Below are 118,788 nucleotides of genomic sequence, written 5' to 3' on the forward strand. Positions count from 1 at the left end.
TACTGGATTGATCATATCAAAGAAACCAAAAACTCAAAGCGCTCCCCCCCACATCTCCTCCCCCTTTGGTTTCTGAAAAAGACACATTTGGAAACATCCAAGAAAAAGGACAGCAGAAGCGGAGGTGGAGGACAGGTCATGTTTGAGGTCAATGAAACCCTTTTCAGCCTCTGTGGACCACTGTAGGGCGGCATTAGAGTTGCGGACCCCAAAGCGATATCGACTGACCCTTATAGCGATAGCGACCCTACTGGAGAATGCTTATACATATTGACACAAATATAAGAAAAACACTAACCTTATGACGGATGCTTTTGCAATGGTAATTTGATCTTTCACAACACCTAGTGGCTCAAGCTCATGGCGCAGAGCGTTGAACGATGCGGACACGTTTGTTACTGGATACTTTCTATCAGAATTCTGTTTTGGAGACTTTGTATACGTATTAAGCAACTATAATTATTTGATATGCTTAAATGTGCTGTTTTAGTTTAGCTGTTGTGTAGCTGCTAGCTCCTCGTAGCCTACAGCAGGTGTGTCCAAAGTGCAGCGCATAGCTATGTTTTTAACAGACAATGGGGAGTGTTGAAAATGTGGTATATGCGTGTCGGTCCAATCAGCGGCAGCTACTCCCTGTTTCGTCATTGGACCAAAGTCTTTGGCTTGCTAGGCGGGTACGAGCCTACCAAGCCAGGTGGTACGAGCACGGGCATAGAGGAGCCTTTGTAGTGGTGTCGCAGCTTGGTAATTGTGCCGTCACGTAACACCAGGAAGGTTCATTCTGTGCGATATTGACTGGTGCTTTTTTCTCCCTGGACTCCGACTTCATATCTGGTGTTGTCCTTCAGACCTCGGCCAAGAAGCCACGTAAACGGTGGCAAGAATATGGGCGATAAGAGTGTATGTGTGTGGGCATGAACTTGCACCCAGTTTCAACCGGAACTCAGGCCGTATGATTACTGTATTTTCCGCACTATTAGCCACACCTAAAAACCACAAATTTACTCAAAAGCTGACAGTGCGGCTTATAACCCGGTGCGCTTTATATATGGATTAATATTAAGATTCATTTTCATAAAGTTTCGGTCTCGCAACTACGGTAAACAGCCGCCATCTTTTTTCCCCGTAGAAGATGGCGGCTTCTACGGGTTGCTTGCTCTTCTACGCAAGCAACCGCCAAGGTAAGCACCCGCCCCCATAGAACAGGAAGCGCTTCTTCTTCTACTGTAAGCAACCACCCGCCCGCGTAGAAGAAGAAGAAGCGCGCGGATATTATGTTTCATTTCCTTTGTGTGTTTACATCTGTAAAGACCACAAAATGGCTCCTACTAAGCGACAGGTTTCCGGTTCATGAAAAGACGCAATCTCTCCATCCGCACACGGACTACTATTTCACAGCAACTGCCTAAAGACTTTCAAGAAAAGCTGGCTACTTTCCGTGCATATTGTAAAAACAAGATAGCTGAAAAAAGATCCGGCCAGAGAACATTATCAACATGGACGAGGTTCCACTGACTTTTGATATTCCTGTGAACCGCACTGTGGATACAACGGGAGCACGTACGGTGAATATTCGCACCACAGGGAATGAGAAGTCATCCTTCACTGTGGTTCTAGCTTGCCATGCTAATGGCCAGAAACTTCCACCCATGGTGATATTCAAAAGGAAGACCTTGCCAAAAGAGACCTTTCCAGCCGGCGTCATCATAAAAGCTAACTCGAAGGGATGGATGGATGAAGAAAAGATGAGCGAGTGGTTAAGGTAAGTTTACGCGAAGAGGCCGGGTGGCTTTTTTCACGCAGCTCCGTCCATGTTGATATACGACTCCATGCGCGCCCACATCACGCTGGTTTTTAATATATTATTAAAGTTTGACTGACCTATCTGACTGTTTTTTTGACATTCCTTTAGCGCAGTTAGATGCGGCTTACAACACGGGGCGGCTTATAGGTGGACAAAGTTTTGAAATATGCCGTTCATTGAAGGCGCGGCTTATAACCCAGGGCGCCTTATGGTGCGGAAAATACGGTAGTTGCACGGCCTATTCTAATCTATATTAAACATTTCTTAATCACTTCATCCTTCATTATCTTAATTATATCCCAACTTTAGCTACCTGTAAAAATGAGTGACTTATTCTAGTCCATTTGTAAATAAATTGTTTTCCTAAATTATAGTCTCATCACTTTAACCAGACAGTCATTAGGACAAAAGACCCTGCGAGGACTTTGCCCTTTAAAAGGGAAAGCCCGAAAAAGGGCAGTAATAAGATGAATTCATCACATTTGCTATGAGGCAATTTATTATTAATATATTCTGTTCTTGTTACTTGGGGCGGTATAGCTCGGTTGGTAGGGTGGCCGTGCCAGCCACTTGAGAGTTCCAGGTTCGATCCCAGCTTCTGCCATCCTAGTCACTGCCGTTGTGTCCTTGGGCAAGACACTTTACCCATATGCTCCCAGTGCCACCCATATTGGTTTAAATGTACAAACCCCGTTTCCATATGAGTTGGGAAATTGTGTTAGATGTAAATATAAATGAAATACAATGATTTGCAAATCCTTTTCAACCCATATTCAGTTGAATGCACTACAAAGACAACATATTTGATGTTCAAACTCATAAACTTTTTTTTTTTTTTGCAAATAATAATTAACTTAGAATTTCATGGCTGCAACACGTGCCAAAGTAGTTGGGAAAGGGCATGTTCACCACTGTGTTACATGGCCTTTCCTTTTAACAACACTCAGTAAATGTTTGGGAACTGAGGAGACACATTTTTTAAGCTTTTCAGGTTGAATTCTTTCCCATTCTTGCTTGATGTACAGCTTAAGTTGTTCAACAGTCCGGGGGTCTCCGTTGTGGTATTTTAGGCTTCATAATGCGCCACACATTTTCAATGGGAGACAGGTCTGGACTACAGGCAGGCCAGTCTAGTACCCGCACTCTTTTGCTATGAAGCCACGTTAATGTAAGACGTGGCTTGGCATTGTCTTGCTGAAATAAACAGGGGCGTCCATGGTAACGTTGCTTGGATGACAACATATGTTGCTCCAAAAGCTGTATGTACCTTTCAGCATTAATGGCGCCTTCACAGATGTGTAAGTTACCCATGTCTTGGGCACTAATACACCCCCATACCATCACAGATGCTGGCTTTTCAACTTTGTGCCTATAACAATCCGGATGTTTCTTTTCCTCTTTGGTCCGGAGGACACGACGTCCACAGTTTCCAAAAACAATTTGAAATGTGGACTCGTCAGACCACAGAACACTTTTCCACTTTGTATCAGTCCATCTTAGATGAGCTCAGGCCCAGCGAAGCCGACGGCGTTTCTGGGTGTTGTTGATAAACGGTTTTCGCCTTGCATAGGAGAGTTTTAACTTGCACTTACAGATGTAGCGACCAACTGTAGTTACTAACAGTGGGTTTCTGAAGTGTTCCTGAGCCCATGTGGTGATATCCTTTACACACTGATGTCGCTTGTTGATGCAGTACAGCCTGAGGGATCGAAGGTCACAGGCTTAGCTGCTTACGTGCAGTGATTTCTCCAGATTCTCTGAACCCTTTGATGATGTTACGGACCGTAGATGGTGAAATCCCTAAATTCCTTGCAATAGCTGATTATAAAAGGTTTTTCTTCAACTGTTCAACAATTTACTCACGCATTTGTTGACAAAGTGGTGACCCTTGCCCCATCCTTGTTTGTGAATGACTGAGCATTTCATGGAATCTACTTTTATACCCAATCATGGCACCCACCTGTTCCCAATTTGTCTGTTCACCTGTGGGATGTTCCAAATAAGTGTTTGATGAGCATTCCTCAACTTTATCAGTGTTTATTGTCCTCTTTCCCAACTTCTTTGTCACGTGTTGCTGGCATCAAATTCTAAAGTTAATGATTATTTGCAAAAAAAAAAAAGTTTAACAGTTTGAACATCAAATATGTTGTCTTTGTAGCATATTCAACTGAATATGGGTTGAAAATGATTTGTAAATCATTGAATTCTGTTTATATTTACATCTAACACAATTTCCCAACTCATATGGAAACGGGGTTTGTGACTTAGGTATTGGTTTTCACTATGTAAAGCGTTTTGAGTCACTAGAGAAAAGCGCTAAATAAATATAATTCACTTCACATGATATCTTGTTGTTCTATTTTCTAATTTCAAGTGGAACTGCACTTTTTGGAATCATTCACATTCCCTATGTAAGTTAAAGTTAAGGCATTAACGGTCATCACACACTAGGCGTGGTGAAATTATCCTCTGCATTTGACCCATCCCCAAGTTCACCCCCTGAGAGGTGAGGGCTGCGGAGGCCGCACTCGGGAATCATTTGGTGATTTAACCCCCAACCCTTGATGCAGAGTGCCAAGCCAGGAGGCAATGACTAAAACAGACATATATATATACTCTATTAGCCACAACACAACCAGGCTTATATTTAATATGCCACAAATTAATCCCGCATAACAAACACCTCCCCCCTTCCGTCCATATAACCCGCCAATACAACTCAAACACCTGCACAACACACTCAATCCCACAGCCCAAAGTACCGTTCACCTCCCCAAAGTTCATACAGCACATATATTTCCCCAAAGTCCCCAAAGTTACGTACGTGACATGCACATAGCGGCACGCACGTACGGGCAAGCGATCAAATGTTTGGAAGCCGCAGCTGCGTACTCACGGTACCGCGTATCCAACTCAAAGTCCTCCTGGTAAGAGTCTCTGTTGTCCCAGTTCTCCACAGGCCAATGGTAAAGCTTGACTGTCATCTTTCGGGAATGTAAACAATGAAACACCGGCTGTGTTTGTGTTGCTGCAGCCGGCCGCAATACACCGCTTCCCACCTACAGCTTTCTTCTTTGCTGTCTCCATTGTTCATTGAACAAATTGCAAAAGATTCACCAACACAGATGTCCAGAATACTGTGGAATTTTGCGATGAAAACAGACGACTTAATAGCTGGCCACAATGGTGTCCCAAAATGTCCTCTACAATCCGTGACGTCACGCGCAAACGTCATCATACCGAGACGTTTTCAGCAGGATATTTCGCGGGAAATTTAAAATCGCACTTTACTAATCTAACCCGGCCGTATTGGCATGTGTTGCAATGTTAAGATTTCATCATTGATATATAAACTATCAGACTGCGTGGTCGGCAGTAGTGGGTTTCAGTAGGCCTTTAAGATATGACAGCATGTGAGGTGAGTGACGTCAGTGAGTGAGTGGGCGAGAGAAGTGAGGGGCCGGCGACAATGAGTGCGTGCAGGTGCTCTAGCTTGGTGGATGGCTGCATCCAATAAAGTCACAAAGTTGCAACAAACCGCCGGCCTCGTCATTCACCCTCAGCTGTAAAGACCCTCTTCCGGGTAAAGTGAAGGTTGTTAGCCCCGAAGTACATAGGCCCTGGAGGAACGCCTCCTCTGCGCCCCTCAACTACGGTATGGTAGTCCCCCCCCCCCCCCCCCCCCCCGCCCCCACCCACAGAAAGCACGCCTTTTCTTTTCCACCGCAGCGCTCCAATAAAACACACTCAGATCTTCTGTTTCTAGCCGATACTACATAAAAAATAACGTAAAATAACGCAGTAACGCATCATGTAGTAACGGTAACTGAGTTACTGAATATAAAAAATAACGCGTTAGATTACTAGTTACTGCCGAAACTGGGATGCCGACTCATGGGATGTTCATATCTTCCCGTTTAGATGAAGAATTAATCCTCGCAAAGGGTTAAAAAAAGGGTGGCTGCAAAAGAGCGTATTTTCGTGTCTTTCTTGCCATCTCCAGTTCTAAGTTGGATGTCAAAGTTGACCAAGTTCTCCGGTTTATGTCCACAACCTTCACCATATAAGAGAAGCATGATTTATAATCTAGAATTAGCTTTCACCATCTTAGAGGCGAGAGCAGCTCAGTATGTCAATATAGCAGCATAAGCTAGATACTTCTGTGATCAATGCGCCACTAAAAGTAGTTCCTTAAAGGGGAACATTATCACCAGACCTATGTAAGCGTCAATATATACCTTGATGTTGCAGATAAAAGACCATGTATTTTTTTAACCGATTTCCGAACTCTAAATGGGTGAATTTTGGCGAATTAAACGCCTTTCTATTATTCGTTCTCGGAGCGATGACGTCACAACCTGACGTCACATCGGGAAGCAATCCGCCATTTTCTCACTTTCGTCGGTGTGTTGTCGGAGGGTGTAACAACACGAACAGGGACGGATTCAAGTTGCACCAGTGGCCCAAATATGCGAAAGTAGCAAGAAATTGGACGAAATTTGTTCAAAATACGAGGGTGTGGGGAAAGCCGACGAAATGGTCAGTCGTTTGTTCCGCACACTTTACCGACGAAAGCTATGCTACGACAGAGATGGCAAGAATGTGTGGATATCCTGCGACACTCAAAGCAGATGCATTTCCAACGATAAAGTCAAAGAAATCTGCCGCCAGACCCCCATTGAATCTGCCGGAGTGTGTGAACTATTCAGAGACAAAGGACCTCTGTAGCACGGCAAGCAATGGCGGCAGTTTGTTCCCGCAGACGAGCGAGCTAAACCCCCTGGATGTCTTGAATCACACCGTCCCTTATGCCACCGAAGATGATCAAGAGAAGAATATCGACCCTAGCTTCCCTGGCCTGCTGACATCAACTCCAAAACTGGACAGATCAGCTTTCAGGAAAAGAGAGCGGATGAGGGTATATCTACAGAATATATTAATTGATGAAAACTTTATTCATTACTCGCGGTTTTACGTAAATTATTATACATAAACTGTGTTTACCAATAATTTAGCTTAAAAACATTTATTTTTTTCAATCATTCGAGTACATTCGGGTAGTCTTGTAGTATTTTGTGTCTATTTAGGTATGGTTAACCTGAGTGCTGAAATCGTGGAAAATATATGTTCTTAGCGCGCCTGAAATGGGCTGTCTGCACTCTCAAAGTGCATGTTGTTGCCAAATGTATTTCATATGCTGTAAACCTAGTTCATAGTTGTTAGTTTCCTTTATTGCCAAACAAACACATACCAATCGTTGGTTAGAAGGCGATCGCCGAATTCGTCCTCGCTTTCTCCCGTGTCGCTGGCTGTCGTGTCGTTTTCGTCGGTTTCGCTTGCATACGGTTCAAACCGATATGGCTCAATAGCTTCAGTTTCTTCTTCAATTTCGTTTTCGCTACCTGCCTCCACACTACAACCATCCGCTTCAATACATGCGTAATCTGTTGAATCGCTTAAGCCGCTGAAATCCGAGTCTGAATCCGAGCTAATGTCGCTATACCTTGCTGTTCTATCCGCCATGATTGTTTGTATTGGCATCACTGTGTGACGTCACAGGAAAATGGACGGGTGTATATAACGATGGTTAAAATCAGGCACTTTGAAGCTTTTTTTAGGGATATTGCGTGATGGGTAAAATTTTTAAAAAAACTTCGAAAAATAAAATAAGCCACTGGGAACTGATTTTTAATGGTTTTAACCCTTCTGAAATTGTGATAATGTTCCCCTTTAACGTTAGCGCTTATCATAACAGTATCACTAATACTTGGTTAATATTCAGGTCACAAAATGTAAATGAGTGGTTATTTGGAGGACTTTGTGGGTCTAATAGAGGAGCTCCCATTGACTCCAATGTTAGCTGATTTTTGCTCACATTTATTTACTAATTAGTATTCATAACAATTTTAAACATATATCTTACATTAGGATTGTGAATGATAGGCGACATTTAAAAAAAAAATGCAGTTTCCTCTGAATTTGTCAGATAAGTAAACATCCTTCAAATTTAAGATGAAAAACAATTGAGGTTGTTTATAGATATTATCCACAGTTACAGTAAAACTAAGCACACAAGGGAAAGTACATTCATATACACATGAAGTACACTTTTGTGTAAGAATCATGTTAACCACCAAAATATCTCGTTTCCCTAAAGCCAATATCAAGTATCCTTTGGTGAGCTGACCGTATCGTCACACCCCTAGTTAAAAGCACACCAACCCCATGACATGACACTTCCACGTGATGTAGAACAGTCGTACAACATTTTAAACGTACACACACATCTGAAGAATATAAAAAAATAAATATATTTGGTGGGCCAAACAAAATGACTCGGTGAACCAATGTTTGGTATGGGCGATATGACCTAAAATCTATGTCCTAATAACAATATATGTCACAATATATCATTTGGTATATGAATGATAATAGAAGAATTTCAAAGCGGGTTACAAAAGCTCCTAATTTGGCAGCTGACATATGCAGTAACATATTGTGTCATTTCTAATTGTATCATTTTGTGGAAACAATTATTATTAATGTACTTGTTTATTTACTGTTAATATCTGGTTACTTTATTTGAGAAAATAATCCTGGAAATGATGTAATGTTTTACTGCATATTTCAGCAACTAAATTAGGAGCCTGTGTAGCCTGTTTTAAAATGGTTCTATTAGTAATTCTATATGAAATAATATATCGCAAAATCAATTTTAAACCATATCGTCCATCCATAGTAAAAAGTCCTGTCGTCCTGGTTTGTTTTTCTTTTCCTGTGAATAATGTTGTAAAGAGCAGCGTGTTTGTGCGTCACTGAGATTTCAAGACAGTTCATACGATAACTTGTTTTTCCTAAGTGCATGTAAAAGTACTGCATGCATTGTGTGACTGAGCAGAGATGGTGTGTTTGTCTTTGCAGACGTCTGTGAAGAACATCTTCACCCTGAGCAACAGCAGTGGAGCTTCAGGATGCGGACGAAGGAGCCACAGCCCTCCCACGTTAAGAAGGAAGAGGAATACCCACTCATCCCCCATTTTAAAAAGATAGAGGAGGACCCACTGACACCCCATTGTAAAGAGGAAGAGGAGGACCCACTGACACCCCATTTTAAAGAGGAAGTGGTGGATCCACTGATCCCTCACATTAAGGAGGAAGAGGTGGATCCACTGACACCCCATTTTAAAGAGGAAAAGGAGGACCCACTGACACCCCATTTTAAAGAGGAAGTGGTGGATCCACTGATCCCTCACATTAAGGAGGAAGAGGTGGATCCACTGACACCCCATTTTAAAGAGGAAGAGGAGGACCCACTGACACAATATTTTAAAGAGGAAGAGGAGGACCCACTGACACCCAATTTTAAAGAGAAAGCGGTGGATTCACTGAGCCCTCTCGTTAAGGACGAAGAGGAGGACCCACTGACCCCTCACATTAAAGAGGAAGAGGAGGAACACAGCATCAGTCAGCAGGGAGAGCATATTGAAGGACTGGAGGAGGTTGATGTCACCAAGATGCCAGGGACTGGTGTCCCTGTGAAGAGTGAAGGTGATGAGGTCAAAGGTGAGAGTGAGGAGAAGAGAGAGGCGGAGCCTCCAAGCAGCAGCTCAACACAACACATGACAACAGAAGCTGATGGAGACCACTGTGGAGGATCACAAGCAGACAAGCTGTTAGCTCCACTATCAGATAGTGAGGACACAACGTCACACTCTCATGACACTGATGATGAAGACTCTAAAGATGATAAGACATGTCACACTGACAACACTCACTTGAAATGTTCTCTCTGTGACAAAACTTTTAAAGACCGTTGCAATATGAAAAGACACATGAAAAGACACACTGGAGGAAAACCTTTTTCATGTTCAATCTGCGGTAAAGATTTTACTCTAAGGCACAATTTGAAAGAACACATGAGAATACACACCGGAGAAAAACCTTTTTTATGTTCAATCTGCGGTAAAGATTTTACAAAAAGGCAACATTTGAAAGCACACATGAGAACACACACCGGAGAAAAACCTTTTTCATGTTCAATCTGCAGTAAAGATTTTACTCTAAGGCACCATTTGAAAGAACACATGAGAATACACACCGGAGAAAAACCTTTTTCATGTTCAATCTGTGGTAAAGATTTTATAAAAAGGCAACATTTGAAAGCACACATGAGAACACACACCGGAGAAAAACCTTTTTCATGTTCAATCTGCGGTAAAGATATTACTCATAGACACGATTTGAAAATACACATGAGAATACACACTGGAGAAAAACCTTTTTCCTGCTCAGAATGTGGTAAAAGTTTTGTAAGAAAGCAAAGTTTAAAAGCACACATGAGAACACACACTGGAGAAAAACCTTTTTCATGTACAATCTGCGGTAAAGATTTTACTCATAGGCAACATTTGCAAATACACATGAGAATACACACTGGGGAAAAACCTTTTTCCTGCTCAGAATGTGGTAAAAGTTTTGTAAGAAATCAAAGTTTAAAAGAACACATGAGAACACACACTGGAGAAAAACCTTTTTCATGTTCAATCTGCAGTAAAGATTTTACTCATAGGCCACATTTGAAAGTACACATGAGAACACACACTGGAGAAAAACCTTTTTTATGTTCAATCTGCGGTAAAGATTTTACTCATAGGCCACATTTGAAAGTACACATGAGAACACACACTGGAGAACAACCTTTTTCATGTTCAATCTGCGGTAAAGAGTTTACTCGAAGGGAAAATTTCAAAAAGCACATGAGAATACACACTGGAGAAAAACCTTTTTCCTGTTCAATCTGCAGTAAATATTTTGCTCAAAGGCACTATTTGAAAAAACACATGAGTACACACACTGGAGAAAAGCCTTATACATGTTCAGTATGTTGTAAAAGTTTTATACAAAGTCAGCATTTGAAAAGACACATGAGAACACACACAGGTGAGAAAGTGTTGAGTTGCAGTGTGTGTGGTGAAAGATTCTCTTCTAAGTACCAGTGTAAGAAACACAAGTGTGCTGGTGAGAACAGCAGCAGCAAATGAAGATGCAGGATTTGAAATAAACTGTCGAAACTTTAACTTTGACCTTCTAACAACATCAGCACATAGATTCTAACATTTATAGATGAGATATTTTAGATTATTGCTTTTTACAGTCAAGTACACGTTTTAATATACAACATTGTGTACTTTTATTTAAAAATGAACACAACACTTTGACTGTAAAGGTGAACATAAACAGGACAAAACTTGTTACAAATACTTTTTATGTGCATAGAGATATTTAGAAATCATTTTTAATGATTTTATAGATGAACTCCTTTATATGATGTACATATTTGTCTTACATTTGTTCATACCTTTGCTTATAAGTACACATAAATCCCTCTTAGCTCATATTTACTGGTTCACATCTGAAACATCTTCTGGACCACTTCTGGAAGCATATTATTATTTACTTTATACATAATTTGAGCAGTTGTCTTTTATACAAGATCATTTACTTTTAAAATGTGTGACTTTATGAATCATTTATTGGGTCTCAATAATCCATTCTTTTAATTATCTTTATTACTCTGTTTTGTAATATAAATATTGTTTTATATGTAAGTCCCCTTTATGCAATATGTAGATTAGAGAAAATAGCAACATTATATGTGGAAGGTTATGAAGGATGGTTTTGTTTTTAATAATCTGCGTTTCTAATTAAAAAACTACACATGACAATTGTTTTTTAAAGTTGTTCATGATTTGTTTTCCCCTTTCTTAGAATCCCTCAAACAATAACAATTTTGGAAAACATGGGAAAGTTTGGAATGTTAGGGAAAAGTCAATAATGTACATCATCCCACAGAGCTTTATCCATCCATTTTTTCTACCACTTGTCCCTTTCATTTTATATGTATAGCCTTTAATCACAAACTTATCCGCCAAAAGGTGTTGCGTTTTAGAGAAACTCTTTCTGTGAGAGTGCTGTTCAACACAGTAAAGAGGAACCCAAGGTTGCGCAGGACGCTGAGTAAAACGCTTCTTTTACTGCGGAAATCTACTCACAAACACGAGATAAAAAAAAGCGACGGTGCGAAAAAGAGAAGACAAAATGTGCATCATGGAAAAAAGAACAAAAGCTACTTATATACAAAAATAAACTCAACTTGGTTTGGAGTTACAAGACGTGCACACTACAAAACAACACCAAGATGGATGGCACTGGGAATGGCCAAGGTAGCAAATAGTGATGGGTCCGGCAACACCGATGCATCGGCGCATGCGTCGAGCTCATAGAGCAAAACCCTGTGTCGGTGCGCGTACCGCTTTTAGAAAGTCACGTGACCGATCATGAGCTGTTTTGGTCACGTGACCGATACGCGAACTGTGTCGCACTCCCGCCTCCTCTGTGCCCTGTGAGCGGGTCTTTTCTACAGCCGGTGAAATAATAACTAAGCAGAGAAATCGTCTAAAATGTAATACGTCGGAAAAACTTTTTTTTTTTAAATAAAAATGTGTAAAAAATAAAATTAAAAAAATTCCCAGTCCACAATCATCCACAACACGTTCTCTTAGATTTCCATGTTATGATACATGTTCACATTATTTATTGACTGTATCTAAAAAAGATAAAAATATATTTTTATTTAATTGAAGATATGAAATAATCCTAAATGAAATACAATGACTTGGTTTATATTATTGTATATACTAGGGCAGGGGTCACCAACGCGGTGCCCGCGGTCACCAGGTAGCCCGTAAGGACCAGATCAGTCGCCCGCTGTACTGTTCTAAAAATAGCTCAAAGAGCAGCAATTACCAGTGAGCTGCCTCTATTTTTTAAATTGTATTTATTTACTAGCAAGCTGGTCTCGCTTTGCTCGACATTTTTAATTCTAAAAGAGACAAAACTCAAATAGAATTTGAAAATCCAAGAAAATATTTTAAAGACTTGGTCTTCACTTGGAATAAGCGGTAGAAAATGGATGGATGGATGGGTCTTCACTTGTTTAAATAAATTCATTTATTTTTTACTTTGCTTCTTATTACTTTTAGAAATACAATTTTAGAGAAAAAATACAACCTTAAAAATGATTTTAGGATTTTTAAACAAATATAACTTTTTACCTTTTAAATTTCTTCCTCTTCTTTCCTGACAATTTAAATCAATGTTCAAGTAAATTTATTTATTTTTTATTGTAAAGAATAATACATATTTTAGCTTCTGTTTTTTCGACGAAGAATATTTCTTCAAACTTACTATGATTAAAATTCAAAAAAATTATTCTGGCAAATCTAGAAAATCTGTAGAATCAAATTTACATCTTATTTCAAAGTAGTTTGAATTTGTTTAAAAAAATTTGTTCTGGAAAATCTAGAAGAAATACTGATTTGTCTTTGTTAGAAATATAGCTTGGTCCAATTTGTTAAATATTCTAACAAAGTGCAGATTGGATTTTAACCAATTTAAAACATGTCATCAAAATTCTAAAATGTATCTTAATCAGGAAAAATGACTAATGATGTTCCATAAATTCTTTTTTTAATTTTTTCAAAAAGATTCAAATAAGCTAGTTTTTCTCTTCTTTTTGTCGGTTGAATTTTGAATTATAAAGAGTCGAAATTGAAGATAAACTATGTTTCAAAATTTTATTTTAAATTTTTTCTTGTTTTCTCCTCTTTTAAACCGTTCAATTAAGTGTTTTTTTCATCATTTATTCCCTACAAAAAACCTTCCGTAAGAGGAAAAAAAAATGTACGACGGAATGACAGACAGAAATACCCTTTTTTTTTAAATATATATATAAATGTATTTATTTAGCTATTCTTGTTTAAATCACACTTATGTGTAACTTACAAATGACAATATATTTATTTATTTAAGTGTGTATCAAACTGGTAGCCCTTCGCATTAATCAGTACCCAAGAAGTAGTTTTTGGTTTCAAAAAGGTTGGTGACCCCTGTACTAGAGCATAAAATCAGTGTCAGTTGAGTCGGTCCATAGGTTGCCTGTAGGAATTTTTAATGTCCAGCAGATGTCAGTATTTAGTGACACAGTATCGACACAGTATCAATACAGTTTTGCAATGTGTCGAAACGCTTCATGACGCCTCATCAAGCCATCACTAGTAGCAAAATACTCGAAGCATGGAATCAACTGGCGTGGAGTGGAATCGCCGAGTGCCATCCAGCTGTCAAGATGCTGCTTAAGTAGCACCAGGGTCAATTGGAAGCAGCTGTGCACGTCCCACAACTCCGCCCACATGGGCAACACAGGAACTCTAGGAGGAAGGAGAAATGTAAGAACAAGGTCAACTGCACCAAAAGAGGAAAACTGACAATACAGACCACAAGGTGACAGCAGGCGGTGACAACGTTCCTCAAATTAATTTGGAAAAAAATTGACTGAGCATAAGAAAGAAATCATCACAAATAAAGGGAAATCATTCAAAAAGTTTACCTTTGTACCGTATTTTCCGCACCATAAGCCGCCCTGGGTTATAAGCCGCGCCTTCAATGAACGGCATATTTCAAAACTTTGTCCACCTATAAGCCGCCCCGTGTTATAAGCCGCATCTAACTGCGCTAAAGGAATGTCAAAAAAACAGTCAGATAGGTCAGTCAAACTTTAATAATATATTAAAAACCAGCGTGATGTGGGCGCGCATGGAGTCGTATATCAACATGGACGGAGCTGCGTGAAAAAAGCCACCCGGCCTCTTCGCGTAAACTTACCTTAACCACTCGCTCATCTTTTCTTCATCCATCCATCCCTTCGAGTTAGCTTTTATGATGACGCCGGCTGGAAAGGTCTCTTTTGGCAAGGTCTTCCTTTTGAATATCACCATGGGTGGAAGTTTCTGGCCATTAGCATGGCAAGCTAGAACCACAGTGAAGGATGACTTCTCATTCCCTGTGGTGCGAATATTCACCGTACGTGCTCCCGTTGTATCCACAGTGCGGTTCACAGGAATATCAAAAGTCAGTGGAACCTCGTCCATGTTGATAATGTTCTCTGGCCGGATCTTTTTTTCAGCTATCTTGTTTTTACAATATGCACGGAAAGTAGCCAGCTTTTCTTGAAAGTCTTTAGGCAGTTGCTGTGAAATAGTAGTCCGTGTGCGGATGGAGAGATTGCGTCTTTTCATGAACCGGAAACCTGTCGCTTAGTAGGAGCCATTTTGTGGTCTTTACAGATGTAAACACACAAAGGAAATGAAACGTAATATCCGCGCGCTTCTTCTTCTTCTACGGGGGCGGGTGGTTGCTTACAGTAGAAGAAGAAGCGCTTCCTCTTCTATGGGGGCGGGTGCTTACCTTGGCGGTTGCTTGCGTAGAAGAAGAAGCACTTCCTCTTCTACGGGGAAAAAAGATGGCGGCTGTTTACCGTAGTTGCGAGACCGAAACTTTATGAAAAAGAATCTTAATATTAATCCATATATAAAGCGCACCGGGTTATAAGCCGCACTGTCAGCTTTTGAGTAAATTTGTGGTTTTTAGGTGCGGCTAATAGTGCGGAAAATACGGTAACTCACTTCTATCCAAATAAATCCAGGATGTTTCTCCAGAATGTTCCATTGGAGAATGCTGTCAAACTGTTATGTCCACTAGGAAAATCACATATTTACATATCCAGAGTCATGTAAGGTAAACCAAATATTTTTTTGTTACAGGGGAACATTATCACAATTTCAGAATTGTTAAAACCATTAAAAATCAGTTCCCAGTGGCTTATTATATTTTTCGAAGTTTTTTTCAAAATTTTACCCATCACGCAATATCCCTAAAAAAAGCTTCAAAGTGCCTGATTTTAACCACCCGTCCATTTTCCTGTGACGTCACATAGTGATGCCAATACAAACAAACATGGCGCATAGAACAGCAAGCTATAGCGACATTAGCTCGGATTCAGACTCGGATTTCAGCGGCTTAAGCGATTCAACAGATTACGCATGTATTGAAACGGATGGTTGTAGTGTGGAGGCAGGTAGCGAAAACGAAATTGAAGAAGAAACTGAAGCGATTGAGCCATATCGTTTTGAACCGTATGCAAGCGAAACCGACGAAAACGACACGACAGCCAGCGACACGGGAGAAAGCGAGGACGAATTCGGCGATCGACTTCTAACCAACGATTGGTATGTGTTTGTTTGGCATTAAAGGAAACTAACAACTATGAACTAGGTTTACAGCATATGAAATACATTTGGCAACAACATGCACTTTGAGGGTGCAGACAGCCCAATTTTCATCAATTAATATATTCTGTAGACATACCCTCATGTCAGCAGGCCAGGGAAGCTAGGGTCGATATTCTTCTCTTGACGTTGTGATCCAAGACATCCAGGGGGTTTAGCTCGCTCGTCTGCAGGAACAAACTGCCGCCATTGCTTGCCGTGCTACCGAGGCCCTTTGTCCCTGAATTGCTCACACACTCCGGCAAATTCAATGGGGGTCTGGCGGCAGATTTCTTTGACTTTATCGTTGGAAATGCATCTGCTTTGAGTGTCGCAGGATATCCACACATTCTTGCCATCTCTGTCGTAGCATAGCTTTCGTCGGTAAAGTGTGCGGAACAAACGTCCAATTTCTTGCCACTTTGGCGTCTTTGGGCCACTGGTGCAACTTGAATCCGTCCCTGTTCGTGTTGTTACACCCTCCGACAACACACCGACGAGGCAAGATGTCTCCAAGGTACGGAAAACAGTCGAAAAACGGAAAATAACAGAGCTGATTTGACTCGGTGTTTGAGAAAATGGCGGATTGCTTCCCGATGTGACGCCACGTTGTGACGTCATCGCTCCGAGAGCGAATATTAGAAAGGCGTTTAATTCGCCAAAATTCACCCATTTATGGTTCGGAAATCGGTTAAAAAAATATATGGTCTTTTTTCTGCAACATCAAGGTATATATTGACGTTTACATAGGTCTGGTGATAATGTTCCCCTTTAAATTCTGTCATTATATATATAAAGGGGTCGTGGGGGGTCGCTGGAGCCTATCCCAGCTACAATCGGGTGGAAGGCGGGGTACACCCTGGACAAGTCGCCACCTCATCACAATATATATATATATATATATATATATATATATATATATATATATATATATATATATATATATATATATATATATATATATATATATATATATATATATATATTTATATATATATATATATATATATACATATATATATATATATATATATTATTAATAGTATATGTAGTATATGTAGTATAGTGTATATATATATATATTATATATTATAGTGTATATATATATATATTATATATATATATATATTATATATATATATTATATATATATATATATTATGTATATATATATTATATATATATATATATATATATATATATATATATATATATATATATATATATATATATATATATATATATATATATATATATATATTTATATGTATATATATATATATATATCTGGTGTTCGGTTTAGGCCTGCCTCAGGGACGAAGACGTCCCTGCCATGCACAGTCCACCACAGGCAAGGCACCCGTGGAGGTGCAACAGGCCTATATATATATATATATATATATATATATATATATATATATATATATATATAGCTCCATAAACTTAATATACAGTATATATATATGTATATACTTATTTTTTTCCCGTGATAATATTGAAATATTTAACTATGTATCGAAATAACAGTAGCGTAAGGAAAAACAAAAACCCCAAAAGAAACAAAATAAATATTACACACGTGATATTATTTTTTTCTTTGATGCTAATCGTTTTTAAAATGTATTTTGGAATGTGGGGTATATTATATATATATATATATATATATATATATATATATATATGGCAAAGGAAATTTAAAAAGAATATGAAAACCTCCCACATTCTAAATTACATTATAAAAACGATGAGCATCAAAGACAAACATAATATCATGAGTGTATTATTTATTCTGTTTCTTTTTTTTCTTTCCTTATTCTTCTGTTGTTCCAATACATTGTTAAATATTTGAATATTTTTACAAAAATAAGTTGTATGTCTTTGTTTGGAAAATTTTAAATGGACAAGTTTACTTTTACTTTCAGAATAAGTAAATAGTATGTAATAAAATAATTGTACTGGGGGTGGGGTTGGCAAGTATGAGAATAAGCGGTGAATGCGGTGTTACCACGGCACCGCCGATGTATATAATCGGCGGGCCAGCTCTAGTGTTAATTTGATATCGCCTGAAGGGCCAAGTGAAATTACACGGCGGGGCCAAATTTGGCCCGCGGGCCGGAGTTTGACACCCATGCGATAACCCCTTTGTTCAAATGCTTGTTCCACTTGGGGCGCGGGCATCTTCTCTAACTCGCACCATGCACAGCCTTCCTTGTCACATATTGTTCCTTTTCCCGCTATCCATCCAGTAATTCAAACTGATCCAGCAGCGCGAATGAGGATTATTTTTATTTACAAAAATCAAGGAACCAGGATACCCGGGAAACAAAATAAAAGGTAGCCTATATAAAACGACATATATGTGCACATGTATGCACTGATTACAAATACAGAGCTATAATGCCCATGTCTAGACTTCCTCCATCAAATGCCATCTTGCTTTCCCCTCCTTCTTCTTCTTCTTTCTATTTCCAGCAGACTAGTAGAACATCTTAGGTGTATTGCTGCCCTCCACAGGTTCTTAACGGGATTTCCTCCTTCTGTCCTATTGTCAGGTGCAAACACGTAATGACATCTATTAAACAGACAAGACACAAGGAATCAGGCAGAGACAGAGTTAAATTTGGCTCAATGAGGAGAGACGTATTGGACTGTACTTTACAGAAACAACTTAAGTAACAGTCCGACGTGCTCCAATATTTATTTGGGAGGTCCCTGATTACATCACCAAACCTGCTGCTAGAGGAATGGGGGTAATCAGCAGCTCCAGACACAATATATGATTATACAAATGTGCTGACACTCGTGATATTGCCCTGTCTCTGCTTTGTCTGCGTCACGGCACGCGGTGTTCGGCCTTGGCTTGTCGGCAGGCCGTTCCTGGACACAAACACTGATACGGGGCGGCTTGCAATGGATTAGATTACAAGTTGTGCTTTTGCACAAAGACAAAAACACAACTTCAGCATAATTGATAATAACTATAGCAACGGCCCTTAAGCATAAGAGTCGTGTGATAAATTATACAAACAGTGGTTCTTAACCTTGTTGGAGGTACCGAACCCCACCAGTTTCATATGCGCATTCACCGAACCCTTCTTTAGTGAAAAATACTATTTTTTTTTTTCAAATTCAAGCCATAGTTATATGTTTTTGGTAACACTTTATTATGGGGAACCTATTCTAAGTAACAAAGACTTAATTTAGAGTTATTTGGACACTAGGGGAACATATTCTAAGTAATAAAGACTTAATTTAGAGTTATTTGGTCAGGGTTAGAGGGTTAGGGTTATAATAAGGCCAAGCCGAATAAAGCATTAATGAGTACTTAATAATGACTAGTTAAGAGCCAATATGTTACCAATTTGCATGTTAATAAGCAACTAATTAATGGTGAATATGTTCCCCATACTAAAGTGTTACCATGTTTTTTTACTGGTGCATAAAATTAAACATGCATGAACATCACATCTCCCGTTTATGTTTTACTTGGTAAACACTTGAACGCAACAGTTTTACTATTGATGTACTTAATAGACATTTGAACGCAACAATCTCGTTAATGTTTTACTTGGTAAGCACTTGAACGCAACATTCTTACTTTTAATGTACTTAGTAGACATTTGAATGCAACACTATTATTTTGCTTGGTAAACACTTGAACACACCATCCTTACTATTGATGTACTTAATAGACATTTGAACGCAACACTCCTGTTTATGTTTTACTTGGTAAACACTTGAACACAACATTCTTACTATTGATCTACTTAGTAGACATTTGAACGCAACACTCTCGTTTATGTTTTACTTGGTAAACATTTGAACACAACATTCTTACTTTTAATGTACTTCGTAGACATTTGAATGCAACACTATTATTTTACTTGGTAAACACTTGAACACACCATCCTTACTATTGATGTACTTAATAGACATTTGAACGCAACACTCCCACTATTATTTTACATGGTAAACACTTGAACACAACATTCTTACTATTGATGTACTTAATAGACATTTGAACGCAACACTCCTATTTATGTTTTACTTGGTAAACACTTGAACACAACATTCTTACTATTGATCTACTTAGTAGACATTTGAACGCAACACCCTCGTTTATGTTTTACTTGGTAAACACTTGAACACAACATTCTTACTTTTAATGTACTTAGTAGACATTTGAATGCAACACTATTATTTTACTTGGTAAACACTTAAACACACCATCCTTACTGTTGATGTACTTAGTCGACATTTGAACGCAACACTCCCACTATTATTTTACTTGGTAAACACTTGAACACAACATTCTTACTTTTAATGTACTTAGTAGACATTTGAATGCAACACTATTATTTTACTTGGTTAACACTTGAACACACCATCCTTACTATTGATGTACTTAATAGACATTTGAACGCAACACTCCCACTATTATTTTACATGGTAAACACTAGAACACAACATTCTTACTATTGATGTACTTAATAGACATTTGAACGCAACACTCTCGTTTATGTTTTACTTGGTAAACACTTGAACACAACATTCTTACTTTTAATGTACTTAGTAGACATTTGAATGCAACACTATTATTTTACTTGGTAAACACTTGAACACACCATCCTTACTATTGATGTACTTAATAGACATTTGAACGCAACACTCCCACTATTATTTTACATGGTAAACACTAGAACACAACATTCTTACTATTGATGTACTTAATAGACATTTGAACGCAACACTCTCGTTTATGTTTTACTTGGTAAACACTTGAAGACAACATTCTTACTTTTAATGTACTTAGTAGACATTTGAATGCAACACTATTATTGTACTTGGTAAACACTTGAACACACCATCCTTACTGTTGATGTACTTAGTAGACATTTGAACGCAACACTCCCACTATTATTTTACTTGGTAAACACTTGAACACACCATCCTTACTATTGATGTACTTAATAGACATTTGAACGCAACACTCCCACTATTATTTTACATGGTAAACACTTGAACACAACATTCTTACTATTGATGTACTTAATAGACATTTGAACGCAACACTCTCGTTTATGTTTTACTTGGTAAACACTTGAACACAACATTCTTACTTTTAATGTACTTAGTAGACATTTGAATGCAACACTATTATTTTACTTGGTAAACACTTGAACACACCATCCTTACTATTGATGTACTTAATAGACATTAGAACGCAACACTCCCACTATTATTTTACATGGTAAACACTTGAACACAACATTCTTACTATTGATGTACTTAATAGACATTTGAACGCAACACTCCTATTTATGTTTTACTTGGTAAACACTTGAGCACAACATTCTTACTATTGATCTACTTAGTAGACATTTGAACGCAACACCCTCGTTTATGTTTTACTTGGTAAACACTTGAACACAACATTCTTACTTTTAATGTACTTAGTAGACATTTGAATGCAACACTATTATTTTACTTGGTAAACACTTAAACACACCATCCTTACTGTTGATGTACTTAGTCGACATTTGAACGCAACACTCCCACTATTATTTTACTTGGTAAACACTTGAACACAACATTCTTACTTTTAATGTACTTAGTAGACATTTGAATGCAACACTATTATTTTACTTGGTTAACACTTGAACACACCATCCTTACTATTGATGTACTTAATAGACATTTGAACGCAACACTCTCGTTTATGTTTTACTTGGTAAACACTTGAACACAACATTCTTACTTTTAATGTACTTAGTAGACATTTGAACGCAACACTCCTGTTTATGTTTTACTTGGTAAACACTTGAACACAACATTCTTACTATTGATCTACTTAGTAGACATTTGAACGCAACACCCTCGTTTATGTTTTACTTGGTAAACACTTGAACACAACATTCTTACTTTTAATGTACTTAGTAGACATTTGAATGCAACACTATTATTTTACTTGGTAAACACTTAAACACACCATCCTTACTGTTGATGTACTTAGTCGACATTTGAACGCAACACTCCCACTATTATTTTACTTGGTAAACACTTGAACACAACATTCTTACTATTGATGTACTTAATAGACATTTGAACGCAACACTCTCGTTTATGTTTTACTTGGTAAACACTTGAACACAACATTCTTACTTTTAATGTACTTAGTAGACATTTGAATGCAACACTATTATTTTACTTGGTAAACACTTGAACACACCATCCTTACTGTTGATGTACTTAGTAGACATTTGAACGCAACACTCCCACTATTATTTTACTTGGTAAACACTTGAACACAACATTCTTACTTTTAATGTACTTAGTAGACATTTGAATGCAACACTATTATTTTACTTGGTAAACACTTGAACACACCATCCTTACTATTGATGTACTTAATAGACATTTGAACGCAACACTCCCACTATTATTTTACATGGTAAACACTTGAACACAACATTCTTACTATTGATGTACTTAATAGACATTTGAACGCAACACTCTCGTTTATGTTTTACTTGGTAAACACTTGAACACAACATTCTTACTTTTAATGTACTTAGTAGACATTTGAATGCAACACTATTATTTTACTTGGTAAACACTTGAACACACCATCCTTACTGTTGATGTACTTAGTAGACATTTGAACGCAACACTCCCACTATTATTTTACTTGGTAAACACTTGAACACAACATACTTACTTTGAATGTACTTAGTAGACATTTGAATGCAACACTATTATTTTACTTGGTAAACACTTGAACACACCATCCTTACTATTGATGTACTTAATAGACATTTGAACGCAACACTCCTGTTTATGTTTTACCTGGTAAACATTTGAACACAACATTCTTACTTTTAATGTACTTAGTAGACATTTGAACGCAACACTCCTGTTTATGTTTTACCTGGTAAACACTTGAACACAACATTCTTACTATTGATCTACTTAGTAGACATTTGAACGCAACACTCTCGTTTATGTTTTACTTGGTAAACATTTGAACACAACATTCTTACTTTCAATGTACTTAGTAGACATTTGAATGCAACACTATTATTTTACTTGGTAAACACTTGAACACACCATCCTTACTATTGATGTACTTAATAGACATTTGAACGCAACACTCCCACTATTATTTTACATGGTAAACACATGAACACAACATTCTTACTATTGATGTACTTAATAGACATTTGAACGCAACACTCCTATTTATGTTTTACTTGGTAAACACTTGAACACAACATTCTTACTTTTAATGTACTTAGTAGACATTTGAATGCAACACTATTATTTTACTTGGTAAACACTTGAACACACCATCCTTACTGTTGATGTACTTAGTAGACATTTGAACGCAACACTCCCACTATTATTTTACTTGGTAAACACTTGAACACAACATTCTTACTTTTAATGTACTTAGTAGACATTTGAATGCAACACTATTATTTTACTTGGTAAACACTTGAACACACCATTCTTACTATTGATGTACTTAATAGACATTTGAACGCAACACTCCCACTATTATTTTACATGGTAAACACTTGAACACAACATTCTTACTATTGATGTACTTAATAGACAATTGAACGCAACACTCTTGTTTATGTTTTACCTGGTAAACATTTGAACACAACATTCTTACTTTTAATGTACTTAGTAGACATTTGAATGCAACACTATTATTTTACTTGGCAAACACCTGAACACACCATCCTTACTGTTGATGTACTTAGTAGACATTTGAACGCAACACTCCCACTATTATTTTACTTGGTAAACACTTGAACACAACATTCTTGCTATTGATGTACTTAGTAGACATTTGAACGCAACACTCTGGTTTATGTTTTACTTGGTAATGAACGCAACATTTTTACTATTGATGTACTTAATAGACATTTGAACGCAACAATCTCGTTAATATTGTAATGTTCAAACAACAAAACCAACACAGTGCATAAACTCACAACAAATTACACACCTGCAAACCAGTCAGCTGTTGCCGTGTCGGTAATACGCCGATAGGGAGAAGTTTGTATTTACACGATGAGTCGGGTGTGTTTTGACCTCGGCCGAACCCCTGAGGCCGACTCACCTCCAACAAGGTTAAGAACCACTGGTCTAGATAATGAAGAAAACTGGAAAATACATGCAAGTCATATAAAGAAAACATTTGAAAAATTGACTGCGATAATAAATATAATATAATACATACTCACAAATATTAACTACATTTATTGTACCCAACTTTAGTTGAAGCATACATTGTTTATTGCATAAAGGTCTGGGGACAAACATATAAAACAATCACAAAACAATATTCATATTACACAAGAGAGTAATAAAGACAATTAATAGAATGGATTATAGAGATCCAACAAATGATTCATAAAGTCACACATTTTAAAATTGTATAAAAGACAACTGTTCAAATGATGTATAAAGTAAATAATAATATGCTTCCAGAAGATGTTTCAGATGTGAACCAGTAAATATGAACTAAGAGGGATTTATGAGTACTCAAAAGCAAAGGTATGAACACATGTAAAACAAATATGTACATCATATAAAGGAGTTCATCTATGGAATTATCTACAATTAGAAAATAAAATATGTAACACTTCATCATTCAAAAAACATATATAAAACACTAATATGAATAAGTATGAAAGTGAATTATGAATATCAACACATAAAATGTTTATTGTATGTAACATATTTTATGTACTGTTTATTCTCACCTTTTCAGTCAAATTGTTCTGTTTATTTTAAAGTATACAAATGTGTATATTAACTCTTGTACTTGACTGAAATAAAAGCACTAATCTATAAATGTTAGAATCATAAAAACAAGATTGTGTTACACACACACTACAATGATGTCACACGTGTTATACAGTTATGTGCTGATGTTGTTACAAAGTCAAAGTTAACAAAGTTTTGACAGTTAATTTCAAATCCTGCATCTTCATTTGCTGCTGCTGTTCTCACCAGCACACTTGTGTTTCTTACACTGGTACTTATAAGAGAATCTTTCACCACACACACTGCAACTCAACACTTTCTCTCCTGTGTGTGTTCTCATGTGTACTGTAAGAGTGTTTGGGTGACCAAAGCTTTTGTTGCAGCTTGAACAGGAGTATGGTTTTTCACCAGAGTGCGTTATCATGTGTGATTTTAATTGCTGTCTTTCTATATAACTTTTACCACATACTGAACATATAAAAGGTTTCTCACCAGTGTGTGTTCTCATGTGTACTTTTAAACTTCGATTTAGTACAAAACTTTTACCACATTCTGAGCAAGAAAACGTTTTTCCTCCAGTGTGTATTCTCATGTGTGTTTTGAAATGGTCCCTTCGAGTAAAATCTTTACCGCAGATTGAACATAAAAAAGGTTTTTCTCCATTGTGTATTCTCATGTGTGTTTTGAAATGGTCCCTTCGAGTAAAATCTTTACTGCATGTTGAACATGAAAAAGGTTTTTCTCCAGTGTGTATTCTCATGTGTGCTTTGAAATGCTCCCTTTGAGTAAAATCTTTACCGCAGATTGAACATGAAAAAGGTTTTTCTCCAGTGTGTGTTCTCATGTGTACTTTTAAACTTTGATTTATTACAAAACCTTTACCACATTCTGAGCAGGAAAAAGGTTTTTCTCCAGTGTGTATTCTCATGTGTATTTTCAAATAGTGCCTATGAGTAAAATCTTTACCGCAGATTGAACATGAAAAAGGTTTTTTTCCAGTGTGTATTCTCATGTGTATCTTCAAATGTTGCTTTTGAGTAAAATCTTTACCGCAGATTGAACATAAAAAAGGTTTTTCTCCAGTGTGTGTTCTCATGTGTACTTTCAGCATGTGTTTTAGTCTAAAATCTCTACCACATTCTGAGCAGGAAAAAGGTTTCTCTCCGGTGTGTGTACTCATGTGTCTTTTCAGATTACTATGGTCTTTAAAAGTTTTGTCACAGAGAGAACATGCGAAGCGGGTGTTGTCAGTGTGACATGTCTTATCATCTTTGGAGTTTTCATCATCAGTGTCAGGAGAGTGTGACGTTGTGTCCTCACTATCTGATAGTGGAGCTAAGATCTTGTCTGCTTGTGATCCTCCACAGTGGTCTCCATCAGCTTCTGTTGTCATGTGTTGAGTTGAGCTGCTGCTTGGAGGCTCCGCCTCTCTTGTCTCCTCACTTTCACCTTTGACCTCATCATCTTCACTCTTCACAACCACATGGAACTCCTCCAACCATTCGTGACTGATGCTGTGTTCCTCCTCTTCCTCTTTAAAATGGGAGGTCAGTGGGTTATTTTCTTCCCTTTGCATTTGCAATGTATGTGACACCTCTTCTTCCTCCTTAATGTGGGAGGGCTGTGGCTCCTCCTCGTCCATCCTGAAGCTCCACTTCTGTTGCTCAGAGAGAAGATGTTCTTCACAGACGTCTGCAGGACACAAGAAGACAAACATGCTCGAGAAGAGTCCATCTTTGTTCAGTCACATGTTAGGAGCGATATTGATAAGATTTTACCAATTCAGATTTCATTTTCAATTCTGCTCTCAAATTCTTCAGGACAACCTAAAATCATCAGCCCGGGGGTTGGATCTTGGGCGCAGTTGGGTGTTCCAACAGGACAATGACCCCAAACACATGTCAAAAGTGGTAAAGGAATGGCTAAATCAGGCTACAATTAAAGGCCTACTGAAATGCGATGTTCTTATTTAAACGGGGATAGCAGGTCCATTCTATGTGTCATACTTGATCATTTCGCGATATTGCCATATTTTTGCTGAAAGGATTTAGTAGAGAACATCGATGATAAAGTCTGCAACTTTTGGTCGCTGATAAAAAAAGCCTTGCCTGTACCGGAAGTAGCAGACGATATGCGCGTGACGTCACAGGTTGTGGAGCTCCTCACATCCGCACATTGTTTACAATCATGGGCACCAGCAGCGAGAGCGATTCGGACCGAGAAAGCGACGATTTCCCCATTAATTTGAGCGAGGATGAAAGATTTGTGGATGAGGAAAGTGAGAGTGAAGGACTAGAGGGCAGTGGGAGCGATTCAGATAGGGAAGATGCTGTGAGCGGCGGGTGGGACCTGATATTCAGCTGGGAAAGACTAAAACAGTAAATAAACACAAGACATATATATATATATATATATATATATACACTTTTTGAGCCACAATACAACCAGGCTTATATTTAATATGCCACAAATTAATCCCGCATAACAAACACCTCCCCCCTCCCGTCTATATAACCCGCCAATACAACTCAAACACCTGCACAACAGACTCAATCCCACAGCCCAAAGTACCGTTCACCTCCCCAAAGTTCATACAGCACATAATTCCCCAAAGTCCCCAAAGTTACGTACGTGACATGCACATAGCGGCACGCACGTACGGGCAAGCGATCAAATGTTTGGAAGCCGCAGCTGCATGCGTACTCACGGTACCGTGTCTGCGTATCCAACTCAAAGTCCTCCTGGTAAGAGTCTCTGTTGTCCCAGTTCTCCACAGGCCAATGGTAAAGCTTGACTGTCATCTTTAGGGAATGTAAACAATGAAACACCGGCTGTGTTACCCGGCAAAACAGTCAGGGGGTGCATTCTACGGCAGGGGTGCGTTATCCAGCACAACACCTTCCGCAATACACCGCTTCCCACCAACAGCTTTCTTCTTTGCTGTCTCCATTGTTCATTGAACAAATTGCAAAAGATTCACCAACACAGATGTCCAGAATACTGTGGAATTTTGCGATGAAAACAGACGACTTTATAGCTGGCCACCATGCTGTCCCAAAATGTCCTCCACAATCCGTGACGTTTTCAGCAGGATATTTCGCGCAAAATTTAAAATTGCACTTTAGTAAGCTAACCCGGCCGTTTTGGCATGTGTTGCAATGTTAAGATTTCATCATTGATATATAAACTATCAGACCGCGTGGTCGGTAGTAGTGGGTTTCAGTAGGCCTTTCAAACACTTTGCATCATGCACTCAGCTACAAGTTGACTTACCTTGCATTGTATTATTGTGGATGGTGCTATTGGCTCATCATGTTTGAAGTGTTGCCTTCCTTCGCGGGGACTTTTTTCCTGCATTTTCTGGTGATGGGCTGACTATCTTCAATTATTTTACCCTCAGCATGCTTTACGACTCCAAAATATTTTGACTTTAGATTGTGTCTTTTTACTCTGAGGGCAACATTTCAAGAGTAAGGTCCTTGTGTTGTTTTCCGTCATTACAAACAGCGCTAGTGCACATGCGCCATCTTCATTTTATAAAATATTTATTTATTTATATATGCACCTTATTGCTTTTTTATCCTGCACTACCATGAACTTATGTAACAAAATGTTGTTCTTATCTGTGCTGTAAAGTTTACATTTGAATGACAATAAAAAGGAAGTCTAGTCTAAGTCTTCAAAGGCGCGTCGCCACTGCATTTCCAGGAAGTGAGCAATGTCGCCTAAAATGCATTACTAAATGAGGGTTTTCGATAATTAAAAATGAAACGGTAGTACCCAATGTCCAGAATTTTACCGCGGTTTATCATTATACCGTTATATCCCTGATACACACATATATACATATAAACACACATATATATGTATATATGTACATACACATAAAACTGATGTAAGTGTACCACTATTGGTACGCCAAATATTATTTTATTATTAGAGTACAGTGTTTTATTTTCCTGTATTCAAACACAATGTTACTGTTCAACCTGTGTGTAATATTACAGTGGCTAAAATATTAAATATACGTGTTAAATAAAGAGTCCTCCTTGTTTTTAAGGAATAATTAAGGCCTACTATGCTACTGTATTTTAATGCTGTTCATGATGGTGGTACTTGGAAATCCAAGTATTTTCTGAGGTGATACTTGGTTAAAAAAAGTACTGACGAAGTGACATTGGAAACTACATCGGCAGCCACCATTTTGTTATACCACAACGGTGTCTGCGCATACATCGCGCTTCAAAGGAGATATCGTTTTTTCTCTCTCGAGTTAACAGGAAAAGGAGAAAGCAATATCTGCGTCATTTCATTTTTCACAAAATACTTTCCACTGTGTTCGTTAGAAAGTTCCACAACTGTTCACGTTATCCCACGCTTGTGCTCCAGCACTCATCTCATTGTGCAACATGTGAATGTTTGAAGTGGAACTAAATGCGATCTCTTAAAGGGGTACACATTATTTCCAAAGCAGGGCCCCCATCCACATATACAATACTAGAACATATCTGATGAAAACCAACATTTTGTTATTTTAATTATAAGTGGGCCATACCACCTATTAGAGTTGTACGGTATACCGGTATTAGTATAGTACCGCTAATGAATCATTTTCGGTACTATACCGTCTCTGAAACGTACCTGCCGCGCACCCCCCTGCTCTCGCGTCGAAGTCACATCGTGACATTGCTGGTTTTACGAGCAGACGAGCATGTTTGGCGGCACACAATCGTGGAGTACTTACAAATCCCGTTTCCATATGAGTTGGGAAATTGTGTTAGATGTAAATATAAACGGGATACAATGATTTGCAAATCCTTTTCAACCCATATTCAATTGAATGCACTACAAAGACAAGATATTTGATGTTCAAACTCATAAACTTTATTTTTTCTTTGCAAATAATAATTAACTTACAATTTCATGGCTGCAACACGTGCCAAAGTAGTTGGGAAAGGGCATGTTCACCACTGTGTTACATGGCCTTTCCTTTTAACAACACTCAGTAAACGTTTGGAAACTGAGGAGACACATTTAAGCTTCTCAGGTGGAATTATTTCCCATTCTTGCTTGATGTACAGCTTAAGTTGTTCAACAGTCCGGGGGTCTCCGTTGTGGTATTTTATAATGCGCCACACATTTTCAATGGGAGACAGGTCTGGACTACAGGCAGGCCAGTCTAGTACCCGCACTCTTTTACTATGAAGCCGCGTTGATGTAACACGTGGCTTGGCATTGTCTTGCTGAAATAAGCAGGGGCGTCCATGGTAACGTTGCTTGGATGGCAACATATGTTGCTCCAAAACCTGTATGTACCTTTCAGCATTAATTAGCGCCTTCACAGATGTGTAAGTTACCCATGTCTTGGGCACTAATACACCAACATACCATCATAGATGCTGGCTTTTCAACTTTGCGCCTATAACAATCCAGATGGTTCTTTTCCTCTTTGGTCCGGAAGACACAACATCCACAGTTTCCAAAAACAATTTGAAATGTGGACTCGTCAGACCACAGAACACTTTTCCACTTTGTATCAGTCCAACCTAGATGAGCTCAGGCCCAGCGAAGCCGACGGCGTTTCTGGGTGTTGTTGATGAACGGTTTTCGCCTTGCATTGGAGAGTTTTAACTTGCACTTACAGATGTAGCGACCATCTGTAGTTACTAACAGTGGGTTTCTGAAGTGTTCCTGAGCCCATGTGGTGATATCCTTTACACACTGATGTCGCTTCTTGATGCAGTACAGCCTGAGGGATCGAAGGTCACGGGCTTAGCTGCTTACGTGCAGTGATTTCTCCAGATTCTCTGAACCCTTTGATGATATTACGGACTGTAGATGGTGAAATCCCTAAATTCCTTGCAATAGCTGGTTGAGAAAGGTTGTTCTTAAACTGTTAAACAATTTGCTCACGCATTTGTTGACAAAGTGGTGACCCTCGCCCCATCCTTGTTTGTGAATGACTGAGCATTTCATGGAATCTACTTTTATACCCAATCATGGCACCCAACTGTTCCCAATTTGCCTGTTCACCTGTGGGATGTTCCAAATAAGTGTTTGAGGAGCATTCCTCAACTTTATCAGTATTTATTGCCACCTTTCCCAACTTCTTTGTCATGTGTTGCTGGCATCAAATTCTAAAGTTAATGATTATTTGCAACAAAAAAAAAAAGTTTATCAGTTTGAACATCAAATATGTTGTCTTTGTCGCATATTCAACTGAATATAGGTTGAAAATTATTTGCAAATCATTGTATTCCGTTTATATTTACATCTAACACAATTTCCCAACTCATATGGAAACGGGGTTTGTAGATGATATGTGGATGTTGTGCTTACTTGGACTGTGATGAAGCTGTGAGGACTCAGGTGGTTTGTCTTCATGCTCTTCAGTCTTCACAGAGACAACAGTCAGTGGAAACTTGGTGAGATCAGCCTCCTCCTGCCCTACAGGACACTCTCCTTCCTCTTCCTCTTCCTCTTTAAAATAGGGGGGCTGTGGATCCTCCTTGTCCCCTTTAAAATGGGAGGGCTGTGGATACTCTGAAGTGAAACTGTCCCCCTGCAGATGAGGGAGACATTCTTCTTGGTGTTCAATCAGCTGATGGATGTCTACAGGACACAAACAAAACACATTTTAACTCCTACATGCTAAGTATTAAATTGTACATGATATATAGGGCTGTGGCTATTGGAAATTTTTATTAATCAAGTGTTATACTGGAAATATTTTCGATTAATCGAGTAACTGAATAAAACAGTGTTGCTTGGTTAAAGACGAATTTAAGCGACTATAAGACATTTCACTTATTAATGAACGGCCAATTGGTTTGAGATGGTATGAGATCAAGGTGTCATCTTTAGATCAGGCTTTGTTTTTTCGACAATCACTGCCACATTAAAAAGTTAAAGTACCAATGATTGTCACACACACACTAGGTGTGGCGAGATTATTCTCTGCATTTGACCCATCACCCTTGATCACCCCCTGGGAGGTGAGGGGAGCAGTGAGCAGCAGCGGTGGCCGCACCCGGGAATACTTTTTATGGTGATTTGACCCCCAATACCAACACTTGATGCTGAGTGCCAAGCAGGGAGGTAATGGTCCTATTTTATAGTCTTTGGTATGACTGGGTCGAGGTTTGAACTCACAACCTACTTATCTCAGGGGCGGACACTCTAACCCACGGGTGTCAAACTCTGGCCCGCGGGCCAAATTTTGCCTGCCGTGTAATTTCACTTGGCCCGTGAGGCGATAACAAATTAACACTAGAGCTGGCCCGCCAATCATATACAGTGGCGGTTCCGCGGTACACTACTAATTCTCATGCTTGCCAAACCTCCCACTTGCCAAACCTCCCGGTAGACTCCCAAATTTCAGTGCCCCTCACGAGAATTGTAACGTTCCCTTTTCGTCCAGTCCAACAAGAGCTGGCCCAGTTACATAATACATGCGGCTTTGACACGCACACAGAAATGAATGCAACGCATACTTGATCTTCCGCGATACAAGTTACACTGAGGGTGCCAGTATAAAAAACTTTAACATTGTTATAAATATACGCCACACTGTGAATCCACACCAAACAAGAATGACAAACACATTTTGGGAAAACATCCACAGTAACACAACATAAACACAACAGAACAAATACCCAGAACTCTTTGCAGCACTAACTCTTCCGGGACGCTACAAGGTGTGTGTGTGTGTGGGGGGGGGGGGGGGGGGGGGGGTTTGGAGGTAGCGGGAGTGTATATTGTAGCATCCTGGTTTTGTGCCGGATAATGCACCCCCGGCGTAGAATGCACCCCCTGACGGGAGTGTTATATCAACTAAAGCCCACACTTAAAGTTTCCACTTGCAAGATTGAATCTATTTGAAAAAGTTATTTAATAAGAAGCCAAAAGTGCAAAAACAATAATGTTCGCGTTGGAGGAGTTGTGAATGAATGAAATATGAAATCCGTGCTGCAGTCTGCAGGTGTACCTAATGTTGTGGCCCAGCAGCGACTGCAGCACGGATTTCATATTTCATTCATTCACAACTCCTCCAACACGAACATTATTGTTTTTGCACTTTTGGCTTCTTATTAAATAACTTTTTTAAATAGATTCAATCTTGCACGTGGAAACTTTAAGTGTGGGCTTTAGTTGATAAAACACTCCCGTCAGGGGGGTGCATTCTACGCCGGGGGTGCATTATCCGGCACAACACCTGAAGAGTCAGTGCTGCAAAGGGTTCTAGGTATTTGTTCTGTTGTGTGTATGTTGTGTTACTGTGCGGATTTTCTCCCAAAATGTGTTTGTCATTCTTGTTTGGTTTGATTCCCAGTGTGGGGTATATTTCTAACAATGTTAAAGTTGCTTATATGGCACTTTCAGTGTAAACTGTGTCGCTGTTGATGAAGTATGCTTTGCATTTACGTGTGTGTGCGTACAGGAGTCGCTCATATCTTGTGACTGGACGGGCACGTTGTTAAAAGGGATGAAAATCGGACGTGACGTCAGCTCGTAGAGGACGTTAAAAGCAGTGCCTGTAAGGCACGCCCCCAAGACTGTGGAATACGAGAAATGACGACTGATAAACACTTTCGTTCGATAATGAAGGTTGCTTCAGCTCAAAGCCTGAGCCCCGACATTAATGAACTAGCATCCAAGAAAAGATGGCAGGTATCTGGCTCGAGCTTTACATACTCAGGAGTTTGCACTTAACCTGCTCTCTGGAATATTCCCCCCGGTGACTGTGTGAGTTTTGTGTACACATGTTGATACACATTGTTACAAACTGAGAGGAACATCAACCTCTCATAAATATTGTGTGTCTGAAACTGTCTCGTTTTTATGAACAACGTAAAACAATCAGTGCATCATCCTCACATGACAATTCATCTTTCTATAGACTATCTATTTAAGAATAGTGTTAATAATAAAAAATATAGAGTTAGTAAAGATGTGAGAGTAAGAAGTAAACAAACCTGTTCTGTGTAACACAACTTGATGTTTTTGATGTTGTCGCTCCTTCTCCTCTTTTGTTGGACAAAGTTCCTCCTCATACTTTGCTATCGTTCTTTCGCACATTTTCACACAATCACAACACTTTACACTCACATTTGATCTCTACTTAGCGATGTGTTTTGACCACTTCCGCCTCTCTTTGTTAGCAGCTAACAAGCTAAGCTAATTAGCAAGCTAAGCTAGCTCGAGAAGCAACAACGTGCGCTCAGACTAATATAACCGGATGCAAACAATTATTAACGATGTTTACTCTATTTAATAGAGTCTAATAAACGACATATATGTGTACATGGACGCACAGATTAAGAACATTGAACTGTGACGACTCGTCTTCACCGTCAGACGCCATCTTGCTTTATCCTCGCCGTGTTCGGTTCGCGCGCAGTGTTGTCAGATCTCGCGAGAGAAAAGAGTAAGCAGCTCTCACTTCCAGATCTCGCGAGAGAAACGACTAACCAGCTCTTTCCCCCCCCCCCCCACCCCGGGTACAATTTTCAACATTCTGAAAATAAAAGTAAACGTGTCCATTTAGGGTGACCATTTCCATGACACCAAAAAGGAGGACATTATGCGGCATATCAATAAATTACTATGGTGTACATAGGACTCTGGTATACTCTTATTTATAGTACAATTTTGAGTGGTTTAAAGATGATGTTTGTGTGGCTGAATAGGAAAAAATATTAAAGTCAAGTGTTTGTTAACAGTATTTGTATTTATTCAATACATTGTGGTGTTCAAAAAGTGACCACTGAGATGAATCTTTTCAAGTGCAGAGTGCCACAAAGCATAACATGTGTGGACTTAAATGTAGTTAACATATATAATAAAAAGAAAAATGCCACAAAAAAATTTCCACATCAACATCAAGGCTGCTTGCTGCATATCTGGTTGCGTTATGCAGAATATGGGCCAAACAGTTTGCAGGGAGCACATCTTTTTGGCTCAGTTTCAGCTTCTGATACACTGTTATGTTTGCCACAATTGACACTGGCATTGTCTGCTGCATATGCAGACATGTTTTTCACCTCTAAGCCAGACATCTCAAGTTTTGCCAGCAGCTGGTTTGTTATGGCTTCTGACGTTTCGTTGCTGTCACTATAAAAATCCAACAGGACATGTTGGATGCCTTCATCAAAGTGAAAATATCTTACCACAATGGGAAAACACTTGTTTGTTCCTTTATTTGAGGCGTCGGTTGCCACGGAAAAGGGTAGGTTGTTTTCTTTTATGTAGTCGGTATGTTCCTGTACTGAATAGTGAGCGATGACGTTCTCGCACAATGCCTTGGCTTTTGTTCGGCCACAGGCCATCCCTTTAGCTGTGGGCTAGTCACTGAAAATCTCCCGGTCCCCTTTCATGCCGCAGTCTAAACTTCTGTAGGACTGGTGATGCTTTACAGCAGTGGTTCTCAACCTTTTTTCAGTGATGTACCCCCTGTGAACATTTTTTTAATTCAAGTACCCTCTAATCAGAGCAAAGCATTTTTGGTTGAAAAAAAGAGATGAAGTAAAATATAGCACTATGTCATCAGTTTCTGATTTATTAAATTGTATAACAGTGCAAAATATTGCTCATTTGTAGTGGTCTTTCTTGAACTATTTGGAAAAATATATATAAAATAACTAAAAACTTGTTGAAAAATAAACAAGTGATTCAATTATAAATAAAGATTTCTACACATAGAAGTAATCATCAACTTAAAGTGCCCTCTTTGGGGATTGTAATAGAGATCCACCTGGATTCAGGAACTTAATTCTAAACATTTCTTCACAAAAAAAGAAATCTTTAACATCAATATTTATGGAACATGTCTACAAAAAAATCTAGCTGTCAAGACTGAATATTGCATTGTTGCATTTCTTTTCACACTTCTTTTTGACCGACATTTTAGTGAGGGTCAAACCATCATGGCATGGGGGAAACTCTGGGTTTATGGTAATGAATGGAATAGCCTACTTGATTTGATGTTCAGTTTATGAACTTACATTACATTACATACCCCCAGGGGTACGCGTACCCCCATTTGAGAACCACTGCTTTACAGCATGGTACACCTTGCACAGCTCCGCAGCGGTTATCTTGTCATCCAGGGGCGACGAAACTTCACGAAAAAATGTCCTCATTGAAGAGGTACCTGCCGCACGTTTATTACTTTTATGTTTATCCGCGCACCCGCATGCCGTTCAATTGCAGCATTCCCCTGACTACTTACGTCGACATCACATCGACAAAGTGTGCAGAAGCCATGGAATGAGTCTCGACTGCTTTTCGTTATAAATTCGTTCTCTTTTATCCATTCAGAATTAAACGAGGTCTTGCGTTTTGGCATGATGCTAACTTTCTGTCAATGTCATGCCGCAGAAGCACATGGACCCTTGTTTACTTTTTTAACCAATGATAAGCAGATTTGTATCCGACACAGCTCTTAGCCAATCATTTGATATGTTACTGCGTTGGGGGCATTTTTTACGGTCTTTGATTGGCTATTGCGCTGCAGCCCAGCAAAGATGAAAAAACTCCGCTCTTCAAGCCTAGTGCCTCAAAAAGGAGGACAAATACGTGTCCGGCTTGATGCTGCGCCGGACGCCGGACAGGGCATTAAAAATCCGGACTGTCCGGCCTAAATCCGGACACCTGGTCACCCTATACAGTCCATTTTACATTTTTAAAACAAAGACATACTACTTATTTCCGTAAAAATATTCAAAAATTTAACAATGTTTTGAAACAAGAATAGCATAAGGAAAGAAAAAAAGGAACAAAATAAATAATACACTCATCATAGTATTTTTAAGTTCCGCCTCTCTTTGTTAGCAGCTAACAAGCTAAGCTAACCAGCAGGCTAGGCTAGGCTAGCACGTCAAAGTGCACTCAGACTAATGTATCCACATACAAACAATTAATAAAGACGTTTACTCTGTTAAACGACATACATGTGCACATGTACGTTGTAATTAAGACCAATAAACCATAATACCCAAAACAACGCATTTTCCGTCAGACGCCATCCTGTTTTTTTCTTCTTCCTCCTGTGTGACGTCTTCGCAGAACAAATGTTGGCGAAACACGTGTTTCACTGGGACAATAGTGAGTGGTGCACACTTCCTTCGCCCAACCACAGAACAAAAAAAAGTCCCATTTAAGCGTTGCTGGTGGAACAATAGGAAGAATATATTCCACTCATCTCTTGTACATGCGGCTAATGAGGTAATATAAATTATATATTTTTGGGAATAAGCGGTAGAAAATGGATGGATGGATGGATGGATATATCATTTATGTTATTTACCTGGTATGTTGTTCGAAGCTAACGTGCTAGCGTTAGCCTGCTAGCAGGCCCTACGTAGCAAATGCGAGCGTTCTTTTGATGAGTGTATTTTATATGTTCTCTATGAGAATTATATTGACTTATTTCATACTTTAACTTTTTTTTTTGCTGTATAACGTACAGTCACGCTAGCATCATTAAATATTTGTCACTAGAAAGGAACGAACGTCTCGTAATTTAAGTCTGGAATAAATAAATGATAAATGGGTTATACATGTATAGCTGTTTTCTACCTTCAAGGTACTCAAAGCGCTTTGACAGTATTTCCACATTCACCCATTCACACACACATTCACACACTGATGGCGGGAGCTGCCATGCAAAGCGCTAACCAGCAGCCATCAGGAGCAAGGGGTGAAGTGTCTTGCCCAAGGACACAACGGACGTGACTAGGATGGTAGAAGGCGGGGATTGAACCCCAGTAACCAGCAACCCTCCGATTGCTGGCACAGCCACTCTACCAACTTCGCCACGCCGTCACATGTTATAATAATAATTATAATAATAATACATTTTATTTGGTATAGTGCTTTTCAGTGAACTCAAAGACACTAAAGTTATTAAAATTATTATTATTATGTATTACACATGCACTGCAGTAGTCTACTTTGTGTCTGCTAACTTTATTAGCAATAAATACAAATTATGTTGTTTGCACACACTTCTATTACCTTGATAACATCCATCCATTTCCTACCGCTTGTCCCTTTTTGGGGTTGGGGGGGTGTTCATACCTGCCAACTACTCCGGTTTTCCCGTAATTAGTACGGTTTTCATCAACCTATTCCGGGTTACGGTTGCAGTGATAAAAAATACGGTTTTTCATTAATTAAATTTTTTTTTTTTTTTTAAGTTTTATTCACGAAATCGCGTAACAACAATGACAATCGACACTGCTTCCCGTAACTTCCTATCGAGCCATTCCGAATGCCATGCGGGAGGCTATTTATAGCACCGCTGCCAAGCAAGAGGCACCTGTTGCCATTGTTTCCAAACGAGCGAACGATCATGGAATCAGCCGGAGAAAAATCGCAAACGAGTCTTAAACCGAAAAGAAAACTGCAGTCATTCCGTGAAGAATATTCAAAAGCCTATCCGGGAATAATTATCCGTTCCAAAAAGGGTGAAAACTACGCGAATTGCACCTTGTGCAGACAAGATTTTTCGATCGGACACGGAGGAATTAGCGATGTAAAAGACCACGTTGGGACAAAAAAACACAAGTCTAATGCCGTTGCTAAATTTGGATTTTAGTCACAAAAAGGTAATGACACCAATGTTATCTATTGGAATTGTTTAGTACTGTTATACTGTTAAAAGTGTTTATACTACTTATGCTTTCAAGTCCAAGTTGAAGAAATCTTGTTAAATGTTGACAGCATAACTACCAAAATACAGTATGTCCTTAATATTTTTGCAGTGCTATTTCTGTTGAAAAGTTAAAATGATTACATTAGAGATGTGATGTGCCACTTTTCAAGTGTCTGACGGCTTAAATTAATTTTCATTAATTTTTCATATTTTGAATTCTTTTGAAAGGCTTACAAAAAAACTACATTTGAATTGTAATTCCATGCTATTGACAGGACTATTAATTTTAATGAAGTTAGCTTACCATGTTTACAGTATGATAATTGTGATAGAAATGTGAATTTTAGGCACAGAATATTTTTTACAATTGAACAAGGCAGTAGATTATACAAGCTTGGACAGAAAGTTAATAATGACACCATTGTTTTTTTTAATGGAATTGTTTAGTACTGTTTTACCATTTGTTTACTGTAAAAAGTGTTTATACTGTTTATACTTTCAATTAACAGATTGAAGTCTTGTGAAAGGTTGACAGGATAACTGGCATTAACTGTCAAAATAATTTCAAACTATTGAAGTTAGCTTACAGAATAAACATGTCAATCAACCCATATGATTTTTGCTGTAATATTTTTGTTTTGAAAAGTCACTGTGACTGATAGAAAAGTGATGGTTTTAGCAACATTTTAACCTGTCTGAATGCAATCAATCATTTTGCGTCGGGGAGCTTCGCCCCCCTGAACCTCCCACCAGGACATTGTCCTGGACCTACCGGGGCCTGCGGCCCCTGGACCCTGGGTACTAGGTTTTTCTGATTTCAAAAGTTGGCAGGTATGGGTGTTGCTGGAGACTATCTCAGCTGCATTCGGGCGGACATTTCATGGAAATTAAATGAACTGATTAGAGATCTCCGATAATGGCTTTTTTGCCGATATTCCGATATTGTCCAACTCTTAATTACCGACACAGATATATACATTTGTGTAATTAACACATTATTATGCCTAATTTTGTTGTGATGCCCCGCTGGATGCATTAAACAATGTAACAAGGTTTTCCAAAATAAATCAATTCAAGTTATGGAAAAAAATGCCATTATGGCACTGCCATATTTACTATTGAAGTCACAAAGTGCATTATTTTTTTTAACATGCCTCAAAACAGCTGCTTGGAATTTGGGAGAGCATGAGGAGGTTGAGGGGGTGGGAGGGTTCCAAGGGGTTCTTGGTATTTGTTCTGTTGTGTTACGGTGCGGGTGTTCTCCTGAAATGTGTTTGTCATTCTTGTTTGATGTGGGTTCACAGTGTGGCGCACATTTGTAACAGTGTTAAAGTTGTTTATACGGCCACCTTTAGTAGGACAGCATACATGAGAATTTATTTGATAAAAGCCAACACCAAGAATAGACATTTGAAAGGCAATTTAAAATAAATCAAGAATAGTGAACAACAGGCTGAATAAGTGTACGTTATATGAGGCATAAATAACCAACTGAGAACGTGCCTGGTATGTTAACGTAACATATTATGGTAAGAGTCATTCAAATAACTATAACATATAGAACATGCTATACGTTTACCAAACAATCTGTCACTCCTAATCGCTAAATCCCATGAAATCTTATACGTCTAGTCTCTTACGTGAATGAGCTAAATAATATTATTTGATATTTTACGGTAATGTGTTAATAATTTCACACATAAGTCGCTCCTGAGTATACGTCGCACCCCTGAGAGGGTGATGGTGATGGTGTGCAGGTTTTTTTTGTCATAAAAAATTATAATCATGTGTGCTTACGGACTGGGCCCTGCGATGAGGTGGCGACTTGTCCAGGGTGTACCCCGCCTTCCGCCCGATTGTAGCTGAGATAGGCTCCAGCGCCCCCCGCGACCCCAAAAGGGAATAAGCGGTAGAAAATGGATGGATGGATGCTTACGGACTGTATCCCTGCAGACTGTATTGATCTATATTGATATATAATGTAGGAACCAGAAATATTAATTACAGAAAGAAACAACCCTTTTGTGCGAATGAGTGTGAATGAGTGTAAATGGGGGAGGGAGGTTTGGGTTGGTGCACTATTTGCAAGTGTATCTTATGTTTTTTATGTTGATTTAATAAAAAAAAAAAAAGTTTATTTTTTATTTTTTTATTAATTCTTGTGCGGCCCAGTGGTTGGGGACCACTGGTGTACACAATTGTGGAAATAAGAGCTAAAAGGTGCTGTCCACGCATGTGGTCACTAAGCCTTTACAGTCATGACGATATTAAAATCCAAGCAGGAGGTTTCTATACGTTCTAAAAAGCTGTTACTTTTTATCAATAATTACTGTAAATGCAGAAAACAAGGTCAATTGCACAATTCATAATAATCAATGACTGATGATTATTCCATGTGTAGCAGAACATTACCGCAAAGTCTCTCAGTCCACTTGGAAAATATTATATTTGAGAGACTAAAAAATATTTGACACATCTGAGCTGAAGTTTGTTTGTTGTCTTGCAGACGTCCAGCAGATGAACGCTCGTCAAGAAAAACGTCCCCTTCAGCAGCAGGAGGATCCACGGCCCCCCCACATTACGGAGGGAGAGGAGGATCTCACCAAGTTTCCACTGACTGTTGTCTCTGTGAAGACTGAACCACCTGAGTCCTCACAGCTTCATCACAGTCCAAGTAAGCACAACATCCAGATGTCATCCAAAATGTATGCTAAATAGTAAAAAACTGCTAGTACAAGGCGGCTAACATTACAGGTAATGGTAGTCCTCTATTGTGCTTTTAAAATCACCAACATTACTCCATTTACTCGTAGTGACCTGTATATTAACCAAGTATTAACAGCATTGTAATGGTAAGAGCTAACTTCGAGGAACTACTTTCAGTCAAACGGCTCCTTGCTCGCAGAGAGGTAGACTAGCTAATGAGCTGCTGAGTTGGTAAAAGTTTGTTCTCGATTATAAATCATGCCTCACGCTTGTATCGGCGAAGGTGGTGGCCATAGACCGAGAATCGGTCAAATTAGTTTCAAACCCAAAGACGTCGTGAGGAAGACACGGCAAGATGCTCATTTCTTCCCAGCATTCTTGACCCGAGGAGTGAGAATTGTGCTCAATATATCAGCTGAACGGGGAGAACATGTCTTGTGCTGAAAGATATAATCATCCCATCAGTCGGCTTCCCGGTGAGAGCAGACATTGTACAGTAAGTGATAGTTTTTTTTAATGTTATCTTGTTTAGCATTTTACAATACTGCTACATGGATGGATGGATAGATTGTACTTTAGATAGAAAGATGGCGGTGCCCTGACGGGCTGCGGTTTGCAGATGCTCATGGTAGTATAGAAAATACCGGACAATTCTTTAAATTTCATGGCTGGCTTACAGCGTGGACACTCCGTGGTCACATACGACCGCCAGACAATTCTGGATGTGGATAGATCGGCCGTTTTGGACTGAAAGATGCGTGTACATTGGACCTCCTCGCTAGCATGGGAATACTTCGCCGGCTACATCCAGCGGCCTTTAAAGCAGCGGAGTCAAGTACCAGCGGGGACCGTCGACGGAAGACACGTAAGCGGTGTGATCGGAAGCAGAAGCGGGGATGCCGAGCGGGGCTGATAACAAAGCTAAAGGCTAATCCCCACAGAACGCCGCTTCCTTCCATCTTGCTTTCAAATGTTTGCTCCCTGGAGAACAAACTGGACTACCTGAAGCTGGATTTAAATGCAAGACGTGAGATGAAAGACTGCTGCGCCATATTTCTCACAGAAACGTGGTTGAAATCATCCGTTCCGGACGAGGCAGTTAGCATCGAGGGGCTAACTATGTTTCGGTCGGACAGGAGCAAATCTCTCACTGGTAAATCCCGAGGCGGTGGTGTTTGCATATACGTCAATAGTAACTGGTGCAATAATGGGAAGATAGTATCACGTCACTGCTCTCCTGATGTTGAACTATTAACTATAAAATGCAGGCCATTTTATTTACCCATGGAATTCAGTGCTATGATCTTCACAGTAGTGTACATTCCCCCCAGTGCTAACAACAAAGAAGCTTTGAATGCTTTGTACTGCTCCATCAATGAACTGCAAACTACACATCCAGAGGGAATTTTCATCGTGGCAGGGGATTTTAATCAAGCTAACATGAAAACAGTTTTCCCTCATTTCCATCAATATGTGAATTTTGCAACCAGGGGTGGAAGCAGATTGGACTTGGTGTATAGTAATATTAAACAGGCGTATAAAGCTGCACCGCGCCCCCACCTCGGCTCCTCAGACCATCTATCTGTGATGTTAATTCCTGCATACAAGCCCCTGCTGATCAGAAAGCAAGCTACAGTGAAGCAGGTGAGGACCTGGCCAGAGGGAGCAATGTCAGCATTACAAGACTGCTTCGAAACCACAGACTGGGACATGTTCAAAGCAGCCACCACCGAAAATCACCACACGTGTGGAGGAGTATGCAGAGTCTGTGTCCGCATACATTCAGAAGTGCATGGAGGATGTCAGTGTGATCAAGAACATCCCCACACGGGCCAACGAGAAACCCTGGATGAACAGTGAGGTACGTGCAATGCTGAAGGCTCGGAACAAGGCTTTCAAGTCTGGCAACATGGTGGCATTAAAATCAGCCAGAGCTAACCTGAACCGTGCCATTAAGGTTGCAAAGCGTGCTCACAGTCAAAGTGCAGGACGTCTTTGAGAACCCTACAAACACTAGACGAATGTGGCAGGGCATACAGGTCATCACAGACTTTAAAGCTGCCCCCTGTCCCTGTGACAACAGTATCAGCTTCCTAGATGACCTCAACAATTACTTTGCAAGGTTTGAGGCACTTAACATTACTCCGGCGAGAAAATTCATCCCTTACCCTGATGAGCAGCCGCTCAACCTGGATATAGCAGATGTCCGGAAAACCCTGAGGAGAGTGAACCCCCGGAAAGCACCGGGACCTGATGACATTCCGGGCAAGGTGCTTAAGGGATGTGCAGACCAGCTGGCTGGGGTTCTCACAGACATCTTCAACATCTCGCTGACCCAGGCTGTGGTACCATCATGTTTTAAGACGGCCACAATCATTCCAGTGCCAAAAAACCCCACAATCTCCTCCCTCAATGATTACCGCCCGTTGCACTCACCCCCATCATAATGAAGTGTTTCAAGAGGCTGGTAAAGGAATATATTGTCTCGAGACTTCCCCCCACATTTGACCCATACCAGTTTGCTAATCGCCCTAACCGCTCCACAGAGGACGCCATCTCCTCTGCACTCCACCTGAGCTTTGAACATCTGGAAGGAAAGGACACACACGTGCAGATGTTGTTCCTGGACTTCAGCTCAGCATTCAACACCATCATCATGCAGCACTTGGTGAGCAAACTGGCCCCCCTTGGATTCAGTACCCCCCTATACAACTGGCTGCTTGACTTCCTCACAGACAGACCCCAGTCTGTGAGAGTGGGCAACAACACCTCCAGTGCCATCTCCCTGAGCACCGGCTTCCCCCAGGGCTGCGTACTGAGTCCACTGCTGTTCACGTTGATGACTCATGACTGCTGCGCCAGGTTCGCTACTAACCACATTATGAAGTATGCGGACGACACAACAGTAGTGGGCCCCATCCGTGACAACAACAACATGGACTACAGGGAGGAGGTGAAACATCTGGTTGACTGGTGCAGAACCAATAACCTGGTCCTGAATGTCAACAAGACCAAGGAGATCATCGTTGACTTCAGGAAGCACCAGTCCAGCCACGCTCCACTCTTCATCAACGGCACAGCGGTGGAGATAGTAAGCAGCACCAAGTTCCTGGGGGTGCAGATAACTGACAATATAACCTGGTCCCTACACACCGGAGCTCTTGTAAAAAGAGCTCAGCAGCGCATGCACTTTTTGCGTCGGATGAAAAGAGCACAGCTCCCTCCCCCCATTCTCACCACATTCTACAGAGGCACTATAGAGAGCCTGCTGACCAACTGCTTCTCTGTCTGGACTGGAGCCTGCAAGGCCTCAGACTGGAAGTCTCTCCAGCGAGTGGTGAGGACGGCGGAAAAGATCATCAGGACTCCTCTTCCTCCTATCCAGGAGATCGCAAAAAGCCGCTGCCTGACCAGGGCTCAGAAAATCTGCAAAGACTCCTCCCACCCCCACCAAGGACTGTTTTCACTGCTGGACTCTAGAAAGAGGTTCCGAAGCAGAACCTCCAGGTTCTGTAACAGCTTCTTCCCTCAGGCCGTAAGACTCTTGAACGCATCATAATTAAATTATCCCCTCAACTCCCCCCAAAATGGATTAACTCGCTGGAATAAAAAAGACAATACAACACACATCCTTAAACGTGGACGCATGTGAAAAAGTGCAATATATTTATCTGTACAGTAATGTATTTATTTATTTATATATATTTATTTATTTTATTTATATATATATATATATATATATATATTTATTTATATATGCACCGTATTGCTTTTTTATCCTGCACTACCATGAGCTTATGTAACGAAATTTCGTTCTTATCTGTGCTGTAAAGTTCAAATTTGAATGACAATAAAAAGGAAGTCTAAGTCTAAGTCTCTATTGATTCCTTCAGGATAGTTCCTTTAGGAAAATTAAAATGATGCTAAGTGTTTCACTAAAGCTGCATCTGTTTACCGAATCAGCTTCTAAAACTTGTAGCTCATCCTCCCAAAAATATACGTTTTTGGATTATGATTTGTCTCAATGTAGTCTTTGCTGTCTTTAATGAAGTCTGTCATGATTGTTGTTGTTGTTGAAGGGAAAAGTGAAGGTTGTGATGCGCTCAGTAAAAATCAATGCTTACATCTGGTAATGCTTAAAATGAACAAAATACAGTAAATATTACATGTTGTCATTAAGGGAGTAACGATTCCTTTTAACGATTTGATTCGATTTGTAATTTGTTGTTGCTGATACGATTTATTATTATTTGATTTTTTTAATTAAATTTTTAGAAGAATACGATCCGAAACGATTTAGTGAGTTGAAATCGATTCAGTAACTTTTTTTTTTTATCAAAACAAATAAAGCAGTGTGAGTGTGAAATAAATAGACACTGAGTTTCCTTTATTTCTGCTATTTCTTGTAAGGGAAAGTCCATGGACACACGAGGACTTTAAAAGCAAAACAAAAAACAAAAGGATTTAAATCAGAGCCCATGGTAGGAAAACCGTTTATATATTTAGTTGATATCCGCCATTCTGTGTTTTTGTCTGATTTATAATTTTGATCAAAATTGAATCATTGGATGATTTTGAAAAGATGAAATATCAGTATCAGCATTGGTATGACCGATACTGCCCATGTAACTACTTGGTGTTGGATCCAAATTCTCAGTATCACCCAAAACTAATGCAAAGTATCAAACAGAAGAAAAAGTGTTCAGTACATTTTAACGAAAGTGTAGATAGAACCATACATTAGCAAGTAGATTAATAATAGTTTTGAGGAAATACTTCTGGAAATTGTGAAATATTTTACTGCCTATTTCAGCAACTAAATTAGGAGGCTTTGTAGCTCGTTTTCAAATGGTTTTATTAGTAAATATATATTAAATAACATCGCACAATACATTTTAGGCCATGTTAAAAAGTACCAATGATTGTCACACACACACTAGGTGTGGCGAAATTATTCTCTGCATTTGACCCAGCACCCTTGATCACCCCCTGGGAGGTTGAGGGGAGCAGTGGGCAGCAGCGGTGGCCGCGCCCGGGAATCATTTTTGGTGATTCAACTCCCAATTCCAACCCTTGATGCTGAGTGCCAAGCAGGGAGGTAATAGGTCCCATTTTTATAGTCTTTGGTATGACTCACGACGTACCGATCTCCCACTAGGCCACTGAGTAGGCCTATGGGTATGGGCCTATGAGTAGGATGTGGCCCATCCTTAGTAAAAAAAAGTTCCCCCGCCGTAGCTTGTTTTTATTTTCCTGTGAGTAAAGTTGTAAAGAGCAGCGTGTTTGTCTGCCACTGAGATTTCAAGACAGTTCATTCAATTATTTGTTTTGCTTAAGTACATGTAAACGTTCTGAATGCATCGTTGAACTGAGCAAAGCTGGGTGTTTCTAAAACATGTTTGTCGTCTTGTGTCCTGCAGACGTCTGTGAAGAACATCTTCTCCCTGAGCCACAGAAGTGGGGCATCAAGATGGTGAAGGAGGAACCACATCCCTTCCACATTAAGGAGGAAGAGGAGGAACACATCATCAGTGAAGAGGGAGAGCATCTTCAAGGACTGGAGGAGTTCCCAGTGTTTGTTGTGATTGTAAATAGTGAAGATGAAGAGGTCAAAGGTGAAAGTGAGGAGAAGAGAGAGGCGGAGCCTCCAAGCAGCAGCTCAACACAACACATGACAACAGAAGCTGATGGAGACCACTGTGGAGGATCACAAGCAGACAAGCTCTTAGCTCCACTATCAGATAGTGAGGACACAACGTCACACTCTCCTGACACTGATGATGAAGACTCTAAAGATGATAAGACATGTAACACTGACAACACACACTTCGCATGTTCTCTCTGTGACAAAACTTTTAAAGACCGTTGCAATATGAAAAGACACATGAAAAGACACACCGGAGGAAAACCTTTTTCATGTTCAATCTGCGGTAAAGATTTTACTCTAAGGCACCATTTGAAAGAACACATGAGAATACACACCGGAGAAAAACCTTTTTTATGTTCAATCTGCGGTAAAGATTTTACAAAAAGGCAAAACTTGAAAGAACACATGAGAACACACACCGGAGAAAAACCTTTTTCATGTTCATTCTGCGGTAAAGATTTTACTCAAAGGCAAAATTTGAAAACACACATAAGAATACACACTGGAGAAAAACCTTTTTCCTGCTCGGAATGTGGTAAAAGTTTTGTATTAAATCTAAGTTTAAAAATACACATGAGAACACACACTGGAGAAAAATCTTTTATATGTTCAGTGTGTGGTTACAGTTTTAAAGAAAGACAGCAATTAAAATCACACATGAGAACGCACTCTGGTGAAAAACCATACTCCTGTTCAAGCTGCAACAAAAGCTTTGGTCACCCAAACACTCTTACAGTACACATGAGAACACACACAGGAGAGAAAGTGTTGAGTTGCAGTGTGTGTGGTGAAAGATTCTCTTATAAGTACCAGTGTAAGAAACACAAGTGTGCTGGTGAGAACAGCAGCAGCAAATGAAGATGCAGGATTTGAAATAAAATGTCGAAACTTTAACTTTGACTTTCTAGCAACATCAGCACATATAACACGTGTGACATCATCGTTGTGTGTATAACACAATCTTGTTAATATGATTCTGACATTTATAGATTAGACACTTTTGATTAGTGCTTTTATTTCAGTCAAGTACATGAGTTAATATACACATTTGTGTACTTTATAATGAACGGAACAATTTGACTGAAAAGGTGAGAATAAACAGTACTTAAAATATGTTACATACAATAATCATTGTATGTGTAGATATTCATAATTCACTTTTATGCTTATTCATAATTTTTTATATAAGTCTTTAAATAATGAAGTGTTACATATTTTTATTTAATTTCTAATTGTAGATGATTCCATAGAGGAACTCATTTATATGATGTACATATTTGATTTACATGTGTTCATACCTTTGCTTTTGAGTACACATAAATCCCTCTTAGTTCATATTTACTGGTTCACATCTGGACCACTTCTGGAAGCATATTATTATTTACTTTATACATCATTTGAGCAGTTGTCTTTTCTACAATTTTAAAATGTGTGACTTTATGAATCATTTGTTGGGTCTCTATAGTCTATTCTATTAATTATCTTTATTACTCTCTTTTGTAATATGAATATTGTGTGATTGTTTTATATGTATGTCCCTAGACCTGTATGCAATAAACAATGTATGCTTCAACTGAAGTTGGGTACAATAATTGTAGTTAATATTTGTAAGTATGTATTTTATTCTATTTAGTATTGCACTCCATTTTTAAAAAAATGTTTTCTTTATGTTTTCCTCCGCCGAGTGGCGGGGCTCTCCCTTAGAGATAGGGTGAGAAGCTCTGTCATTCGGGGGGAGCTCAAAGTAAAGCCGCTGCTCCTCCACATCGAGAGGAGCCAGATGAGGTGGTTCGGGCATCTGGTCAGGATGCCACCCGAACGCCTCCCTAGGAAGGTGTTTCGGGCACGTCCGACCGGTAGGAGGCCACGGGGAAGACCCAGGACATGCTGGGAAGACTATCTCTCCCGGCTGGCCTGGGAACGCCTCGGGATCCCCCGGGAGGGGCTGGACGAAGTGGCTGGGGAGAGGGAAGTCTGGGCTTCCCTGCTTTAGCTGCTGCCCCCGCGACCCGACCTCGGATAAGCGGAAGAAGATGGATGGATGGATGGATGGATGTTTTCTTTATATGATTTATATGTAGTGTCCAGCTTACTTCATCATCTATATTAACTCCTAAAAATGTGATTACCTTTATTCCTTTCATTTCAATATTATCCATCATAATTTGTGTTTTACATTTTTACAATATCCAAAAATGATATATTTAGTTTTATTGAAGTTTAGTGTCAGTTTATTGATGTGCAACCATCTTTTTATGGTCGAGTTCTCTCTGGATAAAATAAGATGAGAGTTGAATCAAGCGGTAATGAAGGTGAAGAATGGAAGATTATTATATACATAATTATATATAATTACACTCAGTAGTGACAATTAAAGACACTTTCATCCTGTTCATTTGAGCAAAGAAAAAGAGTAAAGTGTAATATTCTAAACAATAGAAGAATATTAATATCAGCAGTCAATATTCCAACATTGTGCAGCTGAGCTATGGTAAAAAAACATATTCAGCATTAAAGGCTTTATGAGAGTGATGTAATTATCAGAATCAGAAATACTTTATTAATCCCCAAGGGGAAATAACAATTTTCAGCACTGTTATAAACATGTGAATATTCAATGTAATAATATATTATATTAATACCATAATAAAGTGGTACGTTTAGGGACGTGTAATATTGTTTGTATGAACATCCTGAATGTTTTTGTGCTAGAATTGTTTGAATTAGTAGGGAGTGAAAAAAATAAGGCAGTAATGATAATAATGGTTTGTTTTAAGCCTGTTTGTGAATAATTAAAGATAATTAAAATACCTAAATAGAGCTTTCATCCTCAGTGAGCTGAACTACAGCAGTAAAGATGAGTTAAATAATGTGAAAAGGTCAGAAGTCAAATGGTTCTTCAGGTAATACATGGAGCCTCTGCTGCCACCCAGCGGCCGTTGGAAAGAATGCATACATTTTGTTTTGACATCCTTAAAGGCCTACTGAAATGCGATTTTCTTATTTAAACGGAGATAGCAGGTCCATTCTATGTGTCATACTTGATCATTTCGCGATATTGCCATATTTTTGCTGAAAGGATTTAGTTGAGAACATCGACGATAAAGTTCGCAACTTTTGGTCGCTGATAAAAAAGCCTTGCCTGTACCGGAAGTAGCAGACGAGTAGCGTGACGTCACAGGTTGTGGAGCTCCTCACATCCGCACATTGTTTACAATCATGGCCACCAGCAGCGAGAGGGATTCGGACCGAAAAAGCAACGATTTCCCCATTAATTTGAGCGAGGATGAAAGATTTGTGGATGAGGAAAGTGAAAGTGAAGGACTAGAGGGCAGTGGGAGCGATTCAGATAGGGAAGATGCTGTGAGAGGCGGGTGGGACCTGATATTCAGCTGGGAATGACTAAAACAGTAAATAAACATAAGACATATATATACTCTATTAGCTACAACACAACCAGGCTTTTATTTATTATGCCACAAATGAATCCCGCATAACAAACACCTCCCCCCTCCCGTTCATATAACCCGCCAATACAACTCAAACACCTGCACAACACACTCAATCCCACAGCCCAAAGTATTGTTCACTAGTGATGGGTTGATGAGGCAACACACTCAATCCCACAGCCCAAAGTATCGTTCACTAGTGATGGGTTGATGAGGCGTCATGAAGCGTTTCGACACATTGCAAAACTGTATTGATACTGTGTCGATACTGTGTCACTAAATACTGACATCTGCTGGACATTAAAAATCCCTACAGGCAACCGACTCAACTGAAACTGATTTTATGACCTAGTATATACAATAATATAAACCAAGTCATTGTATTTAATTTAGGATTATTTCATAACTTCATTTAAATAAAAATATATTTTTTATCTTTTTTAGATACAGTCAATAAATAATGTGAACATGTACCATAACATGGAAATCTAAGAGAACGTGTTGTGAATGAGGATGCTTGTGAACTGGGAAATTTTTTTTTACACATTTTTATTTTAAAAAAAACAATTTTTCCAACGTATTCAATTTTAGACGCTTTCTCTTCTTAGTTATTATTTCTCCGGCTGTAGAAAAGACCCGCTCACAGGGCACAGAGGAGGCGTCAGTGCGACACAGTTCGCGTATCGGTCACGTGACCAAAACAGCTCATGATCGGTCACGTGACTTTCTAAAAGCGGTATGCGCACCGACACAGGGTTTTGCTCCATGAGCTCGACGCATGCGCCGATGCATCGGTGTTGCCGGACCAATCATTACCGTTCACCTCCCCAAAGTTCATACAGCACATATATTTCCCCAAAGTCCCCAAAGTTACGTACGTGACATGCACATAGCGGCACGCACATACGGGCAAGCGATCAAATGTTTGGAAGCCGCAGCTGCATGCGTACTCACGGTACCGCGTCTGCGCATCCAACTCAAAGTCCTCCTGGTAAGAGTCTCTGTTGTCCCAGTTCTCCACAGGCCAATGGTAAAGCTTGACTGTTATCTCCCGGGAATGTAAACAATGAAACACCGGCTGTGTTTGTGTTGCTGCAGTCGGTCGCAATACACCGCTTCCCACCTACAGCTTTCTTCTTGTGACGACCGGGCAGCGGATCACAACAGTACCCCCCCCTTAAGGGACAGATTCCAGATGTCCCTTTGAAAAACTAAAACCCCCCCAACTATAACAAAGTTCAAGAGTCCAGGGAGGGTGGAGGGAGGATTTGGCGGAGGGTCGCCAGGTCACATGTCCCCGAATCCACCGGGGACCAGTCAGGTGGCGGCGGCGAATGGAACGCCGCTGCCGGAGGCGAGGCGGGCGACCATGGAAAGGCCACATTTGTGGCTGCCGAGAAGGTGGGCGTGAGTGGCGCCAGAAGTTCAGCAGCCGGAGAGTTCTGCGACTACGTCTCGGGTGTCGCTGCTGTTTGCGCCACTGGCGTCCATACTCTAACCTCCGAGAGCGCCGCTTGCGCCACCAGACTACCCGAGGTCGCTGAGACGACGAGGAGAGCGCAGACGTCACCGTGGAAGCAGGAGGAAGCGTCGTCGTCGCCGTGGAAACAGGAGGAAGCGCCGTCGTCGCCGTGGAAACAGGAGGAAGCGTCGTCGCCGCCGTGGAAACAGGAGGAAGCGTCGTCGCCGCCGTGGCAACAGGAGGAAGCGTCGTCGCCGCCGTGGAAACAAGAAGCGTCGTCGTCGCCGTGGAAGCAGGAAGCGTCGTCGCCGTGGAAACAGGAAGCGCCGTCGCCGTGGAAACAGAAGGCGTCGTCGCCGTGGAAACAGAAGGCGTCGTCGCCGTGGAAACAGAAGGCGTCGTCGCCGTGGAAACAGAAGGCGTCGTCGCCTAGGAAACAGAAGGCGTCGTCGCCGTGGAAACAGAAGGCGTCGTCGCCGTGGAAACAGAAGGCGTCGTCTCTGTCGGCGTGGGCGGAGCCAGAGGCGGAGCAGGCGGCTCGTCTGTCGGCGTGGGCGGAGCCAGAGGCGGAGCAGGCGGCTCGTCTGTCAGCGTGGGCGGAGCCAGAGGCGGAGCAGGCGGCTCGTCTGTCGGCGTGGGCGGAGCCAGAGGCGGAGCAGGCAACGGAGTATCTGCGGGTGGTGGATGTCTGAGCTGGACTGCTGTGTTGGCCGTAGGGGGAATCATCACCTGCAGCGCGGTGAGAATACTTCCCAGCTGTCTCTCCAAAACATCAAGGCGGGCGTCTTGGCGTTCCGCCATGGCATTGACGCAAGCCCCAAGAACGCCAAACTGTTCCTCCTGTTGTCCAAGTTGTTTGGCCTGTTGGTGCAATGCCCTTTTTACTTGGTCGGTCACTGCGGGGTCTCGTGTGCTTTGCAGCGATGGAGCAGGAGGTGGAGAGGATGGTGTTTGCAGGACCACCAGGGTTGATGGTGGCGTCAGAGTGGCAGGCGTCCGGGCTGTCGTTGTCGTGGAAACAGGTGCTGGTGCGGAAACCAGACTTGGATTCAGTGCTGGTGCGAGAACCAGCCTTGGAGCAGGTGCTGGGCGTGACTTTGGCAGAGGTGGCCTAGCCGGGGGTTGCGGCTTAGCATGCCGAAGGTCTGGTGGCGGAGGCCGGCATGGAGGTTTGGGCTTGGCTGGGCGCAGCTGTGCCCGCCCACTAGCAAAGCACCCAGTACTAGCCCCCCCCTCAAGAAGCGGATCCCAGACGCGTCTTGTGCAGTCTGGAAAAGTCTTTAGGGGTGGGAGGGAGGAGGTGAGGAGGTGGGTAGGCTCCTCCCCTTTTGATTGTCCAAATTGACTATTCTGCTCTTCAATAGTGGACTGTAGGGACGACCAGGAGGGAGAAAACAGAGGAGTGGGCGGAGCTTGAGCCATAGGGGGTGGGGCTTGAAAACCAGAATGTGACTGGTACTGACTAGACTTATAATTAACAAAAATGTCCTGATAGTATTTAATTGTTGAATTAAAGTCATTTGGAGGCGGCTGACAGAAAGAGGTGACTGAATTTAAAAAAATGTCTTCGTCTATGACGTCATCACCAGTGGATTGGATGACGTCATCCGCGCGGGTCTCCAGCTGACTGACAGCCCAATCAGTGAACTGTTTGGCAAAGTGAGTGATGGGATTACCAAACATCGGCGGAGGGGAACCCCGGGCTGCTTGGCTGTGCTCCGGAGGGAAGAATTGCGGGGGTGGCGCGTCTCTGTCGCGAGCTGAAGCCGTTTTGTGCGACTTCCGCCTTCGCTGACGTGTGCGAGCGGGCTGAGAGCGGACAGAGTACGACGAGTAACCAGGGTGAGTTTCATGTCTCTAGGACCTTCCTAGCCAGAGATAGATGGGGGGTGCATTCTGTGGCAGGTGGGAAATGCACCCCCCCATAACTCCACTTCTGGTAGTCCAATTTTCACATGGTTTTCAGTGTATACTCGGGGGGCTACGATGAGTAACCAGGGTGAGTTTCATGTCTCTAGGACCTTCCTAGCCAGAGATAGATGGGGGGTGCATTTTATGGCAGGTGGGAAATGCACCCCCCCCATAACTCCAGTTCTGGTAGTCCAATTTTCACATGGTTTTCAGTGTATACCGGGGGGGCTATGATTAGTAACCAGGGTGAGTTTCATTAAAAAATATATATTTCAAATGGGATGGAGTGGATTTTTACACTCTTAATAAAAATATTGTTTTTAAAAATTTAAAGCATTTATCATCAGCAAGACGTTACTGCTCGCTGCGACCTCACTTCATTTGGCACTCACCAGGATTTAGAGAAGAAACCATTAGATGCACCAATGTCTTTACATCTGAGGGCTCCACTAATTAAACATTCATCCGTGAAAGACAAAGTTGGATATATTCCTGCTGCTGAGATCGTGACGCTAATGAGGAAAAGGATACGTTTGTTTGCAGTTGATTTCCTGCTACAAATATTAGTGTCATCTACAATTCATGTCTGCCGTTGTTTTTATGCTGTGAAGTTCATATTTTGTCTGTGAAGTTGACCGTATGAAATGATTGGTGTTTACGGCGGTCACTCGCCCTGTCTCGTCAACACGTACATGCAGAGGCAGGTGCACACGTAGAAAAGCAGTCCGAGAGAGGCAACAAACCATTTGCAATCATGTTATTGTTAAGATAAGATTTACATTCAATGACAGCTAACGCTAACTATTCAAGTCGCTATTATTAGCTAACAACACCCAAAGCTAATGCATGAGTTACGTACGTATGTAGTTACATCATTACGGCCTAGAAGCCGAAAGAAAGGAGGGATATGCTGTGTGAATCAATTGGAAAGTTAGCGCCCTCTAGACATCTGTGTAAATGTTGCAAACAGCCCCTTTAAGGCCTTTGGAAATGTTCCAGTCTGAAGTGAGACGTTAACTAGATGAAGGAATTGTGGTGACAAACTGCTCAGCACAGACTTTAGAAATCTAGTGGGTAATTCATCAAAGTGTGTATGTTAATGTTAGATATGTGCCATCTCCAAGCAGAAGAAAATCTTTGACCTTGGCTTTTGGCACAGTTGTTCTGTCCATCTGACGCTTTGTGCTGACTTCACCCATTTTATAGTTTTCTTTCTTTTTGTGATAGTCAGTCACATTTGGCAGTTCTGCCTCGCTTGGGTTAGATTCCAAGCCAGGGTTAAATTCCAAGCTAGGGTTGGATCAGGAAGTAAAAACTAACGCTGAAACAATTCATGTGATTGACTCGCTGTGGCCAAAGTGCTAAAAGTGGGAGGAGGGGAAAAGTATGAGGCTGAATCTTCTGGTGGCAAAGCATCCAAGAAAAGGAAAGTGAAATGTGAAATTAGACACGGTAAAGCCAAACATTGACTGGACGCTTGATCCAAGCCGCTTAACCGATACGATAGATCTAGTGCTGGTCAGGGGTGTCACCACCTCCAAAGTTACGATACTCCCGTATACTAAAGTAATGTCCGATCATTACCTTATAAAATTTGAAGTTCTGACTCATTGTCAACAAGCTAATAATAATAATAACTGCTATAGCAGCCGCAACATTAATGCTGCCACAACGATGACTCTTGCTGACCTACTGCCTTCGGTAATGGCACCATTCCCAAATTATGTTGGCTCTATTGATAACCTCACTAACAACTTTGACAATGCTCTGCACGAAACCATTGATAGTATAGCACTGCTAAAACAAAAAAGGGCCCCTAAAAGGCGCACCCCATGGTTTACAGAAGAAACTAGAGCTCATAAATTATCATGTAGAAAGTTGGAACGCAAATGGCGCGCGACTAAGCTTGAGGTTTTCCATCAAGCACGGAGTGATAGTTTAATATCGTATAAACGCATGCTTACCTTAGCTAAAGCTAAATATTACTCAAATCTCATCCGCCTCAACAAAAACGACCCTAAATTTTTGTTTAGTACAGTAGCATCGCTAACCCAACAAGGGACTCCTCCCAATAGCTCCACCTACTCGGCAGATGACTTTATGAATTTATTTAATAAGAAAATTGAACTCATTAGAAAGGAGATTAAAGATAACGCATCCCAGCTACAACTGGGTTCTATTAACACAGATACGACAGATACTGCAATACAAAATAGTCTCTCTCTTTTTGATGAAATAACATTAGAGGAACTATTACGGCGTGTAAGTGGGATAAAACAAACAACATGTTTACTTGACCCACTTCCTGGGAAACCTATCAAGGAGCTTTTTGTATTATTAGGTCCATCGATGCTAAATATTATAAACGTATCACTTTCCTCCGGCATTGTTCCCCTAGCATTCAAGAAAGCGGTTATTCATCCTCTGCTCAAAAGACCTAACCTCGATCCTGACCTCATGGTAGACTACCGACCGGTGTCCCACCTTCCGTTTATTTCGAAAATCCTCGAAAAAATTGTTGCACAGCAGCTAAATGAACACTTAGTGTCTAACAATCTCTGTGAACCTTTTCAATCCAGTTTCAGGGCAAATCACTCTACGGAGACAGCCCTCGCAAAAATGACTAATGATCTATTGCTGACGATGGATTCTGATGCGTCATCTATGTTGCTGCTTCTTGATCTTAGCGCTGCTTTCGATACCGTCGATCATAATATTTTATTAGAGCGTATCAAAACACGTATTGGTATGTCAGACTTAGCCTTGTCGTGGTTTAACTCTTATCTTACTGACAGGATGCAGTGCGTCTCCCATAACAATGTGACCTCGGACTATGTTAAGGTAACGTGCGGAGTTCCTCAGGGTTCGGTTCTTGGCCCTGCACTCTTTAGTATCTACATGCTGCCGCTAGGGGACATCATACGCAAATACGGTGTTAGCTTTCACTGTTATGCTGATGACACCCAACTCTACATGCCCCTAAAGCTGACCAACACGCCGGATTGTAGTCAGCTGGAGGCGTGTCTTAATGAAATTAAACAATGGATTTTCGCTATCTTTTTGCAACTCAACATTAAGAAAATGGAAATGCTGATTATCGGTCCTGCTAGACACCGACATTTATTTAATAATACCACCTTAACATTTGACAACCAAACAATGACACAAAGCGACTCGGCAAAGAATCTGGGAATTATCTTCGACCCAACTCTCTCCTTTGAGTCATTAAGAGTGTTACTAAAACGGCCTTCTTTCATCTCCGTAATATCGCTAAAATGTGTTCCATTTTGTCCACTAGCGACGCTGAGATCATTATTCATGCGTTCGTTACGTCTCGTCTCGATTACTGAAACGTATTATTTTCGGGTGTCCCTATGTCTAGCATTAAAAGATTACAGTTGGTACAAAATGCTGCTGCTAGACTTTTGACAAGAACAAGAAAGTTTGATCATATTACGCCTATACTGGCTCACCTGCACTGGCTTCCTGTGCACTTAAGATGTGACTTTAAGGTTTTACTACTTACGTATAAAATACTACACGGTCTAGCTCCATCCTATCTTGCCGATTGTATTGTGCCATATGTCCCGGCAAGAAATCTGCGTTCAAAGAACTCTGGCTTATTAGTGATTCCCAGAGCCCAAAAAAAGTGTGCGGACTATAGAGCGTTTTCTATTCGGGCTCCTGTACTATGGAATGCCCTCCCGGTAACAGTTAGAGATGCTACCTCAGTAGAAGCATTTAAGTCCCATCTTAAAACTCATTTGTATACTCTCGCCTTTAAATAGACCCCCTTTTTCAAGCAGTTGATCTGCCAGTTCTTTTCCTTTCTCCTCTGCTCCCCCTATCCCTTGTGGAGAGGGAGACACACAGGTCCGGTGGCCATGGATGAAGTGCTGGCTGTCCAGAGTCGGGACCCGGGGTGGACCGCTCGCCTGTGTATCGGTTGGGAACATCTCTGCGCTGCAGACCCGTCTCCGCTCGGGATGGTTTCCTGCTGACCCCACTATGGACTGGACTCTTACTATTATGCTGGATCCACTATGGACTGGACTCTCACAATATTATGTCAGACCCACTCGACAGCCATTGCATTCGGTCTCCCCTAGAGGGGGGGGGGTTACCCACATATGCGGTCCTCTCCAAGGTTTCTCATAGTCATTCACATCGACGTCCCACTGGGGTGAGTTTTTCCTTGCCCTTATGTGGGCTCTGTACCGAGGATGTCGTTGTGGCTTGTGCAGCCCTTTGAGACACTTGTGATTTAGGGCTATATAAATAAACACTGATTGATTGATTTTGTCGGAGCACATTTGTATCACTACTAGAGGTATTTTGACAAAAACAGAGGATTGTGTGTTTTATTTGTGTGACCAGCAACATTTCAATGATACTATATGTAGGACATTACAATACTGTACTGCCATCTGCTGGTGACTTTTGGCTCCTGCACGATAAATTGACGTGTAGGCGAGAGGCAGGAGCTTCGTTTAACATTCACGTTGCCTTTTACCTAATTTTTCATTATAATTGATTCAATATCGTTTTATTGGTGATTAATACAACAATATATGCATAATTTTAGTTAGTGAAACAACTACAAAAAAAAAAAAAAGTAATAAATTTATTACAAACAACAGTTTTAACAAAGTCAATAATGCAAAATAAATCTAGAAAATCAAAAAGTGATCACGAAGATTTACTACAAAGCTTTGAGTCTTTTGCTCATGACACATCTCGCGAGATTAGAGCAGTCATAGACGAGAGCAGAACCGTCTTGTAACGTCAAGCGTGCCAACTGTCGTGAAAGCACATTGACTCAGAAATAAGGGAGAAGGACGCTAATAATTCAGTGTTATTATTTGTTCTTCAGTTTGTAAAAATGTATATCGTATAAAATACATATTTGAGTCTCTATTTCAGGAAGAAAAAAACGTCTCGGTGAGTGAGACGCTTATCGTGGTCGCTAGTTTAGCTAGCTAGCTTAGCTTGTTAGCTGCTAACAAAGAGACGCGGACGTTATCAACACATCGCTAAGTAGAGATCAAATGTGGGTGTAAAGTGTTGTGATTGTGTGAAAATGTGCGAAAGAACGATAGCAAAGTATGAGGAGGAGCTTTATCTAACAAAAGAGGAGAAGGAGCGACAACATCAACTACTGGACGCTGTTTTCAAGAAACATCAAGTTGTGTTACACAGAACAGGTGTGTTTACTTCTTACTCTCACATCTTTACTAACTTTATATTTCATTATTAACACTTTTCTTCAATATGAAGATGCTTTGTCTTGTGGGGATGATGCAATGCTTTGATTTAGATTCTTCATGAAAACGAGACAGTTTGAGGTTGATGTTCCTCTCAGTTTGTAACAATGTGTGATTGATTGATTGAAGGAGTTATGGGAAGTTTGCATAGGAAAGGGTACAGTTTCATCACGATACACATTCACTGCTACAAGAAAGCCTGAGATGGTTTCAGTTGAAATATGTGTTTATCTCACACAGATAGAACACAACATATGCAGAAAGTAGCATTTAAAAGACAACAATACTGCAGGAAAATAAAAACAAAATAAAAGCAAAATACTTTGTATATTCCCTGTGATAGAGTAGGTTACTCTGGATGCGGAATGCTGGTCTGATATCTTCTTAGGACAAGGACTCTGGTCAGAGAGTAGGGCACAGAGAGGCTTTCAGGCACTCTTTAATGATGAAGTTGAACAATTGTAGTATAGGTGTGTGTGATGTGTGGTCTAAAGGGAACACATACAAATAATGATTAGGATACATTTAGGCAATATAATATGCAATAAAACAACAGGATATGTATGATATTATATATAATATGATATTCTCTACAATGTGTTATAAAACTGATATACAAACAAATGTACATGGACTATTAAAGCAGTCCATTAGAGATGAATGGGGAATAAGCACTGTTGATTTAGACAGTGCTTTAAACGTGGTCTGTGTCGCCATCTAGTGGTAGAATAGGGTAACTACTGTGTAAGAAGAAGTATTAACAGGGCGAAAGTTGAGCTGGCGAATTATGTCGTCAAGCAAAAACATTGTTGCAACCAAACACTCGTTTAAGGCTACATCTAACACATTATAGGCATTTTAGCATTAATAACCGTGCTATATTCGACGTATACTTACATTTTAGTCAGAAACGCACACAATGCTGTTTACACAAGAGCCCATATTACGCAGAAACGCTACAAACAGGAAATGACGTCTCAGACTAGATCGCCAAATTAAGAGCACAGGAAATCTAACATCTCAAAACTGCGTCAGAATAAGATAAGACTAAAACACTTTCTGACATTCCCAGTTACGAGTAGCCGCAACCTGTAATGTCTTTTCAAAGCGGCTTTGAAGGAAGTAAGGGATTTGCACTCCTTTATGACTATTGATAGGGACTTCCACATTGGTGGTATAGCAGGCAAAGAAATTGGAACCTTTTTTTTGAGTGAAATCTGGGTTGAATGTGATTTGTACAACGTTGTGTTATAATGGTGAATATATTTTGAAGTATCTAGACAGGTACATGGGTATTTTAGTGGTATGGTGTATCTTGTACACCAGACCAACTGCAAGAAGATGTACTCTGTCAGCCACCCAGAGCCTCCCCAAGTTAAGGGAATGGTTGGCGGAAAAGTGAGCCCGAGATGGACGGTTGAGTAGAAGCCCAATCATTTTGTTTTGTGCTGTCTGGAGTTTGTTTTTCAGGGCTTTTAAGGCGTCACAGTACCAAACATGAACTCTGTAGTCAAAGTGGGGTTAAATGAGTAGCTTGTGTTAGAGTCTTAAGTTTATTTCTACCCACCAGCGGGGCGATCCTACGAGGTAAGAACTAGGGTTGTACAGTGTACCAGTATTCGTATAGTACGCGATACTAATTAATCATATTCTGTACTATACCGCCTCTAAAAAGTACTACTTCTATGATTACATCAATACTTTTTGGCATGACAACATCTTCTTTCGTTTAAAAAAAATTATATTATGTTTATAAACTCAGGAAATATGTCCCTGGGCACATGAGGACTTTGAATATGACCAATGTATGATCCTGTAACTACTTGGTATCAGATTGATACCCAAATGTGTGGCATCATCCAAAACTAATGTAAAGTATCCAAACAACAGAAGAATACGTGATTATTACATTTTAACAGAAGTGTAGACAGAGCATGTTAAAACAGAAAATAAGCAGATATTAACAGTAAATGAGCAAGTGGATTAATAATCCATTTTCTACCACTTGTCCTTAATAATGTTGACAAAATAATAGAATATAAATGACACAATATGTTACTGCATATGTCAGCAGACTAAATTAGGAGCTTTTGTTTGTTTACTTCCTACTAAAAGACAAGTTGTCTAGTATGTTCACTATTTTATTTAGGGACATACTTGCAATAACAAACATATGTTTAATGTACCCTAAGATTTTTTGTTAAAATAAAGCCAATATTGCACTTTTTTGTGGTGCCTTTTATTTAGAAAAGTATCAAAATACATTTTGGTACAGGTCCCGGTACCAACATATTGGTATCAGGACAACACTACTAAGAACAGAATTTGTCGGTTGATTCTTTGACTACCTTAGTAGTAATTTTTTCACTGGAGAGATTAGTCTCTACGATGCAACCAAGATACGTAATCTAATTTTTGTTTGTTATAATATTGTCACCCACTCTGACTGTGAAGTTATTTACTTTTCTGAGGTTAAGAATTGACCCAAAACCCTGTGTACTTGCAAGTACCAAGGGCGAGTCTTAATGTGCCAGTTTGTCATTGAAAGCCTTGCTAGTCTAGGTCTTGAGGATTGTAGCTTTGCTTGTTTTGTGGCCGTCAGCCTCAGTTCTATGTTCTTTACGGGTACAGCAAATCATGGAATGATCACTTAAGCCGCATACAGTAGTTCCACTTGTGGTGATCTTAGACTGGTCAGAAGTAACAACGAGGTCTATGAAGGTTTAAAAGGACTCACTCACCCTGGTAGTTTGCTTAATGAGCTAAGTGAGACAATGTTGGTGGCACAGCTTAGTGAAGGTTTTAAAAATGGGTGCATCCTTTCGAGACATATCTGTGTTCCAGTCCCCAAGAAGATGTAAACCTGTATCAACATGTTTACACAAAACTCACACAGTCACTAAATACATTTTATACTGTAATCAAATCTAATTTAAGTTGTTATTTTACTTCCTGATTCTGACTTACATGCATCAATAAGAGAACGTAAACAATTATTTTCAATAACCAAAGTAGTCAACACTTGAATTATTAAAAGAACATAAAGATGACTGACTTTCCTTCAGCGTGTCGTAGATGGTCTCCAATTCCTAAAGAGGAATTGTTGATGGAGATACTCCATAAAACAGCACATAGTAAAACATGTTTCTGGTAAAAGTTCCTTTTGGCCCAGCCAACAAAATGACCACAAAAAGTATTTTGCATGATGACAAAAACATACCATTTAAAAGTGATTTTGGAATTACATTTTTTATTTCCATGATATTGAAGTTATGGTAATGACTATGTAATTAAAAGATTATGGTTAAGTTTAGAGATAAAGTTTAGGTGTGATAGACCGTATACAGAATACAATATTTACACACTTTACATCAGTGAGTGTAAAGTTACGAATGCCTCAATCAATGCTGCCTCGTACTTGTAAAAACTTTTCAAATTGCCCCCCATCAAATTGCCAAGTCTACTTTTGTAATCACTTTTGGATTAATTTTAGTGGCTGGGACCACTAAATCTTGCCTAGGGCGCCAATCTGGCGCCCTAGGCAAGATTTTAGGTGGCGCCCCCCCACATCGGCATTGAAGTGTATATACTCACAAGAAACCGAATAGCTTTGTCTTTGACCTTTTTTTTACTTAAAGAAAGCAAATTAACAATCAGAATAGTTAACAAGATAAAAAAATATATGAATAAATAAATGAATGCAAAAAATAAAAAATGAATATATGAAATACAATATTTTTTACATACATATTGCTTAATTTACATTAATGATGTGCACTTTAACAACTAGGCTTACAACTATACCTAATATATAAAGGGGTGGAAAAGTGACTATTACCTGCAGGGCAAACATTAGCTAACCAGAAGGCAATAACAATGTAAACAAAAAACACCTGCTTAAAAGATCTAATACAAATGTCCCTGAGGAATGTAAGGTGGGAGTACTGTAATTACCTAACGTTACATTATTATTTTCCATAACAATTTAGCCCCCTCCACAATATTAACCCGACGTTAAAACAGAACTAGCTATTTATTGATTAGCAATTGCCGAATCATGTAACATTAGCTTAATGCTAAAAAGCCAGGTTACTATCACATTCTGTAACAGACAAATAATTTCATGTAGGCTAACGATACCTACCTGCTACCTCTGTCTTTTCTCGTTTCTCCTCCTCTTCTTTTCTCTTTTTTCTTCCCTGGGCACCTGACAGTTTTGGCCATTTTGACATCTTGTGTTGATTTTTTGATGTGGTGACGTCCAAAAAGAGTCATGATACGGGAAGGGAGGGGGCGCACCGTGCTTGGGGTAATGTTGTAACAAATAATATTTCCATTATATAGGCTTTACTTTGCATTTTAATTAACGTGGGATTATTTTTTGTATTTAGAAATAATAGTACCAACTTTTTTTTTTTTTCTCCAACATTTGTGGCACTGGCGTGGCGCCCCCTGATGGATGGCGCCCTTAGCATTTGCCTATACGGCCTATGCCACGGGCCGGCCCTGGCTGGGACAAAAGGAAGTATTTCCCGCATTTTTATTGGTTGTTTTGCTACACACTTTTAACACAACACACAAAAGAACACAATTAATGTCATTATGTTAACAGTGTCAATCCAAAACTATTTCTATTCTCTCTTTATTTTATTTACTTATTTACCCAACAGACGTCCAGCAGCCCCCTCACATTAAAGAGGAAGAGGATGATCCACAGCCCCCTCACATTAAAGAGGAAGAGGAGGAAGTGTGGATCACTCAGGAGGGAGAGTGTCTTCTAGGGCAGGAGGAGGATGATCTCACCAAGTTTCCACTGACTGTTGTCTCTGTGAAGACTGAAGAGCATGAAGACAAACCACCTGAGTCCTCACAGCTTCATCACAGTCCAAGTAAGCACAACATCCACATATCATTTTATTGTCAGGGCATTCAATCCATCACAACTGGACTGTTCACTTTGTCTTAGAAGACTCATCCAAGTAGGCTTCATCACTTCATGCTCATAGACTTAAAGTCTTAAATCTATTCATTGGAATTTAGAGGGGAACTGCTCTTTTTTGGGGGAATTTTTCTATCGTTCACAATCATTATAAAAGACATGACGGTGGATATTTAAAAAAAAAAAGAAGTCACATTCTAATTCGGGCTGGGCGATATGGCCTTTTATTAATATCTCAATATTTTTAGGCCATGTCACGATACACGATATATATGTGGATATTTTGCCTTAGCCTTGAATGAACACTTGCTGCATATAATCACAGCAGTATGATGATTCTATTTGTCTACATTAAAACATTCTTCTTCATACTGCATTAATATATGCTCATTTTAAACTTTCATGCAGAGAGGGAAATCACAACTAAGTCAATTTACCAAAACAGTATTTATTAAACAGTTATTAAGCAGTGGCACAAACATTCATGTCATTTCCAAACAGAAATTGCAAGATTGTCAGAGACATTTTAAAACAAGCTATTAGTGCATTTTTGTGCATGATGTCACTAAGATGACTTATCAAAACAACACTACCGTATTTTCCGCACTATAAGCCGCGCCTAAAAACCACAAATTTTCTCAAAAGCTGACAGTGCGGCGCGCCTTATATATGGATTAATATTAATATTCATTTTCATAAAGTTTAGGTCTCGCAACTACGGTAAACAGCCGCCATCTTTTTTCCCCGTAGAAGAGGAAGCGCTTCTTCTTCTATGGTAAGCAACCGCCAAGTTAAGCACCCGCCCCCATAGAAGAGGAAGCGCTTCTTCTTCTACTGTAAGCAACCACCCGCCCCCGTAGAAGAAGAAGCCCCCGGATATTGCGTTTCATTTCATTTGTGTGTTTACATCTGTAAAGACCACAAAATGGCTCCTATTAAGAGACACGCGTACAACGCAGAATTCAAACTCAAGGCAATAAGTCACGCAGTAGAACACGGAAATAGAGCAGCAGCGAGAGAATTGAACATAAATGAATCAATGGTGCGTAGGTAGAGGAAGCAACAAGATGACCTGCGCCACCAAGACAGGGAGACAGCGCCGGACGACATACGCCAACATCTTCCAGTGGATTGTAAATGCCTGGCGGATATATCGGTCTCAACTGTGGTCCGAGCTTTCCGGAAGGCAGGATTCACGGAACTGCTGGACAACAACAGCGACATTGACTCTGATGACTTCGACGAGACGGAGCCGGCCATTTTGGATGCCGTATTCGCCCAACTTTTTAATTCAGACACTGAAGAAGAATTCAAGGGATTTATGGATGAGGAATAATTTCAGAAAGTGAGCTTTAAATCTTTATTTTGTGTGTTGTGTGACATTAACGTTCGAGCAACGTTGAGTTATTGATGTTACTATTGCTCTGCACTAATTTGAGTGTTACTATTTTTGTGATTGCACATTTGCACATTACATTTTGGGGGTGAACAGAGTTGTTAGAACGCTGGTTTGTAATATATTATTAAAGTTTGACTGACCTATCTGACTGTTTTTTTGACATTCCCTTTAGCGCAGCGTAGGCGCGGCTTATAACCCGGGGCGGCTTATAGGTGGACAAAGTTTTGAAATATGCCATTCATTGAAGGTGCGGCTAATAACCCGGGGCGGCTTATAGTGCGGAAAATACGGTAAATTAAAGTGCACTTTTTGTACAGAACGCCACTACAATAGTTTAAAACAAATAAAGTGCACTTTTGTGCATGATGTCACACAAGATATTTCAAAAACTGTCAAATAAAAATGAGCTGCATTATAGGAAATCAAGTAGTGTATGTCCTTCGCTATGTGGTAGGTTCCTGCGCACGTTATCTCCTTCTGTTGTTGACTATTTGTTTCATACGGTGTTGATGTGGAAATGACTGTTTGGGCATTTTGTGGGTGTGGCACCGAACGGAGATGTTGACATGCGGAGTTTCAAGCACTCTTCATTCTCTAGCAGGTGACTTTTCAAATGATGCTACATTAGTAGTGCTGCTACTTTTTGTAGCAACGCTTTTGTCGCATACTTGTTCACCATCTACCCGCTTGAAACCAAACCACCGCCAGACGATGGACCCCGTGCTGGTTTTTTTTTTTTGGAATTAAATATTCCTTCATTTGTTACCAGATTTGCACCTTCTTTCTCTCGTATTACCACTAGCACCACTCCGTTAGCACCAGAGCTAACGTTACCATGCCGCTACCTGTCTGCTCCGCGAAAGCGTATGACGTTGCACGCGTGACAGTATGTGACGTATGTAAGAAGGTGCGCTTGTTTTATGTCTCCGTGAGGAGAGACAAGAAAAAGTGAGAAGAGCCTGTAGTGTAATGCCCGCAGCTAAAAGCAACTGTGTGAGAACGTATACCCAAATATCACCATATAGTCATTTTCTATATCGCACAGAGACAAACGCACGATATATCGAGTATATTCCATATATCGCCCAGCCCTAATTCTAACTCATAAATGTAAATAAAAGTCCACTTGCAATGGAGCCAATGGGAGGTCCTCTATAACCATCCAAGAAATGCCAACAATACTCCATTTGCATTTTGTGGCTTGAAAATTGAGTTGAGTTGAGTTTGAGTTTATTTCGAACACGCAAGCATACAACATGATACATCACACATGCATGTATACAACATGATACATCACACATGCATACATACAACATGATACATCACACATGCCTACATACAACATGATGCATCACACATGCATGCATACAACATGATACATCACACATGCATGCATACAACATGATTCATCACTATTTCCAGTTTGTCTTTTCAACATGTTGGAAAAGGAGTAGGAAGAAGCAGAGCTTATTTAATCCTACCCCTTTTCTTTTACATAGCAGTTGCTAAAACTTTTGTTCACTCCCTGTTCTCAATTTATACACAATGTACTCCATAAGTAATCACAATAAAAATAAATAAATAATACTCGGTGGGGTAAGTTATATTTCATATGGTGAGATAAGTAAGATTATCTAGAAAATGAACGAATGGATGAAATAAATTCAGAATGTTTGTCATGGTTCTTCTTCTTTGTACTTTGTAAACACTTTAAGTTTGAAGAGTTTCTTGAAGTGGATCATATTAGTACATTGTTTGATTTATTTGCTTAATCCATTCCATCATTTAATTCCACATACTGATATACTGAAGGTCTTAAGTGTTGTACGTGCATACAAATGTTTTGAATTACATTTTTCTGTAAGAATATATCTCTCCTCTTGTTTTGAGAAGAATTGTTGTACATTCTTGGCTAGCAGGTTATAGTTTGCTTTATGCATCATTTTAGCTGTTTGCAAATTCACTATGTCGTGGAATTTCAGTATTTTAGATTCAATAAATAAAGGGTTTGAATGATCTCTATATCCAACATGATGTATTATTCTAACTGATCTTTTTTGTAACACAGTTAATGAATGAAGTGTACTTTTGTAGTTATTTCCCATATTTCTACACAGTAACTCAGATATGTAACACTAGTGAGCAGTAGAGAATATGAAGTGATTTTTGGTCTAGAACATGTTTTGCTTTATTCATTATTGACGTGCTTCTTGCTACTTTATGTTGTATATTTTTTTTATATGAGATTTCCAGTTCATTTTATCATCAACCATTATACCTAGAAATGTGGTTTCATTTACTCGTTCAATTTCTATTCCGTCTATTTGTATTTGTGTTTGACTTTCTCTTCTACTGTTACCAAATAGCATTATTTTAGTTTTACTGAGATTCAAAGATAGTCTGTTTTTGTCAAACTATCTTTTTAATGTGTTAATTTCTTCTGTTATTATTTGTATTAACTTCTGTGTGTTCTCTCCTGAACAAAACACTGTTGTATCATCTGCAAATAATACTAACTTTACATATTTTGTAACTTTACAAATGTCATTTATATAGAGCTTGAATAATTTTATTCCTAGTATACAGGTAAAAGCCAGTAAATTAGAATATTTTGAAAAACTTGATTTATTTCAGTAATTGCATTCAAAAGGTGTAACTTGTACATTATATTTATTCATTGCACACAGACTGATGCATTCAAATGTTTATTTCATTTAATTTTGATGATTTGAAGTGGCAACAAATGAAAATCCAAAATTCCGTGTGTCACAAAATTAGAATATTACTTAAGGCTAATACAAAAAAGGGATTTTTAGAAATGTTGGCCAACTGAAAAGTATGAAAATGAAAAATATGAGCATGTACAATACTCAATACTTGGTTGGAGCTCCTTTTGCCTCAATTACTGCGTTAATGCGGCGTGGCATGGAGTCAATGAGTTTCTGGCACTGCTCAGGTGTTATGAGAGCCCAGGTTGCTCTGATAGTGGCCTTCAACTCTTCTGCGTTTTTGGGTCTGGCATTCTGCATCTTCCTTTTCACAATACCCCACAGATTTTCTACGGGGCTAAGGTCAGGGGAGTTGGCGGGCCAATTTAGAACAGAAATACCATGGTCCGTAAACCAGGCACGGGTAGATTTTGCGCTGTGTGCAGGCGCCAAGTCCTGTTGGAACTTGAAATCTCCATCTCCATAGAGCAGGTCAGCAGCAGGAAGCATGAAGTGCTCTAAAACTTGCTGGTAGACGGCTGCGTTGACCCTGGATCTCAGGAAACAGAGTGGACCGACACCAGCTGGACTGCTGCTGAGTGGTCCAAAGTCATGTTTTCTGACGAAAGCAAATTTTGCATTTCCTTTGGAAATCGAGGTCCCAGAGTCTGGAGGAAGACAGGAGAGGCACAGGATCCACGTTGCCTGAAGTCTAGTGTAAAGTTTCCACCATCAGTGATGGTTTGGGGTGCCATGTCATCTGCTGGTGTCGGTCCACTCTGTTTCCTGAGATCCAGGGTCAACGCAGCCGTCTACCAGCAAGTTTTAGAGCACTTCATGCTTCCTGCTGCTGACCTGCTCTATGGAGATGGAGATTTCAAGTTCCAACAGGACTTGGCGCCTGCACACAGCGCAAAATCTACCCGTGCCTGGTTTACGGACCATGGTATTTCTGTTCTAAATTGGCCCGCCAACTCCCCTGACCTTAGCCCCGTAGAAAATCTGTGGGGTATTGTGAAAAGGAAGATGCAGAATGCCAGACCCAAAAACGCAGAAGAGTTGAAGGCCACTATCAGAGCAACCTGGGCTCTCATAACACCTGAGCAGTGCCAGAAACTCATCGACTCCATGCCACGCCGCATTAACGCAGTAATTGAGGCAAAAGGAGCTCCAACCAAGTATTGAGTATTGTACATGCTCATATTTTTCATTTTCATACTTTTCAGTTGGCCAACATTTCTAAAAATCCCTTTTTTGTATTAGCCTTAAGTAATATTCTAATTTTGTGACACACGGAATTTTGGATTTTCATTTGTTGCCACTTCAAATCATCAAAATTAAATGAAATAAACATTTGAATGCATCAATTTTGTGTGCAATGAATAAATATAATGTACAAGTTACACCTTTTGAATGCAATTACTGAAATAAATCAAGTTTTTCAAAATATTCTAATTTACTGGCTTTTACCTGTATATCCCTGAGGTACGCCACAGGAAATATTTAGTGTTGTTGATGTGTGTTCGCCTATCTTCACGTAGGGTTTCCTGTTGGTTACCGGTAAATAACTTCTAATCCAGTTTAAGACCAACCCTCTAATGCCATACTGTTCTAGTTTTTTGATTAAAATATTGTGATTAATTGTGTCAAATGCTTTAGTTAGATCCAACAACACTGCTGCCGCACATTTTTTACTATCTACTGCTTTGGTCATTTATTCTGTCATTTCAATTAAAGCCATCAAAGTTGAAACATTAGCTCTGTATCCATATTGGTTCTCATCTAGTATTCTATTTTTGTTTGTGAAACTCTCTAATTTGTTATTGGACATTTTTTCAATGATTTTAGAAAATTGTAGACGTAACGAAACAGGTCTATAATTTGTAAATTGGTGTTCGTCTCCAGTCTTATAAATTGGTACAACTTTAGCTATTTTCATTTTGTTTTGGGAATTTAGTTTGAGATGATAGGTTACTGATATACACCAATGGTCCTGAGATCTTTTCGATAAACTTTTTTATCGTTTCTATATCGATTCCATTACAATCAGTTGAAGTCGTAGATTACACGATTTTAACTATTTCCTCCTGTGTCACATTACTGAGGAACATTGAGTTGGGATTTTGCTCTATGGTATCATTATAGTCCTCAATTGAAACTGGGTCTGGAATCCTTTCTTCCAATTTTGGTCCAATATTTACAAAGTAATTATTGAAGCTTTCAACTACTTCATTTATATTTTCATTATTTTTGTTTCCGTCTAAGAAGTATTGGGTGCAATCCCCCCAAATATAAGCTTTGGCTTCAGCCTATTCCTTTTTCGGTAATTATTTTTCTTTTTTTTGTGTGTAAATGTGTATGATTGTTAAATATATATAATCTGTACTGTTAAACTGATGACACAAAATGGTTGATGGTTGATTATATGATGGAAATAAATTTATTTAATTAAAAAAATAATATGGGACGCGGGTTGTCTTACGTCAGCACCGGAAGTGGTAAAATCAGCCGCTCACCTGGCGGGTTTTCTGGGGATGAATAGGGAAGTCCTTCTTTAGCTGCCGTCTTGTTTTATCATATATTGCTGCCTTTGCACCTGTCAATGTTAAATTTTTATGCACATTAAATCAACAAAAAATCCTGACTTTGGAGCAATGTTCACATACTCTAGTATTTGGCTCTCTATTAGATGCAATGTTATTGGGACCATGATTTATGTCCTAACTTGTTAACACCTCCTCATATGGAATTTACTTTTCCTTCTTCATGTCTCAAGAACACACACACACACACACACACACACACACACACACGCACACGCACACGCACACGCACACGCACGCGCACGCACACGCACACGCACACACGCACGCGCACACACATACACACACACACACACACACACACACACACACATACACATACACACACTCACTTAGTTTTTCGTAATTGGTTTTCAATCTTCATTATTTACTTCAAGTTATTACAATTTCTCTCTCTCTCTCTCTCTCTCTCTCTCTCTCTCTCTCTCTCTCTCTCTCTATCCATCTATCTATCTATCTATCTATGTATCTATATCTATCTATCTACAAACCCCATTTCCATATGAGTTGGGAAATTGTGTTCGATGTAAATATAAACGGAATACAATGATTTGCAAATCATTTTCAACCCATATTCAGTTGAATATGCTACAAAGACAACATATTTGATGTTTAAACTGATAAACATTTTTTTTTGCAAATAATCATTAACTTTTGAATTTGATGCCAACAACACGTAACAAAGAATTTGGGAAAGGTGGCAATAAATACTGATAAAGTTGAAGAATGCTCATCAAACACTTATTTGGAACATCCCACAGATTTGCAGGCTAATTGGGAACAGGTGGGTGCCATGATTGGGTATAAAAACAGCTTCCCAAAAAATGCTCAGTCTTTCACAAGAAAGGATGGGGCGAGGTACACCCCTTTGTCCACAACTGTGTGAGCAAATAGTCAAACAGTTTAAAAACAACGTTTCTCAAAGTGCAATTGCAAGAAAGTTACAGTCCATAATATCATCAAAAGGTTCAGAGAACCTGGAAAAATCACTCCACGTAAGCGGCATGGCCGGAAACCAACACTGAATGACCGTGACCTTCGATCCCTCAGATGGCACTGTATCAAAAACCGACATCAATCTCTAAAGGATATCACCACATGGGCTCAGAAACACTTCAGAAAACCACTGTCACTAAATACAGTTTGTCGCTACATCTGTAAGTGCAAGTTAAAGTTCTACTATGCAAAGCGAAAGCCATTTATCAACAACATTCAGAAATGCCGCCGGCTTCTCTGGGCCCAAGAGTGATCATGCAAAGTGGAAAAGTGTTCTGTGGTCTGACGAGTCCACATTTCAAATTGTTTTTGGAAATATTCGACATCGTGTCATCCGGACCAAAGGGGAAGCGAACCATCCAGACTGTTATCGACGCAAAGTTCAAAAGCCAGCATCTGTGATGGTATGGAGGTGCATTAGTGCCCAAGGTATGGGTAACTTACACATCTGTGAAGGCACCATTAATGCTGAAAGGTACATACAGGTTTTGGAACAACATATGCTGCCATCTAAGCGCCGTCTTTTTCATGGACGCCCCTGCTTATTTCAGCAAGGCAATGCCAAGCCTCATTCAGCACGTGTTACAACAGCGTGGCTTCGTAAAAAAAGAGTGCGGGTCCTTTCCTGGCCCGCCTGCAGTCCAGACCTGTCTCCCATTGAAAATGTGTGGCGCATTATGAAGCGTAAAATACGACAGCGGAAACCCCGGACTGTTGAACGACTGAAGCTCTACGTAAAACAAGAATGGGAAATAATTCCACTTTCAAAGCTTCAACAATTAGTTTCCTCAGTTCCCAATCGTTTATTGAGTGTTGTTAAAAGAAAAGGTGATGTAACACAGTGGTGAACATGCCCTTTCCCAACTACTTTGGCACGTGTTGCAGCCATGAAATTCTAAGTTAATTATTATTTGCAAAAAAAAAAAAAAAGTTTATGAGTTTGAACATCAAATATCTTGTCTTTGTAGTGTATTCAACTGAATATGGGTTGAAAAGGATTTGCAAATGATTGTATTCCGTTAATATCTAACACACATCTAACACAATTTCCCAACTCATATGGAAACGGGGTTTGTATCTATCTATCTATCTATCTATCTATCTATCTATATATATATATATATATATATATATATATATATATATATATATATATATATATATATATATATATATATATACATACATTGTTTTGATTAATTTCAATATCTTACATACACTTGTTATTACATATGTTGACCAGATGTTGAGATATTTGCTGGGAATACATATTGGTTCTCCATGAGCATCCCACTTTTGTTGATAAATATATCTAATCGGCAATGGAATAGTTTTTCCATGATTTTGGAGAATGGTGGAAGTAATGAAACTGGTCTGTAGTTAGTAAAGTTCAAACAAAATCTTGTTGTTCGTGTATGACTTAAGAGTTATTATGACAATGACAATAAAGGAATTGATTGATTGATTGATTGATTATGTCTCCATTCTAATAAATTGGTACGACTTTTGCAATTTTCATTTTGTCAGCGGAGAGTCATGAAGAGGAGTGGCACACCAGTGTGGGACAGAAGGAGCTCCAGGCCCCCTCCCACATTAAAGAGGAGCAGCTTCATGATGAAGATGAAGCTCAGTCCTTACAGCTTCATCACATTCAAAGTGAGGAGAACAGAGGGGCGGAGCTTGTAAGTCAACACATAACAGAAGCTGATGGAGAGCATTGTGAAGATATAAAGTCAGAACCAGACAGCATCTTTGCTCCACTGTCAGACATGGACCACATGATGTCAGACTCTTCTGATCACAGTGACCACATCCAAAAACCTTTGAAGAGTAAAAAGGACTCTAAAAGTGATACGAGACATCACACTAACAACAAACACTTTGACTGCTCTGAATGTGAGAAATCATTTAGACGGAAGAGTCATTTTACAGTTCACATGAAAATACATACTGGAGAGAAACCTTTTACCTGCTCTGTTTGTAAGAAGAGTTTCTCCACAAAACATTACATGACCACACACATGAGAACACACACTGGAGAGAAACCCTTTACTTGCTCCGTTTGTAAGAAGAGTTTCTCCAGAAAGCGTAACATTACCACACACATGAGATTACACACTGGAGAGAAACCTTTTACTTGCTCCGTTTGTAAGAAGAGTTTCTCCAAAAAGGGTGACATGACCACTCACATGAGAACACACACTGGAGAGAAACCTTTTGCTTGCTCAGCTTGTGCTAAAAGATTCAACACAAAGAATGACATGACCACACACATGAGAACACACACAGGTGAGAAACCTTTTACTTGCTGTGTTTGTAAGAAGAGTTTCTCCAGAAAGGAACGCATGACCACACACATGAGAACACACACTGGAGAGAAACCTTTTGCTTGCTCAGCTTGTGCTAAAAGATTCAACACTAAGCAGGAAATGATATTGCACATGAGAACACACACAGGTGAGAAACCTTTTACTTGCCCTGTTTGTAAGAATAGTTTCTCCAGAAAGCAAAGCATGATCAGACACATGAGAACACACACTTGAGAGAAATCTTTTGCTTGCTCAGCTTGTGCTAAACGATTCAACACTAAGAAGGAAATTATATTGCACGTGAGAACACACACAGGTGAGAAAACTTTTACTTGCTCTGTTTGTAAGAAGAGTTTCTCCACAAAGCAAACATGACCGCACACATGAGAACACACAATGGAGAGAAACTGTTTAGTTGCACTGTGTGTGATAAGATGTTCAGGTTTAAGAATTAGGTCAGTGAACACAAGTGTGTAACAGTCATGGAAGCTGCAGGGATTTAAAAACACTTAAACAGTGATTGTGCTAAATGATACTTTAAAAACACAGCATGTTTAATATGAATGTATATTTGATGTTGTATGGAGTGCTTCTCATCTTCTAGTCTTATATGTTGTCCTGTAGTTACTTTTTAAGTTGTGTGCATGTATTGAATATTATATATGTAGCTACTATTTTATTTTATTTTTTCGTTGTTTAAAGAGAGGGCATCTTATTTAATTTTTTTTGTGTGTGTGTTATAAAATCACACATTTTTTCAATTGCATTTTATTGATGTTATTATCCAATTAAAAGTATGAATGAATAAAATGGTTAACAAAATGTGGACTCTGGTAGATTAGCAGCATTGTTACATCATGGATGTTAACTACTGCAAAACATCAACAAAGAAGAAAAAGGCTGAAGTTAGCAACACATCACTGAACTTTAAAGCCATCGTAAGTGGAGTTGGTTGTTTTTATTGCTGCATTTGTACTTTTTTCACCTCACATCTTCACTTTTAATCCTAAAGTCTTCTTCAAATATATTGTTGTAGGCTTCTGAGATTTGTGTTTTTGGTGTGTGTGTGTGTAGTCTGTGGAAAGGGTTGTTGTCCCTTGTGGATCCATTTGTTCACTTGCACAGATACATCATCATCATCATCATCAGACGTCACCCGTTCACTACTGGACGAAACCTTAGCATTAATGTTTTAATATAAGTGTGACCTCAATATTCCTTGATTATAAGACTAAAAATACAGATTTAAGCACTGTATAAGAGTGCCTTTTGTAGTACTCCAACTCGCCACACTGAGAAGTGGGGGCGATCGTGAGCTAGCACATGTATGTTGCTATCATGTTTTATCAGCGAGGAAGACAGTATTTGTGTTTACTTTTTTGTCAGATCCAAGTTTTAATGCTCTGCTGAATAAATTAATCACTATGTCTGCCAATATGGAGGATTATATATACATACCTGCCAACTACTCCGGTTTTCCCGTAATTCGTACGGTTTTCATCAACCTATTCCGGGTTACGGTTGCAGTGATAAAAAATACGGTTTTTCATTAATTAAAAAAAAAAAAGGGTGAAAACTACGCGAATTGCACCTTGTGCAGACAAGATTTTTCGATCGGACACGGAGGAATGAGCGATGTAAAAGACCACGTTGGGACAAAAAACACAAGTCTAATGCCGTTGCTAGCGATACAAGTGGAAAACTTTCAACGTTTTTCGTCGCCCAAACAGATTCTTTGGATGTGATAAATGCCGAAGTTTTATTTACGGAGGCAATAATTGAGCATGGATTTCCAATCGCACTGGCTGATCACATGGGACAGTTAAATGTTTGTAATGCAACCTTTAAAAATCATTACGCGGTGATCGCGGTCCCAAAAATAAACTTTTCTTGCATGATAATGTCCAGAAAAATTCGCTTTATATTACTATAGAGTCCTTTTAACGAATGAGTTTGATGGTTTATCACAAACCTTAAATGAAAGAAGTCCTTTGTTCTCCTGCACCATGCATGCACTTTGGCCTTGCTTCGTGTTTGGTGCGCAATCCTGTCGGCTGTATTTCACAGCACGACATACTGTTAAAAGTGTTTATACTATTTATGCTTTCAAGTCCAAGTTGAAGAAATCTTGTTAAATGTTGACAGCATAACTACCAAAATACAGAAGTATGTCCTTAATATTTTTGCAGTGCTATTTCTGTTGAAAAGTTCAAATGATTACATTAGAGATGTGATGTGCCACTTTTCAAGTGTCTGATGGCTTAAATTAATTTTCATTAATTTTTCATATTTTGAATTCTTTTGAAAGGCTTACAAAAAAACTACATTTGAATTGTAATTCCATGCTATTGACAGGACTATTAATTTTAATGAAGTTAGCTTACCATGTTTACAGTATGATAATTGTGATAGAAATGTGAATTTTAGGCACAGAATATTTTTTACAATTGAACAAGGCAGTCGATTATACAAGCTTGGACAGAAAGTTAATAATGACACCAATTTTTTTTTTAATGGAATTGTTTAGTACTGTTTTACCATTTGTTTACTGTAAAAAGTGTTTATACTGTTTATACTTTCAATTAACAAATTGAAGTCTTGTGAAAGGTTGACAGGATAACTGGCATTAACTGTCAAAATAATTTCAAACTATTGAAGTTAGCTTACAGAATAAACATGCCAATCAACCCATATGATTTTTGCTGTAATATTTTTGTTTTGAAAAGTCACTGTGACTGATAGAAAAGTGATGGTTTTAGCAACATTTTAACCTGTCTGAATGCTAATAATCATTTTGCGTCGGGGGGCGAAGCCCTGAACCCTCCACCAGGACTTTGTCCTGGACCTACCGGGGCCTGCGGCCCTTGGACCCTGGCTACTAGGTTTTTCTGATTTCAAAAGTTGGCAGGTATGTATATATATATTTAATCAAATACTTTTCTTAACAGGTAAGTAAGTAAGTACATTTTATTCACAGATTTAAAAATATCTATAGAGCATTTTTTATTGGGGCTCCAGTACTATGGAATGCCCTCCCGGTAACAGTTAGAGATGCTACCTAAATATTAGCATTTAAGTCCCATCTTAAAACTCATTTGTATACTCTAGCCTTTAAATAGACGCCCTTTTTAAACCAGTTGATCTGCCGTTTTTTTTTTTTCTTTCTGCTCTGCCCCCTTCTCCCTTGTGGAAGTGGGGACACAGGTCCGGTGGCCATGGATGAAGTGCTGGCTGTCCAGAGTCGGGGCCCGGGGTGGACCACTCGCCTGTGCATCTGTTGGGGACATCTCTGTGCTGCTGACCTGTCTCCGCTCGGCATGGTCTCATGCTGGCCGCACTATGGACTGGACTCTCACTATTATGTTTGATCCACTCGATGTCCATTGCATCCAGTCTCCCCTAGAGGGGGGGGGTCATCCACATCTGTGGTCCTCTCCAAGGTTTCTCATTGACATCCCACTGGGTTGAGTTTTTCCTTGCCCTTATGTGGGATCTGAACCAAGGATGTCGTTGTGCAGCCCTTTGAGACACTTGTGATTTAGGGCTATATAATTAAACATTGATTGATTGATTGAGATACATTCACAAAGCGCTGTACAAAACATAGATGAAGTAAAACAACAGTTCTATTAAAACAACAGGGGAAATATCATAAAAAGGATAAAAATCGATAGTTAAAAGGTGTATTAACTAAAAGCTTTACTAAAAAGAGAAGTTTTCATATGTTTCAACACAGTCAAGATCACGGAGGGTCTGGTGAAAATTGTTCCAGAGTCTGGGAGCTATAGCCTGGAATGCCAGGTCTCCACGGGTTTTAAAACGAGTTTTTGGGATCTTTAGAAGACCCTGCCCTGAAGAGAGGGGCATAACAAGTCAGTGATGTACTGAGGGGCCCCACCATGCAACGCACAGAATGTCAGGACTAACATTTTAAACTCAATTGGGAATTTTGACTGGAAGACAATGAAGACTGGATAAAATGGGGGTGGTATGGGCTGTTCCGGGTGCAGCGGTCAAAAGTCCGGAAGCCGCATTTTGTACCGTCTGAAGTCTCTTTAGCGTTGACTTGTTGAAAAGAGTGAAAAAATAATTGCAATAGTCAATGCCAGACGAAATGAACGTGTGAATGATCATTTCCAGATCCAATTTTGACAACAAATGTTTCAATTTAGAAATATTTCTGAGATGATTAAAAACAGTCCTTGGTCAGTTGACGACAGTGTCCCTGCAAAGACTTGGACTTATCAAACAAGGTTTCTGAGGCTGCTTTGAACAGATGCACCCAGAGCACCAAGGAAGTTCTTGATCAGGGGGATCTGTTTATCGGGAGCAATGATCAGAGTTAGCGTATTGTTAAAATTTATCTGGAGGAAATTTGAGGACAAGCAGTTTTTGATACAGGATACGCACTCCAAGAACTCAGATAGAAAGTGAGGAGGCAACGGAGGGTGTATATTGTAGCGTCCCCGAAGAGTTAGTGCTGCAAGGGGTTCTGGGTATTTGTTCTGTTGTGTTTATGTTGTGTTACGGTGCGGATATTCTCCCGAAATGTGTTTGTCATTGTTGTTTGGTGTGGGTTGACAGTGTGGCGCACATTTGTAACAGTGTTAAAGTTGTTTATACGGCCACCCTCAGTGTGACCTGTATGGCTGTTGACCAAGTATGGGTTGCATTCACTTGCATGTGTGAAAAGCCGTGGATATTATGTGACTGGGCCGACACACAGAGGTAGTGCCTTTAAGGTTTATTGGCGCTCTGTACTTCTCCCTACGTCCTTGTACCACTCCATACAGCGGCGTTTTAAAAATTCATACATTTTACTTTTTGAAACCGATACCGATCATTTCCGATATTACATTTTAAAGCATTTATCGGCCGATAATATCGGCAGCCCGATATTTTCGGACATCTCTAGTATTTATAATAAAAATCACGCTGTTCCAAAAATGAGGTTAGCTGCTTAGCTACCACTCTTTCAATGATTTTTGACATGCAGGGAAGTTTTGATATGGGTCGGTAATTTATAGGCTCCACGGATCAAGATTAGGTTTTTTAAGAATGGGATTCACCACAGCATGTTTGAATAAGCTGGGTATCGAGCCAGACTGAAGTGAAAGGTTAATCTATTTTGGACCAACAACATCAAAAACATTTAAGAACAGTGAAGTAGGAAAAATGTCCACAGGGCTCGATGTGGGTTTCATTTTGCCCACTAAAACCTGAACACCTGTAGGCGGACAGGAGTAAGGAAGACCATGATGAGCACACAGGGGCTGGTGTAGTGCACAAACCATCCAAGAGAGGACTAATACTGGCCCTTATGTCTTGCATTTTTTTCACAAAAAAGTTCAAACATCCATTACAGTCATCCTGTGTGTACACCGGCACCTGAGGAGATGGAGGTGCAACAAGATTTCCAATAGTGTCAAATACATACTTGCCAACCTTGAGACCTCCGATTTCGGGAGGTGGGGGGTGGGGCGGGGGCGTGGTCGGGGGTGTGGTTAAGATATTTATATATATATAAGAAATACTTGACTTTCAGTGAATTCTAGCTATATATATATATATATATATATATATATATATATATATATATATATATATATATATATATATATATATAAATAAAATAAATACTCGAATTTCAGTGTTCATTTACAAACTACAACTCACAAACACTTTAGAGTTAGGCTCCACCATCAGAATGTGTACTTAAACTTATAAAGATCACATGGATATTATTCTGTGAGTTGATTCACCAAAACTAACCTGTTATACAGGAGCAAAAAGCACACAGGACGTTTCAATTGTTCACAGACTGGTCGCGCTCATCAGAATGACAAGACACTTCCGGTCTGCAGGTGATAGCATTCAATTGGGAAGAAACGCCCTACTGCCCCCTACTGACCAATGTGAATACTGATAAATGTGTAATGACAGCTCCAAAAACGAATTCAAACCACAAAATAAAATAAATAAATCAACACAAAAATGTGACACATTATGGGTGGGTCACATATGCATGTACAGTAGATGGCAGTATTGTCCAGTTTAAAAGTGTCACAACATTGCTGTTTACGGCAGACGAACTGCTTTACGGTAGACACTGTTGTTGTGTGTTGTCAACACGTCACTCAGGTCCGCCTGAATTCCGGAAGTTTTTCGGGAGAAAATTTGTCCCGGGAGGTTTTTGGGAGAGGCGCTGAATTTCGGGAGTCTCCCGGAAAATCCGGGAGGGTTGGCAAGTATGGTCAAATAAGACTTAAGGTTTTTTTTTTAAATATGCAAAACAAGATTTGAAAAGAAAGCCGAGCAAGCATGTTCCATCATTTCATTTAGCTCCATTGTCATTTCTTTAAAATGGAGTCTATGAACCTCTAATTTTGTGGCTTTACACAAACGTTCCCCTTTCCGACAGCTTATCCTAAAGCTGGAAATGGCTTCATTCATCCATGGACAACATTTTTGTGTAAGAGCCTAGAGTGGTTTAGCTGGTGCTACTGTGTTCAAAACAGTCAGACAATGATGATTGAAGTTATTCATAAATGTATCGACACCATCACAGCTAGCCAAAGTTGTTGGGTCAAAAAGAACAGAAAACCCGCTGATTGCAGAGTCATTTGGAATGCGTGTCTGTTTCCTCACTTTGGAATTAGACTGAGTCAGTGAGAAGGACAGATTAAAAACAATGCAATAGTGGTCGCTTATTTGATGGTCTTCAACACTTAATTGGTCAATTTTTACTCCAAAAGAAAAGTCCAAATCTAAAGTATGACCTCTTGTGTGAGTAGGACTCGACACATGCTGTAAAAAGTGGAATGAGTCCATAAGAGATACCAGCTCCGCTACCAAGGGACAAGAGGAGTTATCAACATGGAGATTGAAATCACCAGGAAACCGATGGTTTGTACAGTCCAGGTAGAGAACGAGACTCTGTCCCATGTGGAGGAGTTCAAGTATCTTGGGGTCTTGTTCACGAGTGAGGAAAAGATGGAGAAGGAAATCAGCCGGAGAATCGGAGCATCTGGGGCAGTATTGCAGTCTCTCTGCCGCACTGTTGTGACGAAACGAGAGCTGAGCCAGAAGGCAAAGCTCTTGGTATACCGAGCTATCTACATTCCTACTCTCACCTATGGTCATAAAGTGTGGGTCATGACCGAAAGAATAAGATCGCGGATACAAGCGGCCAAAATGAGTTTCCTCAGAAGGGTGGTTGGCATCTCCCTTAGAGATAGGGTGAGAAGTTCAGTCACCCGAGAGAGACTCGGAGTAGAGCCGCTGCTCCTTCACTTGGAAAGGAGCATTGAAAGAGGTACGGAAATGTTGGTAGGGATACCATCTCGGGCATCTCGTGCGGATGCCTCACGAGTGTCTCCCCTCGGGAGATCCTCGTTGCACGTCCCACTGGAAGGAGACACCGCGGCAGGCCAAGGACCAGTTGGGGGGATTACATCTCCTCTCTGGCCTGGGAACGCTTTGGGATTCCCCAGGAGGAGGTTGCTAATGTTGCTCTGGAGAGGGAAGTCTGGCGGTCTCTGCTGGAGCTGTTGTCCCAACGACCCGATTGCGGATAAGCGGTTGAAGATGGATGGATGGATGGATTGAAATCACCAATAATTAATGCACTCTCCAGTTTAACAATAGATGACATAAAATCCATAAATTTGTCTAAAAATTTTGCATGTCTGCAAGCTGAAAGTGTTATCATGTGTGTAATGACAAACCACCTCCAACACAGAATTGTATTTGACAAGTTTTTACTGAATAAAATACCCAGAATGTACATGAAACATAGTACCGTATTTTCCGCACTATAAGGCGCACCTGAAAACCACAAATTTTCTCAAAAGCTGACAGTGCGCCTTATAACCCGGCGCGCTTTATATATGGATAAATATTAAGATTCATTTTCATAAAGTTTCGGTCTCGCAACTTCGGTAAACAGCCGCCATCTTTTTTCCCGGTAGAACAGGAAGCGCTTCTTCTTCTACGCAAGCAACCGCCAAGGTAAGCACCCGCCCCCATAGAACAGGAAGCGCTTCTTCTTCTACTGTAAGCAACCACCCGCCCGCGTAGAAGAAGAAAAAGCGCGCGGATATACCGTACGTTTCATTTCCTTTGTGTGTTTACATCTGTAAAGACCACAAAATGGCTCCTACCAAGTGACAGGGATCCAGTTCATGAAAAGACGCAATCTCTCCATCCGCACACGGATTACTATTTCACAGCAACTGATATTCCTGTGAACCGCACTGTGGATACAACGGGAGCACGTACGGTGAATATTCGCACCACAGGGAATGAGAAGTCATCCTTCACTGTGGTTCTAGCTTGCCATGCTAATGGCCAGAAACTTCCACCCATGGTGATATTCAAAAGGAAGACCTTGCCAAAAGAGACCTTTCCAGCCGGCGTCATCATAAAAGCTAACTCGAAGGGATGGATGAAGAAAAGATGAGCGAGTGGTTAAGGTAAGTTTAAGTTTACGCGAAGAGGCCGGGTGGCTTTTTTCAGCAGCTCCGTCCATGTTGATATACGATTCCATGCGCGCCCACATCACGCTGATTTTTAATATATTATTAAAGTTTGACTGACCTATCTGACTGTTTTTTTGACATTCCTTTAGCGCAGTTAGATGCGGCTTACAACACGGGGCGGCTTATAGGTGGACAAAGTTTTGAAATATGCCGTTCATTGAAGGCGCGGCTTATAACCCAGGGCGCCTTATGGTACGGAAAATACGGTACACATAAAACACTGAATATCAAGAGTATAGGAACGGCCTACCTTGTTTACTTCCCAAATGACATCCTCGGCATGTTTGGCAATCAAGCAAAAATATGACTATGCAAAAAGGAAAGGAAAAAAACGCAAATTGTTTAAAAAAATATAAACATTTTACAACGCTTTGTCATAAAAATCTTGTGTCACTGTCCCCCTCCGTCACACTAACTGGTAGGGTTGGCTACCCAATTCAGTACTTTTGTAGGTAATGACCGAATTCCCTCGGTCCTATAAATTCACATAAAATCAAACGGTGCCGTAGTTCGATACCTTTGTTGCATGTGACGTCATGTCCGGTTTCAGACTGGTCATGTCTGGTTTCAGACTAAACACGTAAACAATCACTCAAGCAGCACTCAGGCCGGACTCAGCCAAACTCCCTCTAAGTCACCTTGCCATTTTCAACGTCAACAAAGTGTGCTTAATAAAAAATACGCTCAAACGTAAAGTAATGCTACACTCTTTCAAAATGCGCTAGCTTAATGCTAATTTACATAGGATTAGCCATAGACAGGCGACTATTAGCATGAGTGATTTTACATGGCGATTTCAACACCTTTGATTTGGTAAAGGAAACGATAACTAATATTATAATTAGAATTTTACAGATTTGTGTAATGAGGACAATACTTACAGTATTGACACTTTGTAGGGTGCAACCTAACAAATTAATCTTCCTGAAAAAAAGCTACTTTCTAGTTTGACAACATAGCATAAATAGTTATACAGTGCTGCCATCTAATGGTCTTGGAAGTGCAACTGCAATGCAAAGGAGACTAATGTAACCAGAAAACAAGATACAACAACTGGACAGCAGTTCTCATAATCATCATTCTTAAATGTTACAACAAAAAATTGATTATCAAACAATTAACATTAACATAAAAAAGTACCGAAAAATGGTGCTATTGTTCCACAATATTTGTAAAAATAATGATGACATGTGACACAAGGTGATATTCACTGATAAGCAGCTGTCTATTGGTTTGAAAAGGAAAGAAGACATCCTTGTCAATGTGATGACACGTGAGCCCCAAATGATGACATCACAACTAAATGGACACAAAGATCAACATCAACATGATTCACTGGCAAAATATTGTTGAAAAATGTAGCTTGAAGGTGTTTTCTCAGCCATAAACACCCAAAGAAGACATCAGATGAGATGAGGAGCAATTAGTGCAGATGTGAAAGAAATGTCCAAGTGTGATGACGTCCCTCAGCGATGGAGACATCTCTCTGTGTTCCAGTGCACAAAGCATCCTGGAGGAAGAAGATGACTCAGCACTCTCCCAACAAAAGCAGGTGAATCCAAGTGCAGATGTTAGCATGTGGCAGAGTGAGAGCCAAGTTGAACATTATCTTCACACAAAGTCAGAAGAACATTTGGAGGTGCATGAAAAAGAAAAGTCCTCACTGTGTCTCACTCAGCCTTCAGCCTTCACGTCCCTCAGAGCTCGTCACCAGCTGTCGGAGCACAAAACGCACCGTGAGCTGGTTACGATGCTCCTTTTTCATTGTCCCTTTTACTCTCTGTAAAGGCCGCAAAACAGGCCCAGAGCATAATACTACCACCACCATGCTTGACGGTAGACCTGGTGTTCCTGGGATTAAAGGCCTCACCTTTAACCCTTTAATTTTCCTGCTGAACTTGTAACACGTGTCTACATCACACCTTAAAACAGGAAGTTTGCAAGTTGACCCTTACAAAGATACCAACAATCCAGAATTTTGGTGGTAACAGAAACAGAAAGTCAATATTATATGGAATATACCTGACATAAAGGTGTATAACAAAGATGAATATGTAATAAATGATATTAATAACTTAAATCTTTGTGGGGGTAAACTTACAAAGTGTGTGAGTGATGCTTCACCCCTGCTTTGTTTATTGTTATGGTTTCCAAGAAAGAGAAGATGTTTTACTTACCAGCTGGATCGTATTCGGCTGAAATGAAAGAGAAAGCAGGTGAAATTCACATCTCATGAATGAAGGCCGAGACTTTTCGCGTCTTCCTGAAAGAGGAAACATTTGTGTCCCTCACCTTGTCTGCTTCGGCCACGCTTGATGATGAAGATGATGATGAAGATGCCGGCCGCCAGGAGGACCACCACAGCGAGGACCGCCAGCGTGGCAGTGACGCTCACGTTGCCTGTTGGTATGGTATGGTTTATTTGTTTGACAGCTGCTTCATAAGTCACATGAAGGAACATCAGGTGGTTACATTGACACTATTCAACATGTCCTAGATGTGTCTTTCTCACCTTCATGGCTTGCGTTGCTCAGGATGCTTCTTCTCTCCAGCTTGGTGACCAGGTCCTCCTTGACGCCAGACAGCCGGAACACACATTCGTACTTGCCCTCCACCTCGGCCGTCACCTCCACTTTCAGGTCCACCGACATCTGGAAGGTTCCGTCGTGGTTGGGGAGCAGCTCTCCGTGCTCCACGTCCTCGAAGATCTGCTCGCCGTCTTTCCTCCAAAACAAGTCGGCTAGGTCGGGGTAGAAACCTGTCGCCATGCAGGTGACCGGAGAGGATGGCGTCTTCTGGAGGAGGAACACCTCTGGAAGCTCTGCACAGGAAGTGACGTGTGAATGGAGGATGACGTGGAGAGAAGATGGAGTGAAAGAGAGAGAATAAAGGTAAAGATGGAGAGAAAAGGAGACAATTAAGGTAAAGATAGAGATAAATGGACAAAATGGAGGTAAAGATAGAAAAAAAAAAGAGAAAATGTAGGTAAAGAGAGAGAGAAAAGGAGAGAATGGAGGTAAATATTGAGAGAAAAGGAGAAAATGAAGGGAAAGATGAGAGAAAAGAAGGCAAAGACGCAGACAAAAGGAGAAAATTGAGGTAAAGATGGAGGGAAAAGGAGAGAATGAAGGTAAAGATGAAGAGGAAAGGAGATAATGAAGGTCAAGATGGAGAGAAAAAGAGAGAATGGAGGTAAAGATGGAGAGAAAGGAGGTAAAGATGGAGAGAGAAGGAGAGAATGAAGGTAAAGATGGAGAGAAAATGTGAGAATAAAAGGTAAAGATGGTGATAAAAGGAGAGAATGGAGGTAAAGATAGAGAGAAAATGAGAAAATGAAGGGAAAGATTAGAGAAAAGAAGGCAAAGATGCAGAAAAAAGGAGAACATTTGAGGTAAAGATGGATAGAAAAGGAGAGAATGAAGGTAAAGATGGAGAGAATTAAAAGGTCAAGATGGAAAGACAAGGAGAAAATGGAGGTAAAGTTGGAGAAAAGGAGACAATGAAGGTAAAGATGGAGAGAAAAAGAGAGAATGGAGGTAAAGATGGAAAGGGAAACAGAGAATGAAGGTAAAGATGGAGAGAAAATGTGAGAATAAAAGGTAAAGATGGTGATAAAAGGAGAGAATGGAGGTAAAGATAGAGAGAAAATGAGAAAATGAAGGGAAAGAAAGAAAAGAAGGCAAAGATGCAGAAAAAAGGAGAACATTTGAGGTAAAGATGGATAGAAAAGGAGAGAATGAAGGTAAAGATGGAGAGAATGAAAAGGTCAAGATGGAAAGAAAAGGAGAAAATGGAGGTAAAGTTGGAGAGAAAAGGAGACAATGACGGTAAAGATGGAGAGAAAAAGAGAGAATGGAGGTAAAGATGGAGGGAAAGGAGGTAAAGATGGAGAGAGAAGGAGAGCATGAAGGTAAAGATGGTGATAAAAGGAGAGAATGGAGGTAAAGATAGAGAGAAAATGAGAAAATGAAGGGAAAGATTAGAGAAAAGAAGGCAAAGATGCAGAAAAAAGGAGAACATTTGAGGTAAAGATGGAGAGAAAAGGAGAGAATGAAGGTAAAGATGGAGAGAATAAAAGGTCAAGATAGAGAGAAAAGGAGAGAATTGAGGTAAAGTTGGAGAGAAAATGAGACAATTAAGGTAAAGATGGAGAGAAAAGGAGAGAATGAAGGTAAAGATGGAGATAAACGGACAAAATGGAGGTAAAGATGGAGAAAAAAGGAGAAAATGAAGGGAAAGATCAGAGAAAAGAAGGAAAAGATGCAGAAAAAAGGAGAACATTTAGGTAAAGATGGAGCAAAAAGGAGAGAATGAAGGTAAATGTGAAAAGAAAAGGAGAGAATGGAGGTAAAGATGGAGAGAAAAGGAGAGAATGGAGATAAAGATGGAGAGAAAAGGAGGTGAAGAGAAAAGAGTGTAATGTCAGTAATGTTCCTATAGGGAGAGTGCTAACATGTTAAAAGGTGAAAGTACAAGGTGTGCTTCTACCTGTTCTCATTAGGACCTTCTTCCCATACTCCACATACTTCTTCAAGGAAGAAAGACATTCCTCAGTGTAATAATACTTATAGTAGTCTAGTCTAAATATGTCTTGGTCCCACTTGAGTTTGGAGGGGAAAGCTTGTTGTTTTGCTGCAGTAAATGTCCATGTCTTCATGTCCAACGATATGAAATCTTCTCCATCATAACCTTCCTGATGCCAACCTTTAACCTCATCAGTCTCATCATTCCATTCACATCCTGACATCTTCTGGTAAGTGTGAACACCTGAGAGACACAAAGTGTTGTAAAGCAGAGTGAAACTAACACACAACATGTCTTTGTTGTAGGTTATTATGGGATGGACAGAGACAAGGTATATCAGTGCAGTAATGTGTGTTTTTAATACAGTATAAACATATCAAATATATTAGAATAGTAGAAAGTTCAACATAAACAAACCTCCAGTTTGGTTGAAACGCTTCTTAAGTGTTTCAATGTTGTCTTTGTAGACATGTTCTCTAACAACATTGTTCTCTGTTTGTCTCTGCCAGTAGTTTGGATCCTCTGCTGTGATTTTGTTCATCCAGTCCTGTTTGGATTCTGCTTTCCTGATGTTGCTGTCATAGTAACTAATCTCAACTCCATCAACATAACCAACACTCACATACTCTGGGAAGTTTGGAACTTGAGAGGATGCAGTGCGGAAATACTTGAGTGAATGAATCACTGAAAGACAAAAGGCAGAAAAACAACATTTGATTCTTTAGTTTCATGTTGAACAATTCCTATTTGAAATGATGCTGTCTTCATTTCAACTTCAAACACTGCTGCTTCTCACAGTAAACAATCACTTCCTGTTCTAAGAGACAATAACAGCGTTTGTCTTTGACTTCATATTTATACCTCACTTTAAGACAGGGCCGGCCCGTGGCATAGGCCGTATAGGCAAATTCTAAGGGCGCCGTCCATCAGGGGGCGCCACGCCAGTGCCACAATGTTGGGAGAAAAAAAAAAAAGAAAAAAAGTTGGTACTATTATTTCTAAATACAAAAAATAATCCCACGTTAATTAAAATGCAAAGTAAAGCCTATTTAATAGAAATATTATTTGATACAACATTACGCCCCCCCCCCCCCCCCCCCCTCCTCCTCCGCACGGTGCGCCCCCTCCCTTCCCGTATCGTGACTCTTTTTGGACGTCCCCACATCAAAAAATCAACACAAGATGCCAAAACTGTCAGGTGCCCAGGGAAGAAAAAAGAGAAAAGAAGAGGAGGAGAAGCGAGAAAAGACAGAGGTAGCAGGTAGGTAACGTTAGCCTACATGAAATTATTTGTCTGTTACAGAATGTGATAGTAACCTGGCTTTTTAGCATTAAGCTAATGTTACATGATTCGGCAATTGCTAATCAATAAATAGCTAGTTCTGTTTTAACGTCGGGTTAATATTGTGGAGGGGGCTAAATTGTTATGGAAAATAATAATGTAACGTTAGGTAATTACAGTACTCCCACTTTACATTCCTCAGGGACATTTCTTTCTTTCTTTAGTTTATTTCGAACATGAACACACTTACATCATAATACATCACACAATTTCATATCATTTCATTTTACATCATGCCCGAAAAGGAGTAGGAAGAAGCAAAGCTTATTTAATCCTACCTCTTTCCCACTTCAAAGCGTTTACAAATATATAGAATCATTTACTGACCTTTTTATATAATAAAATAACATCTATGAGTTAGTATACAACAGTTTTGTACTATGTAATTAATTAATTAATTCAGTCATTATTAACATACTGAGATGAAGAATATCTTATTTTCAATAAGGTTGAAAGTATTTCTCATGATTCTTCTTCTTTGTACTCTGTAAGCACTATTATTTTGAACAACCTCTTAAACTGGATCATATCAGTACATTTTTTAACTTTTTTTTACTTAATCCATTCCATAATTTAATTCCACATACTGATATGCTAAAAGTTCTAAGTGTTGTACATGCATATAAATGTTTGTATTAGATCTCTCTCAAGCAGGTGTTTTTTGTTTACATTGTTATCGCCTTCTGGTTAGCTAATGTTTGCCCTGCAGGTAATAGTCACTTTTCCACCCCTTTATATATTAGGTATAGTTGTAAGTAAAAAAAAAAAGGTCAAAGACAAAGCTATTCGGGTTCTTGTGAGTATATACACTTCACTGCCGATGTGGGGGGGCGCCACCTAAAATCTTGCCTAGGGCGTCAGATTGGTTAGGGCCGGGCCTGCTTTAAGACCACACACATGAATAACTTGACTTATTTCCTTCTACAACGGTAAGTGTCAAATAAATATGACATTATTGCTAGCAGAGAAGTAAAAGTAGTTTTTCTAGGTGAGGGGAAGTTCAAACTAGTGATGTCACTGCCAAAGCATGGAAATATAGCAGCGCCTTATGGAATGTTTACAATGGAATACAACAACAATATTATAATACTCTTCATTTAAATATTAGGACTATTCCCAGTAAAAAATCATTTAAGAAACATTTAAAGTCACTTTTTAGACTTAAGAGTTAATCTTTCATGTTATCAGTTTGAGAACATTTTTCTTTCTCTCTTTCCCTTTTTCCTTTCTTTTATTGTAACTGGATGTGCGTATGTTCTGTAACTGGATCTGTGTACTCTTATTTTATTTTAATTATTTTGAGAATTTTCTTTTTCCTTTCTTTAATTTGTAACTGGATCTGTGCATTATTATTTTACTTTGAACTTTTGAAAAGGACCCCAGGAAGACTAGCCTGGCGTTTGTGCGTCGGCTAATGGGGATCCTCAATAAACAATAATTAATCCATCCATTTTTTCTACCGCTTGTCCCCTTCGGGGTCAATTATATCCATTATTTCTAGGGATGTCCGATAATGGCTTTTTGCTGATATCCGATATTCCGATATTGTCCAACTCTATAATTACCGATACCTATTTCAACCGATACCGATATCAACAGATATATGCAGTTGTGGAATTAACACATTATTATGCCTAATTTGGACAACCAGGTATGGTGAAGATAAGGTACTTTTATTTTTTTAATTAATAAAATAAGATAAATAAATTAAAAACATTTTCTTGAATAAAAAAGAAAGTAAAACAATATAAAAACAGTTACATAGAAACTAGTAATTAATGAAAATGAGTAAAATTAACTGTTAAAGGTTAGTACTATTAGTGGACCAGCAGCACGCACAATCATGTGTGCTTACGGACTGTATTCCGGCAGACTGTATTGATATATATTGATATATAATGTAGGAACCAGAATGTTAATAACAGAAAGAAACAACCCTTTTGTGTGAATGAGTGTAAATGGGGGAGGGAGGTTTTTTGGGTTGGTGCACTAATTGTAAGTGTATCTTGTGTTTTTTATGTTGATTGAATAAAAAAAACGATACCAATAATAAAAAAAACGATACCAATAATTCCCAATATTACATTTAAACGCATTTATCGACATCCCTAATTATTTCAGAATAATTCCCAACAATAGAGTCACTTTTGTGTACATTAAATTATTCTGATCTACATGTCATTTTATAACTGATACTACTGATTGTTTCCTGGATTAATTATTTGTATTTTCCTATTTAAAAGTGAAACCAACGTTTCCGGAAATGCTAAAGTAGTTTAGTGAAGTGAAGTGAATTATATTTATATAGCGCTTTTCTCTAGTGACTCAAAGCGCTTTCCATAGTGAAACCCAATATCTAAGTTACATTTAAACCAGTGTGGGTGGCACTGGGAGCAGGTGGGTAAAGCGTCTTGCCCAAGGACACAACGGCAGTGACTAGATGGCGGAAGCTGGGATCGAACCTGGAACCCTCAAGTTGCTGGCACGGCCGCTCTACCAACCGAACTATACCGTAAAAAGTGAACAATTTGATGTATGTTGCTGTTAAAGTTAGACAACTTGAACAAGTTTGACTCATTAAAAGTTTGAGCAACAAATGAAGATGCAAACTATTCACTGATTGATGTTGGTGAAAAGAGAAGAGCGTCAATAATAATGAGAAGAAATAAATGAGAGTATTTTGGATGAAATGAGCCTGTAGGAATGAGGTGTATAAAGTTGTAAAGAAAGTGGACTTACCAGGCGTCACGCTGTGTGTTTGTACAACTAGGAGAAAGAAGAAAAGCAAGTTCATCATTAAATGTCACAAGTGCCGAAGTCAATAAAAACAGTTTCTAGTTTTAATCCTCAGAGAAAAGCAAGGCGACGACAACTTGCTTGACGAGTAAACATGAAATGGACGCCAAAGCTGAAAAGAGTTTTAACAAAATAAAAGTCATATCATTACAAGAATAAAAGTGAATCTAGCGAGGGGCGTGTCGGAGGTGATGTCATGTTTTTTGAAGCAGCTTTATTATAATACACACACACACTTTATAGGAACAATACACAACAACAAGATGAACCTTTTACATAAGTCATATTGTAGCGTCTAGCTTTTAAAACACTATTTCAAAAGGACAAAAACATTGACCTAACACTTTTGTCACATCGTGGTGAGGGAAGTCCTGTTTTGGGGTTGTCTGGCAAACTTCCTGTTTTATTTTGAAAATTCTAATCCTCCTCTCGTTTCAGGCCACTTGCCCTTCCTCCTGTGTCACTGGTCTGATGTCTCTCCTGATTGCCTGATTGTGTCCACCTGTGTCACCCTCCCTCATGTGTATATAGTCCTCGTCTTCCCCTGTCTTGTTGCCAGAGTATATCGTCTCGCTACGTACCTCCAGCCTTGTCCACAGCCTTGTCCACAGCCTTGATAAGTATTGTCTCGCTTTATTTATTGATTTCTTTGTTTCCTCCGAGAGAGTGATTTTCTTTTGCTAAAGTTTTTTCGGCCTAGTCTTTTTGTATCAATTTTCATAGTGCCTTGTCTTCTTTTTTTCCCCTCCTTCTGGAGCGCTTTTAGTTTGCAAGCTTCTCGACTTCTTTTCATGAGTGAAATTATCTTTTTGTAGATTATCATAGATTGTTGGTTTTTTGTTATTAGACTTGTATAGAAATTTTGCTATTGCCCTTTTCCTCCTTATGGAGTGATTTTCTGTTTATTGCCTTATGTCCTATGCTACACATCCTCTAGTTACTCAAGTATATCCTAGATAGATTTTGTAGCCACTTTGTTTAATCACTCTGTCCAAGAGATAGCAAAGAAAAATAATTAAATAAAGTCTGAGTCAATTGTCTCTCTTCTGCATCTGAGTCCTCATTTTTGCCCAGACTTAACAGTATACTCTGGCCAGTATGGACTCAGCAGAGGCTAAACAACTGACGGAAATCTTGCACACCCAGGAATCACGGCTCGCCCGACAGGAGGAGTTTCAGACGGCGATGGCAGCAAACATGGGTCACCTTTCCTCCCAGCTACAAGGACTACTTGAGCAGTTTGCTCGACCAATTCCGGCGTCACAGCCCCCCACGTCACCCGCTGCTCCCACTCTGTCTTCACCTCCCCCTGGAGCCGGATGCAAGCTGGCCCCTCCGACGCCATACGCTGGCGCTCCTGGTTTGTGCAAAACGTTTTTGATAGACTGTGCTATTAATTTTGAATTGATGCCCCATGCATTTCCCACTGAATGTTCCAAGATTGCTTTCATGATTTCACATCTTACGGATAGAGCTAAGGCGTGGGCTTCCGCCGAATGGGGGCGGAACTCGTCACTCTGCCACTCCTTCACAGACTTTCAAGCTGCGCTAACCAAGACTTTTGACCCGGTGACCTCTAACAGAGAAAAGGCACAAGAACTAAGCAGTTTAAAGCAGGGCAGCAGTTCCGTGTGTGACTACGCCATCCGCTTCCGCACGCTGGCAGCAGAAAGCGGGTGGGAAGACACGGCTCTTTACGATATTTTTCTGAAAGGGCTCAGTGCTTCCATACAAGACCTCCTCGTTCCCCTGGACCTACCCGACAATCTAGATGCCCTCATCGCGCTCGCCATCAGGACGGACAACCGACGGGCCCAGCTCAAACGACAGCGAGGTGAAGGATCGGAAGCTGCAGAAAGAACCACCCATCCTTTAGCACCTAACTGGTCGACGACTCGACGCTCACCCCCGGAGCTACATCCTCACTTACGCACCAAACAGGATGAGGAGCCCATGCAGCTGGGGAGAGCCCGACTGACGCCAGAGGAGCGACGCAAGCGGCTGATGGAGGGGAGATGTTTTTACTGTGGAGAGGGTGGCCATCTTGTCGTTTCATGTCCAACCAAGAGATCCCAGGCGGTGAGTCACATTCTGGCTGTTCCTCAGAGGCCACGCACCCTCACCAAGATCACGTTAACTCATCACACAGTCACAATTCTAGAGGCGTTAATAGACTCTGGGGCAGATGAGAGTCTGATGGACTGGGGTTTAGCTAGGAGACTAGGACTCAAGTCAGAACCACTAGTTAAACCCATTAGGGCCAGGTCTCTGAATGGTAAGGAGCTTTTCACCATCACACACATCAGTGAACCTTTCCAAATGAACATTGACGGCCATCAGGAACAAATTTGTCCATATTTGATTATTTCTCCTTCTCATCCGTTGATCTTGGGGTATCCATGGCTGTACCAGCATAACCCTCGTGTGGATTGGAAGACAGGGAAGATCAGTGAATGGGGAAGTGAATGTACCCAGAACTGTAATTTTTCTACAGCCCAGAAAGAAAATGTCAAGGAAATTAATCTTTTCTCTGCTAATCCTGCCACAGACTCAGAATTTCCGGACCTGAATTCTGTCCCCCCCTGTTATCACCATCTACGACAAGTCTTCAGCAAGACCAAGGCCCTGTCACTTCCACCCCACCGTTCCTACGACTGTGCCATCGAGCTACTGCCCGGGGCCACAATTCCCAAGGGGCGTCTGTACTCCGTCTCTGGTCCAGAAAAAGCTGCGATGAACGATTACATCTCGGCATCACTGGAAACTGGCTTGATTCGCCCGTCATCATCGCCAGCAGGGGCAGGGTTCTTCTTTGTGAAGAAGAAAGACGGGTCGTTAAGGCCCTGCATCGATTACAGTCCCCTAAATGACATTACCATCAAGAACCGTTACCCTCTTCCCCTCATGTCTACTGTCTTCGACCAACTCCAACAGGCTAAAATATTCACCAAGCTGGACCTACGCAACACTTACCATCTGGTCCGAATAAGAGAGGGAGACGAGTGGAAGACCGGATTCAACACACCCAATGGTCATTATGAATACAGAGTCATGCCTTTTGGTCTCACCAATGCCCCGGCCGTGTTCCAAGCCATGATCAACGAAGTACTAAGAGACTTCCTGGACCATTTTGTCTATGTTTACCTTGATGACATATTGATTTATTCACCTGACAGTGACACTCACCAAGACCATGTAAATCAGGTTTTAAAGAGACTCTTAGACAATGATCTATATGTTAAAGCTGAAAAAAGTGTTTTTCATGCCGACACTGTTTCATTCCTGGGCTTCATTGTAGCCCCTGGAAGAGTGCAGATGGATCCGGCTAAAGTTAGCGCTGTGGCCGATTGGCCGACACCTGACAGCCGCAAGAAAGTTCAGCAATTCTTGGGATTTGCTAACTTTTACAGGCGGTTTGTCAGAAACTTCAGCGCAATAGCTGCTCCTCTCCATGCTCTTACCTCCACCCAGGTGCGGTTCCACTGGTCTCCAGAGGCAGAGAGGGCATTCCAGACGCTCAAGCATCGCTTCACCTCAGCGCCCATCCTCACCATTCCGGACCCGCAGCGCCAGTTCGTCGTGGAGGTGGACGCTTCTAATGAAGGAGTTGGAGCAGTGCTGTCTCAACGCTCTCAGCAGGACGGGAAGATGCATCCCTGTGCCTTTCTGTCGCGGCGGCTGTCCAAAGCTGAAAGAAACTATGATGTCGGCAATCGGGAGTTGCTGGCGGTGAAGCTCGCTTTGGAGGAATGGAGGCATTGGCTCGAGGGGGCCGAACACCCATTCATCGTCTGGACAGATCACAAGAACCTGGAATACATAAAGAAGGCTAAGAGACTCAACTCTCGCCAGGCCAGGTGGGCGCTTTTTTTTAATCGCTTTTCTTTCTCGCTCTCCTACAGGCCGGGGTCCCGCAACGTCAAGCCAGACGCCTTGTCACGATTATTCGACCCCGAGCTTGAGGCCAAGAAACCTGAGACCATCCTTCCACTGAACTGTGTGGTAGGAGCGGTAACTTGGCCAATAGAAACTGAGGTAAAGCAAGCTAACGGTGTGGCCCCGCCACCTAGGGGATGTCCTGTTAATCGATTGTTTGTCCCTACTGAGCTGCGTCCCCGGGTGATTCATTGGGCTCACACCTCGCTGCTTTCGTGTCATCCGGGAGTTAAAAGAACAATGTTTGTGATCTCCCGATCTGGTGGCCAGCCATGGAGACGGAGGTCCGGGAGTACGTAGAGGCCTGTTCGGTCTGTGCCAGGAACAAGACGTCTTCCAGGTCTCGCATGGGACTTCTCCAGCCGCTCCCCATCCCCTCCAGACCGTGGTCAGACATCTCGATGGACTTCGTTACAGGCCTCCCGGTCTCACAAGGTAACACCACCGTCCTCACTGTGGTCGACAGATTCTCCAAAATGGTCAGATTCATCGCTATGCCTAAATTACCATCCGCCAAGGAGACGGCAGAGACTATGATGACTAATGTATTCCGAGTTCATGGATTTCCCAAAGACATTGTTTCAGACCGGGGACCTCAGTTTGCATCACGGTTCTGGGGGGAGTTCTGCCGACTCATTGGAGCCAAGGCCAGCCTGACATCAGGATATCATCCGGAAGCCAACGGCCAGACCGAACGACTTAACCAGCAGCTGGAAACCGGCCTCCGGTGCTTGGTCTGCCAGAACCCCTCCACATGGAGCAAACACCTGGTCTGGGTAGAGTATGCGCACAATTCGCTGCCTACATCAGCCACTGGCCTCTCTCCCTTTCATTGTGCCTTAGGGTACCAGCCCCCTCTCTTTCCAGAGAATGAGTCAGAAGTGTCGGTCCCCTCCGCCCATGCCATGGTCCGACGTCACCGCATTTGGGCAGCCGCCCGTCAAGTATTGATCAGACAGCGAGATCGGATGAAGAGAGCGGCAGACCGCAAGAGACGACCTGCACTTAAGTACCAACCTGGTCAGAGAGTCTGACTTTCAGCCAAGGACCTACATCTCAAGGTCACATCAAAGAAACTGGCACCCCGCTTTGTAGGTCCATTCCCAATTACCAAGCTCGTCGGACCTGCAGCGGTTCGGCTTCGTCTGCCCCGATCCCTCCGCGCCTATCCCACCTTCCACGTCAGTCAGGTCAAACCAGTCAAAGAAAGCACCATGGTCCCACCCACCACGTCCCCTCCACCACCCGAAGTAATTGAAGGTGGAGCAGTATACAAAGTTAAACGCTTGTTGGCAGTACGCAACCGGGGCCGGGGCAGACAATTCCTGGTAGATTGGGGAGGATACGGACCTGAAGAGAGACAGTGGGTTCCTTCCCGCCACATTGTCGACCCCACTCTCATCAGGGACTTCTACAGAGACCACCCTGAACAGTCTGGGCCGTCGAGAGTCGGCCATAGAAGGGGGGGTACTGTCACATCATGGTGAGGGAAGTCCTGTTTTGGGGTTGTCTGGCAAACTTCCTGTTTTATTTTGAAAATTCTAATCCTCCTCTCGTTTCAGGCCACTTGCCCTTCCTCCTGTGTCACTGGTCTGATGTCTCTCCTGATTGCCTGATTGTGTCCACCTGTGTCACCCTCCCTCATGTGTATATAGTCCTCGTCTTCCCCTGTCTTGTTGCCAGAGTATATCGTCTCGCTACGTACCTCCAGCCTTGTCCACAGCCTTGATAAGTATTGTCTCGCTTTATTTATTGATTTCTTTGTTTCCTCTGAGAGAGTGATTTTCTTTTGCTAAAGTTTTTTCGGCCTAGTCTTTTTGTATGAATTTTCATAGTGCCTTGTCTTCTTTTTTTCCCTCCTTCTGGAGCGCTTTTAGTTTGCAAGCTTCTCGACTTCTTTTCATGAGTGAAATTATCTTTTTGTAGATTATCATAGATTGTTGGTTTTTTGTTATTAGACTTGTATAGAAATTTTGCTATTGCCCTTTTCCTCCTTATGGAGTGATTTTCTGTTTATTGCCTTATGTCCTATGCTACACATCCTCTAGTTACTCAAGTATATCCTAGATAGATTTTGTAGCCACTTTGTTTAATCACTCTGTCCAAGAGATAGCAAAGAAAAATAATTAAATAAAGTCTGAGTCAATTGTCTCTCTTCTGCATCTGAGTCCTCATTTTTGCCCAGACTTAACAACTTTTGTTTTATTTTTAATTGTTTGTATTTTTATAATAATTGAAGAATTGAACATACATATACAATGCACACACATATCAAGGCACTTTCAACACAATACGATTCAATATTCTATAGCAAGTTAAACAATTACATAGGAATATAAAATAAATCAAATTAAATACAATGCTCATACCAACCACACCTTGAAAAGAAAGACAATACAAATGAGATTAAAATAAAATAATATATAAGTAAATAAAATAAATATAAAACTGGGCTTATTTAAAACAACTTCAATTTCTCCAATAAAGATATTAATTTAAGGCTGTTTCTATTTTTTTACCATTTTACAAGATTTAATTCATATTTTAATGTAGGAGATTGGGTTTCACTTTAAGAAAGTGACTTTTGTGTATGAAAAATCTAGCTCGCACGAGCTGGGTTGCATATGACGCCATACCGTTTGTTCTTCTTCGTGGCTTAATTGACACGATGGTCAAGCAGCTGGAGCGTAGAACTAAAAGAAGTGAGAGTGAGTGTAGAGTTTGAGCACAAAATGTCATATAGCTGGGTTGCAATCACGTGACCTAGAGGCACATCCGGCCACTTCCAGGTTTCAGACCATGGTCTAGAGCAGGGGTGCTCATTACGTCGATCGCGAGCTACCGGTCGATCGTGGAGGGTGTGTCAGTCGATCACCAGCCAGGCATTAAAAAAATAGTCCTAAAAATGAGCGATCATAAATCTTCACTATGACGTCACTTGATTGACATTCACGGCACCCGAGGGTCTTCTGAGATGACGCTGGCTGCTGCCAGCTCATTAAAATTACCGACAGGAAGGCGAGAAACACTTTATTTCAACAGACTCTGGCGCCGTACCTGTCGTCAAAACTCCAAAGACCGACTGCACAGTTGCACAATAAAAGTGCTGCTTCATCCTGCCTGCGCGAACAAAATAAGAGTCTCAGAAAGCTGGCGTGCACAAGCTAGCAAGCTACAGAGTTTGCCGACAATGTATTTCTTGTAAAGTGTATATTAAGGAGTATGGAAGCTGGACGAATAAGATGCCAAAAACCAACCACTTTCATGTGGTATTGGACACAAAGGACTTTTTTTCTCCTCCATTCGAAAATGCGGACGTTATCAGCACCACTGTCTGATTCCTATCAATGCAAGGCATCAGAATCAGGTAATACACCAACTTATATTCTTGTCTTCATGGAAGAAAGGAATCTATATGTGTTAAACATGCTTGTATTATCTTTAAACACTATTAACTTATTAACAATATTAACTATATGTGTTAAACATGCTTGTATTATCTTTAACCACCTTTAAGTTGTTAACAATATTAACTATATGTGTTAAACATGCTTGCATTATCTTTAAAACACCTTTAACTTATTAACAATATTAACTATATGTATTAAACATGCTTGTATTATCATTAAACACCTTTAACTTGTTAACAATATTAACTATATGTATTAAACATGCTTGTATTATCATTAAACACCTTTAATTTATTAACAATATTAACTATATGTGTTAAACATGCCTGTATTATCATTAAACACCTTTAACTTGTTAACAAAAACATATATTTCATAAATAAGTAAATATAAATTATATATATGAATGAGGTAGATCCCCACGACTTGATCAATTGAAAAGTAGCCCGCCTGCAGAAAAAGTGTGAGCACCCCTGGTCTAGAGTCCCATTAAGCTACTATTTATTTACCTGAATCCTTGCAGAAAGGTTTAGCAGCAAATATAAAAGCCACCCTTAAAAAAATATATTTCAAATGGGATGGAGTGGATTTTACACTCTTAATAAAAATATTGTTTTTAAAGATTTAAAGCATTTATCATCAGCAAGACGTTACTGCTCGCTGTGACCTCACTTCATTTGACACTCACAAGGATTTAGAGAAGAAACCATTAGATGCACCAATGTCTTTACATCTGAGGGCTCCACTAATTAAACATTCATCCGTGAAAGACAAAGTTGGATATAATCGTGCTGCTGAGATCGTGACGCTAATGAGGAAAAGGATAAGTTTGTTTGCAGTTGATTTCCTGCTAAAAATATTCATCTCATCTACAATTCATGTCTGCCGTTGTTTTTATGCTGTGAAGTTCATATTTTGTCTGTGAAGTTGACCGGGAGGAAGTCGCTACTACCACAAAATAAAATACAAGTGGCAACACCTTTAAAATGAGTGTTTTTTACATGAAAGTAAATGAAAGTAATATAATGTATAAATGGATGTGTATAGTGTAATATATTTGGGAGGGTTGTAATCTTTTAATGGCTGTTAAGTAGAGGAGACACGGACATCAGCGTGGATCTACAGGAGCTTTATTTTTCAACTCGCCACAGGGTGAATTTCGTTCCTTCAACAATTGTTATCTCTTTGGAATCCAAGTAAATAATATATACAAATAAATATATATATTACATATAGCTTATTATGCGTGCACTTCTGACAAGTGGCGCACCGAAAATGTGGTGGTCTTAAATAGACTTTGCTCACCAAAACCAGATCTTGTGGTTGAAATATCCACTTCTGCTGGTGACTGAGTCTTTTACGGCACACACCAATGACGTAGCTCGTCCAAAGCTGATGAGAAATTCACATTCAGGTCGCAATGCGTTGAGACTGAAGTCACCCTTAAAAAGATCAGAATCCAATCAGATTCAGGACTACCTCCTGATGTGGCCTCAATCTGATGCCAAAAGATCAGATTTGAAGGACTTTGGAGCGTTAGGACTGTCAAAAAAATCAGATCTTTGACACTCGAGGGCAGAAAAATAATCAGATTCGGTGTGCAGTGTAAACAGGGCCATAAAACCTGCTCAGTGGCCTTGTGGTTAGAGTGTCTGCACTGAGACTGGAAGGTGGAGAGTTCAAACCCCGGCCGAGTCATACCAAAGACTTAAAAAAATGGGACCCATTGCCTCCCTGCTTGGCACTCAGCGTCAAGGGTTGGAATTGGGGCTTAAATCACCAAAATGATTCCCGAGCGTGGCCACCGCTGCTGCTCACTGCTCCCCTCACCTCCCAGGGGCTGGACATGGGGATGGGTCAAATGCAGAGGACAATTTCACCACACCTAGTGTGTGTGTGTGTGTGTGTGTGTGACTATCGTTGAGGCTTTAACTTTAAAATGATACCAAAGATATTGTCAGGTTTTGTAGGTGACGAACCCCAAGATGCAGAGAAGGCGGAAGGCATTGTGCGGGAAAACATGATTTAATGTCCAAAAGTAAAAAGAAAGAAAAGACACAAACCAGGAACTAGGAGGACAAACTGGAAACAGGGATCCAGCAAACAGGGACTATGAACAAAAAGATAGTAAGCTACAAACAGCTACAAAATATAGCTTACCGCTACCGCATACAGCTACACTGACATCGACACGACAGGTAGTGATGACATCGACAATGACAGGTAGGGACGACAATAATCCAGCAGTGACTGGAGGGCAGGGCAGGGCAGGTATAAATAGCAGCTGGCTGATTGACACCAGGTGTGGCCAGGTGCCAATCAGCCACAGCTGAGGGGACAGCACTCAGAGAGAACAACAGGAAACTGAACCAAAATAAGAGTGCTGACAGGAAATAAAACAAACACAGAGGAAAAACTAAAACTTAACCAAACTGTCAGGGACAAGCCTGACAGATATATTTGAATGACTCACTCATTTAATCACATCAAGGATTGCTCATTACATTTGTTTACCTTCATAAATCATGTGCTGTGTGTTGATAATTGACAATATGAAATGAAGAGAACATTTTAATTGTTTCATCTTTTATATAGGCATAAGGCATTTCAAGAAATACAATTTTAAGAACTGTATAGGTATATGCCAATAAGAATGTAAGATGAGGGTGCTAATGCACAATCTTATTTATGTACTCTTCTCTTATCATAAACAGGAGGCTGCAACAACAATCCCAACACACAGCAATTCCACTCAATCTAGGCCAAGCTGGCTGTACACTGTGGCATTGAACCCAGCAACACTGGAAATGCCACAGCACAAGACAACACTAAGATCCTCCCTATGACGAAGGACTCGGAGGACAGCATTCCAGATGCCTTTGAGTTGGTGCCAAGAGTTCTTGTCCAGCATGACTATGCCAACTGAACACCACCTCAGAACTGTCCCTTACCGGACAACCGTGTCACATACATTGGTTGCTTGGTGGTAAGAAACATTCTCACCAGGCTAACGTGTCACACATGTAGATTTGTCTTGGTTACAGAAGTTCTCACACGATCATGCCACTTATTAAAACCAATAAACAATGGCGGACTTGTTATGTCTTACATGAATATTCACGGTGTCAAGGTGCGCAAGTTGCAGCATGTGCATGTGCACACACCCATGACAGCCCAAGTTCCTGTACAGTTACATTCTTCTATTTACAGGTTTATGGATTTTCTATGAACTAGAATGTAACACTAATTCCATATAGGTGTATTGAGGGGATAAAAATAGTGTTTAAACAATAGTTTCCAGTAAAGTAGGGTCTGTGGGTGAAAATTAAACAGTTTGAGTGGTAATGAATTTACATGAAAGTCACAACAGAAAACGTATACCTCCCAATCTCTGGAATACGGCATTTGAAATTATACACCATATTGAATGTGAATTCACAAGAAAATATTTAACCATGGCTGATGGCTTCATCCGGCCAGGATCTTCAGCTCTCACTGGATCGGTTCGCAGCCGAGTGTGAAGCGACTGGGATGAGAATCAGCACCTCCAAGTCCGAGTCCATGGTTCTCACCCGGAAAAGGGTAGAGTGCCATCTCCGGGTTGGGGAGGAGGTCTTGCCCCAAGTGGAGGAGTTCAAGTACCTCGGAGTCTTGTTCACGAGTGAGGGAAGAGTGGATCGTGAGATCGACAGGCGGATCGGTGCGGCGTCTTCAGTAATGCAGACGCTGTATCGATCTGTTGTGGTGAAGAAGGAGCTGAGCTGGAAGGCAAAGCTCTCGATTTACCGGTCGATCTACGTTCCCATCCTCACCTATGGTCATGAGCTTTGGGTCATGACCGAAAAGACAAGATCACGGGTACAAGCGGCCGAAATGAGTTTCCTCCGCCGGGTGGCGGGGCTCTCCCTTAGAGATAGGGTGAGAAGCTCTGTCATCCGGGGGGAGCTCAAAGTAAAGCCGCTGCTCCTCCACATCGAGAGGAGCCAGATGAGGTGGTTCGGGCATCTGGTCAGGATGCCACCCGAACGCCTCCCTAGGGAGGTGTTTAGGGCACGTCCGACCGGTAGGAGGCCACGGGGAAGACCCAGGACACGTTGGGAAGACTATATATCCCGGCTGGCCTGGGAACGCCTCGGGATCCCCCGGGAGGAGCTGGACGAAGTGGCTGGGGAGAGGGAAGTCTGGGCTTCCCTGCTTAGGCTGCTGCCCCCGCGACCCGACCTCGGATAATCGGAAGAAGATGGATGGATGGATGAGTTTCTCCTTGATTCTTTGGGCCACAGACACTAATTTTGGATTTGTCTGAGTTCAGTTGAAGAAAATGTTTTTGCATCCACACACTGATCTGTTCCATGCAGCGACAAAGTGAATCAACAGGCCGACAATCACCTGCCGTCAGTGACACGTAGATCTGAGTGTCATCTGCATAGTTGTGGTAGGACACATTGAAACTGCATGTGAACCGGCTTAGTGGCAGCATGTACAAGTTGAACAATATGGTCCCAGAATAGAGCCCTGAGGAACCCCACAGGTCATAGCCATTTGGTCAGAGACACAGTTACCAATTCCAACAAAGTATGTCCTGTGATCGAGATAGGACTTGAACCAGTTCAGAGCAGAACCGGATATTCCCACCCACTTTTCTAACCTCTGTAATAAGATAGTATGGTCAACTGTTTCAAAGGCAGCCCTCAGGTCCAGCAGAACCAAGACTGAGACTTGTCCTGCATCTGTTTACAGGCGGATATCATTTGTCACCTTATCACTGGTTCAGTGCTGTGGTGGGACCTAAAGTCTGATTGGAAAGTATCAAACACATTGTTGAACAGGAGAAAGTCACCAAGCTTTTGGTAGTGATGTACGGATCGATACTGAAATTTCAATAAGGCCGATACCAGCTCTTTATGCTCTAATATCGATTCTCAAGTCAAAATATTGATAGTTTTGATACTTTCGTTGTTTGAGACAATGTAAATCATTAACATGAACACAGTGTACAGTTACTAAATCACTGAGATCTTGTCAAAATGAAACGCGATTGGTGGGAACTACTTTTTCTCAGTATTTCTAAGGTAAGTATGTAGCGCAGCGGCACATTGTGCTGTGCTCAGTCATTCAGTCGGTCATTTGTTTATTTAAGAAAATTACCGGCAAGTAAAATGAGTCAGTCAGTATTATAAAACAGCAAGTGTATGTTTCCTTTTATGTAGACTATTTGAAGACACTTCATACAGAGTTGAATATAGACAAGATAATGCATTTAGTGCAGAATAACACCATTATTTGTTTCGCCCTCTGACTTTATATCAATTGAAAATGATTCCCCAAGATCAGCAACACTTAAAATCAGAGGTGGGTAGAGTAGCCAGAAATTGTACTCAAGTAAGAGTACTGTTACTTTAGAGATTTATTACTCAAGTAAAAGTAAGGAGTAGTCACCCAAATATTTACTTGAGTAAAAGTAAAAAGTATGTTGTAAAAAAACTACTCAAGTACTGAGTAACTGATGAGTAACATACACACACATATCATATATATATATATATATATATATATATATATATATATACACACACACACACACACACACACACACACACACATATATATATATATATATATATATATATATATATATATATATATATACATACATTGATATATACAGTATATAATTTATATTTATTTTTTTTGCCGTTTTTGTTTACATGTTAATAGTGTTTTAATGAATATACATGCATGTTTAACACATATAGATTCCTTTCTTTCATGAAGACAAGAATATAAGTTCACAATTCTAATATTATCGTAGAGCCACAACAGAAAGATCATTAACAGCACTAAAGAATGATTTAGCGAAACACAACTGGGATTCTGTTTTTCAAACGTCAGATATAAATGCAGCTTATAATTTATTTCATGACATTTTTTTCTCACTTTATGATACACACTGCCCCATCAAAAAATGCACTATAACTAACTCCACAAAAACTCCATGGATAACTAAAGGGCTTGCGAACGCTTGCAAAAAGAAAAATTATTTATATAGGACTTTTTTTAGGCATCAAACCATAGAAACAGAACAAAAGTACAAAACATATAAAAATAAATTAACCAGCATATTAAGAGCAAGCAGAAAAGAATACACCACCAAACTATTAATCCAAAAGAAAAATGATATAAAGGGTATTTGGAAGGTATTAAATACAAATACTGGGCATGGTTCAAACAGTCCTTGTTATCCAGAGTTTTTTGTTGAGAACGACCAAATCATAAGTGACAAGAAGATGATTGCTGACGGCTTCAATATGTTTTTTGTTAAAGTTGGGCCTGAGCTGGCAAAAAAAATCCCAATTAATGATGAACAGCCCATGGAACTTATTGGAAAAAATCCTTACTCGATGTTCCTTACTCCGACTGTTGAAAAGGAAGTTTTAGACATTATTCAGAAAAGCAAGAACAAAACATCACGTGACATTTATGACCTCGACATGAGGACGGTCCGGAATGTAGCGGAAGAAATCATCAAACCATTCACATACATCTGCAATTTATCTTTTCAACTTGGACAATTTCCTTCACAAATGAAACTCTCAAAAGTCATCCCCATCTTCAAATCTGGAGACAAACACCACTTCACAAATTACCGGCCCATCTCCCTTCTGCCACAGTTGTCAAAAATATTGGAAAAATTATTTGATAATAGACTTCGTGGCTTCATTGAAAAACACACATTATTATCTGATTGTCAATATGGGTTCCGACAAAATAGGTCAACTTCATTAGCTTTAAGTGATCTAATAGAGAACATTACTAATGGTGTAGAGAAAAACAAATTTGTTTTAGGAATTTTTATTGACCTGCAAAAGGCTTTCGATACCATTGATCACCAGATTTTGGTAAACAAACTGGAAAACTATGGCATAAGGGGAGTGGCAGGGAAATGGCTGAAGAGCTACTTGAATGAGAGACAGCAGATTGTTCAGATCGACCAACATCAATCTACACTCATGAACATAACCTGTGGAGTCCCCCAAGGGTCGATACTGGGACCTACACTATTTATAATGTATATCAATGAAATATGTAAAGTATCAACACTGCTGAAGTTCATCCTCTTTGCTGACGACACAACCATTACATGTGCAGGTGACGACGTAAAGCAACTTCTGGCCTCTGTAACTGAGGAGATGATCAAGTTAAAAACTTGGTTTAATACCAACAAATTGTCTCTGAATTTAAAGAAGACCAAAATCATGCTCTTTAGCAATCGCAAAAGTGAAATACCCATCAGGATTGTTATTGATGATACACTAATAGAATATGTTCAACAAAATTCATTCTTAGGAGTGGTAATAGATGAAAATATATCATGGAAGCCTCATATAAGTTACCTGAGGACAAAAGTTGCTAAATGTGTTGGAATGATGAGGAGATCATGTCATTTATTGAACACCAATGCTCTGCTTTTATTGTATCATTCATTTATTATGTCATATCTAAACTATTGTGTTGAAGTCTGGGGAAATTGTTATAAATCTCATCTACAGCCTTTAGTCACTCTGCAGAAAAAGGCCATTAGGATTGTGTCCAATGTTCACTACTTACATCATTCAAATCCACTATTCATGGAGTTAAAGCAACTTAAACTGCACGATGTGATCAATTTTAAAACTGCTCAAATTATGTTTAGGGCATCCCAAAACTCTCTACCATCCAATATACAAAACCTATTCCAGGATAGAGATGCTCACCATAGTTACAGTCTACGAGGAAACAACAAATTATATTTTCCTAAATTTAGAACAACTTTAAAATCAATGTGCATTTCAGTGCGTGGAGTCAGTCTGTGGAACAACTTAGGGGACGAGTTAAAAACCTGTTCTAACATGATTACATTTAAAAGACTGTTTAAAAAAGAAGTACTGAAGAAGTACGAGGAGGAAAGAGAGTGATGCCCTCAGCACAGAGCGATGGGAGAGAGGTGTATGGTCAGAGAGTGTTTGGGCCTGTGTGTGTGTGTATGTGTGTAAGTGCGTGTGTGTGTGTGTGTTTTGTCTCGTCTCGTCTTGTTTTATAGTAACAGTGGTACTATTGTATTGTTAGTGTACAGGAGCTTTTCTTGTTTTTGTTTGTATAGTATTGTTCTTGTATTATATTGTTTATGTTAAATGTGGAATGAGTGAGAGGGGTTGGGATATTATAAGCATCTGCTTCATCCAACCCATTTTCAAGCCTTGCATAAATGTCCCTGCCAAATGTTTAAAAAAAAAAAAGTGTGTGTTGCTGTACTGTGCAGGTTTGAAATAAATAATAATTCAAAAAAATAAGTTGGTGTATTACCTGATTCTGATGACTTGCATTGATTGTAATCAGACAGTAGTGATGACAAACGTCCACGTTTTCAAATGGAGGAGAAAAAAAGTTCCTCCTTTCTGTCTAATACCACATGAAAGTGGTTGGTTTTTGGCATCTTATATGTCCAGCTTCCATATTCGTTTTTATACACTTTACAAGAAATACATTGGCGGCAAACTCCGTAGCTTGCTAGCTTGTTTGCGCTGGCTTTCGGAGACTCTTATTTTGAAAGCGCAGGTGCGATGGAGCGGCACTTTTATTGTGAAGACAGGAACTGTGCAGTCAGTCTTTAGGCTTTTGACTTGATGTACGGTTGAAATAAAAAAATGTCTTTTTTCCTTCACACTTTTGATTGATTGGTTGAAACTTGTATTAGTAGATTGCACAGTACAGTACATATTCCGTACAATTGACCACTAAATGGTAACACCCCAATAAGTTTTTCAACTTGTTTAAGTCAGGTCATGTGACCCCTGGCTCTGTTTGATTGGTCCAACGTCACCAGTGACTGCATCTGATTGGTGGAACGGAGTGAACGTCACCAGTGACTGTATTTGTTGAAACGCAGGCACTATGACAGAACAAAACAAACAAAGCGTGCATTAACAGATCGATAAAAATTAGTAGCGAGTAGCGAGCTGAATGTAGATAAAAGTAGCGGAGTAAAAGTAGCGTTTCTTCTCTATAAATATACTCAAGTAAAAGTAAAAGTATGTTGCATTAAAACTACTCTTAGAAGTACAATTTATCCCAAAAGTTACTCAAGTAGATGTAACGGAGTAAATGTAGCGCGTTACTACCCACCTCTGCTTAAAATACACTACTTTTTAAACATTACCAGACCCATTAGGTATATTTGCGAAAAGTATCAGTATCGGACCCGTATTGCCGATATCAGCCAAGATTTTACTCGGTATCGGATCTGATTAAAAATCAGTGGTATTGCACATCAGCAGCTTTTGGGAGACACCTTTTTTCAGGACTTACCCCAAAAATGGCAGATTTGATATGAATTATCCAAATCGCTATTATTACAAACCCCGTTTCCATATGAGTTGGGAAATTGTGTTAGATGTAAATATAAACGGAATACAATGATTTGCAAATCCTTTTCAACCCATATTCAATTGAATGCACTACAAAGACAAGATATTTGATGTTCAAACTCATAAACTTAATTTTTTTTTTGCAAATAATAATTAACTTAGAAATTCATGGCTGCAACACGTGCCAAAGTAGTTGGGAAAGGGCATGTTCACCACTGTGTTACATCACCTTTTCTTTTAACAACACTCAATAAATGATTGGGAACTGAGGAAACAAATTGTTGAAGCTTTGAAAGTGGAATTCTTTCCCATTCTTGTTTTATGTAGAGCTTCAGACGTTCAACAGTCCGGGGTCTCCGCTGTCGTATTTTACACTTCGTAATGCGCCACACATTTTCGATGGGAGACAGGTCTGGACTGCAGGCGGGCCAGGAAAGTACCCGCACTCTTTTTTTTACGAAGCCACGCTGTTGTAACACGTGCAAAATGTGGCTTGGCATTGTCTTGCTGAAATAAGCAGGGGCGTCCATGAAAAGGACGGCGCTTAAATGGCAGCATATGTTGTTCCAAAACCTGTATGTACCTTTCAGCATTAATGGTGCCTTCACAGATGTGTAAGTTACCCATGCCTTGGGCACTAATGCACCCCCATACCATCCCAGATGCTGGCTTTTGAACTTTGCGTCGATAACAGTCTGGATGGTTCGCTTCCCCTTTGGTCCGGATGACACGATGTCGAATATTTCCAAAAACAATTTGAAATGTGGACTCGTCAGACCACAGAACACTTTTCCACATTGCATGAGTCCATCTTAGATGATCTCGGGCCCAGAGAAGCCGGCGACGCTTCTGGATGTTGTTGATAAATGGCTTTCGCTTTGCATAGTAGAGCTTTAACTTGCACCTACAGATGTAGCGACAAACTATATTTAGTGACAGTGGTTTTCTGAAGTGTTCCTGAGCCCATGTGGTGATATCCTTTAGAGATTGATGTCGGTTTTTGATACAGTGCCGTCTGAGGGATCGAAGGTCACGGTCATTCGATGTTGGTTTCCGGCCATGCCGCTTACGTGGAGTGATTTCTCTAGATTCTCTGAACCTTTTGATGATATTATGGACCGTAGATGTTGAAATCCCTAAATTTCTTGCAATTGCTCTTTGAGAAAAGTTGTTCTTAAACTGTTTGACTATTTGCTCACGTAGATGTGGACAAAGGGGTGTACCTCACCCCAACCTTTCTTGTGAAAGACTGAGCATTTTTTGGGAAGCTATTTTTATACCAAATCATGGCACCCACCTGTTCACAATTAGCCTGCACACCTGTGGGATGTTCCAAATAAGTGTTTGATGAGCATTCCTCAACTTTATCAGTATTTATTGCCACCTTTCCCATTTTTTTGTCATGTGTTGCTGGCATCAAATTCTAAAGTTAATCATTATTTGCAAAAAAAAAAAGGAAAAATGTTTATCAGTTTGAACATCAAATATGTTGTCTTTGTAGCATATTAAACTGAATATGGGTTGAAAATGATTTGCAAATCATTGTATTCCGTTTATATTTACATCTAACACAATTTCCCAACTCATATGGAAACGGGGTTTGTAGCTAACAACACCCAAAGCTAATGCATGTGTTACGTACATATGTAGTTACATCATTACGGCCTAGAAGCCGAAAGAAAGGAGGGATTTGCTGTGTGAAATAAATTGTAAAGTTAGCGTCCTCTAGACATCTGTGTAAATGTTGCAAACAGCCCCTTTAAGGCCTTTGGAAATGTTCCAGTCTGAAGTGAGACGTTAACTAGATGAAGGAATTGTGGTGACAAACTGCTCAGCACAGACTTTAGAAATCTAGTGGGTAATTCATCAAGGTGTGTATGTTAATGTTAGATATGTGCCATCTCCAAGCAGAAGAAAATCTTTGACCTTGGCTGTCACGTTCAAACACTGAGGACATCTATTAAACAAGACAAAAGGCAAGGAATCAAACAGAGACATAATTCAGTTTGGACTCAATTGAGGAGAGACGGCGTCAACCTGTAACCTCTTACAGTGTCTTAGCACGCTCTGACGAAGAAGGTTTTTGTCTCCTCTTTTATTTAGATATTCAATGTTCATGCACTAACACATGTCTCAGCAGGAATAGGAAGTATGTAAAACAGTCATTGTTTTCGGTCTCATTGAAGACAAAGAAGAGGATGTCTCGGGCTTGGGGTCTTCCTGGATCCAACTGGGGCGGGTGTTGGAGGACAATGGATAACCCCTCCCGTCTCCTGACCACAGTTGCTTCAAGAGGGCAGCGGGTCGTAAATAGCGTTGACCTCGGTTACCAAATAGTTGGAAGAGAGTTTGTGAAATACTTCAAAGAGAGTTCCTCTGGAAGTTGAGCAGATCCTGCCATCTGTCCGTGTTGAAATCACAGTGGAGTTTCACGAGCCTTCTTCCTCTTGTTAGGCCTCTAAAAACAGCCTTCATCTTCTTATCAGGAACTTAATGTAATACAACGTTTCTTTTGTGATAACGTACAAACAATTATTCCAACATTGGCTCTTGGCACAGTTGTTCTGTCCATCTGACGCTTTGTGCTGACTTCACCGATGTTATAGTTGTATTTCTGTTTGCGATAGTTAATCACATTTGGCAGTTCTGCCTCGCATGGGTTAAATTCCAAGCCAGGGTTGGATCAGGAAGTAAAAACTAAAGCTGAAACAATTCATGTGATTGACTCGCTGTGGCCAAAGTGCTAAAAGTGGGAGGAGGGGAAAAGCATGAGGCTGAATCTTCTGGTGGCAAAGCATCCAAGAAAAGGAAAGTGAAATGTGAAATTAGACACGGTAAAGCCAAACATTGACTGGACGCTTGATCCAAGCCGCTTAACCGCAGTGACCATCATGAAAGATAAAGATGGTACTGTCAAGTCAAAGTACAGAGCAGCACAAACACCACTGATTTGCAGAGCACACTCCAGGCCTGAAGGGGCAACAGTGAGAGCTGAGGGCTCAAAATCTCCACCTGCTTCCAACAGATTGGTTTCATTGAATTCACCTGTTCACCTGCTCAGAGCACATGCTCAAAATGTTTGAGCTTCAGTCAGTCACCCTTTTGACATGCTGCTAAGAGGAAGGAAGACAGCTCCTGTTTGGACTCAGAAGACGCAACTGCTAATCTACTATTCAGCTATCCCAAGCTATTCAACCCCCACTATTCTGCTATTCACCTATTCACCTATTCAGCTAATCTACTATTCAGCTATCCCAAGCTATTCAACTATTCCACTATTCGACTATTCATTTTGTTCATCCATTCATCTACACCGATAACCCACTTTATTTTATTGCTTCAAATCAAACATCAATAAATCACAAGGAAAAAGGATTGAGTTGTCCCTTTGAGTCCTTCCTGAGTCCAACTGGCCCTTTCAAGTTCGGGCAAGGCTGTGAAAAAACCTGGAGAACGTGGCAGTTGATAACCACCAGCGTGGCAGTGAAGACGAGGATTAAAGGCCTGAAGTCAAAGAAGCTGCTGTCGCAAAGGGAGGTACTTAAAACTGCACCATGGCAAGCGAAGCTCTTGGAAAAACAGTCAAGCAACTGAAGCAAGAGAGGACCGTAGCCAAAAGTGTCTTCACCAAGCAAGCCAACTACCTCAGCAGGGCTGCAGATACCATGATAAAGCAGGAACTACAAGAGGAGTTCTGCAAACTTTCCAGTCTGGCGAGGGATGTCGGTGAAGCAAACGATGACTACGAGACCGGCCTACTGGTGGACATGGAGGCCAAGTCTGAGGAAGGTGATGAAGTGGAACTAAATATACAGCAGCAAAAAGACATAGAAAAAACCACAGATGAGTGTGAAGCAAGACTGGATGAAGTCCGGAAAAAAGTTCAGCACAACCTTTGGTCCAGATATGGTGAGGACGAAGTCAACTCTGCAATAAATGAGGCAGGGATCGCCAGTGAAGATGTCCGGAGAATGCCTGTGACTGCAATCAACAGAGACGGATATGAGCTGCAGTGGATTGGAGTGAAATCATTGGTCAAAGATGTAATCACAAGCATGACTGAGTGGGAAAGGTGGATTCCAGATGACCAAAGGCCAAGGCTGGAAGGCAGAGTTAAGGACCTGAGGGCACTCAGCAATGTCCTCGAGGCCAGAAGGGCCGAATTCCTAACGGCACAAAGAAGTGCAGAGGAAGGAAGAAGAGGAAGAGAACCCCAGCTCCAACCAACTCCACAGCCGGTGCTGAGAATCAAACCCACCAGTCTACCCAGGTTCAATGGAATCAAAAGGAACTTCCATCGATGGCGTAGTGACTGGGAGAAACTGCAAAGACAGGGAGAGCCGACCGGCTCCATTGAAGTGAAGAAGTTTCAGCTCCTGGACAGTGTTGATGAGCGGATAAGCAGAGAACTACGCCTGTCAACATACAATGATGCGGAAGACATGTTCAGAGTGCTTGAAAACAGGTATGGCAATAAAACCACAATTGCCTTAGATATAGTTGAAGAACTGGAGAAGATTCCTGCTTTAAAGTCAAACCAGCCAAGGAAAGTGATTGACTTAATCCAAAAGGTGGAAAAGGCCCTGGATGACCTGACAGCGCTGGGAAACATCGGCGCCATCAACAACCCCCTTGTGATCAGGTCAATAGAGAGTAAGCTGCCGGACGACATAAAGAGGGACTGGCTCACATTAATGGTCAACCCAGGAAGCAAAGTGACGGCAGACAATCACTTCGACAGCCTCCTCAAATTCCTGAAGACCCAAGAAGAAATCCTGGAGAAGCTAGAGCAGCTTGGTGTAAGTGAAAGGTCTGAGAAGAAACCTACTTACATGGAAAAGAAGTTTGCCTCTACCAGATTCACAGGCAAAGGCAGATGCGTTGTCTGTGGGGATGAAAAGCACCAGGAGAAGCTCTTCTTTTGCAAGCGGTTCAAAGAACTGAAGCCTGGCGACAAAGTGAAAGCTGTGGAAAAGCTAGGAGCATGCAAAAGGTGCCTAAATTGTCATGAAGAGGAGGAGGAGTGTACGGATACTTACCTGTGCAGGAACAGGGACTGCAGGAATTCTTCAGGCCACCACTTCTTTCTTTGCCTAAAGGAAGACCCCAAAAGAAGAGAACCTAGGAAAGGAGGAAGACCCAACATCAGACGACAAGCCCTCACTGAGGAGCAAGAAAAGCTGATTTCTGAGCTCACCCCAGAGATGGCTGAAAATTTCAGGAAGGCATTCACCAATGTGGCTGTGAAGACCTACTGTGCTGGAAGGATCCAACCTGGAGTGATGGAGAAGACCTACTGTGCTGGAAAGATCCAACCTGGAGTGATGGATGCAAATACACGTGAGTTACCAGTAATTCTGATGCTGTTGGAAGTAACTAGCAATGCAGGACAGAAAATTGGAACTCTCATTGACCTGGCATCGGACACCAACTACATCACTCACAGAGCTGCCAAAAGACTCGACCTGCGAAATGAAAACGTCACCCTTGTTGTCCAAGGAGTTGGAGGAATGACCATGACGGTAAAGACCAGAAGATATTTACTCAAGGTGAGAGTGAAGACGCCCACAGGCACAGAGAGAGCTCATGAGCTTGTATGCTATGGCTTGGATGAAATTGCCAAAGTGCACAGTGAAATCAAACCTCACCAAATCAGGAAGTTCTTCCCAGACATCAACCTTGAAAATCTGAAAAGACCAAAGCATATTGAGCTTCTCATCAGCCACCGTGAAGGAAGACTCGCTCCACAAAGAGTAAAGGTAATTGGGGACCTGGTGCTTTGGGAAAGCCCATTAGGAATGACTGTTGGGGGAGCACATCCAAACCTCTTTGAAGAAGTGGATGTGGCTATGCATAGATCCAAAACACACTTTGCCCGGTCTATGAGAACTACAGCAGTGAAATATCAGGAAATTGCTGAAACCAAGATGACGACAGCTGGCAGAGAGTTCTTAAACTGGTGGAAATGGGAAAGCATTGGAGCCGCCTGCGAACCCAAGTGCGGGGGATGCCGGTGCGGCAACTGTCAACCAGGAGGAAAAGAAATGACTATAAAAGAGGAACAAGAGCTGGAAATCATAAGGAAAGGCCTAACCTATGTCAAAGCAGATGCACATAGTGACGAACCACACTGGGACACGAAATATCCCTGGATTGAAGATCCAACCTCGCTGCCCAACAACAGAAGTGCAGTTCAGGCCACTTTCCTGCGGACAGAGAAGCAGCTCTAGAAAGAACCAGAGTGGCGAGTGGCATACACAGCTCAAGTCCATGAGATGGTGGCAAGGAAAGCGGCAAAGAAACTCACCAAAGAGACCATTGCTGGCTGGCAAGGACCAGTGTGGTACGTCAGCCACTTGGTGGCGCCAAACCCGCATTCAGTTACAACACCTGTGCGATTGGTATGGAACAGCAGCCAGAGGTTCCAAGGACGCAGCATGAATGATCTCCTGCTGAAAGGGCCTGATGTCCTCAATCCCATCCGAGCAGTTCTACTCAGGTTCAGAAGAGGAGTCCATGCTGCTCTTGGTGACATTAAAAAAATGTACAATTCTGTGTGGCTAGAAGACCTGGAGATGCACCTCCACAGATTCCTCTGGAGAGACACTGAGTATGGAGAAATTGAGGAATATGCCATCACCAGAGTCAACATCGGTGATCGACCAGCAGGGTGCATCGCACAACTCGCCATGAGAGAGACAGCCAAGCTGCCCAAGTTCGCTCACCTGAAAGAGGAATGTAGGATCGTGGAAGAGGACACGTATGTTGATGATTTGTTGACATCCCATAATGACCTGGAACAGCTGGAGGAAAACACAAGAAGAGTGGAGGAAATCCTAAAGTCAGGCGGGTTCTTTCTCAAGCCTTGGGTCCGATCAGGCCAAAGTGGGAGGCGGGAGTCTGTACCAATAGAGCTGAAATCCTCATCGGACAGGATCCTCATTCTCCCAAATCAGATGAGTGAAGATGAAAACAAAGCCCTTGGTGTTGGATACCTCGTTGGAAAAGACAGACTCTACCCCATGACCTCCATCAATTTCTCAAGAAGAAAGAAGAAGATGAGAATGGGCCAAAATCTCCTGGTGGGAGAGGTGAGAGAAGAAACTCCAGATCCACTGACAAGAAGACAACTGCTTAGCCAGGTCGCTAGCCTGTACGACCCAATAGGTCTTGTCACACCTGCTAAGCAGAAAGGTGCCATTCTTGTCAGGAAAGCTTTTCAAGAAGCAGCTGGAAGCAAAGCTCTGACCAGAGACACATGGGACAAACCTTTGTCTGGAAAGTTGAGAGAAGAAGCCATCTCACTGTTTGAGGAATACACGCGCCTCAGCCAAATCACCTTCCACAGAAGCCTCACACCAGCCAATCGGATTGGAAAACCCTGGGGAATAACCTTCTCTGATGGAAGTGACAGAAGCTATGGAGCTGTGGTGTACCTCAGATGGGAGACTGAAGAAGGCATTCAAGTCAGACTGACAGAGTCCAAAGCCAAGCTCACACCCATCGACCAGAAAGGAGAGGCAGTGAAAGCTGAAATCTGTGGTGCTGTCTTTGCTACACGGCTCAGAAGGTATATTGAAAAACACAGTCGGATGGAAATTGAATGTTGGCTCCATCTGCTGGACAGTCAAACTGTTCTGGGATCAATCCAAAGAGAGAGCTACGGATATCAGACCTTCTTCGCAAACAGAGTTGGAGAGATCCAGAAGTCCACGTCTATTGAAGATTGGAGATGGATTCCAGGAGACCTGAATATTGCTGATCTCATAACAAGAGGAGCATCACCAGAGGACCTTAGAAAGGATTCTGTGTGGCAGGAGGGACCAGAGTTTCTAAAACATCCTGTGGATGAGTGGCCGACAAAGTCAGCCAAAGAGGTTGCTGCGAATGCCAAAGCGAGCATTGACAAGTTTCAAAGGAAGTCTTTCACAGCAGTGGTAACCAGAGCACAGGCAAAAAGAAACCAGGATGATGTGCCATCTAGTATAGAAAAAACTCCGAAACCTACTCATGTCAGAAATGACCACAATCCTTGTGAACAAGAGTCCAAGATCCAAGTCCGAAGACCACCTGCCGGTTCTGCTGTACAAAGAATCCTGGACATAAAGAAATTCAGCAGCCTGACCAAGCTGATCCATGTCATTGCCTGGGTATGGAGAGCAGTCAGGAAGTGGCAAACTCTGATCAAACGCTCAGCCTCAAGTAAGCTAAAATATCAGGAAAAATCACCACAAATGTGCAAGAAAGCAGTACTCACTGCCATCGAGTGTGAAGATGTGCTCAGGGATCTTTTTCTTGCAGCCCAAGAAGGCATAATCTTTCAGGACACCACACTGAATAGACTTGCTGTGTTCAGAGAGGAACAGACTGGACTTTTGCTCTGTGGAGGAAGATGTCAGATTTTTAATGAAGAAAAATCAGCAGTGCCAATCATACCTTATGATGCATGGGTATCCACTCTCCTTGCCCAAGAAGCACACAATGCCAACCATGAAGAGATTGCAGGAACACTCCTTCGGATGAGGAAGAAGGCATGGGTGGTAAAAGGTCGTAAAGTGGCTCAAAAGATTGTGAACAATTGTGTTGCATGCAGAAAAGCCAGAGCTAAAAGATGCCAGCAAATCATGAGTGACCTTCCACCTGAGCGTATAACACCAGCTAATCCCTTTGAGTACACAACAGTGGACCTATTTGGACCTTATGAAGTGAAGGATGAGGTGAGAAAGAAAGTGAAACTCAAAGTATGGGGAATAGTCTTCTGCTGCATGGCATCCAGAGCCATACACACAGATGTTGTCAGTGACCAGTCAGCTGAAGGCTTCCTGCTGGCCTACCAACGATTCACAGCACTGAGAGGGCACCCAAAAAAGCTGTGGTCAGATCCTGGGAAAAACTTTGTGGGTGCAAAACCTGCCCTTAAAGAGCTCTATTTGTTCCTTGACCGGCTGGAAAAGTCAAATATTGAGAGTGAAGCCGCCAAGAATGGCACAGGATGGAGCTGGAAAATCCACCCTGCGGACTCACCTCACAGGAACGGAGCTGCAGAGGCGGCGGTGCGCACTGTGAAGCGGGCCCTTCACAGTCTGGGAGGTGAAGGTGTCTTTACATGGAGTGAGTTTCAAACTTTTTTGTATTTAGCCTCCAACCTCGCAAATGAGAGACCCATTGATGCCAGGACCCAGAGTCGGGAGGACTGTGTGGAATACATCAGTCCAAATTCACTTCTACTTGGACGGGCTGGACCCAAAGGAGATCCAGCTAGCTTTGAGTTTGAAGGCTACCCTTACAAGAGACTAAAGGCCATACAAACAGAAGTTGACAGATTCTGGAAGAAATGGAGTCAGCTTGCTGGACCGAACCTCTTTGTGAGATCCAAATGGCACTCTGCCCACAGAAATGTGGCTATTGGAGATGTTGTCTGGATGGCTGACCAGAACGCCCTAAGGGGACAATACCGGCTCGCCAGAGTGACCAAAGTAAACGCTGAAAGCAAGGGCATTGTGAGAGATGTGCACATCAGGACTTTTCCTAGCTATCCATTCTCCTCTGCAAAATCTGCTGAAAAGAAGGGAAAGCAGCACTCAAGTAAAATTCCGGCCACCATTCTTCACAGAGACGTCAGACGGATCATTGTTTTAATACCAGTTGAAGAACAAGAACAACATCATGCAAACTGAAGGTAAACTTGCCGGAACAGATGATGATGTGACCTCCTTGGGTTTAAAAAACCAAGAGGTCAAGTGGGAGGTGTCAAGTCAAAGTACAGAGCAGCACAAACACCACTGATTTGCAGAGCACACTCCAGGCCTGAAGGGGCAACAGTGAGAGCTGAGGGCTCAAAATCTCCACCTGCTTCCAACAGATTGGTTTCATTGAATTCACCTGTTCACCTGCTCAGAGCACATGCTCAAAATGTTTGAGCTTCAGTCAGTCACCCTTTTGACATGCTGCTAAGAGGAAGGAAGACAGCTCCTGTTTGGACTCAGAAGACGCAACTGCTAATCTACTATTCAGCTATCCCAAGCTATTCAACCCCCACTATTCTGCTATTCACCTATTCACCTATTCAGCTAATCTACTATTCAGCTATCCCAAGCTATTCAACTATTCCACTATTCGACTATTCATTTTGTTCATCCATTCATCTACACCGATAACCCACTTTATTTTATTGCTTCAAATCAAACATCAATAAATCACAAGGAAAAAGGATTGAGTTGTCCCTTTGAGTCCTTCCTGAGTCCAACTGGCCCTTTCAAGTTCGGGCAAGGCTGTGAAAAAACCTGGAGAACTTGACAGGTACATTTCAACATGATAGGTTTTCCCGCTATGAATATTAATGAGTTACCTGTTACATCTCAGGGCAACAGGTGTGTACTTGTGGTTATGGACTACTTTACACGCTATGTCAACCTTTTCCAGCGTGCAATTACAGTAGCAAAATGCATGTTTGAGGACTATATCAGACAACATGGGTTGCCAGAGTGTAGTCACACAGACCAGGTAGGCAATTTGAGTCAGACCTTGTAGAAAACTTTGTAAAACCTTGCTGGAATAGTTACCTCTACTGCCTCCCAGTGGCCGTTAGAAAGGATGCATACATTTTGTGTTAAAGTCCTTAAAGCTGTCTTTAGGCCGTAAGGTGAACCCATTTTTAAATCTGTATTTTTAGTCTTATTATCAAGGAATAATGAGGTCACACTTATATTGCAACATTAATGCTAAGGTTTCGTCCAGTAGTGGGCAGGTAACGTCTGATGATGATGATGATGATTATGATGAAGATGTATATGTGCAAATGAACAAATGGATCCACAAGGGACAACAACTCTTTCCACAGTAGACTACCCAGGTAACACCTAACGTTAGCGTAACGTTACTGTATGGTTCTCGTTTGGTTATGCAAGATGAGAACATTCTAAGAACATTCTCAGAACATATCAAAACCTATCTGACACACAAAATATTTGCCTGCAATGGAAACAGCGACCGTTAGGCTTTTCGAAATGTTTTTTTTTCGCAAATTTACTTTATAT

The 118,788-nt window shown here is 40.6% G+C and overlaps 3 protein-coding genes across 4 annotated transcripts in view; 2 read left to right on the forward strand and 1 right to left on the reverse strand.

Annotated features, from left to right (window-relative positions):
- Positions 1-11,529, forward strand: part of LOC133579052 (uncharacterized) — a 16,663-nt gene extending 5,134 nt beyond the window's left edge. Inside the window, exon 2 of the mRNA XM_061933589.2 lies at positions 8,726-11,529. Within this exon, the coding sequence (XP_061789573.1) occupies positions 8,726-10,845 (2,120 nt within the window). The 3' untranslated portion in view covers positions 10,846-11,529. The remainder of the gene's footprint in view (positions 1-8,725) is intronic.
- Positions 11,530-33,298: 21,769 nt separating this feature from the next.
- On the forward strand, positions 33,299-74,785 carry LOC133579153 (uncharacterized). The gene is made up of 6 exons (XM_061933684.2): positions 33,299-33,420; positions 40,914-41,081; positions 46,534-47,603; positions 58,627-58,786; positions 63,517-63,735; positions 73,019-74,785. The coding sequence occupies exons 1-6, from the start codon at positions 33,414-33,416 to the stop codon at positions 74,032-74,034; spliced, it is 2,640 nt and encodes an 879-aa protein (XP_061789668.2). The 5' UTR covers positions 33,299-33,413; the 3' UTR covers positions 74,035-74,785.
- Positions 74,786-82,552: 7,767 nt separating this feature from the next.
- On the reverse strand, positions 82,553-91,096 carry LOC133579197 (major histocompatibility complex class I-related gene protein-like). 2 transcript variants are annotated; one of them, XM_061933737.2, is made up of 7 exons: positions 90,946-91,096; positions 87,282-87,548; positions 86,829-87,107; positions 84,853-85,161; positions 84,633-84,740; positions 84,518-84,535; positions 82,553-83,850 (listed from the first exon to the last, which is right to left on the reverse strand). In XM_061933737.2, exons 1-7 carry the CDS (start codon positions 91,001-91,003, stop codon positions 83,807-83,809), a joined length of 1,083 nt encoding a protein of 360 aa, XP_061789721.1. In that variant the 5' UTR covers positions 91,004-91,096; the 3' UTR covers positions 82,553-83,806. The 2 variants fall into 2 exon arrangements, with proteins under 2 accessions (XP_061789721.1, XP_061789730.1); XM_061933746.2 differs by lacking the exon at positions 82,553-83,850 and adding an exon at positions 84,023-84,054.
- Positions 91,097-118,788: the final 27,692 nt, after the last annotated feature.

The sequence above is a fragment of the Nerophis lumbriciformis genome, linkage group LG03 (assembly GCF_033978685.3).
Source record: "Nerophis lumbriciformis linkage group LG03, RoL_Nlum_v2.1, whole genome shotgun sequence".
Lineage (NCBI taxonomy): Eukaryota > Metazoa > Chordata > Actinopteri > Syngnathiformes > Syngnathidae > Nerophis > Nerophis lumbriciformis.

Bases quoted from the DNA above. Each gene is read 5' to 3' on its own strand.
- LOC133579153 (XM_061933684.2), top strand. The intron at 58,787-63,516 runs GTGTGTTTACTT...TTTACCCAACAG, and splicing joins AGTTGTGTTACACAGAACAG to ACGTCCAGCAGCCCCCTCAC. The intron at 63,736-73,018 runs GTAAGCACAACA...TCATTTTGTCAG, and splicing joins ACAGCTTCATCACAGTCCAA to CGGAGAGTCATGAAGAGGAG.
- LOC133579197 (XM_061933737.2), bottom strand. From the start codon at position 91,003: ATGATGAACTTGCTTTTCTTCTTTCTCCTAGTTGTACAAACACACAGC. The intron at 85,162-86,828 runs GTAGAAGCACAC...CTTCCTGTGCAG, and splicing joins GAAGGTCCTAATGAGAACAG to AGCTTCCAGAGGTGTTCCTC. The intron at 84,741-84,852 runs GTGAGAAAGACA...CCATACCAACAG, and splicing joins GAGCAACGCAAGCCATGAAG to GCAACGTGAGCGTCACTGCC.